The 144,179-nt window shown below is 40.9% G+C and overlaps 1 long non-coding RNA gene across 1 annotated transcript; it reads right to left on the bottom strand.

The window, feature by feature from the left end:
- Positions 1 to 59,928: 59,928 nt before the first annotated feature.
- On the bottom strand, positions 59,929 to 114,041 carry LOC146424719 (uncharacterized). Its single transcript, XR_014846949.1, has 4 exons — positions 113,184 to 114,041; positions 111,677 to 111,770; positions 99,058 to 99,137; positions 59,929 to 60,215 (listed from the first exon to the last, which is right to left on the bottom strand). It is a non-coding gene; the product is annotated as an uncharacterized LOC146424719 (long non-coding RNA).
- Between the last annotated feature and the right edge of the window lie 30,138 nt (positions 114,042 to 144,179).

The following is a 144,179-nucleotide window of genomic DNA, read 5'->3' as shown; positions in this document are numbered from 1 at the left end:
CCCTCCAACTCTCTCTTAGTGATCTTCACCATGTCTGGATTGCAAAATCCTCTTTTCAGAGCTTCATGTCTGTGCTGACACACTTCCCCTCTCACCCTCAGCTTCCTTTCTGCTCTACATCCGTTTGGCCAGTCCTGTCCCACCCTGTCTTTGCACAGCTGCCTCCTTGTAACTCAGAAAATAACGGAGCTGCATTAATCCATAATGAAACATGCCTCCGGATGTCCTGATCTTCATTGCAGGGATCAAGCTTACTGAGAATATGCCAAAGAGCATGGTGTGAGAGTTTTCCCTGCACATTGCTTGCCTGCCAACCTTACTGTGCCTTCAGACCTTGGGTTCCTTCTTCATGCTCCTGCTACAAGTGTCACCCTCTGTCAGCTCCGACTGTTCTAAGGGCTAAGAAGTTCATGTCGGTATCAGGTTACCTCTCCTGTGACATCTTCATTACAAATCCATTTGCCTTAACAGGGTTGGTAACTTGTTTTTCAGATTACTTTTGGTTTTGCATACTGTGGGATGATTCAGCACTAACATCAGGTGACCTTCTGTCCTGTTTTTGTCTGACTGCAAGGTTTCCCCTGAGAAGCTGAGGTGATTTGGGTAACAAATTCTCAGATTTGGCCATGTTTAATCTTTTAATCCAGGGGGGAGCTTTGTTTCCTGAATGCCAAGGGTGTCTTAGCAGTTTTTAACTGCAGTTTATATGAAAAGCAAAGGATAAAACTGCCCTTATATATGGCTGTGCTCTGATGAAATCAGAGCTAAACCACTGTGAAACAGTTCAGGGGATAGCATTATGAGGAGAGTGTTTCAATGTGTGCATTGAAGTAGGTATCCTCAATTCTTCCATTTCTCAGAAAACTTACTTTGAAACTGTTTGGACTGCAAAGAGAAGAAGCAACAGCTTCATAGTTTGGTTAGTTGGATTGGTAGTGAAACTTCCTGCACTCAGTAATTTTCAGTTCCACAGCCTGTGCTAAAGGAGTAGTATTAGGGACACCTGTGCAAGAAGAGAATTCAATGTCATAGGTTGCCACAGTATCTGATTTTTTCTGGAAAACTCATTTTACCAAGCTTGTTTAGCTTTGACTTTTGAGTTTGAAAAGCTTATTTTTGGTTCTCTCACGACTTCACTGACAAAAGGGAGTTTTTCCCATTGTTTATAGATTTTCTTTGATTTCCTTCACTTTTCTTACATAGTGTTGCTTTGTGCTTGATGACTTTCTGTTAAAGCTCAGATTTTTATTCTCTTGAGTTAACTGGCCAACTGCTTCTAGGAAAGAATGGATGATTGTTGTGAAAATCTGGGGACATTAGGCATGCTCTAACTTTTGGTGTACAGCCAAGTGGTTTTTTGGCTTCTTGCCTTTGGACTGATTTTGTTTTAGTCTTCTGCCAACTTACATTTTATATTTACCAGGCAGTGGAAGAGTCACAGGCCATTTTGAATAGGTGCAAAAGTTGGACCGAAGAACCTTCCATTGCAATTACCAGAACAGCTACAGTATACCACTTGCCACCATAAATTCCTACACCTGAGAGGGAAAAAACCTCACCCCATTTTGTAGGTGGAAACCTGGAACCCAGGATAAACAAATAAAATTCCTGATATCATGTCGGTCTTTACATAAGTAAAGAGATGTAATTACCATGTCTGTGGTGGCAAAGCAGTATAATTTCTATTTGAGATGGAGCATGTCTGAATCCTTGTATCTCCTTCACAATCTAAGACAAATATATAAATTTTAGCGCATTTTAGGTTTCCAAGGCACACATTATTAGCTGTTACAGATGCAATGGAAATTCCTGTTTCCCAGCCTGTCAGAGACTGCAGTGTCTTGTCTGGAGCACCCAAAACTCCATCAATACTCCAAAACCATGTCCAAGTCTCCTCAACAAGCACATTTCCCCCTGTATATAGTTTATTTTCACATCTTAAAAATAGAATCTTCCTCCTCGTGTGGTATATGTCCAGTAGACTTTTTACAAAAAGCTGCTGCTTTTTTTTTTTAAATCTTACTATTCTATTTTTAATTTTTTTTCTTTTTAAATATGTTCAGCTCTGCATATTTTTAGTATATTTAGGTATATATTTAATAGATATTGCCTTCAAACTACCTGGCTGCCTCAAGTGTTTCTGCAAATTTTCAAATGTTTTCCCCAAACATCTATATTTTGTTTACATTCTTTTCTTCCTTTCTATTTTTTTTTTGCATTAATATTAAGCTCAGATGTCATTGGAAGTCTTATCTTTGGATTAGTGGTATAATACAGTAAGCACTATATTTGAAGGAAAATATTTTCTCTATAGCCTATCTATTATCACTGACCTGTAAATATTCTTGAGATTGTTTACAGTATTCTTTCATACCACTCCTTTATCATTTGAGTTTTTGAAAATCAGGCTGTAAAACATTAACTCTCAGTTATCCTTGGCTGAAGCTGAATAATTTTTTCCCATATGTATTTTCCCATAATGCTGACTCAGATTTGCCCTTAGATGGGATGACAAAAAGAAGACAGGAGCATGTGTCCACATTAGGTCTAAAGCAGTAGGGAAAATAGTTAGATCTTTAAGGAAAAGAATATGCAGTAATCCAGAAAATAGGTCACTGAGCATAGGCTTGGAGTACCTATCTCTTGAAGGTCACCTTCACTACTGGTTGTCCCACTTAAAAAAAAAAAAAATTATTCCTTTGCAAAGGCAAAAATGGTTGATGGATGCACAAGAAAAATTCCATAAGAAAAGAGAAAAAATTGATTCACATAAAGGGGAGACATTATGGAGATTTTTAAAAATTCACAAGGAACAAAGAGAAAAAAATAAAATGCTGATCCTTAAACTTCCATTGTGGAAAAAGTATATTACACGTTCAGACAGGAGCTTTGAAATTAACTGAAGGATGTCAGTTGTTTCTCAGACAACTCATATTTATTAAACTCATTTCCACAGGGTGACATAGAAGACAATGGTTTTCAGTGAGTTCAGAGAGTGATACAACAAGTACATATAGGATGCTGTCAGATGTAATGGAAATGTCTAGCTTTGGAACTGTGGTATCCTTTTACTCATTTTTCCATCAAAATTTTCTTCTTATAACTGGCAAACTAGCTTTAAGGGACTCAGCTCACTGTTTTATTGATCAATTCCCTGGTGACATTATTCCACATTATAAAAACCAACAAAAATTCCCCCAATATTCCTCAAAATGGGAGAAACATTCCACTCAAATATTGCTACCATGTTTTTACTATTGTTTTTTCCTTCCTTTTGAAAGAGGGTTGGGAGACCTTTTATGATTCAGTTATACAGTTTGTGTGTTTCTAGTTTTGCAGGTATGCCATCGGAAAGAGTAAATTAGGCTTTCAATTTCACCAACATAAATCCAGACAAATTCTTTGAGCTTTAGTGCCAGTGTTCTGTGTAATACTACTCAGTTGATTCAGCTACAAATATGTGAAGTTTTCTGGAGCTAGATCCTGTTTAAGTAATGGAAAACTGAGAAAGAGGCTGGTGATTTTTCTGCAGCAGTAAAAACCACATTGCTTTCCCTAAGTATTGTAAACCAGAAGAAAAATTAAAAGCATTTTTCTGTAGCTTGATTTAGTTTTACAATTAGGTGGGACAAAAATGTAACAGAAAGCTAATATTTGGTTGGGGTTTGCTTCCTGGTTTTGCCAAAAGAACAAATTCTTCTAGCTATTTGTGAGGTTTTTGATCTGTTTGCACATGCTTCTCACTGAGGAAAGCAGATACGAAAGCTAATTTTTACTCATCATTTGTGCTAAGGGTGTATCCAAAATACAGCTAAGACTAGCTATCAAGCACAAGCACCAAGAGCTAGGTACTGTACAGAGAACAGTAAAAAGCATTTCTTTGCTCAAAAGGAATCAGAATGTATTTCCTTAAGTACTTTAGAAGCCCTGAGTGTTCCATTTCATTCTTCTGGCTTTTGGTTACATTTATAGTACCATTTATGAACCCTTCTGGCCTGGTCTATGTCACTTGATCTAGAGATGTGTTGAGGCAACTCTCACAATAGGTATGAAAGGACAGGAAGATGGCTTTGTAACTGTAGTGGCAAAGAGGGAATGTTCTTTCTGTTTCCATGTATTAAATGAGTACGAATATGAGAAGAAATACAACAACTTAATTTAAAAATAGTAAACATCCATCATACTTTATGCTGATAGTATTATATATGACATGCTCAGCATTGCAATGATGTAATTTCTTTCCCAAGAAGTTATTATTGAAAAACAACGACCAGCATAGCGCAGAAACTCTGGTGATTTTATTTTCTCTCTTTTTCTCACTTCAATATGAAAGGCCACTTGATAATTAACTCCACAGGTTTCTACTGGTTTGACCCAGTGTTCTTGACATAGGGCAAGTTGGTATGCCTCTTTCTGACAAATAAGGTCATCTCTCCGTGCCTTAGAGAGTTGGAGTTTTTTTGTCAAACACAGTTAAATTATGGTACCACCTTCAGACCCTTCAGACACTCATTGAAACTGAACCTAGTGAGTTTGGCAATGGTTAGAGCATTCCCAGGGTACAGTGGCATCAGCACCACTGATGCTTTCCAAGCTTTGTGCCTTTCACTCAGGAAGTTAATAGCACAATGATCAGGCATTTTTTAAAAACGTTCAGCAGCATTTACTGTGATAATTTTTTCGAAGACTCCTATACATGAGGTACTTGTTCAGGGGAGGAAACCTGCTCATGTCCTCCAGTAAGCTGCTGTAGCCTTCTTATTCCCACAAAGGCTGCCAAGTGTCTCCCAAATTTACACAAATCATTAACACTGATAACATTTACCTTCTCAGGTTACCAGTTCTGCTTATAATGTTTCCATCAGCCATCCACTGGCTTGCTGCTGCTCACTGCTGCTGTGTCTTTGCATATTTGTCTTTTGGTGGATTCTTAGCCTCAATAGTGGCCGTTTAGCAGTTTTATTACAACAGCTGTTATATTTGATGTGCTTTTACGGAAAACCTCAGCTGCCACAATCTAGTGAGTCCATGTAATCTTTGCTTTCACTTATTGGAGGAAGAGCATTTGTATCCCTCATGTGTGGAGAGAAAAACATGGAAGCAAAAAGCAAGTGAACCTGAAAAGCTCAGAAACCACAAGGTGATGAAAAAGGGACTCAATCAATCAATCAATCAATCAAATTAACTTTTAAAACAACAACATGAGAAGTTTTTTTCCAGTCCTCCCGCATGGTTTTGATATGCAGTGTACTTAGAGTTTTGAGCAGATGCAGAGCACAACTCTTTGTAATTATGTTAATCAAAAAAAATCAGAACAGAATAAAAATCCCTGCCTCCCTTAGAGCACAGTGCATTTTCTTCATCTGATGCAATTTGTGTCAGTGCAGAAAATACTGCACAAACAGAAACCATGCAGTCACTGGCTGACCTTCCTTTTAGAAGAGTGGAAGAAAATGGCTGCATTATTTGCTTTTATTTACAAATTGTTGAATAGCTACTCAAATTAAAAATAAGTTTTGAAGAACCAGACAGAGATGTCTAAGGATTTTGAAAGCAAGAAACTACATGCCAAAGATCAAAAGGTCTGGTAACTCTTACACCCAATATTAAACATATTTTGATTAATTTTTCATCTGTTACTTTCACTTGTTCAAATGGCAATGCTGCTGACATTAAAAAGCCCTGATATAACAGTGCAATTTTTCAAGAGAGGCTAACTTCAAAAGATTTGCTGAGAGATGATGAAAGCATGCAGCAAATTTACAGGGAGTCAGTTTCCAAATTCATCATTCAAATAAAATAATAACTGGCTCTGCAGATCTCTTTTCAGCATGAATCACTGCACCCAAGTGCCGCACATTTATCCCAGATAGAGAAGCAGTGCTGCAAGGGGCCCCTTCATGGCTCTGCAGGTCTTGCACAAGGTAATGAAAGAGCTCCCAGCAGCATCTGGTATCAGTTTCTCCTTTGCTGTGGCAAACTGCTGGTGTTATAATCAACTCTCCATGCCATTTGGTTTTTTTTCTTCCTTTGTAGTCCTTGCAAGAGGTTTCTCTCTCAGATTTTTGATTTACTGTTCGGTTATTTCTTTGTAGTTTTGTGATAGCTGCTGACAAATGGCCAAGCACTTTGAAGGTCGTTCCTCAGAAATGGTCTCTTGGTTCGGGTGGAAGAGAGAGACCACAGTTCTGGTGATTCTGGGTCAACCTAAAAGAAGAATGACATGGCATTAGATAAAGGGAGATGCAAGATTTCACCAGAATGTGAGGCCGTATGTATATGCTGTCTATCCCATGTGTTGTGTTTCTACAAAATGTAAATTCCAAGTACCTTCATTTTGTCAGCCACGACAAGAGTTTTGGCTCCTGTTTTCTAGGTCACTCAAAAAAATAAAGTGGATCAAGATTTTGAGAGCTGATTTTTCTTATAACATTGCACCCTGTGGCTTTTTCTGAGGTTTCATGACCTCATGGGCTCCCTTCACTTATGTATGTGAACCTGTGAGTTCATCTGCAAACAAAGTTTGTGCCAATGTTTTGATAGAAGTTTCTCCTAGCTGGGCAGGCGCCATGATAAATACATGGCTTTTTCCCTTTTTAATTCCTGTGATTTGGTGTTTTGGAGCAAAGGTGCTGACAGGCACCCCCACTGTTCAGCATTCATATAAATGCTGTCAGTAAAAGTTTGTTCTCAGATCTGGAAGACCATGTGTGAACAGTGTACTCTGCCCATTACATTACCCTGCTTTTGACCAGGAAAATGCCATTTTGCACAACTACTTGTAAACCATCTCAGATAGCATCAGTAATAGCCTCAAGGATCTCTGAAGGCCTTTTACAGAAGTCCCTGTTTAGAAGCTGCCCTTGTCCTCCAGCAGGGACCTGGCAAGATCGAAAAATCCCATCTTCTGCCCGAGGAAATACTATCAGGCCCTTTGCCTTATACTTTTCTTCCTTCTTCCTTCAATAAAGAAGGAGGAAAAAAAGAGTCTGCCTGTAGAGTCTTTTTCATAATGATTCAACTACTGAGCATCTAAAGGAATTTCCAAACAGCAGGCTTCAATAAAATAAGAGGTTTTTTGGACAATGCAGACTCAACCAGCTGAGTTAAAATGATAAACACAGAAGATAGAGAAACTGGTGATGGACATGGCTACTGAACCATCTCCAGTCCATAAAGCTCGCTGAGTCTCGGAAGTTTTGAGACTATGGCAGAGGAAGGATCACCTTCTTTCCCTAAGTTTTCCTTTGTAGAAACCTTTGTGATAAGCAAGTGGGCCAGATGAAGCCTCCCTGTCACTCAACATCATCGTTCTGCTCTTTAATACATCTCGTTTTGCCAGGACTGTAAAGCAACTCTGAATGTTTACATAGTGCTTTGTATTTTTTCTTCATGATGCTCCTGCCTTCTGTACTTTCACACTTTTTGTTTTGGATACAAAGTTGGGTTATGGTTTCTTAAGTTGCCTGGGATGTTTCAGAGAAAGAAACTCATTGAGTTTCTTAAAGTGCCTTCAAAGCCTCCATCTAAATATTTAGAAGTTAAAAGTAGTTACGAAACTTTTCTTGTAATCTGAAGACTTGTTCTGCTTATCAAAAGGCTCCCAAGTCCAGGTTCGTGCATGCCTAGGCCTAATATTCAGACACAGGCACTAAAATACTTTCCACTGACCACAGAGTTAAACCATTCATATTGCAGAAAGGCGAGAGATGTTGCTTTTTCTCCAGCAGATGGTAGCTCCACCACCATCAAACTCTGAAGCAGCTGTTCCTAGAAGTGGTTCAGCCCAGCTAGTCCCAAAGCACTCAGACCTCTCCTCAGAGGTTCTCTCCCCAGTGCTGGGTGCCCGCTTGTGAGCAAGGAAGAAACCGCTCATCTCCGTTTTGGCTGCTGGAGGACAAGGTAATGCCAGCTCCTTCCCACAGGAAGAGCACTTGTCTCCCTGGTCTGGGATGTGTGGGATGGGAATGCAACAGCAGGGGTACATAAAACTCCTCCCTTTTGGGCCTATTCCAAGAAGAGTCCCTGCGCATGATAGCTCACAGCAGGAATTATTACAGTGAAAGGACTGCTATCTTTGAGGGGCATTTTTAATGGAATAATTTCATTTCCAATGTCCACAGCTGCCTGGCAAGCAGTTATCCTTTGAGTTTGCCTGTAGGAATGTGGGATTTCTATGAGGATTTATGGAGTACACTCAAAAATAGTACAGGAATGGCATTGCTTTGCACTTATTCTCTCTGGTTTGGGTTTTTTTTTTATTTTACTGTAGGTGATAATATGGAAGACTGTATATTCTACATTCAGAGAGACAGTCACCTTTCTTGTGTTTATTTTTACATTATATCTTCTTCAGTTTCAGTAGATGACCAAAACTGTTATTTTTCCCTTTGTTGTATGATCAATTGACCAATGCAAAATCATGAAATGCCTTTCCAGAGAACAAAAGGTAGCCTGTTTCCTACTGATAAAAAAGTTGTTTTAGCACCTGCAAATCTGTTTTGCATTTAATGGAAAACTTTATTCCATGCTGATAACAGGATCAGAAAATGGGCTCTGACAGCATGTTGTGATTTTACAGTATCCAGGGGTAAAACTTGAGCTAATTATGAGCACATGGCTTTCAAAAGTAATACTTTTATATTTAACTCTATAAATCTTGCTAAGTGAAATCCAAACCTATGTTACAGCATTTGCTAATCATTAGGTTATTAATTATTTTTGCTTCTTGATTCATACAAGCTGGGAGTGTTTGGAGTTTTGTTTTTAAAGTAATGGCTGCAAAAAAATAGGAAGTACTTTCTTTCCCCCCTGTAACTTCACAGGAGGTGTTTCTGCTGAACTGCTGAAGCTAAAAAACCTGATGGCCTCCTAAACAAAGGCCTCTGTAGAAGAGTTTTTCAGCACTGCAATTTAAATGGTGTCTAGTTTCAGCCCAGAATACCAAGGTCATAATTTTAGGCCATAGATGGCTCTCCCAGATGTCTTTGGTCAACTTAATCACAATTTGCCTGAAGGTTGTGCTTTCAGGTAATCCATCAAGGCATAATTGTAAATCAAAACCTCCTTCCAACTCAATAAGTAGCATATTTTTAGTTTGTGTTAAGACTGACATTGGACAGGAACTTACACTGGTTTATAATATTAAGAAATATTACTGGTTAGTCTAATTTGCCACAAATAGTATTAGAAATGTTTTGGTAATTGTTACTAAAAAAGTTTGTAGTGAATTTTTTTAAACCCTAATTCAGATATGAATTACTAGATGGCGTTTTTAATTTTTAGTGAGCATTAATACTTGTAGTTTAAGCTACTCACTCTTTTACTCCACTCTAGAGAGAGACATCATATCTTGGCCTGATGTTTTCATAGGACTGGGCCTCAGATGAAGTGTTTTGTTTAAATGAGCACGCAAGATTTTTGGTTGTGTATAGGAGGCCAGATCCTGAAGTGGACTGTAAATATATTTCTGAATGGGATGGAGGACTTGTCAGCATCCACAAGCAGTCCACCACTCTTTCTTTTTTTTGCATTCAAGGAGCGTTGCAAGGCAAAGGGGGAAGGGAAAACTGGTGACACATGGTAAAACACAGAAATCAGGAGATGCCCTTCCAGTAGATTGTTCTTTGAGACTCTGCACTCTCACCCTCACTTGTTCCTACCTTGGGGACCTGTTGTAACCTTGGTCCTCTGATAAAAGGGGGTGTGATTTTTGGCCTGAAAAGTAAAAATCTTTTTGTGTGCGCCTGAAGTTAGCCAGCATGAGAATTAAAAGCACCAAACATTCAATATTCAAAGCAAAGTAGTGTCCCTTCATTGTTTAAGTCAAGAGCAAGAAACACTGTCTGCTTGAAACACCATTTTAAGTGGATGGACAACAATTGCAGAAACTGGAATTTGGCCAAGATGCTAATAGCAGCAGTCTTGTGACATATTCTGTGAGTGCCATAATGCCCAGCCATGTTGTGGCCCTGTTTTTGTGCCATGCTCAAAAAGGGACAAGCAGTCTGTGGTGTGCCACACTGCCACTTTCAGTAGAATATCAAGTGAGTGTGTTTAATTGATGGTGTTAATCTTTTTGTACATACATACCTACACTAAGCACCTTTAACAAATTAATGGAACAAGCATGAGGAGAGCTGCAGCTCCAAGACTTCAAATTCACTTTGAACTGTATTTACAGTACGCACTGTCAACAGCTTCCCTGCCAAAGCCATAGACCATCTCTGCGGGGTAGACTAAATACACCTCTTTGCAGAGGACATGAGTCTCCCCTTTGGATTTCTCAGCTATAACACTGAGGGACAGAGGCTTAGCTGGTGTAACTCAGCACAGCTCCAGGGCAGCCAAGGAAGCACCCGATTCCTATTAGCTGGCCCCCAGGAGAAAGACTAGAGCTAAGGGTAAAAGATGAAAGGTAAACCCTGTGAAAACATTTTCTGAAACCCCTTATGAATTAGATTTAATAACGTTGTAGCATCCAAGATCCCATCGAATGCAAAAAAACCTTTTTGCTGGAGATTAAGGTGACAGTTTAAAAACCCAACAAGATACAGAAATAAAAACTCCTGATAAATTAAATTGCTCATTTATAGGCTAATTAATTGCAATATTTGCTTAATCTTCAAATTCCCTTATGTGCTGCAGGAGTGCTGAGCTTTTATAGGTTGGGGCAGTGCAAAACACAGTCCATATCCAAAAAAATCTTGCCAAAATCCCTCACAATGCGTCTTTTTTTTCTTCCCCCCTTCTAAGCCTTGTTTTGCTCTTGGTGATCATGGTAACAGTAACAGCTGTCGAATGTGGCTTCAGGCTGTCTGACTCCCTTGGGAGAATTTATGTGTTTTTCTACTTCCTTTCCTTATTAGGAGGCAGGAATCTGCGACACCTATTCGAACAAGTATGCATAAAGGGTAATGATTGTGCAATTTATTAGTGGTCTGTTCTCCTTCAAGCAAGCCATCAGCACAAGCACACAGTTTGTGCCAGGGATCACGGCTGAGCACAATCTTGCCGTGCAGCAGGTGGGCAGCAGCAGAGCTTCACCACACGGAGGAGTGTGGCTGGGGAGGTCAAATGCTGGTCTGCTTAAATAAACCTCTTAATTGGATATCAGTGAAGACAGGACGGATGGTGTTGTTAAATGTTTATCTTGAAGACCCAGGTGAGAAAAGCAAATATCAGAGAGTCAGATTCTGTAATTTTGTGCCAAAGTAGTTAAATTGAGCACTTCTCAGAGAGTGGTGTGCCTGCAGCAGGCTGTCCATATAAATGAAATAATGGGAGTTCAGTGTGTTCCAATGCACGCTATAGTCATCCTTAGGTACTTTAATCATGTGCATTCTTATTTAACAAAACACTTTCAAAAATCTGAAATCAGACTTCAGGTCTAGAAGCCAAACACAAATGACAATGAGCAGTGTTTTAGGAGTGGAGAAGTCAGTAGATTACACTTCATTTTTTGAAAATTAGGAACCTTGATTTATATTTCTTATGCTGGAGTGCTTGAATGAAAGGGGTTCCCTGTGCCCAAGTTTGGAATCATTTGCATCTTTATCCTGGTCCCATCTCGAATGCCACTTCTGGCCACTGAAGAAGGTGATAATCCTGAATTTATTTAAACAAGACCTGGCCTAGGTATTTGTAAGCATACTGCAGTCCCTTGCACAAAGAGATAATTTTATTAGATAATACTTTGGCTGAGTCATCTAATAGAAACTTGTAAAGGGGAAATAAAAATCCACATCCACATCCCCAAGAACTGGACCAATTATCTGACAGCAATGTTAGCAAAAGCAATCATCTTCTATAGCAAGACTCATTCTAACCAATATAAGTCTCTATTCCAATAAATATAAGACCCTTTACATATTACTGTAGAGTAGGAGGGAAAATAGTTGCCCTGAACTGCTGACATATGAACAAGAACAGGCCCAAATTCATTGACTGCACCAAGTGCCATAAATCAGTGAGAACAGCAGGGCACTGCTCATATTTTATCAGGTTAGAATACTCTAGTAGCAATTAATTAATTGCTATTAATTATTAACTAATTAATGTAAAAATATTTTAATATCCCTTATGTATTTAAATATCTGTCTTGTTAGTAGGCAGCTGAGAAAACTGGTAGCAAGTGACAAAAATCTCAAGCTAAGCAGATCTTTTTGTTCAGGACAACATCTAGCTGATTTGCTTTCGTGCAGTCCATGTACAGGCAGAATTAGAACGGTAATGACAATAACACCTGAAAATTCAGATTTATTAAAATTTTTCTTTTTTTTTTGGTCTGTTTTTGTTTGGTTGGTTGGTTTTGTTTTTGGGGTTTTTTTAGGAGCAGCCTTTTGGAAAAGACTGGGGTGAAATTATATTAATGTGAAACATAAAAATAAATCAAGGTTTAAAAACCCTGTTGAACTGAGACAGAGACAAGCAATTGGGAAGGAGAGAGGGTCATGGGAAAGCAAGTGCTGATGAAAACCAAGCCTGTATAGAACAGGATTTTGCCAATTTTTGGAGATTGCTCATACAACTGTAACAATGAGCAGCAGCAACATGATAGCTCTTTGTTCAGGCATTCTCACTGATTAAATCTTGATCTTGGAGCTAACAGCTAAACCTTCAGGCAGCAGGTCTAATGTAATTGTTTGATCTGTCTAATTAAGAGTTTGGATGTCTCAATATAGGTAAAGCAGTCAGATGCCATAGAGATGAATAAATAGGCAGGCAATGCACTAAGAAGAACAACATTTCTTTCTGGTAATTGAATGGAAGGAAATGACGCAGCCCCACCATGGTTTCATCCATAGGATGGCTGTATTGCCCCCCAGCAAGGCATGGCTGCCTGCATTTTTAGGAGCAGTGAGGCTTACAGAGCACTGCCACCAGCCCTTGCATGTTCATGCATGGTGTCACTTTGGGACAGGCTCTGTACTGTGGGATATGTGGCTCCAGACACCATGTCACTAACATCAGGGAAAACCTGTGTGTGTCCTCTCCCTACCCTCATTCCTGCTACATCAAGTGATGTTTTCCCATAGAGCAAATCCTAGCACTAGCCATACTTGGGTTGCTTATTTGATGTTGCCAGAATATCCCGTTCTCTTACATACCACCCCAGAGGTCACACTGTGTGTGTTTTCTTTGCACTATAGCTATTAGTAAAGTGTGATAAATATCAAAATGCCTCTTCATTCTTGAAGGGGCTTATAACAGAGGAAGAAAACGAAGATCAGTAAGTGTTCTTGGGGTTTTCACTAGTGCAAATAAGGGCAAGGTACAACCTTTTTTTTCCTCTCCTAGAGGGTGTTTTTCTTTCTCTGACTTTCCTGTATGGAGGTATATATTGCCTCAGTCAACCTGACAACATGGCAGTCACCTTCAATCTCTTTGTAAGTATCCTACATCAATCCTGCCAGCACAGTAAAACAAGTTTCTTGAACAAGTACTCCTCACCCAAATAATCCAGGCACATCAGCAGCAGGTCTGTCAGGTCCAAAGATGGATAGATGATAATGAATGACAATAAAACTCATACATCTATTAAAAATATCCAAACCAAAACAAATAATAACAATATTCAACCAAAACTTCAAAATCTAAATAACACCTGTCTTAACAATCACTAGAGGCCCATGGAGCACAACACATTTCCTGCCAGGGACACCTGGAGGAAGCTAATGCTGGTTCTGTTCATCTCTGTCTGCTGAGTGCCAAAGGCACTGAGCTCTGGCAGACACACAGTTGTAGGGACCAAGGCAAGCAATCTCAATCTTTCTCATCACCAAACTGTCAGGACTGCCATAATTTTTGATCACTTTTGCCTTTGACTGGATCTGAAGTAGTGATACCGAGTTGTAAAGCTTTATATCCCATTACCAGATCGCCAAGCCATTTCAGTGTGTCAAGTGAGCTCTCATCTTACCAAGTAAGACCATCTTTAAAAATGCATTTGGTATCTGTCTCCTAACCAATTCTGTATACACACAATATATACAACAGTAAAATATGTGTTTATATAAAATATTACATCTTGCATTGATATTTATATTCAAGCAACCACAATTTTAAATATAAAGACTACATGTGTAATGTATGTGTATAGTACATTGACAAGATTTACGTAAACACTATACTACTACGATAAATGTACAGATGTTCTCAGTGTACATAGGACATTCTAAGATTAGCAGTCAACATATCATTGCTATTGGACTTGCCTGGTAAAAGGTATGAGCATGGATTTTAATAACCCTCCACAGTCCTAGCCTGTGACAATGGGAAATCAAAAATGAAGGATTTTGATTTTGATCAAAAAGCAACTTCGCACTCAAACTGAGAAAAATCCAAGCATTGGTGTAGCACCACACACTGAGTTCAAATATCTCTAGGATTCAGTTTTGCCCTCAGATGAACATGAGTTTCATACATTTAACTTTTCTCTGGCAATTCTGCCCTTTTCAAAGAACATCCAAAATCATCTCAGTTGCCCTCCCTTCCCAACTTCGTCTGCATGTATGCATAAGCAGGATGCTTTTGCAGGATGTGAGTAGAAAATAGGGTGATCTGGCTTGCAAGCTCCCTGTGAGCATAGAGTAAAATGAAGATCAGAATTTACTGCCATGTTGCAAATTTTGTCTTCCTGTCTTGTAAGTTTTAAAATCCCAACCAACCTGGTCAGCATACCTTCTCAGACATACTGGATTGGTCTCTACACTTCAGCTCAGTTCCTATCCAATTTTGTTCAAACATTTGCTTTAATGGATTTTATTATATATATGTCAAAACAAAATATTTCTGGTTCAAGCACTCCCCACAGACTGTGTATTCCTAAGGGACACTGCAGTCCTTAGGTACCCCAGTCACCAAAGGATGGAGCTCTGTGTTTCTAAGTCCCTTTGCCTCTTTTTATAGTCTGTCTTCTGGATTTCTGCACACTAGGAGAGTTTTCTCTGAGTTCTTTTCCCTTGGGTATTTTTTTCAGTGCAGAAAGCCACAATTCCACTGAAAAGCAGGGAATGCAGAGAGATCAGTCCAAGATTTCTGTCTAAATGCAAATGTGTAAAGGTGAACATTCCAGTGGCCAAAAAAGGCCCAAACCACAGAGAAGTTATGACCCCTACCATGAACTCAAGAGAAACTGTGTGCTTATGACAGATGATCCCTGTTTTCCCTGTATGACTAAACACAATTACAATATTTACATCCTCTTAACTTTTTCCTTTTTTTTTTCCTCCCGAACAATTATTTCTTCCTATAATTAAAATCCCTGTGGTCATTTGGCAGCTCTTACATTAACCAAAGAGATGTTTATGCACTACCTCAAGTATTAACAAGACAGAGCTGCAAGCCAAAGCACACTATGATTTAAGAGGCTACCTAATTTTCATGTTTCATGTTTCCTTTTTTGCGTAGTGAAACAGCAGGCATTAGAAGGAGACTGATATCCTTGTTATTAGCCTTTTGACATCATGCTTAACACTAACTTTGATAAAATTGGCAGGCGATGATTGAGAAAGTTAGCTTCCTCCATGAGCACCCTTGGCTCTTCCTTCTGCCTTTCAGTGACAGCGTATATGGGATGGAAACCAGAAAAAGACAGAGAAGCAAACTATATAAACAATTCAGGTGGTAACTGGCTTCATTAGGTGGCAGAATATTTTAAGAGAATTGATAATATTTAATTAAGCAGATACAGCCTTATTTCATCAGGCAGACATGACTAATGCTGAGGTCTTTTTATAACATACATTTAATTTAGAGACCCTCCTCCAGTGATTGAAGTCATGTAGGGTCTGGTTCTCATTTATGCCTAGTCTCTATCTGAATACTAACTTTCTAGCCATAAACAGCCAGTGAGCTTATTGCAGGCATCAGAGGGCATGTGATCCTTTTTGAGGGATTTGAAATCTGTAAATAAAACAGCATTAGAGAGTCTGTACATTTACTCTGCAACAAAGGATGAAGAAACAGAAAAATGCTGTTTCTTTATTGTCTTTTAAGAAGGAAGAGAAAAATGTGCAACCCAATGCACCATACAAGACACCTCTTACAAAGCATATTTGAAATTCAGAGCTGAAGAATTGTTTTCTCCTCAAAGTGACAGTGACAGCTAAGAAATTTTTCAGAGCACTTCAGGCTATTCTTAGAAAATAGAAAGGGTGTTTCAGTTCTTCTGAACATAACAGCTTGCCTTTTTGACAAAAATCTAAACTCTTCTCATGCAGACTTCTATATAACATAATTTTCTGGCCAATAGACATTGCAGTGGATGCTGTTGCAGTGTCCATTCCTATACTGAAATGTTAAAAAAAAAACAGTTTAGCACACCTAAATACTTTTCTGGAATTGTTTTTTTTTTTAAACTAGCCTTTGCTTTAATAAAATAAAGCCTCTTTTATTAGTAGTAATTCTAACTTTTAGAAAATATTTGGCAGCTGCTCATGAAAAATCACTTTTTCCAAAGTTTTTTCTCCTAAATACTTTAATACGCATAGGACTCTGTCTAATTACTTTCAGCATTTACACATTAGAATGGAATGACTCTGAAGAAACTGTCTATTGCCTTGGGTAAAGAATATTATATTAAAACTCTTAAGCAGTCTCTACCACATTTAACCCTTTAATAAATTACCTTTAAGTGCTATTCTTAGCATTTCAAATTCTTGTGAAACAGATCCTGAAAAAATCAAAGCACTGATTGACATTATAGTTGTACAATTAGACAATTAGAAACTTCATTTGGGAAAAATAAGATCGCCTTTCAGTTCAGTCCTGTGCTATAGGGCCCTGAACTGGTTTCATCTCCCTGTATTTCTCCTCTCTGGTGCCCAGCCTCTGCACTGGATTATAGAAGAGGATTTGAGAAAACCCAAGGGAAGGACAAGCACTCTGAGAAAAGGAAATTAGGATGCTTTTGGTGCCATGCTGAAAAGCATCTGCAGTTAACCTTAAAAAAATTAACAAGCCTTTGGATCTGTTTTTACTGAAGATTAACAGTAAGACTTATGGGCTGCACAGACTCTAGTGGGGGCTGATAAGCCTCAGAATTATCTTTCTGCTTTTTCTCCTAAAGGCTGAGGAGACATTTCTCCAGCATTATTCCTGTGGAGCTGAGATAAGCTGGAATGCCAGAGCAAGTCTGGTGTATTTATCAGTCAGTGAAAACTTTGTCTCAAATGAAATGCTAGTTCAGAAGCACATCAATCACTTTTTTAATTTCCAAGAGATAAGCCAGGGAATGTTTATTAAGACTGGTTAGTGCACCACTGAAATATGGACATACTGTTCATAATCACCAGCTGTGCAATGTGTCATGTTATGAATAGACTACTTTTATATGGATGTTCTAGGGTTGTGCTCTACTTATATATTGTTTCTGAAGCTGACGACAGCTCAGAATGCAGCAAATGCAGTAAAGGCTTGCATTTATCACTGTTTATCATCTTAATGATCAGCCCTGTTACTATCCCAAAGTCCTAAGTGCATCAGTCTTGCAGGGGCCCTTATTTTCCCTTGCCTCCCCTACCTGTGGGAAGATAGAAGAGTCTCATGATTTATTGTGATCCTATATGGCAAGTTCACTGCTGGTCAGTACCATGGTTCATACTTTTTTGAGCATGGCTGGGGGGGATGAGATTTATACCCTCTGAGGACCCACTGTCTCTAGGGCTGGGGACTCTTGAGTACCCCAGAATTTTGGTCTTGCTCCATCAACCCAGCTCCAAAATGGCAGGGCAAGGAATTAGCCTTTTTCTGATTTTTGAATTACCTAGCAAAATCCCCCAACAGGGTTTAAATTCTCGCTTTGATCACGAAAAATGTCCCAAGTGTTTCAGCTAGAAAGATTTAATTTCCTTTGACAACTAACAGGTCCGCTCTGGTTTGAAGGACTGTCTATAAGGCAATACCACAAGTTGTACCCTTACTGCCACATAATGTTTTCCAGAAAGTTTATTTCTGATAGAAAGCATTAACTGAAAGACACCCATACAGAAAAAGTATGATTTATTTTGCTCCATTTGCCTTTCTGTATGTCTTTTACCTGTTGATCCATTGTGTAAGTTTTGCATCTGAGTTATTTACTGACCCTCCAACAGCCAAAATATTCAGCAAAACAATAAATCCAGTTACCCAAAGGATTTCTTCCTGGTAGACTTCAAATATTTTTTGCAGTTTTTATTTCTTTGTCCACTGATGGATGGGGCATAAGTTATACAGAGATAATCTTTCCATATATTAAACCTGCAAGGAGGGGCTTGCACAGCTCTGAGATAATCTTTTCAAGTAGCAATAATTTAAAAGAAAGATAATATCCCTCTTGTCTGTCTAAGGACTAAAGAGACTTCCCTTCCCATAACACACAGGGAAGGGGACACACGAGGGCCCCATTCATTGTGCACAATGGGACTCTTCTTGCTGTTCTTCTCGGGCAGTTTAAAAAGTCAGCTATTACCCAGAGCAAATAAAGGGCTAAAGATGGGAAATGGAGAACCTGAAAGGCCATGAATAAAATCTGTCCCTGTTAGGAAACCAGCCTCATCAGGCTCTAATCAGTGAGGAACCAGCTGTTCTGCCAAGGCCTAAAATATTTAAATCCTGGTGACAGACAAGATATAAGCTGTGTGAGTCTGTATTTCGGGCTGCTGTCAAGTGTAACTGTTTGGTTTTGTGAGAGGAATGAGCTGAGAGAGTGGAAGAAGATGAGAGGCAGCAATCACATTATTAATTTTTGCACTTTGTGTAGCCTTTATCTCCTTTCTTAGAAAGACCTGGTTTACACACAAACAAGAGGATTCTGCTCCCAACCTTGATCCAGCTGTACACCTCAAAGATGCCTTCAGACTTCCCACTGCCCTGCAAACCCTGATGAGGAGGAAAAGCCAACTCTTTACCAAGCAAGGAACTGTAATATAATTGCTAGAGCATGCTCACTTTAAAAAGAAAAAAAAAGAAACAAAAAAAAAGGCTAGCAAAATTCAAACATCATTTAGTTTGTGTTAAATGTAGATGCGCTCAGCTCTGCTCTCCAGCAGAAACTGAAACAATTCTTATTCCTTTTTCTTGCTCAGAGCCAGTTCCCATCTCTCAAATCTCACCTTATTGGCATTGTCCTCAGATCTCACCAAGAAGATTTGGTTTTTTTTTTCTAAACATAGCTGTTTTAGCAAAGGAACACCTGTTGTCTGTAAGAGATAATGCTTAAAAAGAAAACTGTGGGAAAGGTAGCTCAGGAAGCAGGTCACCTTTTTTACCCTAAGTGTCAAGTAATTATTTCCAGCATTTGAATCTAAACTAACACTCTTTTGAGTTAGAGAATCCAGCAGAAATTATTCACTTCTATGCTCATTTTTAAGAAGTGGTAGCTGAAACTGTACCTGGAGGTGTAGGTGGGAAACCAATCTGAGTTTGCATGGACAAACTTGAGATAATTGTGCAAACAAGGCAGATCAAGGCATTTTTCATGGCCTGCTAAGAATTATGTTTTAAAATTTGACCATTATTTGCTTGTTCTTACAATGTGATTTGGATATGACTGTATTGTTACCAGCTCATGCTTTTGCGCTGTGATAATAAGTAACCACACATTGCTGGCAAGTAGATGCAAGGGAAAAGAAATTTCTTACTTTCCTTTTTGTATTGTGCTATACTTTTCAAAACTGATCCATTTTTATTTCCATATTTGAAAGGAAAGGACCCCAAAAGAAAGTGAAATATAGATCAGGAAGACACTTTTGGCAATTGAAGAAAATAGCTCTTTTCAGTTAAAATCATGATGCTATCATCTCAAATGCAGCATGAAGCCACAAAGTGAACCCCTTTCTGTCACTTTTGGGAAAGGAAAACCATAATTGTGCTACAAATTATGATGATGAGGATGATGATGATTATTATTATTATTTTAGAGCATGTGATGTAGTCCCTGTCCAGGATTTACAGATATTGAGCAGTCCATGCTGAAGTTATTGCAGCTATAAACCTGACATGCCCCTGGAGTGAATTAAATTTACTGCATGCTTACAGCAGCCAGAGGTGCTTGGAAAACACTGTGTCGTTGTGCTAGACACCTTGCAAAGACAGAATGGGAGGAAGCATCTGCTTCTTGGACATTAAAACCAAAACAAAAAGGAGCAATAAAGAATGAAGGAGGAATATACGTACAATAACCACTAAGGGAATGACTGAAAGGGAGTACAGAAAGCAACTAGGCTGACTAGGGACGAAAGTGCCCCTGGGATTACAAGTAAATCTACACAAGTTTTCCCAAATAGCAAACAGTAATAGAACACAAGTGATTTGGGATTAAGTAGTGCTTCTTAAAGGTGAAAAATAGCTTTGTTTCCTGGGACACGAGGAAGTTAGAGAGGGGTGGAACAAGCTGGGTCCTAATTTTTTATGTCTTGCCCAAATACTGTTGGGCAGTAGACCGAGAAAGACTGATGTATCCATCTAATGCAGGCAAACTTTAAGGATTTTTTGCAACTGGAGAGGATTGGTTGAGCTTTTAAAGATCTGATATAGTTGCCTGAAAATAACAGCCAGAGGAGTATCTGGCTTTTTTACCCTAACATTTTGTCTCCCTTTTTAGCTGTGTTATGAAATTACTGTAGAAATACTGCATATAAAATTCTTAGTGACCAAGCCACAGTATGCTTCTTGCTGATATATTGTCTTCAGGGCAAAGTTTTGTCAGTGACATAGACCTCAGCTCCCAAGTGTAGTAGCACAGACATCACTGCAGTGGCTTAAAACCAAACACACAATCTAAAGACACCATGGTCAAAAACGGCTTGTGTTGGTTCAAGTGCAACCAAGCAAGCACAGAATGGCCACACAGTCCTCCTCCCACTCAAGAACAACACTGTGGCAGACCTCTGGCATCTGGGAGAAAAGGCAATGCAAAAGAAGAGGATGGCAGCAGCAGTGGGGTGCTGAAGCTGGAGGGCAGGGCCCTGACAGCAACCAGAAGGCAAATGCAGTTGAGCAGCAGAAAATCACCACGTAGTTAAATTAATTATATCACAGGTAGTATAAGAAATAGCCCAAGAGAACCACTACCTAAGAATCAGTGTTCGTAGCTCTCACATGGACACTTAAAATATATGCCTAATACACAACTTCTTCCTTTGCATTTTGACAATCCCCTCCCTTGCCCAGCTGGCCATGCTGTGCCTGATGCCCCCAGGACAGGGCTGGCCCTCCTGGCTACCAGAGCACTGCTGACTCATGTTCAACTTGTCACTGACTACAACCCCCAGGTCCCTTTCCATGGCACTGCTTTTCAGCATCTCATTCCCCAGTCTGTCCATACACCCAGGGCTGTCCATCCCAGGTGCAGAATCCAGCACTGCCCCCTGTTGAACTTCATATGGTTGGTGTTTGCCCAGACCTCTGGTTTATCAAGGTCTCTCTGCAGGGCCTCCTTGCCCTCGAGGGAGTCAACAGCTCCTCCCTGTTTTGTATCATCTGTGAACTTGCTCAGTGTCCCTTCCAGTCCTGTGTCCAGGTCATTTATGAAGATGCTAAAGAGCACAGGGCCAAGGATGGAGCCCTGTGGAACCCTACCAGTGACAGGTCCCCAGGCTGATGTCACCCCATTCCCTGTAACCCTTTGTGCCTGACCCCTGAGCCAGCTGCTCACCCATCACATGATGTGTTTGTCCAGCTGTGGGCTGGGCATTTTGTCCAGAAGTATCCTGTGAAAGACAGCATTGAAAGCTTCACTGAAATCCGGACAGATCACATCAATTGGCTTCTCTTGATGTACTGGGAAGAGTATCTTGTCAGAAAAGGAAATCAGGATAAGCAGGACTTTCCACGCAAAACTGCACTGGCTGTGACCGATAACTGCATTGTCTTTCAGGTGTTTTTCAGTACCCCCAGAATAATCTTCTCCTTAAGTTTATCAGGCACTGAAGTGAGGCTGACAGGCCTGTAGTTTCCAGGGTCCTCCTTTTTGTCTGTCTCAAAAATCAGGACAACATTCACCAGCTTCCAGCCAGCTGGGATCTCTGGATTCCCAAGACCACTAAAAAGTCGTCGAGAGAGGGTTTGCAATGACATCAGCCAGCTCTTTGAGGACTCTTGAATGAACACCATCAGGTCCCACAGATTTGCAGGGATCCAGGTGGAGCAGGACATCCTGCACAATTTGGGGGTAAGCTGCGAGTTGATCATTCTCACAGTCATGGTCCTCCATCTCAGGGCACTGTGACCCCCTTGGTCTGTCATCCATGTGGAAGACAGAGGCAAAGAATGCATTAAACACCTCTGCCTTACTTTTCTCCCTACTTTTCATTGGAGGCTCAAGATCCATTTAGCCCACTCAACATCTATTAAATGTTACTAAAACTCTTGTCGTAGGAAAAAAATGACAACTTTCACCACAAAATGGAAACCTCCAAAACCACATTAGGCTAGGGAAAGCTAAACAGCCTTCTGGCTAAACGAAAAGACTTCTGGAGAGAGGGAAGATATTTCAATTCTTCGCAGGCAGCCATGAGGAATTAATTTTTATCATTTTTCTAAGGAGGGTTTAATGAAAACAGGTAGCAAACAAAAAATTATTCTGTTTTCACCTTACAAGAAAATAGCCAGCCCAGTTGCCCCAGTTGCTTTGATTTATGCTGAGAAAACACATGGACATTGCTCTGGAACTTTAATATGGAAAAATTCATCTTAAAACCTGAAGGCAGACCTCGCTAGCAGACATTCCTGTTTCCTGCCTCTAGCACTCCTGAAAACAAAGCAGATATTCATCCCCACTGGCAGCCACATTCCCTTGCTTCCCATTGGTGCATCCCTGGCTGCCCAGCACTGTAATTGGCCCCCACTTGCTCTAGCTGAGCCCCTGCCATGCCTGGGGAGGGATGCAGCAACCCCCTCAACAGCCTCAATGGAAACAACCCAAAATGCTCCAAAATGGTGCTAGTCCCTCAGGATCCCTTGTGAGGTTAGCAGGGGCTTGTGGGGAAAGGCTGGCTTCAGTGGAAGTGTGAAAAGGGTCAGGGAGGAAACCAGCAGCAGAAAGACACCTAAGTGTGGGCAGGGAGGGGAAAGGTTAGGAATTGGCTGGTACATGAAAGATATTGATCCTGTTTCTGTGTGTTCTGTGGGACTTAAGACACATGTATAACCTCCTCCATCCACTGTGGGATGAGCTTCCCTTCCTCCCAGATGCTGTATGCTCAGCTTTCCCACGGCACAAGTTGTATTTTTGTTGTGTGGTTCCGCCTGGGTACCTCCATAGCTCTTTCTTGCCACCTACCTCAGTTCTTCCTCGGTATGTTTTGACATTTCCTAAAGCCCTGTGTGCTGAACAATGGCCCGTCCCTTCTTGTCTGTGTTTTGCATCCCAGCCCAACAAGACTGGTATTATGTTGAGACCCCAAGGACCTGGAACGGTGCAGTACATTGCAGAATACGGGCTTGTAATTGTCTGTGTTACCTGGCACAGTGGATCTGACAGCTCTTATCAGGCCATGAATATCACTGTCAAAATAAGTAATAAGTAATAAGTAATAGGTAATAATAAGAGTAATTCAATTTGGCCAGAATTTGCAATACTGCTGACTGAAGATTTCATGGGAATCCTTGCCTTAAAAAGAAAGGGATAAAAACAAGGGCTTGGCACTCAAGCTGATTGGCTTGGGAAGGGTTAGAAAGAGTCAGGGATGAGCAGAATGCAATGGCATTGCCAGGGAGCCCGGAGCATCTCAGTTTCCCCTGTCATTCTGTGGCTTTCATTTGAGGGATTTCTATATGCTCTGCATGATTAATTTTGAGACCATCGGGACAAATTCCCGCACTCTGCATTGTTTGAGAAGGACTATATTTTCTTCCCAAGGTGCTATGTTGATGACTGTATCCATCACTACCAGTACAGTATCATCCTGGATCTTTTGGGTGGAGTATTCTAGATCTTTCATTTCCAATCAAAGTAAATACCACATTTTACTTTTGGTCTCAACAATAACAGTTTCTTGAGCTAAGTTGGCTCCATTTTAACTAAACACAGAGCTGAAAGGCGTTGTTCTGATTTGTTTTTTTTTCACAAGTGATTTTGGCCAAGTTCACATCTGAGAACAAGTTGAGACTGAAATTCAGGTTTGATGGAAGTGACTGTTGTCACAGATGCAATCTCAAAGTAGTTATTGTCTCAAAAGTTTAGGTTCTTCCAAATCCCTTCTGAAGTATTAATCATGTGACCAAGGCATCAGATGGGGATTATTGCTTTGGATTTATTCTAAAGGCATAATCTTGGAATTACATACTGAACATCTTAAGTGTCAAATAACCCTATTTTGGCATGATTATAAATCCCAGTCCCAGAGTGCAAAAACAACTTTGTGAAATGTCTGGAGTACATTTTTTAATGCAGGCAAGCAACTGATTTTCCCTGGCTCTCCCATCTTGCAATTTCATTTTCATAAATGTTTCCATTGTAACAGAATTTTTCCCAGAAAAAAAGAGTCTCATAGCAGACACTCAACATTTCAACTTGAATTGTTTGGCAAAGTGATAAGTAACTGAAAGCAAGATTTTTTAAGGACGAAAAGTGTTGCACGGCCATCTCTGTATCACTCATTATTTTAATGTTTGTCTAGATGTGGTATTGCCAAAGCATTTATTACTAGATTATTTAGAACACTGGCTAAATGTCAATTACTTCTCCAGACTTACTGCAAAGACTTAGCAAAATAAAACAAAAAGGTTCTCTTCCCTCATGCTTGATACATGCAGTCTTGGCATGCTGGGAAAGACACTTTCTTGTTAAAGTGGGGGTGGAGAAGGCTTTAGAGGAGCTCAGCAACTCCCAAGAATTCCACATGATCAACCTGAAATTATTTTACTTTTCTTCCAAGTGTAGAGGTATTTTCAGTTTTCTTCAACTTTTGCACTGACTTTTTAGAAGAGTTGCATAATGCTGTGTTTAATGGTGTTACACATGCTAAGACTAGAATAATTGAGCCTCCTCCTTGTGACTGTAATCTGGATTTCCTGGCTGTGCTCCTTCAACTCATGCACCGGTGATGGAATATGTTACTCACAAACTAATCAGTGCATCTGAATTTATACATCATTATTAATGTATTTGTTTCTTGCCAAAGTACATTTGCTGTTTTGAAAGCATGAACATGGACAGTGCCTGGCCTAAAGAAAGGTTGACATGCACAATAGATATGTTAGCTGGAACAAAGCTACTTTAATGATCGATGGGAAAAAACACTTGGAGGAGGAAAGCTTCACTGCCTGTCAGACACAATTAGACAAGAAACACAAGAAAAGCACATATGAGTTTAGATTTGAGTGGACTAGGACCACTCTAAGCTAGGTACCCCGTAGAGCTGGCTACACTTTCATCCACACCAAATTAAGGGACAGTTATTCAGATGGCACTTGAGGCAAGAATTAGCAATAGGATGGGGTGGTGAGAAAACTGAGAGCCTGTGGCGTCACAAGAGAAATCTGGAGTGGCAAAGCATAAGAAGGCTGAGTGGCAGACGGGGTCATACTCAAAACCTGCTGCATATGACATTCAAAGAGTAGTTTAAGGTATAGAATAATGCCAACAAAAGGATTCAAGGGGAGTTACTAAGTATGGATATATCTAAACCAGAAGTTAGATGGAGGTTTCTTACCCTTGTGGCTCAAGGCTCTAGGACAATCTTCTGATGGAAATAAAGGAAACATGGTCACAGGGTTGTGGGATGGAGCCTGTCCAGGTTACAAGGGAATAGAAATTATGTGGACTCCAGGGAGGAGGAGCCAGCATCGATGGAATGTTACCCTAGACCATATTTTTTTGTGGCCACCCATGCAAATGGATAAACTGCCAAACCATGTTCCTTCAAAGGACAAGGTTTGTAGTAAACAGTATGTAATATCTATTTCACACTCTATGTGGGACACGGGGGATGCATTAAACCCAAACTCCTCCTAATGACAGTTTCCTACCTCTGTGTAAAAGACACAATTTAGTAGTTCATTTCCTAATCCAAGTAGACTTCTAATATTATTTTTCCCTCCAAGACTATTTTTTATGAACTCTGATTGCCATTGTCTCAGTCTCCACGAACCAAAGGTCTGGTGCCAGTTTGCTGAATTTGAGGGAAGTGAGATAAGGTGATCCCTTGAGGAAGAACATGGATACTCTGTCTACACCACGCCTGTTCTGCCCACTGGTGCATAGTGAGACTCAGGAATGAAATCAATAGCGTCTTCTTTCCCTTTTACTTTTTCACCTTTGTTAGAAGAATCTAACCTTTCACAGGACATGAGATCTTTTATTTCAGATGTTTCTTTCTTGCAAGATACAAGAAAAATTGTACATCTCACCTTCCCCCATATTAATCAGGGATAGTTAGTAACACTGTCTCCTTCCATGAGTGGCGCGAAAAGAAAGAATATTCTGTTTTCCGATATTTCCCTTAAAATTTCATTTGCTGTAATTAAATTTTTCTTTTAGTCCTTGGAGATCAAAGAAATTGTCTGCACTTATAACATACACGTTTTGCCTTGTTATTGGCAAAATGATATCACATCAGCAGAATGTGTCATGCTGGCAGCTGTCTGGTCCTCTAAGAAATCTCCTCACAGTTATCATAACATGCAGTCAGCATTCAAGAGCAAAAAGTAAGGAAAGCTGAATCCAAAGCAACTCCAGTGTTGTGGTTAGAGAATATATATAAATATTTCTTGTATCATATATTGTCCTTGCTTTTACAAAGACACTTATCCTGTAAAACCACTGGCCAAACAAAATGTCCAAAAATGTTTTTTTAAAATTACTGCTTTTTCCAGTGAAGCTGGATCTAGGTCTCATTCTCAATCACTGAGTAAGTCCTGAGGATTGGATCTCTTTGTTTTAGCTAGCAAAGGCACAGCAAGGCATTACTGACTCTCTTGTTCTGCCTCTCACACACACTCACACTTTCACTCACCCTCTCTGTCTTCTCTCCCCATGTACATGTGAGTATGTATATGTATGCACACATGTATCTACATACATATGCGTATGGATGGCTTGTTTACAGCTTTTTAAATAATTTTAACACTACAGAGGAAATCACAGTCACAATTTTTGAACACATTTTTGAAAGGAGAAAGTAATATCAGGCCTATTGAGTGACCTGTGCTACCAAGATGACAGCCCAGGTTAATCAACCTTGTCCCATTGAAGTGAAACCAGAGCAACAGTAGGAGGTATTCTTGAAATAGATGCAGCTTTGTACTGTCAGACATTTTATATTTTTTAAAAAATTGTATTTTAAGATTTCTGCTTAAGTTACAGTCATATTGCTAATTTTCTCAGGTCTATCAATAAAATAATGACTGATTGATTCAGCAAGTGGTGGAGGAATAAACATCTTTGGGGTCTGGGTCTTGGAGTTCATCAAAGCTCTTTGCTTGGCCTTGTTCCTTTTAATGTGAGAAGGTCACAATATCACACTTAAAATAGGTACAATTGGAAAGAAATTCAAATACATAAACTGTGATACCCACTAGGATAAACAGAGAAAATCTTGCCTTAAGAAATAATTGTCATCTGTTCCTATAAAGCTCATCACTGACAAACATCCACAGATAGATATGCCAATTCTCTTTCTCACCTCCCTTCCTCAGTCGTGCTAACGTATGTCCATGGAAAGACTGCTCCAGTGCTCTGTGCCCCTGGGAATGAGAGGCAGCGTGGGAGAGGAGCCACTTGGTGAATGTGACCTTAGTCACAAGGCAGTGGAGCATCTCTCAGCTGAATCATTCTTGCTGTTTAAAAAGTATTGGGCAATGCTTTGGGACTCAGTGACCTGCAGGGACACTGAACTGTTCTTCTTCTGTGTGTGGGAGGGAGGAAGGCGCAAGTTTTACAAAGAACAACTCCATTAAAAAAAAAAAAAAAAACAAAGCAAAGCAAAACCAACAGCCTATCATTCCACTGAAAAATATGCTGGAGGATTTCAGGACCTAGGTTTTTGAAGGCCCTCAAAAACTTCTCCAGTCATAAATATGTGAACAAATTAAGCTCTTTGTGGTTTTGGCCGATCCCAGCCATGTTTAGTCTTAATCTATCTCAATCACGAGCTACCTTTTAAAAATAACATTTTGTGGTTCCAAAACATTTCTAGTCAATCCTTGCTTAGTTTGGAAAAGAATTATATTTGGAAGGATGCACATGTCCATGTGGCTTTGAGGGATACTCCCTTTATGGTTCTCATCCATCATAAACTTTCTTGAAAAATAATACATAATGCTCCAGCATCCTGCTAGTGAACATTGGATTCTAAACAATGTGGGAGTTTTTTCCCCAGGGGAACCTACAGCTTGTAGTAGACAAAAAAAAAATTCTTGAAAATATTCCAAATTGATATATGAATGTTCTTGTATCTTCTCCATATTGGAACTCAGAGGCATCAGTGTTGATTGCCACAGAAGAAGCTAAGGAAGAAGAAAAAAAATTTTGTAAGATTTCAATGATCATACCCACAAATGTGTCTGGAAAATGCTTGACATTTCACATGGAGATGTAACTGTCTCTGAAGAGCAAGAACTTGGCTTTAATTACTGAATGTAAGGAAAACTGGTTCTGAGATTAGTTTCCAATCCATGGGTAATTGAAAGAAAGCCTTTTAAATGGTTCATTTTAGGATATCTTTTATATTTTTTTCTCAAGTGAAATATTAATTTTCATTTCTTATTCTTCTCTCAAATTAATGCAATCTGAGAGATGGCAAGTCTTGAGAAATGTGATCTCAAATTATCTTTTTTTACTTCCTAATCAAATATTTCTTGGTTTCTAATTCACCTTTTAGACATTCTGCTGAAATTTTTTATCAATCACACTACTCCAGAGCAATGTATTTTAAAGCACATTTTCTAAAAAAGAACTTTTCTCTTCTGCAGAAAACATATGCATTTCATATGCCTCTCTCAATTTCTTAAAATAGGCTTGCATTATGTGAAAATTAGTGGTAGATTTTTTCTAAAGCTTAAAGCTGAATGCAACACTGTCATCCTTATCTTTTCTGGACAGCCTTCATTTATATTAGAGCTAACAATGTGTATGTCCCTCTCAAATAAGTACTTTTCAGTGAGGGTACTATGGTCAGTGTAATAAACATGAAAGTTCTTAAGCCACACTGTCACTTTTACAATGTTTGGATTTTGTGGTAAAAACTTTATCACAGGATTTTTGCAACCAGTTCTTTGATTTGTACCTTCAGATTGCATTTCTGCTGGAATTAATGTTTCACAAGCACGTCTGCTTGATCATGTGGATATGTGCTAATATAGCCAGCCTGCACACATCTGAGGCCACAAAAAACAGCACATAAATTTGAGGACAAGCAAAATGAAGAGTGCAATTGTAGAAGCCAGATCAAAACCACCTACAAAACAGTTTGGACAAATTCAGGCATAGCATTTAAAGAGCACAAAACCAAGGCTGTGCAGTGCTGTGTGTGCAGCTCAAAACAATTCAGTATTAAATTCCAGAACACATGCAGTTGCACAAAACATAAAAACCTCAGGGGGAAAAAAAGTAAAATAATTTTCAAATTAGTTCTGGTTTTTGAATCAATTTCCAATTCTCTTGTTTCCACTGAACAACTGGAACTGGAAAGCAATAAAACTGAGGAACTGCTATCGTAAGGGATTTTGGAGTGTCTCTGCTAGCTTTTGACAACTGGGGGGGTGGAAGAGGGGAGTGGGAGAGGGAAGAATGACATCAGCAATTCCCAAAGTCATTTGCCGTTTCTTACATTCTTCAAGCCAAGTTAATGGAATCATCCCCAAGAATGGTGTTACATGTGGTGCATGCCAGATGCTTTGGGTCAGTTCCTCAGAGAAATGTGATTTATGCAGCCAGCCACTACATATGATGCCACAAGGACTTGCTGTCTCTACCCACAGCACCCAGTACAAAGTCACATCAACAGCACTGCAAACAGCTGAAGCCAGGTGTACAACCCTAACAGCTGTGGGTAGCTAAAGGATGTACTATGGTCTATTGATTTAATTAAATATCCAAATATCCATATTCCTCTGGGTATGTAGATTCTTTTTTTCCTTTTTTAATTAACTGAAATGAGCCTTTGGGTCTTCCATGTGAGCAAGACTTGAAGCCAGATGCTGGTGCTGCTGTTGTGCCCATCTGAAATAAATGTTTCTTGATAAATTCTGTAGTAAAAGTCCAAAAACTGGGGTACTATCTGTTTTGGCATCTTCTTTATCTCAAAGAATGGGATTTCCCATGTGTCAGGCTGCTACCCACACAGAGGATGACAGCTGAGTTTTGTCCAAAGTCTGCATACATATTTGGTATTTTCAGTTTTTACAATGTATGGGGAGTTATTGTGCAGCCATTGGATAAGATAATTAAGAAAGTATTTTCATCCTCAAAACATACATTCCTTGCCTGTAAAGGACACTTCCACAATGAATCAGAAGGACACAGAGACCTTTTGTTTACCAAAGGCTGGCAAATCATTTAATCTCAACCAACAGCTTCCTCAGTGACAACATCCTGACTACTTCTAGCAACCAAATGGTTTTTCACAGCAGGGTTCAGGCCATAATTTTCTCTAAGGAGCCTCCTTGTATTTTGCCTTGTTAGGCACCATTCTTCTCTGAATTTAAACTGCCACATACAGGAAAGGACACTTAGAAAATATTTGCAGCTGGAATACAGCTGCAGTAAGATAAGATGTCATATTTTAATTATGTCCAATTTAATCAGCTGCTGAAAAGCCAGGTGGAAGCACATGGGCAGCATGAGTGGATTGCACCCTGGAGGAACAGGTGTGAGAGAAGACTAAAGTTTGAGACATCATGTCCTTAGCATTACACTCAAAAATCCTGGTTTTGCTACTTTTAGCACTTAGAGCAAACCCTGTTGAAGGGTAACTCAAAGCTTCAATACTATTGGGTCAAAAGGTTTGTATGTAGAGGAAGAGACAGGAGCTGAACATCAAGCTGTGTGGAGCCACAACTTGGAGATCAGTAAATACTGTCTGTCTCCATTTTACATGTTGGTGGACAGGTTCCTGTCCCAGGTGCAATCTCCTGCCCATAAATCTGGTTATGTTGGGTTTTATGGGTTTTTCAGCTCAACACATGCTGTAGCACATGCCCTGACGTGGAATCAGTTTCTCAAGGATGATGAATTTTGCTCTGATCAAGGTGGGACATTAGCAGGGCTGCCCACTGCCTTCCTGAAGATTGCTTTGCTTTGAGGTCTGTTTCAGATCACTGCCCTCCCTCCAGTGCACTGTTGTATGTCAACCATCATGCTGAGGTCTCGATGTTTGCTGTCTTTGCATTGGAAAAGTCCTGGAGTCAAGGAATAGGGTGATTTGAAAAACGCAAACAGTAAAATTCAAGAAAATTCTCGCAGAATTTTAAAAAAATGTTATCACAGCACAAAAGCATGGAGCAGTGCAAGTTAGGTATTAGAAATATTTCTTCAGATAGGCACACAATGCTGTAGCATGTGATTCTACTTTTCTGCCAGCTTAGGCTGAAATTTGAAAGTAGGCAGCCAACCTGATATTTTCAGTTGAACCTGTGAAATTTAATTGAGACAGTTGAACTGCCAAGGTCGCTCCATTACTCATCCTGCTGTTGTTTTCACAAAACACCAAGAGATGAGGGCTGTTTAAGGTGTCTGCATGGTCTGCCATAGGGCCATGGAAATTCGTTGTTGCTTCTTGAATGGATTCTTCCAAAGGTCTCCACACAACTTTCTCTTGGTTGAAGAACTCCAACTTGAGAGAGGTCAGTCATGGAGAGACTGTGTCATGATGACATCTGAGCTCAAGAACTGACAAGCTGGCACCAGCCCTGCTCTCCAGCCACCCAAACTTCTCCAAGGATATGAGCAAGGGCCAACAGAGAATCTGACAAGTGCTTATACAGCTGTAAAGAAAGAAGCACCCCTCTTGAGGGTGGGCAGAAGCTGGAGGAAGAGGCATAGTAACCTCAAGAAGGTAACCAAGAGCACAGGAGTTCTAATGTGGCAGCAACAAGGCCAGCAAGGCACAGTAGACAGGCAGAGCCTAGGGCACAGCAGGGACAATGGAGGTGCTACGCTGTGAAATGAGAGGAGCAGCTGAACTCTCTGTGTCCTAACCCACTCGTGTGTTGCTGTCCTCCATCTGGGTGGCAGTTTTTTTGTGACAATAGGATGGTCACAGGACTGGTGAAGTGGTGGCTGGTCTGGGTCAGAAAGAAAAAGCAGAAACTGCTCAATATGACATTGTTGTTCTCCACTCTTATTGTCTGGATTTATATCCATGATCTCTGGTATCTTTAAATAGTGAAACAGGCTTGTCCAGGGAGGGGCATTGCAGGTGATAGGAATTCGTGAGAATTGGAAGGAGGCAGAATTTAAAATACTTCTAATTTACATCAGGAATCACAAGGTAGAGCTACACCCATCATTTCCTACATGAAATTGGCTTTTTACTTTTAGGTTATTCAGAGCAAACTCAGTCTCCAGACACCCCCAAATATCTGTGCTTAGCTAGCCAACACTCAGCTATGTATGGAGCACACTAAAGTGCACAGATCCTACGCAATCCACTGTGCACATATGCACTATATTGTGTGCCCTATAGATGTACAAAGTCATGATAAAACCACATTTGTGCAGGGTGTACACAGTGTGTATGTAACTGAACACCGAACAGTACTGCTGTGTGCAAAGAGCCTTTGGGGATTACACCTGTTTGCATCAGGATATAAATGTTTTCTTTCCCAAGCTGGAGTCTATCCACAGATTCCCACTGAGAATTTGCTCATGATTTTATATTCTGTCTGTAAAATTTTCATTCTTTTAACATGCTTTTGGAAAAAAAAAAAGTCAAAATGATACTGTGGAAAAGAATCTAGGCTTTGAAAATACCTTAGTGATCAAAACAGGTCCAACTCTCCCACTGAGGCACGTCTTTCCTATTTATTCATGTAACCTTTCTCCTACTTAGAGCAGTTTTAAATGAAAACAAAACAGTTACATTTGGAAGCTATGCACCCTATGGTTGTGGATAATAATTTCTTTTTCTTTTGGATGTCTGGTTACAAAATAGCTCCATGAAGGAAGGTGTCTCTCCTGAAGCGAACATCATAGAGCATACTCAACAATCTCAAAGTAGTATGTGTTAAGATTATTAGGTGATTGTGACCATGCTGAGATGAGCTTTTAAGAAAAATATTTGAGTGCTGCCTCACAGAGGACCTATTATATCCCCACATTACCATACCACATTCCTGACGAGATCTTTTAGAGCAGCCCAGGACACCAGCCTTGGAGAGGAAGCAGTTGCTTTGTATCCGTGGGTACAATATCATGTAGCTCTTACATTATGCATCAAGGCATAAGAAATATACTTTTATTATTAGATAGGTTCGTTCAATGGGAATTTAATGTAACCTAGCAATCACTTATCCTCTTGCAAAGTTTCTGCACCCTGGGATGAAATGACAACCAAGTACTGGCTGTGCTCTGCATGTCTGTGTCTTTCTCTGAATTTATGGATCAGGCTGGAGGAATGGCAGCTCTGTGCTTGTGGTGGTGCCCCAGACACAGAAATGCTGGTGTCCAGCAGGACCTCAGCCACGTTAACACCTGTGTTACTTTCCCAGTCCCACAGATTGCAACAACAAGATCAACCCATCAACAGAGCCTTCATATGTAAAGCCCAGTGATTATGTTCGCCACTTCGAAAACTTAATGTCACCAGATTCTCAATATTTAGTGACAGAAAAAAGTGAAGATATATATGGCAGAGTTAAAGACAAGTGCTTCCCTCTTCCTAATGCCAGCTTCCCTGTCTGATCCTTCTCATTCTCTCCACCCAGCCTAGCCCAAATTCAAGATGGCTGTATATAGAGTCAACACACTTTTTCTTGTGCAGCATCTAGCAAGTAATTTCTGTGTAGTGTTCTTACAGAACAAATATTCATGCTAGTACTCAGTAATGCCTTCTGCTTCCCTAAGGAAATATTTAGTGAGTAAAAGATGGTGAATAGACATGGTGCCTTCTCTCCTCTCAGCATTCACAGAAGATCTGCAGGGCTAGAACCACAGAAATATTGGGGCTTGGGGTTCAGCCTTTTGCATCATTCCAGGCCTTTATATTAACATATGTCAAAAGCTGAAAAATAATTGGGTATCTGAAGATACCCAATACTGGGAACCTTTCAAAAACATCCTATTTTCCCTAAATTATTTTTGTACTACCCCATCCCAGGAACCCCGTGTGCTCCCTGTTTTGTGGTAATTGGCCTGTTTGCTTTCTCTGCAAAGATGATATAATTTGATTCATGTTGGGTTTTTTTTCCTGTGAGGCTGGTGTGATATATGAAATTAAGTCCAGACAAGCCACAATTGAATTAGAGCAAGCCCATGCATACAGGGAGGCTTTCCCATACATCTGGGCTCCCTCGTGAGGACTCCAGACATGTACATAACTCAGTGGCATACTGTTGGACTGACATTCCCACAACACATACCAAACTCTTCACCAAGTGTAATCATTGTACTTTTAACTTTATCAGTATCTCTTACAGAATGATCTTGATCAACAGAGAAAGAAGCTGAATTTAGGGCAACCCAGTATCTTGCAGGGAACAGCACCTTATTATAGGTCTGGGTTCTCTGAAAGCTGGTAAGAGAGGTAGGAAAAGCCAAATGGCATAACAATGAGAACTTTGCAACAAAACTAAATTAAGGGAAACTTGATGATGAGCAGTTTTGCTGAAAGCTTTAATGTTGCTGGCAAGCTGTCCTCTTGTATTACAGCACAGAGCTATACATTACAAATACCAGAAAATTCTACTTGGCAGAACACACAGTTTTGTTTATTCGTGGATTTTTCTTTTTTTTTTTTTACACATTATCCTTGATGGTACTTGATGTATCACATTAAAAGCTTACCTTACCATAACAAATTTCGTCCTTTTATGTAGTATGAATCTACCCTGTGTCAGTTTAAAACCATCACCCCTTGTCACATGGCTCCAGGCCCTGCTAAAAACCTGTCCCTGTTTTTCTCATAAAACCCCTTCCAGTACTGAAAGGCCACAACCAGGTCTCCCTGGAGCCTTCACTCTTCCGGGCTGAACAACTGCAACTCTTGCAGCCTTTCCTCATAGGAATGCCATTAGCATTTATAATAAAAGTTGTCTTTGCAGGAGTCGATACCTGGAAAGAGATAGCCCACAAAATGCAGCTTAAAATATATGAAAACCTATTAAAAATATGGGGGGGGGGGGGTGTACCTTCCATACCTTTAAAGCTACGTGTCATGAAATGCAAAGTAATATTAAATAGATAATCAACATGTTTAGGGAAACTTTTGAATGGCTTCCTGCCTCTGCTGTGTCCTTCAGCTAGCAATGCTGCAGAAGGAGCAGAGGGACAGACCTGCAGACATATATCTCATTTCTCATGCTTGTCTTTCAGTAAAGAACACTGCACTATCAGTACTGTGGATTTACTAATTTGTTGATTTATCTTCTGTGAAATGATTGTACAAATAAAAAAAGCATGTAAAAGAGGCCAAGTGACAGTAATGGGAGATTTTAACTACCAGCAATCAACTTTTACATTAGGTAAGGAAATAAACTGGAGACTGGTGATCCCTGGCTTTTGAATTAATACAGAATATGCACCAAGTGTAAAAGGCTTGAATAAAACCCAGATTGCAGACAAGGCAGAAGGAGGTTTAGGAATAATCAGGTGTTTGGGAAGATGAGGAAGACATTTTTCCACATCCAATTTCTTTGATGTCTGCTAAAAAACCCAAAAGGATGGCACAGTTACCTAATATAAAAAGAATTAAAAAATTACAAATGAAGGAATTTTAACCCATCCACAGCCTGAAAAGGGTGATCACTGCTGTTTGCTAAAAGAATAAACCCTTTCTTCCTCACACTTTGAATGCAATATATCTGTTGGGTTGTCCTTTCTAACAAACTGTCTCTCTCACTCTCTTATGCAATTTTTGATGATCCAGATTTCAACATTATGTGTTATGAAGCAAGAAGACACGGCATGGAAATGCCCCACTGGGTGATTTCTTCAACAGATACAGCACTATATAGCCATAATAAATAAAATTGAAAGGGATCAAAGTCCCTTTACAGTTATATTAACTATAGCACAGCTACTTAAATGAGAAAAAATATAGGGAGGGTTGTCCAATTATTGGAGCTGGCATTGAATTCTTTAGGAACTATGGACTCATTTTGCCACAGTCCTACTTCTGACTTCAAATGTATGTGTTAGCTCTCTCTGTTTACTTTCTCTGACAGGGTGACTGTAATTGCATTGTAAATTGTTCCATATTATTCAATTTTTTTGCTATTATTTGAATTAATGCATAGAAAGGTAATACCCAATGAAAACTGGCTGTACAATAAATTACTGCCTCACTGTAAACATACTGTGTCCCACAAGAAAAATGAGTGTCACAGCGCACACCTACATGCTCAAAAGCCTGAGCCACACTAAAACTCAAAAGGCTCACACAGGACTGAGTAAACCAAGAAGACTCTTTAAATCCTAATTTTCCTGCCCTATATTACCTATATTTTCTTTGAGTAATTATGTATTTGAAGGAAGTCCATTCCATGAGAGTGCAACTCACTGTACGTAATTACAAGAATTTTAGCCCCAAGAGTATTGCCCTTAATAAACAGCACAGAAACACAGAGGCACAGAATGGTTTGGGTTGGAAGACAGCAAGCATCACTTAGTCCAAGCTCCCTACCGTGAGCAAGGAGACTTTTTAGTAAACCAGGTTTCTCAGACCCCCAACCAGCGTGGCCTTGAACATTTCCAAGGATGGACCATCCACAACTTCTCTGGGCAACCTGTTCCAGTGATTCACTGTCCTCACAGTTGAGTTTCTCCCTAATATCTAATCTAAACCTACTCTCTTTAGCTTGAAGCCATTTCCCCTTGTCCTGTCACTACATGCTGTTGTATGTCTCTCCATCTTTCTTGCAGACTGCCTTCAGATGCTGGAAGATCAAAATTAGGCCACCCATCTCTTCCAGGCTTCACTTTCCAGTCTGGACAATCCTAACTCTCTTAGTCTTTCCTTGTAGGAGAAGTGCTCTATCCCTCTAATCATCTTAGTGTCCCTCTCCTGGACTCACTCCAACAGGTCCATGTCCTTGCTGTGCTGGGACCCCAGAGCTGGATGCAGTGTTCCAGGTGGGTCTCACCAGAGCAGAGCAGAGGGGCAGAATACCCTCCTGGCCCTGCTGCCCACACTGCTTTGGATGCAGCCCAGGACATGTTTGCCCTTCTGGGCTGTGAGTGCTCATTGCTGGGTTGTGTCCAGACTCTCACCCAGCAGGGTTGCCCTCGATATGTTCATCCCCAGCCTGTGTAGTTATTGAGGATTGCTCTGACCCAGGTGCAGCACCTTGCACTTGGTCTTGTTAAACCTCATGAGGTTCCCGTGGGCCCACTTCCCCAGCTTGTCCAGGTGCCTCTGGATGGCATCCTGTCCTTCAGGTGTGTCAACAACAGCACTCGGCTTGGGGTCATCTGCAAGTTTGCTGAGGGTGCACTTGATTCCTTTATGTCATTAATGAAGATATTAAATAACACTGGTCCCAGTATGGACCCTGGAGGATAGCACTTGTCACTGATGTCCATTGGGACTCTGAGCCATTGACCACAACCGTTTGGATGAGATCCTCCAACCAGTTTTTTATCCACTGCTCTGCAATTGCAAGAGAAGGATGCTGTGGGGGATTGTGTCAGGCAGGACTTGCCCTTGGTGAAGCTGTGATGGTTTTTTCAAATCACCTCCCTGTCTTCCATGGCAAAAGGTGCCATGGGGTTTATGCTGCAAAAGTGCGTGTATAGGCTGAGGCATCTAGCTGCTTCAACTATAAATTTTTTAGCCCAGCAAAAATTGTGATTGTGCTACATCAGTGCTGCAGAAACGAAGTCCAGTCTAGTTCTTAAAATACAGTGCAGTCTACGGGAAAGGAAGGAGATCAGCTTGTTTATGTGCAGAAGCTTGAAACGTGGTTATGTTGTAATAAGTGCATGTGCAGCTGTTAAGATCTTGTCAAGGCAATCAGCCTAGCTTTTTGTTTTCTCTGGACTGATTGATTAAATGAAAATAGGATTGGCATCAGAAAACTCTCTTTGTCAAGTGCCACTGCTCTCAACTTAGTAATGAACTTCCACATAGACTAGGCTTGTTTTCATGGAAAATTTACATGGTGCTGAGTTCAGACCATGGTGTAGAGTCTCCAATGCCATTTGAGAGGAAGGCTGTCTAAGTTACTGTTTTCCACACGAGGAACAACAGAGCATATGGGTAGTCTGTCCTTCATATGAGTATATGGATGAGTGGATCAAGTCTACCATTAGCAAATCTACAGATGACACCAAGCTGGGTGAGAATGTCAGTCTGCTGGGGGGTAGTAGGGCTCTGCAGAGGGATCTGGACAGACTGGATAGATGGACCAAGTTGAGCAATATGAGGTTCAACAGGACCAAGTGCTGAATCCTGCACTTTGGCTACAACAACTCCATGCAGCACTACAGGCTGGGGACAGAGTGGCTGGACAGTGGCCAGGCAGAAAGAGACATGGGGGTACTGGCTGATGTCAGACTGAACATGAGCCAGCAGCTAGTCCAGGTGGCCAAGAAGGCCAATGCCATCCTGGCCTGGATCAGCAATAGTGTGGCTAGCAGGACCAGGACAGTGATTGTCCCTGTACTCGACACTGGTGAGGCCACACCTTGAGTGTTGTATCCAGTTCTGGGCCCCTCAGTTTAGGAAGGACGTTGAGATGCTGGAGCACATCCAGGGAAGGACAATAAAGCTGGTAAAAGGTCTGGAGCACAAGTCCTGTGAGGAGCAGCTGAGGGAGCAGGCGTTGTTTAGACAACACCTTGGAGAAGAGGAGGCTCAGGGGTGACCTTACTGCCCCCTACAATTATCTGAAAGGAGGCTGTAGCCAGCTGGGGGTCAGCCTCTTCTCCAAGGCAGAGAGCAACAGGACAAGAGGACACAGTCTTAAGCTGCACCTGGGGTGGTTCAGGTAGGGCATTAGGAAGAAGGTCTTCACAGAAGGAGTGATTGTGTGTCAGAATGGGCTGCCCAGGGAGGTGGTGGAGTTACCAATCCTGGAGGTATTTGAGAAAGACTGGATGTGGGACTTAGTGCCATGGTCTACATGACAAGGTGGTGTTGGGTCAGAGATTGGACTTAATGATCTCAAAGGTCTTTTCCAGCCTGGCCAATTCTGTGATTCTGCAATACCTTCCTGTACTTGCCCTTGCCACCCCAGACTGCAAGACATAGTCTGTGATTTGGTTCAAGAGCTTGTTTGTCGATCACAGCTGAGCAATTTATAAGATGAAGATAAAAACAATCACTGACTTTATTCTTCCATTCGTTCTCTTTTCTGTACTTTGCACTAGTGGCTGGATTTCCCCACTATGACCTGAACTAAAGCATCTGAATCCTCAAGTCTGCTCTTTATCCTTCACTTCTGGTGCTCCTGTCTAGTAAGGGATTTTCCATTACGCTCTGTCTTGTTTGTGATTCTTTTAGTAAGTTCTTAAAAACCAGCCAAACCTGGGAGTACTTGATTTTAGCATTGGAAAACAATCTTAGGTCTGGCTTCAGCAGTATTACCCTTTTGAGCTGATTTGATCTGTGTTCATAACAGAACAACTGAATGCAATTTCTTACACTGGTTACATGTGCACTAACACTGTTAGCAGATATTAAACATCAGTGTTAATCACGTAGAGTGTAATCCACAAACTCAGTGTAGCCCCGGCGGATGACATGTTGTACAGAGCTGTATTTTATGGCTTCTCCCTGGAGAGCTCTCAGGTTAGGCAAAAAAAGCCTGCTGTTTCTTGATGTTTAATAGCTTGGACATTATTGTGGAGCCTGTAAAACCTCAGCCTTGCTGTTATGCGCGTTCTTCAGCAACTGTACAATCAGCATCTCATAGCTGCAAAATGTTTCCTCAGTCAAGGGAGCTGTAATCTAAAATAAATATTTAAAAGAAATATTATGAAGGACTTTTGTCTACAGATGTTCACTTGTGTCATTGCAGTAGTAAAATTACTTTGAGTTTTTTGGCTGACTAACTGTAGCTATACAAATCAAAAAGCAAAAATACTTGGTTTTGACAGATACATTCACTTTAATAATTTGAAAACTGCTCATTCTTGTTTAACTCGGAGCTGTAGCATGTCAGCAAATGAAAAGCATTTCAGTGTTAAGTTTGCCTCTTGTGGTGATACAGTTAATTACTGCGGGTGGAGTACTTCTGACCCTTTTGCCAGTATTGGTTGTCATGACTTTGACCACTGGATACGTCCAATAAATTATAAAAGAAAAAATCAGCGGTCCATTTAACTGTAATTTCTTCAAATTATTCTTTTTTGACTGAAAAGAGAAGTTTCTACTGAAAAGAGAAAAATATAACAATACTGCTGTATAAGTAGACCTTCATGTGTCCTTCATGAAAGTGTAGTACCAGCATCAAATTTAATGCAGAGAAAATGAAGGTTAGGAGCAAACTCTTGGCCCAAATACAGTCCGTGGGAGCTTTGCCATGGCCTTTATAGGACCAGCTTGTTACTACAGGTATTGAGCCCAAGTCAGTATAACCAATTCTTATTTGTGGACTTTATTTTGAGCACATTTTTTCTTTAGTTGTTAGAGTGTGTTGAAAATACTGACCTTCTGAGCTAAAGGAAAATGAAATAAGAGGGAAAAGAAAGAAAGAAGTAAAGTGATTTGTGTGCATGATAAAAGTGTTTTTCTGCAATAACACAGCATGTGGTCAAGAATTACACAGGTTGCATTTGCCACTTTATATCTCCTGCCAGACGAATACAATTCAGGGCCTGTTACCCCCGCCTGCAGTACTGTTTCATAGTTATGAAGTCATGACAGCTGTGATTGCCAGTGTGGAGAATAAAGTCTGTGGAAAAAGTTTGGATAGCTTCCCACTGTACATGGGCCAAAAATAAGTTAGCTGGAGTTAAAACAGAACAGGAGAAAACTTACAGGGGGAGAAAAGCGAGGGAACCAAACGAAGTTTTTTGTTGGGACACAAGCTGATGGAAATAGACTCTGGGATAGATCCTGACTCCACTCCCATCTCTGCAGGATCCTGGAACTGATAAAAAGTCAGAGGTGTAACCAAGAACCCATTTTGGCCAAATGTACTCTACCTCATGGAAATTGGTACTTCCCATTTCCTGCCTCCCTGGAGATTCACAAGTCATTCGAATTAATTTCATTCCCAGCTTAACAATAACTGTGCAAACACACCACCTCAGTCCTTGCACCTGAGGAAACATTATGATCTATAAACTCACAATGTCCCACTTGAACGTGGGCAGCAGGTGCTAATCAATAATGTGTTGCCGACATTTAAACAAGGGATCTCCACAGACACAGTCTCCCATGGCTGTGACAAACGCCACAGCTTCATCCCCCTGCAGGTTCAGAGCTGTATGTTTTGCAGAGCAGGATCTGATTTCCTCTTTCTTCATCTACCATCTGTGGAAAAATCTTCTCATATACTCAAAGCAACATTGCTTTGCCAATGAATATTAAAGGAAACTGTTTCTGTTCTATTTGTGAAAAATAGTGCCAGGGTATGCAGAACAGTTTAATGACCAGAATGTATTATTGGGTTCTGCACAACGCCGTGTAAGTACCAGAGAAAGCAATGCCAGTGTTTGGGGAGTTTCACATCTAGTAACTGATATTTGCTACAACAAGAGATTTATCATGAAGGTGAGATTTGTGTTCTTCAGAAAGCCTACGAGGAATCTTGCAGAGAGGCTTTTTCTAGGGATGACAAAGAAATGCCTAGAGAGAGTGATGTGTTGGATACAGAGAAATGGAAGTTGACTGTAGAACTTTCATGGGTCACAAAGAACCACTTGTGCCATATCTGCATGCCTGACTGATCCAGGTGGACATTATAATTTGAATTCAGTCTGATTATGTTGATTGGAATTGCATTGAACAGGATCTTCCCACTCAAACCAGGAAAACAACAAGTGCGGTGACACAAGATACATGGCAAAAGCTCCAGAGAAAAAGGATGTCAAAAAAAGAAAGCAAAATAAGACAAAAGGAGGACTAAAATCCAGACCAGCTATTAAATTTTGAGTTCATGGGCATCAATTCCAAGATACCTGTGACCATATTCAGAAGGAAGGGTGTACTTCTGCCTGACTTGGGGAGAAAAGCTTTAACTCATTCTCACAATCACAGTTCATGGGGACTGAGCATCATGCTGCTGACCTATTTCACTTGCACACTTCAGAAACTGTCCCCTGCCTCAAACCTCTGCTAGATGGTGATAAACATCCCTAGAACATACCAGTGACAACAGCAGCGATGTTTTTTTTTCCTTTTTATTGCTCTGGTTTATGTGGTCAAACTCATCTTTGCCTTATTTAGAAATAAACTTTTATATTATGAAAGTATCTATTATGTTAACACAGAGGCAGACTCAGACTGTTTGACTTTTCTAATCTTTATTTGTTTATGATTTTAAAATATTTAAAGCCAGAAAAAAAATAGATTGAAAAATTAAACATGGTAAAAGCCACATGCAAGGGGAAGATTAGAGAATTAAGCTTTCCCCTTCTGTCTGTCCTCCCTCAGCAATTACACCATCACTGTAGCACCTCCTCCATGCAATCCTCTCTGGTCTTGGGAAACAGTTTGCCATCAAAATACAAAAAACCACAGATGTTAATGGTTAATTTTAAACACTTGTTAAGTCAATGCCACTTAACAGCCAGGGGTTTGTGTAGGACTAAACAACAGGTATGAAAATGTGAACTGCTGCTTGCATTTTAAAACTGACTGCAGACAGGACAGGGAAGAGCCAGTAACAAAGCTGGAGAAATATCACCAAGGGCAAATCTTGACCCATTCTGTAGCTGCAGTTACACTACTGTACAACATGTAACACCACAAAGAAAGCCAAACTTTCCTGTGTCCAGAAGATGACAGGTATTTCCACATCCAAATCCACCACCTAACCACTGCATTAAATACAAATCCCCAAAGTTATTTTCCTTGCTATTTTCCTTTGCTATTTTTTAATTTGCATTTAGTTTCTTCCTGTGTCTTATCTTGAGCCTTTGGAAGGAAAACAAACTTTCTGAAGTTAAAGTACTTGCCCACCTTGTGCAGAGGAGAGCCCCAAGACTGCAACTGGTCAGTGCTCAGCACCTGAATTAGCACCCTTAAAACTAGAGTGAGGCTTTCAAGCACCAGAGTTGGTCACTGTCCCCAAGCTAGTCACTGATACAAATGGCATAGCAAAGGAGGAGAATAAAGAAACCTGGGAATTGAAGCACCTGATTTTAAGACAGCAAACATATGCAGGCTTATTTCAAAATGAGCACCAGCACACTTGAGTGATTGGATGTGGAAAGGTGGGAAAGTAACATAAAAAGGAATATTCAGATAGTAGAAGTGTATTGTCCTGGCCTTGCAGGTGCAGGCTAAGATGTTTTATTAATACGTAATTATGCTGATTTCCAGTCTGATAGATCAGACCAAGATAAAAACTATAGCATCACTTGCTCTGCAGCCTCTTTCTGTTAATCACAGAGTGTCCTTGGAGTACTTTCATTTAAAAAACATTGATTGTAACCTGAATACCTTTGTTTTATTTAAGACTACCACTCTGAATCCTTAGGCTAAGAGGAGAAGGAAGTTGGGTTGTAGAGACAAAGATAGTTTTCCTTGAGGCAGATGATAGGGTTAAACAAAGAGAGGGAATGGTTGCTCCTGGTGCTCATCAAGCCTGTAGGGCAAAACTTCGGGGTTTTTTGTCTTTAAGGTTTTGTTCAGTATCATGGCTGCTCCTCCACTTCTGGGACTGGCTTTTTCAGAGGCAATTTCCTTACAGGCACTGTCAACGGAAGTGGATGTGATTGCTTGCTGTATGGGACATGGTCCACTTGTATTTGCCTAAATTACAAATCGTAGGCATGCTTCCTCTCCCTTCCTGTTTTCCCATTGATCTTACTTTTGCTCATTGTATTTGCTCTGCATTGCACAGCTGCCTGAACTTGAGTCTAGCTTCAACCCTGCAGGTGATCAGTGTGTCCTTCCCACTGCTTGATCAAGGATTTGGTTGAACTGGTTAATGCACCTGAAGTAAACAGATAGGTCCAAAAGGTAGTATAAACTTATATATTTTCATGTGCTGTTTTCTCCCGTGGAGCAAAAGCATTGTGTGCAAGATCTCAATGTTTCTTACTATGCATTTTATTCTGTGGACCTACAGACTGTGGTAAATGAGAATGACTGTGCACAAAGGAATAACCCAAAGAAACACTGGGCAAGATTGATCCTGGACTTTTCTCATAAGCACAAGATCTCAAATTCTCATGCTTCACGTAATCCATAATGTATTGAAGTAATAATCCAGGGAAAGCAAATTGAATCAAAAGCAAAAATGCTATATGTCTTTGGTTTGGGGTTTTCTTTTGTCCTGAGGAGAGCAGAAATTAAACGAACAAAACAATTTTACTTTTTCTTATCAACCAGAAGGAACCTCCACACTGACTAGGTTTCTATTTTGAGCAAGAAATGCCCACATTTCCTTGTTAATTGTTTACAATGTTCCTGGAAAGGGTAGGCCAATTTTCTCTAGTTTTATTGCCCAACCCCATGAAGGATGAGGAGAGCACAGGAAAGGGCACAAGTTGTTGTGATTGACCATTTGTGTGTCATTTTATTTACACAACAAAAACAAGAAATGCAGAAACACCGAAAAACAGTACAGTGTCAACAAGCAGAGATGGACCTCCATTTCCTCTGCTTCTATACAGGATATAGGTGTTACCTGTGTTTGGCCAGCAGTTCAGGGCAGGTCAATTTACTGCTATTATCAGTGTCCATGTGACTCTCTTTTCAAGAGTCATGACATAAAACCCCTTTAAAAACCATACTTTCCCTCTGTGCAAAACACTAATGCACAGAAAGAAGACTCCAGTCTTTTCCCTTAAAGCTGCTAGCAGCAGAAAAAAGGATTCCTGCAGTGTGCTAGAGCTGTACACTAAACTCATTAGTGACTTTGTCCTGTGAGCTGCCTTCTCTGGCCCACATCCAGGAAAACATGAAGTGTACATTTAATTTTCAGCATGTGTGTAGAGCCATTAACATTCTTACATGCTTTCCTCATTGCTTCTTTTCATTCCGCTACAGAATATAAAAGGCTGCAGTGGCTTTTAGGGGTTGAGAATGTTTTGGAGGGGACTTAAATTAATGTACTGAAACCTCCTCACTGTATATAAGAACACCAAGACAATAATATTCTTCTGATTGACATGATATTCCCACATGGAATACTGCACTGTGAATAAGCTATGTCAGACAAACTTTATTTGCATGCATGTTGATTCACACTACTGAACTGGGCAGTATGTTGAGAAGGGAAAAACTAATAGGCAAATGATATTTAATGTTCTCACTTTGGCTAGATTATGCAGCTATCCTGCATCTGTAAAGGCACTACTTTTATCTCAAGTTTATAGCAGCAATACCGTAATACAGTCTAGTCTAATTTATATCCTGACAGGCACAGGGCTGCCTCCAGGCACACATCTCCCTTGTCCCCGCAGCAAGGATCTGTGAGGAAGGAAAAGCTTTCTTGAGATGGAATTGCTGGTTTTGAGAGCTTCCTCTGCAACCATCTTGCTGAGGAACTCTGCAGATGTCATTTCCGACCCTGTGTCTCTTCCTGCAAGTTACCCGGGGGTATGGGTATGTGGGGAGACACATAAAGTGAACTCCTGGCTCCAGTGAAGTCATAAAAACCAGGCAGAATAACACTTTATCACATTTTCGTGCTTTCTTCATTGTCACTACAAAATGACAGTCTCTCCTTCGTACACCTCCTTCTCAAGCTGATACAAGTACAGTATTATGCCTACTCCACCTGTGAAAGAGCAGACACAGGCTAGTACCATGGCCATACACCAGTGTGGTGGTAGAAGAAAAATTTAAAATTAAGCATGAGTGGAGTGGTGGGCTTGAGCCCAAACCATTAGACAGTGTAATTTCTTTTGGGATCTGACAGAGACTTAGTAAAGACAAGCTGCACAGGCTGCACGGGCTCATGTCCATTCACACAGCTGACTGTCCTCTCTGTTGCAAACCTTCTGTGGGCACTGCTGGTAAGGACTGTCCAACTCCCAGCAGCTTTTGTGCTTGGAAGCCCAGGGAGCTGCCACCTAGCCATGTTCATGCTGGCAGCTTCTGGGCATGGGAAAGGCTTCAGCGCCAGGGCAGGTGTGCCCAGGGACTGCTCTCACTGGAAAAGCTGCTCTGTGCTACTGTAGTCACTGTCAGTCATCTTTGAGCATTGCAAAGCATGGCAAGTGTAAATTAATCATCTATTAACATTTTCCCCAAAAATAAATCTAGATTTGCCCTGGGAATTTGGAAAAACTTTCAATGTAGGTTTAAAGGTATTGCAACTGGCTTTTACCCACTACCAGAAAATACCCTTGTATTGCAGAAAAAGAAATACATGAGCATAAAATTCAAGCTCAGGGTCTGAAGTTCCACAAACAATCAAACTTTTCTTTGGGTAACATTATTTGTCTCATATATGGCACATATATGTCTCAAAGTAGTCTCTATTATACACTTCAGTAAAATAAAATCCTGTTGCACTCAACTGGGGGAAAAATGGTGATATGCTCTATGTGCCTGATATCTTTTGAAAGTTCTCTGGAGAAAAAAATTACACATCGGCACTGAGATTTATTAAAATCTGAGTCCTTTTTGAAGAAGCCAACTTTTCAAATGAGACAGCCTGAAACCCAGGGACTGTCCATTCTGGCATATGTGCATCATATGAAAGCCAGTAATTTTTTATTATCTCAGTATTACCAGAAATTATATTAAGCTGAAAAATAGCTCCAGCTAACAAAAGCTTTGAGTATACACTGGGACCTTTTAATGCTAGAACAATAAGCCAGCTTTATTACACTGATTATTGATAATATGAGGGTTGTACTGGTATGTAGTCATAACTACATAAAATTATTGTTTTTCTGCCATAATCATTGCCTACACAATTACAAGGGACCAATAATACGTTTGCAAGTTATTACTGACAAAGATTTCTTTTGTTGTATATAAATGTAGTAAAAGCCTCCGGCTAATTTTACCAGCATGTTCATGTGACATCACTTCCTGAAAATACATGAAAGTTAAAAAAAAAAAAAGTATATACACAAAGCAAAGGCTGTGCAAGTCCTACAGAGAAAAAGTGACCTCGAGAAATATCCTGGGTTTCTACCTCAGAAATTTGTTTTAACATTGAGGTCATTGCAAAAAGAATTCAAGCAAAAACATTTTTCATATTGACGCAAGGCTGGAGAGCATTTCTTATGCAGTGAGAAGCCTGCTTAGAGAACTCAATAGCAATATTTTCTGAGTCACTCTATTGATTTGGTGAGGCTTTGGTTTCCCATTTTTCCACACTGTCACTTCACATAGGTTGAAGCTGACTGTACTCAACCTCTGCTCTAAACTACCAATAGGCAAATCTGAACCAATTCAGCTGATTTTGTAGGCTGTTCTATTGAGTTTACAGACTTTACTCTGAATTTCCCCCAGTGAAGCATAATTTGGTCAGTTTCATGTTTGTAAGAAAATGTAATTAAGCATAGCAGACATGTTTAACCTAGAAAATATTACTATACTGTAAAAAAGATAATAAAGATAGTTCTACCACTCCTTTAAATCCACAAAGCCTTTTTACCATATCCTAAAATCTGTTCTAACTTTCTTCTGGCTTGCCCAGACACACCACAAATTTTCTAAAAGATTTCTCAACACTAGATGAGTATAGAGTTGTGACTGAATTGAAAAACTTTTATTGCTACTTTTTTTCTGGCAGAAATCTCTCATGTCTTGTCTTTGGCCAATAAGCTTTTGCTTTCCCTAGGATTTTGGATGGAAATGCCACTAAATTGCTTTTTGCATGGGAAATTGATTTTGTTCTTGCATCTCTGTGTAGAACAGTGTCAAATTTCCTGTGAACCCTTGAGCTATTCAGTAAAATACAAGAACCAGCCCTGATCCAACCCCAAAATCAGTGATGCCATAGAAATAGGCTATAGTAAATTCATTTGGTATAACCTTTTGTTCTGTATTCTCTAGATTTGGCTAGCAACAAAGCTTCTGAAGCGCTGTGAAGAAGGTTAAGAGGTCTAACAAAATTCAGGTAAGATTTTACATCAGTTCCTCTTTAAGTATGTGGTATTTAAATGCCTACAACTATGGAAAGCTCATTTTTCTTCACATGGGTCATAAAAATATGATTTTGAAATTTTTCCCAATAATACAAAATACCTTAATGCTTAACGTAACACCACTAGTGCTGATAGGGTGAAATGTGGCATTTTTGGGTCATTCGGGTATTCTTCTAAGTATGGTTACAAAACGGAGATATTTTTGTGACCCTTCTTGTGAAGAAAATCAGAATGATCCTGTTGTTTGCTGTAAGGAGACCTCTTTCCACTAATCAGAATATTTAACTTTGAACTTAAATACTGCAAAAGTAATATTTCCCTTCTAAACTTGCACCAGAGGCCTGTAGATTACAAGGGATCTCTGGTCACAAAGCTGTGATACAATGTAGTGAATCCATGCTTCTCAGACTGGGTAGTTTTCACCCTCAGTGTCTGAGCTGTACTCCGTCTCTGTCCAGAATAGAAAAGATAGCATAATATATTGCAATATAATAAAATTAAGCTAGACAACATTATATGTAAAAAGGCCTGACTCTAATGTGTCACTCTGAGCACTCACTACTGTAACCGCCCAGGTCTACAGCAAATATTGGAAGCAGTTTCATGGAAAATTACTTTAGGAATTCATTACCTGCATGGATGCAAGTATACTAAATCATGTCCAACACAGAGACAATTACTGTGCTTGAAAAGAAGTGGCAAAAACCTATTTTGAGAGGAACAGTTCTGAAAGACACATCAATTTGCTGGCATAAAGCACATCTTGCCCTAAGGATTTTCAACAGAAAAGTGCTGCCAGTCAGAGCTTGCACCCTGACATCACACCTCCCTGTACCCCAACTGACATTGTTATTTTGGTACATCTCTATCTGGGATAGTGAGAATCACAGATGGAATTTTTTAATTTTTCACACTCAACTCAGGTTTTTGCTGAGCAGTGCAGAGTTTGCAAAACTCAAATGATCATAAGAGCTGTAGATCACAGAAACACAGAATCACATTACTGTTAGAGGTGAAAGGGACCTCTGGAGATCATCTAGTCCAATCCCCCTGCCCAGGCAGGGTCACCAGAGCAGGTTAGAGAGGAACTCATCCAGATGGATTTTGAATATCTCCAGAGAGGCGGACTCCACAAATTCCCAGGGCAGCCTGTTCCAGTGCTCTGCCACCCTCAGTGTAAAGAAGTTCTTCCTCATGTTATGGTGCAACTTCTTGTGTTTCAGTTTATGGCCATTGCTCCTCATCCTGTTTCTGGGCACCACTGAAAAGAGTCTGGCACCATCCTCCTGGCAACTGTCTTTGAGATGTTTGTATGTATTGCTGAGAACCTCTCAGTCTTCTTTCCTCCAGACTAACCAGGCCCAGCTCCTGCAGTGTCTCCGCATGAGAGAGATGCTCCCCACCCCAAATCATCTTTGTGACCCTCTGCTGGACCCTCTCCAGTAGCTCCTTGTCTCTCTTGTGCTGAAGAGCCCAGAACTGGACACAGCACTCCAGATGTGCCTCACTAGGGCTGAGTAGAGGGGCAGGATCACCTATCCTGACCTGCTGGTCACACTCTTCCCAATGCACCCCAGGACACCATTTGCCCTCCTGGCCACAAGGGCACTGACAGCTCTTGGACAACTTGTGATCCACCAAGAGTCCCAGGTGCTTCTCCACAGAGCTGCTCTGTAGGAAGTCAGCCCCAGCCTGTGCTGGCATTGGGTCTGTTCCTCCCCAGCTGCAGACCCAACACTTGCCCTTGCTGGGCTCATTAAGTTTCTCTCTGCCCAACTCTCCAGCCTATCAAGGTCCCACAGAATGGCAGCACAGCCTTCAGGTGGATCAGCCCAGTTTAGTGTCTCAGCAAACTTGCTGAGGGTGCATTCCATCCCTTCATCCAGGTCATTGATAAACAAACTGAACAAGAATGGTCCAGGTATTGATCCCTTGGGAACACCACTGGCTGCAGGCCTCCAGCTGGATTCTGCTCCTCTTGTCACAACCATCTGAGCTCTGCCTTCAGCCAGTTCTCCATCCACCTCACTGTCCATTCATCTAACCCACATTTCCTGAGCTTACCTGCCAGCATGTTATGGGAGAGAGGCAGTGCCAAAAGCCTTGCTGGAGTCAAGGCAGACAACATCCACTATTCTCCCTTCGTCAGTCTGTCCTGCCATGCCAACCAAATATACAACCATGTTCAGAACTGTCTGTTTTCTTCATTTCTTTAAGCCTCTGTAGATCTAATTTTTAAAATTGTGACAAATTAAATATTCATATAATTCATTCATCACTTTCCTGAGTAAACTGGAAGGTGCTGTGCAATGCTAAAATCAGGTCTCTTGTGGGCTCACAAATAAAAGGCTACCCTCACCATTAGGATTCTGGCACACAGACAACCAGAACATGCAGCACACCCAGCCTTGCCTGTTTGCTCTCATCCACTAGGAAAGTGCTGCAGAAAGACATGTAGAAGAATATAAGAAACGAGAACTCACTCAAGATCTTGTGTATAAATACCGGTTTGACAGCTGCAGGTGTCTTTAACTGAGCAGCACTTCAGGTTTCTCAAGAGCAAAGCCTTTACTTCAGCCGCAAAACCAGCTGGAAAGCATTTGACATCATAACTGGCCATGAAGCAGAGCCCCTGACACATCCAGCAAAGCGATGGATGGGGAGGGTGCCAGAGCTGGCAGAGTGGCCAGGGCACAGGGCTTGAGTGCCTGCACCAGCACCAAACCTGCGTGTACAACCACTGTCCTTCCTTACAGCTGCTGCAGCAATGCTGTGCTCTGACACAACATTCCAGCAGAGATTGGGGCCTATAATAAATTAAATTAAGAGCACATGCACAAACCTCAAAATTTAGATATCTTTGAGGTGATAAGGACAGTAGAACAGAGCAGCATTTTATTCACTTGATAAGGATGGTAAACAGAACGATAATTTACTCTTATCAAGGACAGAAGAACACAGCCTTGGAGAAATAGGTAAAAGATGTAACTTAGGCAAGCAGAAGTTGTGCAAAATACAAGCAGGATGCCAGCTCAGTTCTGCAAGGCTGACAAAGTAGAAGTTATGCAAAACAACAATATTGCACATACTCAAAAGCAGGGGTCAAGGAACAGCCCCCTGGAAAAGGACACTGGATGTTGAAGGCAGCTCCCCCACTGTGCTCAAGGCTGGTCAGGCCACCTGTCTGATTTCTTAGAGAGAAACAAGAGTTAAATATTATGAACTACATTTTAGTAACTTTCACAAATAAATAGGAGTATTAATTAGGACAGCTATTTGTACTACATCAAATAACACAGTGTCGTCTTCAAATTTTCAACCCTATTTACTAGTCAAACATCTCTTTGGAGAAACAAGAGTTGAGGGATATTTAGAGTTAGCCACCAGCTGCTGTTTTATTGAGTTTCTATTCTAAATTGCTTTGGCTTTCCACTTTTTAAAGTTTGAAAAAAAAAAAAAAAAAAAACCACCAAAAAAACCCTCTCAAAAAAACCCCCAAAACCCAAAAAAAAAAGGCAAAAAGGCATCTGAGTGGGAGGACTTGAAATTATAGTAGATATTTTTCTACCAGTTCTGAAAGAGTTTAAAGAACAGATTTATAGAATGAGGTTTTAAATTTTTTTTCAATTATTTGTTACTGTGGAGACAACAAAAAGAAAGAAAATTGAAGTGAATTTGTCCCCTTTAGCTGAACTATTGCAGTGAATACCAGTGTTCACTTAATTAATCCTGAATAACAAACATTATTAATGTTTTCTTCCTTTATTTAAGTATATTAAAGCATAAGCCTAGACAGCTTTGTACCCATGATGAGTAATAGTATCAGAGCTGCAGATTTTCTATGGAAAAAAACCCTTCAACTCTTTTTCATGCGCATATGAAAACACAAGATAAAATACAAGATATAATAAAATAGTTAGGAAGAGGGCACTATGGAAAAAAGACTGGCAAACACTGTGAGAAATTCTGCTGACAGCCCAGGTGAATTGAGTTTACAGATCACTTTATGGAAGCATATGATCAAAGCAATCTAGTCTTGGATACTTTCTACTGTATCACTAGTCTTGCAAATGAACTGGAAGTCTTGGGAATATAACTGGATGTCCTGAACATTTTTAGGAAAACCAACATGTTTGAACTGCGGTCACAGGACATTCAGTCGTCCAAGTAACATTTTTCTGAAGTCTGACTTGAGGAAAAAAAAAAAAGAAAGAAAAAAAGAAAAAACTCTACTGCAGCTCATTGCCAAATGAAACCTATCCATAACTATACCATACTACTAATAATAATTTTTACATTACATCCTGTCAATTACCAGGTATGCATAAACCACAGTACAGCTGCTGGCAGAAGTACAGGGCTTCCTGGAGCTATAAAGCAGCCTAGACACATGCAGGTAGAAAATTACTGAGCCTAACCTTTCAAAAGCTGAGTAAAATCCACCCGAGAGGGCGACCTATGGAAACACTTCTAGCACTAGACTCATATGGGGCCCAGGGGCAAGAGAGGTTTAGTTTGCCCAGATTCAGACCTTCTGCATCTGCACTTGCAGGTTGCAAAAAACACGTTACCTGACCATTTTAAATGCTTCAACAAATTTTGTACTTCATGCACCATTGGATCTAATGAGCAGTCTGGACCTGCTGCTTCCAATGTATTATTCTGCAAGGTATTTTTTGACCTAAGGATGAACGTTGCTTGCACAAAGCTCCCTCTTGGTTATCTCACATGCTGACTGAAGAAACTACATTCTAGAGGTTTTATAAATGTTGCAATCTTATCGTTCCTTTCAGTGTGGGAGATTAGATAAATACACAAGGAACATATCAATCTAAGGGGAGGATTGGACTATTTGCCAGGGATAGCAGAGGGTGCATATTTCTCAAATCACCTCTTTTTGGGGTGATCATCTGGAGCCAGATCTCCCTGTTACAGCTGGGTAGAACTTGGCAGGTAAGTAACCATGAAACCTCCTCTGCCTGCAGAATGAAAGAGGGATGTGTCTTATCAGCTGGAAAGGTCTTCAGAGGAGGTGCTGGAGACAAATGCAAACAGCATGCCTTCCCACAACCTCCCTCCTCTCATCACTCTTCCTAGTCTCTTGGGCCACTATCTGGTGCATATCTGTCTGCTGCTTAACAAACTCTAGCTGTGGTTTCAGGCTGATAAATAATTATGCTAATTAACAGGTTGAAGGAAAATGTGATGTTGTCTCTGTGGAATGTTCTGAGAGGCTGGAAACACTTAAATGCAAAAATGACATGTGGTGAAATAGCCAATAATTTGCTTAAGAAATCCACATCTGGTACTTCTGCTAGAAACAGGGGTTAATAGTCTGTCAGGGGCAGGCAGTGGCAGTGAGTAGCTCTAGGATAAACAAAAAAGCTTTAACGGCAGGAAATGGGCTTGTTCTCCTAGCATAAGCATTTACATTGGCTGCTAACCAGCAAGAGATGTAAAAGCAGTTGTTTAGTTTACACTTGGAAAAAAAATAAAGAGAGACGGAAACAAACAGACTTCTGCATTTTGTGTACTGTGAAAAAATAAAAGCCACCAAGCCTAGCTAAAAATGATAATAATATATATGCTCCACACTCTGAGCAGGAGCCATAGACTTGAGACAAGACTCCAGTCACAAAAGGGGGGAAGGATTACTAAACTTATTTTTGTATTATTGAAATAACTGTCAGATAATTACATGCATGATTTTAGGTTACTCATGCAGAAAACGGGGAATGGGAAGAGAAAAGAAGAGAAAACAAATGAGGAAACTTGGTTTGCAAGCTTGCTGTCAACTCGATGCAGGTTGACATCCTGATTTTTTTTTTTATATAAAAAGACTCAATTTGTTTTTATTTTGAGGAAGGAAAGTCGAAATACCACTTGATATGGCCAAAGGGTTTCCCATTTGACACTACTGTAGTCAGGAAGGGATATGTTCCACGATGTAGTAATGCATGCTTGTGTTGGTGTGGCATTGTTTCTGCACTTATAAGTTCAAAAGAGAAAGCCACATTTTAAGATGGGATGAAATGTAAATAATGTACACATTTGACGAGATTCAGATGAAGTCCTCTGTGTGTGGCAAGCTGAATCTGTATTTACAGCAGTTAAAGAAACACACAAGACTCTCAGGATACTCTGAAGACCGTGAATAATACATTGTTGGTTCCTAATTTTGTTTTAAATAAACAGACGATGTTCTACTTTAGGTGGTGTTTTTCTTCTGAAATAGTGTAACCCTTGCAAAGATTGCTGCTACATCTGAGTTGTAATTTTCGTACAAGAAAACACGACACCTCAGCAGATGTTAGCAGCTTTCTGTTGCATGTTGGATTGCTTGACATCTCAAGCTAAATATTCTTTCATAGTCACTCTCAGAAATGCATATTATCCCTTGTCAAAATAAAGCGTTGTGGTCTCTTTCCAGACCAGAGAAATGCAGTAAGTGCATATTACAACCATAGCATCTAAGTTGCTCTCTTTGACTACGTTAGTGCATATTACAGCCTTGCAAATGACAGGCTTTCACAGCCTCATATTTTAGTGTCATGCCTTGTTCTATAACAACACCGTGTTTTTTCTAGTGATCCTAGCACAGCTTTGCAACCTTTCTCAAAGCAGTGAGAGAGGAGCTCTTCAAGCCACATGCTGACACCTGAGGTGGGAAACAACAGCAATAAAATTACTCAAAAGCCTTGTTTGTCAGCAAAAGCAACTAGTATGGCTCAGTTCAGGTGCATGTAGGCGGCGCTGCATTTTCTGCCAGTTAATGTGTTCTGGTTTGAGACTGAGGCCTTCTCTACAGAAGTTGAATCAATTCTCATGCTTTTTGAAGCTTTGTGTAAGCATCCAAGGCACTCAGCTGCAGAAGGGGTCTGCCCTCTAGCTCTGTGCTCCTATGAAACAGCAGATCAGAGAAACTTGCTTCTTGTAACCAAGAAATGTCAGGGAGAGGCCATCTCAGACAGTGGCACCTGCACTGCTTCCTCATGCTGTGCTTACACTGTGCTGTGATCATACAGCCCTCAGTGTGCAATATGTACCCATGGGCTCATATCTACTTAGGCTGTCTTTACATTGACACATAAATAGCATGAGGGGATAATAACTGAAGGCTTCCAGGGTGAAACTAAAGGTGGAGACTGTAAAATCTATGCTTAAGTTTTTGTTCCTCTGTGTTCCGGTTCAGACATGTAAATACTAGTGAAACAATCCATTTTTGAAACCAAGACTACATCTCATTTGTGAATGTATAGATTTAAGAATTCCAACAAAGACAGAGCTGCTAATGCCAGGAATTTCTGTTCACTGGAGACTGATACCCTGGATCTAAAATGGTTAGCAACAACATGAAAGAGCAGGCGGCAAAAAAAAAGTTAGCTTTAGGAATGGCAATTAGACGTTAACTGAATTCCTTGGACTTCAGTAAGCTTTTTCTCATATCAAATTCTGCTGAGTTGTGGTTACCTTTTTGCCTTTAGCATATTCCCAGTCAGAGCACATCCATCATATTTTTGCACGTAAGAAAAGGTTTTGTGTGATGAAGAGGACAGGGAAAAAATACAAAATGAACAGGAAAAATATGGAAAATGAACATTAGCATGGCAGGAAAGATCAATCATTAAAAACTGTAAATCTTGCCACACATTTTTCACTGAAAGCCTTGGTCAAGGAATATAGTCATTCACCACCAAAAAAAATCACTCACCAAATAGCTGTACCTGTCTTTATTTTAGAGAGTATTTCCATTTACCATCACATTGCCATCAAATTTGTTTGTCTAATACAATTTGTTAGGAAATTTGCATAATTTCATGTGGTTTATGTATAACTTCGATGAATTATGAGTTAACTAAACTGCAAAACAAGCAGCCCCAATGCTCAAGATGGGAAGCCAGAACAGTCCTCACACTTCTGCACAGTTGTCTCAAGAACAAGAACAGTCACAGTGAGGCAAGGGCAGCCTTTCTTTTCTCCTGTAAACCACACGTGGGGGCTTTTATTTAGGTTGGCATGGAGTGAAGGCAGAGAGGGAGGATTCACCAGGAGTCTGCAGCCCCTCAAAGCTCGCAGAGGATATTGCCAGACCCTGGACATCTGCCTGCTCACAGCACCTACTCCTCTCCACCAGCCCTAGAGGGAAGCTAAGTTTCAACGTATGATCAGTTATCTAGGCTTGGGATCTAAAATGAAGTCTTAGAAATATTTTCCCTTCCCTCCAGAAATTTCCCAGGCTGCAACCAATATTTGGATCTAAATATGGGGTGTTCATATTTATTACAGTTTATTCAAAACTCTGCAGATTTTTTTAAATACCTGCACAAAACCAAAACAAACTAAACAAAAAAATAAACCTTTCTGCACAAGTCCAAACTTTACTATGAACTTTTCTTTCCTAACTGATTTATGTAGGGCTTGCATAAATAGAAGCTCAGTAAGCTTCTCATGTATTACTGAAACAAACTTTTTACTCTCTAATGCACTATTGGAGCAGTTGATAAAACTGACAAGAATATCCATTATTGATTCTCTTTCCTTCAGGAATGGAATTTCTGTAATTGAAAGAAAAGCAGCAGGAAAATCAATCTTATGGAGTGGCCAGGGGAAGCCGTCCATGGGAGAATAAATATGTTTTCCTAGCAGATGTTGTGGAAAGCAACCAAACACTTTGTATTTAGCCTGCATCTTCCAGACACAGGACCCACACAAGAGCTTTTGCTCTTACAAGAGAGATTGTTTTAAACTGGGAAACAAGAGGTCAAACACTCTTTGAATATTTTGACAATAACCAACAATGACCATTTTAGGTGGTTTTTATTTTCATTAATATCCAATCTTTTTAAATGGTCTTGGCATGCTCTTGGCCTCAGGAACTTCCTGTGATAATCAGCACCAGAACTGAATCATGCATTGCTGTCAAAAGACACTTCTTGAACCAATGTTATTTTTACAGTTTGTTTTAAGGTCATTAAATGTTCTTTTATTCCTAATGCCCCTGCACTTTATTCATAATTATGACGATCTCATAATTATAAAAGTAAAAATTAATGTATGTTTGTGAAAGAATAAAGTTTCAGTTATGGTTTACATGAAAACCTAATTACAGAAATAATTACACAGTCCAGGACAAAATGCCAGCACGTACTCGAGTACACGTAGATATGCATAAAAATATTTGCGTGGGAATATCACTGAGAGGTTTCTTGACCATATGTTCCATGTCAAGTTATTTTGCTTCATATCAGTATCTACATGGGTGTGAAGCTGGCAACTGCATTTGTTTTACATGCAAAGCTATGAGCACAATTTAAATCAGAAAGTTTACTTTCAAAAGAAGCAACGCTGCTTGTGCCTATGCCTTTACACAATGAGAACTCCCAACAGTAATCACAATAAGTGATGTGTTTCTGAATAACCCATGTGTGTATACAAATATTCCCAGTGATCACTTTTAAAAGAGCATTTAACCAGCTTAACAAATGGAATGATGATTTAATGCTTGCAGTACAGCAAGTTTGTGAGTTCCAGTGAGAACTGGAGCCTGAATGCTCTGTAGCTTTACCTAGAAGCCCTAAGGCTCACACACTGGCTGCTCCGTTACATCAACCATTGGGCCTTCTCTGTATTATGGTGGGAAAGTAATTTGAGCTGCTTCCTTCCTTTTGTGCATTTTAAAGCTTAAAATTAAAAGAGATACTCCCCATGCACAATTGCTGTTAACATTAACATGAATGACACACACATCTAACAAGTGAAACCAGACAACTTCCCTTACTCCTTGCATTTGCAGTTCAGGGCTTGTGCAAATTGCTTTTCCTTATCAAGCTGGATTTTTAAATACCTAATACTTTCAATAACCTTTCCAAAAAGATTATTTTCACTAATAGTGGGCCATGTCATACAACACCTTCTAATCTGGAACTTTTAAAATTAATGTCTTTATATATGTGTAAAGTATAGTGGCAGTTGCTGAAATATTCTACCTGTTTCCCCTCCAGAAGACTGGTTTTAAATTTTAATCATTTTTAAATTATACCATTCAGTTTTATGTAATGCATAATGAAGCTTATTGGTGAAACAGGACCCGGGCAAGTAACTACTTAATTTACATTTTAATTAAAATTCTGAGAGCAGTATCAATCATATTCTGGTAAAGTTATAAATTTTCTTTCATGTTTCTAAATCAGTCAGGCACATTCTGATGTGGACATGTTTAGAAACACTATCAGGACTATTAAGAAGCTCAAGTCAAAATCAGAAATCATCCCTCAACCTGTTTAGGTTGGAAAGGCAGTCTTTACACGTACCACATCCCTAACATCCCACCTGAGTTTTGGCACATCTGGGCAGATCAGAGCTCTCTAACACCAGGATATGACCCCATTCAGAAAGAATCTCCTTTAGGTCTGGGGAGAGTTCAGTCCATTAATCATCCCACCTTACTCTCTGTGTACTGAGATTGCTAAAGTCTTTGCCATGTATCCAACCCTGTGGTCAGTTGTCTTCCTGAAACCGGGGTGAAACTCTCTGAAAAAGATTAAAACACCATGTTGCTATTCAATCTAACCTGGTAAGTCATTGAGGCCTTTCCTCCGTGGCTGGGCAAAGATAAGCCACACTGATGGGGGATCCCCAAGCTGGTGATGTATGCTCTCACACCTGCAGAGCCTGCTTTCTTTCCTGGCCATCTGCTTCCACCTATACTGCCGTGACATTATTGAAACAGCAGTAAAGTTTTGAACACAGTAAAGAATGTGTTTTGTTTTGTTTTATTTTCCCCCTGGAACTCCAAGAGTCATGAAAAATGCAGATTTTGTGGGGGAGGGAGAGAGAGGGACTAAATCCCTTCCCAGACCTAATCTTTTCTCTAGCCCCTTGAAGCTCAGAGCAACAGCAGCTGTTGAAAAGTGAAACTGTCTTTTCTATATGTGATTAAATATAGTCAACTATCAAGTACTATCATCAAGGGGTCAGTTAAATCTAATTTCTTTCCGCTCTGCATATATGCACAGAGGGAACTTAAGTCCTCTCTCATCTGGTTTTTTCATCCTTAAAAGAAACAAAAGCACACTGTGCAGTATTTTCTAATTTGATAGTATCTTTATAGGATTTTAATATCCTCCTCCTTGCCAGTGACAAGCCAGACCAGCAGCAAATACAGCTACAGTTATGAGCTGCAGCTGTTTGGGGCCTATAAAGGTCTATCCACAGCCTGGAAATTTCCAATCAGTGCAACACAGGACAGGATCCAGCATCATTAGCAAAAGTTTGAACTTTTGCAAGGAAACATTGGCTGCCACAAGCAAAATGCTGGCAAAATTGAACCTGCTTAAGCAAGCAGACTAGCATTGAAAGGGGTAGGGACAGCCAGCTGACAGGGTGGAGCATGGATCCTAGTAGTATTCAACACAGAAACTGTGTTGTAAGCCAGGGAAAAATCCCATCTGGAAAAACTGCTCTGAATGGCAATTGTGATGGTTGTCATGGAGTGCTATGTGCTTGACGAATATGAAGGATTTGGGTCAATCATCCACAGAGCAGACCTATTTCCTCCTTCTCCACAAGGTCAGGAAAGTTTTGCAATAGCAATGACAACAGACTTGGGAGAGTCAAAGTCTTAAAAGATACAGCCTTTATTTTTTTAACAGATTCTAATATACAAATTATTTGCATAGAATTTGTGTTACTCTAGGTAATACAATTCCCAGTGAGAAGTTTCAGTTGCTTTTAGAAGTGACCCAGAAAACAATGCCCAGGTTAACTGAACTGTGCGATACAGCACAGCTGTGTTTTGTGATCCCTCTGTAGCTCAGATGCTTCTCACTATCCTTGACATGGTGACTATGATATCTTCATACAGTCACAAACTTGAAGAGGGAGAAAATCACTCTTCTTCCAGATTCTCAAAAAAATAAAGAAGGACAAAGTTAAAAACAGTTAATCACCTTCAAGCTCACTTCTATTCAAAGGTTTTGGTTTTTCCCTCTTGCCTGTGTTGTTCATTTCATGGACCTTTATCACCCTCCACAAACCACACTCAACTTACCCAGCATGCTGGAAATGCTGGTGAAGGATTAGCTGCTGAAGCTGGAACAATAAAACCTAGCGAAATACAGAAGTTAGGCCACTTTCTTGGATGGCTCAAATGTTTGCCCATCCTTAGGAGTTAGCTTAGCCTACAACTGCTATCCAACATGTATCCCATTGGCAGCACACTGCAGTGCAATAATACCACTTGTGTCACTGTAGAGATAGGTCCATCTTCCCTCACCTTGGCTTTAACATCTGTACACACACTGTTTCACTGAAGAATCTGAAACCTGTTTTCTCATTATAGCTTTCACTTCAGTGTGAAATCATTTGGAAAGAGAGTTCAGATAACACAAGATATGAAGAAAAACTTTCAGCATGAGGATGAAGAATTCACACTTCCTTAAGCCAGATGCATTTTCTGTAAAATATATTCTATACCCACTCAAAGGGACAGAAGAAAAATTTGTTGGCTTTTTATTAGGTCTTGAAAATAAAAACTAATTTTAATTCCATAACACCATTCTGTGGTTGCTGTTAAACTTGAAAGAAGGATTATGGAAACAAAAATATGTCATTCTATAAACCAAATACCTCAGTCAATAGTATTTTAAAATTAAATATCTGCTTATTTAATGTATTAGAGGTAATATCTTTGTCAAACAAGCTCTTTTTGCCTGGAGGTTCAGCATTAACACTCCCTTAAGTCTCCTTCAAACACAGGTAGCTCATCACCCTTGTCCACAATAGCTTTAATAGTTGCTTGGCTTCATGCAACAAACTACCCCTTTGTTTCTGCCCTTAACTGTTCTTTCATCAGCTGCCATTGTGCACATTAGGCAGAACATATGAGAGCAAACAGACTGCAAAATTGGTTTATGAAAATATTTTGAGACAGCTTCTCAACTTTAAGGGTTTATCTTGACCAGGCAAAAAGGTGCAGCAGGGAACCAGACAGTTTCAAATGCAGTGTGATCCTTGCAGCAGTTTTATGGGTACACAAGCAAGCCTCACAGCTGTTTTCAGAGATCAGCTGTACCAAAAAGCCATGAGGATGCACTCTCTGTTTCTACTCCTTCTGTGTCCTTGTCCTTGCTCAGTCATGTTGGCTGAACCATGACTGCAGCCCAAGCTAAGCTCACCCCTCTCTTAGTTAGTTTCTTGCTCATGACTGCCATACTTAGGGTCACAGGCACTTCATATCTCTCCCTCCCCAGTTTCAAGTTCCTTTTTGCCTTTTTGTGTGTAGTGGTTTCATGCAATGAATCCATCTCTTCAGGCACTCAGCATCCTTTCCTGCACCTTCCTTGGTGGGAAGGTTCCTTGGAGATAGACTGTGGCCCAGAGCCTAAAGGAAATAATGAACAATTAGGAATGTTTTCCAATGGTAGCTCTGACCTTTCAGATGGTGGCACCCAATGAGTCACAGCTGCAGGAGACACCACTTTCTCAGAGCATAGCAAGTGAATGAGATCTTACAACGTCCACCTGGAAGGTAAACGTGCTGGTTTCAGATGCTGAAACCAGCACAATCAGGAAGGACTTGACATAGGGATCCTCCCCTGAATGCCTGCAGCAACAAGGCCACTGGACTGAAGCTTCAGGAGAGGCATTGTTTCATCCTTTTTGTCCCTATCACATTGCAGCAAATTCTTCAGTTATATTATAATCCCACACTATTTTTCAGATGAATCCTCCCCCATACCAGTCAAATGAGCATGTCATATTCTTTTACTCCTAGTTCAAATACTCTGGTGGTTTGTAAAACACTGAGAATCCAAGAAAATCCATGGAAAAACCCCCATGTATATTGATATTTCCATAACGCTAACAAACAAAACTTTTCATTTGACTTTCTGATGTCACTTTCTCACTGCCTCATCTTTTTTTGCGCTGATTTTCAAGAAAAGTCCTATGAAGTACAGAATTACAGAGTCATTTGGACAGGAAAAGACCTTTAAAATCATTGATCATTTAAGAACATCAAACTTAAATGGCAAAACATTTAAGAACATCAAACTTGGCAAACTTAACCCTGCCAAGTCCACCACTAAACCATGTTCCTAAGTACCAGTACTATACATCTTTTGAATATTTCTAGAGATGGTAACTTGAGCACTTCCCTGGCCAGCCTGTTTATATGCCTGAAATTCATTTTATTTCTCAGTTACACTCCCATAATCATCCTTTCCTTCTGAATAGGTTGACATTTAAAATTTTCCTTTTAAAAAGTAGAAACATTACATGAGCATCTTCAAAGTACCAAGCCACAATTTCTGTGCTGGATTCCAGATGTGGCACTTGAATTAAGTGCATTGTTCTAGCACATTTTTACTGACTTTATTTCCTATGGGATTTAAATAAATGTGCTTTAGGCTATAAATATATTCCTATTCTCTCAAATCTCAACATGCTGAAATGAATCTTCTAGCCTATGGCCATCTTGAATGAAAGCTTGGAGAACCACTTCAACTACTGATTTAACAACTTAGACCTAAGAATCCTATAACATTCAACACCATTAAATCATATGTTATAAAAGCCTTTTTGAAATTACTAAAATTATTTAAATAAATTTAACCTGTTGTTTTAGATACAAATATTTGTGAGCCAATACTTCTTGATGATCATCATCTAAAAACAGGAGTACAAGCGCATCTGTAGATCAGACATGAAGGTTTGTATCAATCTGATATTTCTTTAAGAGAGAGTATCAAATATTTTCTTTGACAGAAAAGAGACAAAAGATCTCCTTTAAACCATAACTAGAAAGGATTATTTAGGCTCTTAACATGAGTAAATGAAAGATTATGGGAATTTAGCTCAAAAACTGTCGTAAAAGACTTATCCTAATAAGCAAAGTGCCCAAAGTAGATATCTAAAAGAACAGCAGATGTCAAGACACCATAATGAGACATATTATTTTGACTTATACCTTTGATTTTTGCATTACTAGATACAGTAGAACATTAAAAAACATTTTCCTATTTCTACTGCCAATGAAATTGTTTAACAAACTTTATGAAACAATTAAAATATTTTTTTGTTATCTGTTATCTGCTATTGCTCATGCACACTCTGGGATGTTTATGAGATTTTCATGCCAGAGTGGTTTAGGAGGGAGAGAGTTGTTTTTCTGTTATTTATGTATCATCTAACTTCACTTGGAATAGAAAATAATGAATCTGGAATAATTATCTGTTTTATTGCTGACAGAACAGATTCTGGAGCAGTTTCAGCCTAAAACCATCTTTCCATTTTTTTTCTGATTGAAAACGTAAAAGTATGAAAGCTAATGCTGAAAGGTAGGTATTTAGATAGCAAAAATAAAATATTTTATTTCATTCTGTAATGGCTACTAGCAGGTAAATCTGTGTTTCAACTTCTTTCTTTCAAATCGTCAACAAATTTAATTCAACCTATTATAACCCAATCACATCTCTAGGTAATACTAGTAGATAGTTAACTAGTTAACCAAAAAGTAATCAGCAAATTGTTGTGTGGAAAAGAAAACCTGTCATCATTTGAAAAGCTAGCAGAATATGCATACATTAATTTTCAGAGAAATTAGGATACAGGCTTCTTTAATAATTGAACTTTTTAAAAATGTATGAAAATAATCCAGGCCACTTTCTAAGCTCAGCTACTCGCAATGACTCCATGTAGTTCCCCTCATTCCTTTCTGTGCCTTTGGGGCCACATTTCTCTAGTGCTCTCAGTTGCAGCTGGGCTACTTGATCTTGCAGTGGACCAGTACTGTTGTGCGAGCTCCAGTGCAGAGCTAGAACTCCTGCCTCCAGGTGTGCTCCTGGGTCCTGGTACAAGGCACCTAATCTGTTTGTGCCAAGTGTCTGGATTAAGACAGCAGGAGGTACCTGGATTCTTTTCCCATGTCTTCTCCTGGGCTTTGCTGGGTAACCCTGACCCCAGAGTTATCCTCTAAGATGGTGCAACGGGCGAGTGAGATGATGGCCCCTGGCTCTGGGCTGCATTTACACACCAGCCTAGCTGCATGTTCATTGTATGGAGCAGAAGGAGTAGCGGCAGTGGTTCCTGAAGGATATTTGAGAGGACAAAGGTGCTGAAGTAATTTGCTCAGTGGCAGCGGTCACAACCGTCATGGAGCCAAATCATAAGCTAAAATGACTTCTCAGTGTGCCTCCAAACTGCAGCCTTCAAAAACTGCTCAGTAATAATTTTTTAGGTGCTGCTCTCAAGACAGTCACTGTTCAGTAACTCCATGCAAAAGGCATACCTAAACTCCTTCCTCTCCTTGAGGAATGGCAAGAGAAGTGTTTAGCTAGTTGTTTTTGAGGACTACACTGGCTCCTCTACTAAATATGCAAGGGGATTCTAGGTACATGGTGAGTGTACTTTCCCCATTCACTGCTCTGGTCAAGGGGAACAGAACAGACTGGGAAATGCTCATATATATGGGAACCTTGGCAAGGTTTTCTGTGGCTTTTAAATTTTTCCAATGACTTCAAACTGTTTAGTGATTTAACCCACAGGATACTGCTCTTATTTAAAAAGTATTTGGAAAAGAAGAACCTTTAAAAAATTACTCCATTTGGCTAGGTGGTGCTAGTTGACACCCCTCTTCTTGTAAATATGCTCCAGGTCAAAGTTGTTTTCCAGGAAGAAAGCCCTTGTGGTAACAGGCAACACATTGGTACAACAGGCACGAGAAAAGGAAGTCATCACAGTGCCTCAGCTGGTGGTTACTACACCAACCTGTCACTCTGCTCAGTGTCTGCCCTGTCCCCACGATGTCCCTGCTCACTGTCTGCAGAGCGTGTGAGAAATCAGCAGCAGAAAAAGCACATACCTGTGGTCACATAAACACATAAACACTTTCTCTCACAGTAGTGCTCTCATTATCTGGCCATCGGAGGCAGCTAATGCCGAGACAGGAGAGACGTCACAGGATCCTGTCTGCCTAGTGTGTTCACGGTCCACTCCAGCCGGGAATGACTTCCAGATGTTGGTGCATTGCAAATGCGCCTCCAGCCCACAGCCCAACCCTTATCGATCACACCGGACAACACTGGCACCGAGCGGGAGGAAGTGGTGGCTCAGTCAACAGCCCCGAGGGTGTTAGTAGACTTGATCAGGGAAACAACAACTTCTCCAGGGAAGTTGGCTGGGGGAAACATCTATTTTTGTTGCAGGAGAGAGGTTTCTTTAATTAAAAATTGAACCATAAAAATTAGAACCAACCCAAAACCAAACCAAGATCAAACTAAAACCAAAACCCTAAACCAAAACAAAAGCAAGCAAACAAACAAAGCCCCAAAAACCACAAAAAAAACTGCAAAACCCCAACACCCCCCCCAAAAAATCCCACCAAAAATCTAAACAAAAAAACCTTCAGCAAAAAACCCACAAGGCTAGAAAAGTGTATGTGCCATTATAGTAATTCTGTCTTAAATAAGAACCTTTCTGAAAGAAACTTCTATTAAAGGGTTAACACTTAAAGAAAGCAAATGTTTGGCTCTTTTTGTGTTGGTTTGTTTCTTTATGATGGCTTAGTCAGCAGAGATATAAAATTCTGCATAGATATTCATTTTGATTTTAAATGGCATGGTTCAGGTTACCTTAACTGCATGTCAAAGATCAGCTGAAGCAATGCTAAAATAATCAGGATCTGCACCACCAAACAACTGTTTCTGTGTGCAGTCTACGCCTGGTAAGAATTATGTAGGATTTTCTGTAGAAATTGTGTTCTTGAGGTATTTCTGTTTGAGAAAAAATTTTAACACTAACCTCTACAATAAAGACTGCAATTAATTTGCTTTAAGACAGATTCCTTTCTTTCCAAGACAAGATCAGGCTCCACCTACTGAAGGAAATTGTTTTCTAGTGACGATCTTCTTGGACTCTTTCAGTTTTTTAGCATGTCGATATTATGGAATAATTTCTCTCCTATTTTTTCTTCTGCAAACCCAGAAATCTCTCTTTTCTTTTTCTCTTTTTCCCTTTCCAATATAAACAGCATACAAAGTATTTTCCTGGTTTTTTCCCCTAATGTATAGCCCTGCCATAGTAATTTCAATGGTTGTCTGTGCAAGATTGCAAAGCATAAAAGGGTACAGGTTCCCCCTTCAAATCACATCCCCAGTGCTGTTGTGAAGGGATTGATTTATATTTTTCTGACAAGCCATTATTAATCATTCAGTATGGTCTTTCTATAACTGCAGGGATATGAACCTATCTGCTGCAGAATGTGTGTCACATTGCAGACCACACCTGCAAGGACTGAAAAAAGTGTGCAGCTACATACTCACCCAGGTCAAGCCCTTTTTTGCAAATGTGTACTTATTTTGAAACTAAAACCAAAGCTTAAAAGTATTTAGCAACCTAAATTTGTAAATTGGACATCCTTTTCAAAAAGGATTTTTCAAAAGAACACAGGCATAAATCTCCTACTAGATGCTTATCCGCATCATTAAGCCCCTAAATTACATTATAAACTTGTTGTTTATGCTTTTTTCTTTCCTCAGCAAATTACTTAGAAACCAGATGTGCCTTTCCCCAAATGTATTATTTGCAAGTATGTACCAAATACCTTGGCAGAATTATGTTCATGCTTCGAGCTATTTGGAAAATGTTAATTTAATTTGCTCTCTTTTTGTTGTTCATGTGAGCAGCTAGTCACCTAAATCACGTTACCATTTCTGCCTGCATACTGGCTGACTAAATGTTTTTACTAGGAGAATTATAAGTATCAAAGGCATTAAGAAGCAAAGCCCAGGTGATTTGCAGCTGATAGGAATTTGAGGATAATAGTTATTCCTGTTTAAATTCACTAAACTTGTAGGTGATCTGGGCATATTTGTGGCCTCCATCTCTTTACATCTAATATAAACAGTGTCACCACAAATCACAGTTACCGCATGCTTATCCACAGGAGTGTTTGCCAGACACATTTCTTTTACTGTTGGTTGCTTCACCTGACCAATGGTCCAATAAAGCCTGCATTGACAAATCTGGACTCTTAAAATTAGTACCTTATCCTGTGCTTTGGAATTGAAAGAAACATTTAGATGTGATACACACACTTAGGGGCTTAACGACAGACTTATGAGTATACTAAGTAACTCAGTGTTGAAGACTAGTGTGAGATGCCTGGACATATATGTCCATTAATTCATTTTTATTACCAAATTTAATTTTAAATTGTGGTCATTTCTTACTTTTTGAAATTGATTGAGATAATAAAAATGAACTACATTCCAGGTTACAGTTAGGCCTAAAGTAGTGTTGACACTTTGTGGTAAGAAAGGTAAATATTTACTTCATGAAAGACTTGCCAAGCCCACAAATTCTGTGAAAACATGAGATTTTAGTTAAGTAAGCAACCAGCTTTCTTTCACAAAAATAGCTTTCTGGTAGCACTTGGTTTTCATGGGCACTTTTCACCAGAATTGTAGCAGTCTATTTTACAGAGAAAAAGAATACTTTGGAAGAAGTTCTTGGAACAAGTAGTGTCTTTTGACCAGACTGGAAGATAAGCACTTTTATTTTTGTCTGTTCTGTGGTTTTTCCAAAGATTACATCTACTTTTTAATGTTCCAGGCTTGGTGCATCATTAAGATAACAAGTACTCAGCTTCCCCAGTATCACTCCCTGCCTCTGACACATTTCCCTGCAGACGCAGGGAAATCTGCATTTGCAGGGAAACAAGGCTTCAAATCTGAAGCCTTGTTTCTCTGGATAAGGAGGCTTTGACAAAGAGAGAGATGCTGCTCTCTTTCCATGTGTCATCTGTAAACAACTGTGCATCATTCAACTTTGCTTGTTCGTTACAGAAATAGGGGCTGTGAATTGTCTGGGGACTTCTATGTTTTATGACTTTTACCTGCCAGATACAGAATTACTGAATTCCCTTATACCAGAGAATTTCCATATTTTAGCAGATGGTCTTAAGAAAGTGAAAAAACTCCCAGAATTCTGTTTTCTTATTCATTTGTGGTGGTCTGGCGTAATATGGCATCTTTTTTTTGACAGAATAGCACCACTAGTAGAGAAAGCCAAGAGTGGTCTTACAGAGGTAAAACAGAGCCATTAAGGCAACTCAAAGGAGCAGAGGGGAATTGCAGTTGTGCATATTCCTAATTTCCTGTTTCAATTTTTTTTTCATCCTTTAAAATTACCAGGCAGACCTGCTCTGCAGATTGGTCATTCCAAAGCCTCTCTCTAAATCAGCACTGTCATGACTACAGCACAAAAAATTCACTTCAGCCTATTAAAATACAGGAAGGTTTGGTAAGTGCAGGTGCAGCCCCTTTGCCAAGGGTCTGTGGTCCTCATCAAATCAATCACTTCCACTACTGGAAATGTGAAGACGCTCCCACTTAAAAGAGGGCTGTGTCTGAGGAGTGCAAAATCTGGGCTGTGTATTTAACCCCAACCATGACTGGTCAGGCATGAAGTGGAGTAGAAGAGCAGTGTGGCTTTCCATTGGTCCTTCTGCTGTGGTTTGGGGATTTAAAGAGGACTTTGATTTCTCACCCTTCCTGCCCCACATCACAGACTCTGAAGTTACCACTAGGTGAGGATAGGAAACATTTTTATGATGGTGGAGAGAGAGTGGCAAGAGAAAAAGAAACACTGCAATCTTATGTCTCTGCAAAACAGAGTATCTCAGTACTGGTACAAACCATGGTTACCTTCACTAGCCCTGAAGAAGAAGCCCTGTTTCTGTACAGAGATGCTTTTGCCAGACACATGAAAAAGCTACATTTGGGTAAGCAGAAGTGCAAACTTTATATTGTGCAGCTGCTCCACGGCACTTTAGGAAAGGCTTGCCAATATGCCAGCCCCATGGTAAATGTAAGGAACATAAGCCCTTTTTGCCTGGGGAATAAAACACCTCACAGAGTGGTAAAACAGGTAGCAGGACATTCAGTAGGCAGCTGTGTCCAGGAGCCTAAAAACTTGGCTATATTTATCTGATAACATCAGACCTCTTCGATGTGGCTGCACACTGCACTGTGAGACAAAATGCAGTAGAAAAACAGAGCACTAGCAATGCATATAGAAAAGGTTTCATTTGGTTTGGTTTCCTTGTCTTTTCTTTACCTACTTCAATTCAAATTAGATGATCTCTACAGCTATTGGCTTCATTCCATACCATCCTACTGACCTGCTCCCTAGAGATATTTTATGCTAAACCTCAAGTTATTTCCTTTAAATTTAACCTAAATTAAAGAGCTAGAAGAGGGAAAAGTGAGTAGCGGTCCCTTAGCAAAAAATCTGTCTATGTTCCAAGTTTCCACAGAGGTCATTTTTCAATTAAAGGACTGCAGTTCTGGAGCTGAGAGCAGAGGTGCATGATGAAAACACTTCCCAAAGCTGGTACCTCATTTCATTTGCTGCTCTATGTATCTGTAATTCCAGAAAAGTCTCTCTTTCATGATAACTGTCCTGCTGTAACATCTGCACAGTGGGTTTAATATTTTTTTTCTCTAAAGCCGAACTTTTGCAAGTGACCAGGCCAGCTAAAAAAGGACAGAGCAACTCAGGAATACAGTTCCACAGAAATCTTGGCAAAAAGGTGAGCACATTCCTGTCAGATTCCTCAAAGCTGGATGCCTGCAACACATGCAGGGGGAGCCTGCAAAGCCAGCCAACTCCCTCCTTTGAGCCCCTGGGACTCTTCCCAGGCTTTCTGCCCACAGCCCTGACCCCATGGGAGGTTTTGAGAGTGGTCAGTGAAAGATGCCCATCTCCCCTGCTGAAGCACTGAGCAGCAGAAATGTGGAGGCAATTGGAGCTGGCCAGTTCCTTCCTGCCATCACCACATCAGGAAGGTCTCTGGCATCCCCTCCAGTGTAGGAGGAAGGAACGGTCTCCCTTCAGAGCTTTGCCCCCTGTGCTGGTAAAGCACTGCTAAGCAGACAAGTTCAATGCCACTTTTCAGTTGCCCACTGAAGCCTGTCATGCTTCTCACTGGCTTGTTTTGCCATCTGTAAATAAATACAGGCCTCAGGAGAGGGAGAGCTTGCCATGTACATGTATTTAAACTGCTATTGCCATCTACAGAGCCTGTTCCCTGGTTTCATGTCTCCATATTTTGACCGTTTAGTGACTACAGACTTTATTTACACTGCGTTTTAATTTCACCCAAAAGTACAAACATTAAAATGCATGTAAATGTATTCCAATTGCAATTTCCAATGCCTAGTGCATACTGTGTAAATTTCCCCCTCCTTGGTACGTTTTAAGGTCACTTCCATCAGTTCAAACATTGATTACTCATTATATCAAATATTCGAGCTGATAGCTGATGACAGCCAGGAAACCATAAGCTGCCTTGAGGCTTGTCTTCCTATCAGCCCCTGCAGCTGGGCGATAAGGGACTCTTTTTTCTGCCATTGAAACTATTAGGTTGCTACAGTTTGTTTGGTTTCAGCTTACCATAATTGCTGCCATTTCCACGGTTGATTTGGGCTATGTTTGAAGTTGATGTACAATACAAAGTGTGCTGCATGTGTAGCTGCTCTCCACGTGTCAAGACATTAGAAAGAGAGAGAGTGTGTATATATGTGCATGTGTGCATATACATAAACATCTGCTATGTAGCTGTCTTCTACTTACACATGTCTCTAAGGGGTTTACTCTGCCAAGGGCAACTGAGTGTCTAAACTATCCTCACACTGATAATTATTCAGGTTCCTGCTACCGGGGATATTAATTTTGGTTGGGTGGGAGCAGACACCACAAGAAGGGGAGAAGTGGGGTGACTAGCAGAGAATAATATGTAGAGAGTTCCAGACCAGAAATCTCATGAGCAGGGAGGTGTATGTGGATATGAAGCCATCAGGGTGGTGGTTTTTCATGGTCCTGGGACTGTTGTCTTTCACTGAGGAACTGTAATACAGTGCAGTGAAAGAGCTTCCCTTTCCACAGGCAGCAAGGCCAAGAGATATTTATGGTCCACAGACCTGAAGGGAAAGCCCAGGAAAAGCCCAAGAAAAGAGAGGTAACAACTGGCATGGAAAGTCACCTTCCTTGGAGCTGGTGACATGTGACCTGAAGACAATGAGGTAAAAATCTTTTCTTGGATGACTCTTGCTGTGTCTCAAGTTCTCATTTGTAACTGAAGAACAACCAAGGTGCTGCCCACCATCTTCTTATCCAGTTGTGGTACAAGCTCCTTCAGGACAGAGTCATATGTTGAAGAATTATCCAGTCTGATGGCAAAAAGGCACTGATCACAAGCGTGTTACACAGGCACCTGAAGAGTACGTGATAAAGAGGAGAAAAGTGAAACATGTTGCTGTATATTTTCATTAATAGAAATGAGACAAATAGTTGGAAAGTGGATTAGGATTTTTATTATGCATTATTTAAAACATATAGTCTTTCTGTGAATCTTACTTGCCCTGTGCTGACCTATGCTGACAATCATCAGTTTGTCCCTTTGAATCTCCAGGAAGTACTGTTATGAAGAAAAGAGGATGGAGGAAGCCACCAATGGAGGGGCTTTTCTGAAACCATATGAAAACCAGAGGAGAAAGAAAGAGTGCTCATGGGTGGGAGGATAACTCTTCACTGAATCTCATTCTTTTTTAACATGTGCAGCTTCCAGCACACCTGGGAGGCACAGCAGCATCTCACCAGGCAAGAATAAATACACCTAGGTAGGCAATAGAAGAGAGGTGTACACACATGATATGTTGAACTAGGTGTAGTGGGTGGACTAGAGGTGGTTGTTTGTGTGTGTCTGAAAGCCCTGCCCATGATAGTCAGCAGAATGAAGGCTGCCATGTTTTGCTTCACACTTTGGTTTTCCTTGATCATGTAGAGGAATACATTTAGTACATAGAGAGCTGGATGTGCAGCTGCAGCACAAAGGTGCAGATTGAGCCTCAGGCAAAAATGGTGAACTGGTGATGATTCTTCATATAACAGAGGGCATGAGGACCTGTGGCATCCGTCAGGTGACTAGACACTCTGAGACACAGCAGGAGCTGAAGACTCAGGAGGAAGAGATGAGACTTTCCCATGCTTGGATTGTGAGGGTATAAAAGCCCAGGCATTTCTTTTTGGTGAGCTGTCCTTGGAGGCACCAGCTCATGCTGTTTCTATGTTACTGCACTGTGAAAAAATGGCTTTGGGGAAAGAGACTTCTGAGACACTGCCATGGGAAACCTGGTCTGACTCTGTGAGAGTGGGGTGTGCAGGGAGTCATGTGGGGCTCCCATCGGGTCACTGGAGCTGCCCACAGCAAAGGGGCTCAATTTCAGCAGTGACAGTCTGTGGTGGTGGGCCTGTGACTGCCACAGTGGCTCCTGGATGGACAGACTGGTAAGTTTCCTTAACAGATGGGAAGAAACTTCATATATTTCATTGCACGTATCTTCCCAGAGATGGAAATTGCACTGAAAACAGGGATTCCACTGTCCCAGAATCGCTGGTGGACATGCTGAGTGAGATTCCTTGTGCCTGGCACCCTTCAGACTCATGCAATGCACCAGGGCAGGACTTTGGCAGACACACATGACAAGCAGCAGACCTCCTTAAGCTGATGGCAGGTGTCTCCTCTGTGACTGTAGTTGAATCACCCAGAGTAGGAAAAACTAAGGACAGAGTTCCTACCTCTGTACTGAACTAGCCCAACACTCTGTCTCCAGCTCTGTCCAAGAGCAAATGCCAGCAGAGGAGTGGAGGAACAGGAAACAAGTACAAGAATCAAATGGTTACAGCTCTGAGGGATGTTCCTGGGGCCTGTGATCATGGCCACAGAGCTGTACCTTGATGTGGTTCACGCAGCAGGTTGCTGGAGGCTGAACCTTAGCTCTGCTCCGGAGGTGAGCTGTTTTTCTTCCCTTCATCCTTTTCGAATAATTGGACATCCGTACCTTGTTCAAGGGATTGCTTTGAGATCCACAGGTTAAACGCCACATAGGGATTGCACATCAGTGTGAAATATGGTGTAGCATCTTACAGGGATGTGGATCTCAGGGCCTGGCTTCAGAATAGTTCAGGTGTCTCACATGAATCCACATGCTATGTGCTCTGCCATTCCTCATGTGAAAGCCTGCACCCCTTCTCCCACAGATGCTGACCTACACCTTCTGCCCCTTCTCTCACTGCCACCCCCCTAAGTCTTCTGTCCCTTCCCATCTCTTTCCTGCTTAGTGATGTCTGCTCCTCTTGAATGTCCTGTCTCTCTCCTACATTAGCCAGCTCTGTCCCTTGCAGACTATCTAGCTGTGCTGGCCTGAGACACCCAAGTAGGTGGATTACAGCCTGCTTTTTTGTGTGTGAAACCTGAACCATGGCTAAGCAGAAGCTAACCTAACTGTACAAGTTTATATTTCTTCCCACCTGTACTCTTACTCACTCCAAGGATCTGCTGAGTTGGAGAAGTTCCACACATGAAGAGATGTCTTTGGTAGAGCAAGGATTTAAATCCTAACCCCTCTGGGAAGGGACCAGTGCTTCCTTTTCTGCCTTCCCCACTCCCAGGTCTCTGTTGATACAGCAGAGACTGGCACCATCTATCTGCCTGTTCAAAAACACCATGGAAGCAAAATGCAGGGGACAGTTTGAGCTCTGAAAAAAATAATGGTGGCTATCTAACATGAACTTTCCTTGACAGCAGCACCATTACCAGACCCTCCTTTTCCCCCCACTCAGTGAATGGTTCATTTCAGCACCTTGTGATACACCATCTGTAGACCTCCCTACCATCACAACTTCAGGAAGCATTTTTTACCCATTAGCTCTCTGTCCAAGCTAACACATTTTTGGAAACACTACAGAAGGGCTGCAGATACTGTATTTCCTGACACTGACCATAATCAGAAGAATTTCACATGAACAACTGCTGGCAGCTGCAATGCTGACTGTGGAAAAGCAGTAAAGAAGTTGCAGTAACCAAAAAGAAATTAAAACAACCGTGAACACCCCACACACATTTGGGAATTCTTTTTGCCATTCACATGAGGCTCTGCTTCAAGCAGCCCTTTCTCTCCATCATGCCTTGCAGAGGCCCCTCTGATCTCCTTCTGTCCCTCCCTTGGGGGTGATACCTCAGCTCAGGACAGGGTTCCCCAGCCAGACCTGCACTCATATTAAAGAAGGCAAGGAATAGCCATCAGTCTACCATGCAGATGTCCTGTAACAGGCCACATAACATTCCCCCACACCACAAAGAAATGGTGTTCTCCAGACATGTCATGAGAGGTTTCTCTGGCTTTTTGCTGCTGCTGTTGGTACTGATGCCTTAATAATTTCTAGTTCTTTCTCCTCACATGTATGTAACTTGGTGTAGTTCTGTGCTTCTTATAAAACACTAAAAGCTTCTGTTCCCAGAGCATGTAGCCAAAACAGTTGCTTCTGAATAGAAAATCCAAGGACACGTTCATTGCCCTAGGGCCCGAAAACATGTTAACAACAGCGAGCTGGGGGGAGCAGACCTAGGGTGGTCAACATCATCGCCTGAGGGTGAGATTGGAGAATTAGGGACCAACATGCTAATAGGACAGAACTTATAAAAGTTGAAGGGCTCATGACCTGACATCCATTTTGGGTGTAGCCCCACGAGGGAGGCTTTGCTTGCCCTGAATGTACCTTAAGGCCTAAATAAATTTGTCTATTTTTTATTCTCCTAATTTTGTCCAGCCCTGTTTCAGGGAGCCTTTTTTAGGCTTCAGTACTGTGCTCATCCCTGCCCTGGAGTGGAGCACACAGGCCTTGTTCCTCTGGCAGCACAGCAGATGGTTCACAGTAGACACAGCAAGTCCAAGCTAAGTGGAGCAGTTAGGTCTACAAGAACACAGTAATTTTTATTTCCTGTTAAAAAAAAAAAAAAACAAACAAAACAAACAAAAACCCAACAAAACAACAAAGGAAATATTTTCCTTGTTGGGAAGCGAAGAGATATTTTCTTTGCCTTAACAGTAGTTGTTGCAAAATCAAATGAAGATTAAGGAGATTAAACCGAAGGGGATGTCAAGCCATGAAAAGGTGAAATACTGAAGCATTACCTTGCAATATTTTTTCCCAGAGAGAGTAGAGCATGAGGAACTCAGTTCCTGGTATACATTTATTTTACCATCTGTGACTTTAAAGTCTCTTCTTTCAGGGGACAAAAAGAATAAATAAAGAACAGAAAACACCTGCACTAAGTCCTACATCTGAATAAGCCAAAACCCTCATGCTAAATGAAGGATAAATCATTTCTAGAGTGATATAGTTGTTTGAGGAAAATCCTAAACCTCTTCCTACATGTCCATACTGATAAGAACAGTAGAACAGAACAACATTTTTATTCACGTGTTAAGAATAGCAGAACAGAAAAATATTTTACTCTTATCAAGGACAGAACAGTACAGCCTTGAAGAAATAGATAAAGGATGTAAGTTAGGCAAAGAGAAGTCATGCAAAATACAAGCAGGATACCAGCTCAGCTCTGTAAGGCTGACAAAGCAGAAGTTATGCAAAACAATAATACTGTGCTAATTCAAAAGTGGGGGTCAAGGAACAGCCCCCTAAAAAAGGACACTAGATGTTGAAGACAGACCCCAAAGAATCATATAAGGACTTCCAATAACAGCTGTCACTATGTCAAATAAAATGAAGTGGATAGCTAATCAATGTGTAATCAGCATGTATGAAAAAACTCTGTTTACCTGACACTTGGCACACTCGATTAAAGGAAGGATCCTCCAAGTGACCAGCACGCTGTAATAAAGAATGTCTACTTTCTAATACTCAAAACTCTGTTAGACAGTTCCTATCCAACCAATTTCAGTATCAATACATTCACAGTGTTCTCTCTGCATCAGAATTGATGTAAAATCCACCCAAGCATTAGGATTTCACAGCAAAAGGGCCATTCAAAGCAACAGTTCCACTGACTCACCTCAGAGGTCAACATTTTTTGTTGATGAAGTAATGGGTTTTTAATGAACATCATGTATTTTTAAGTCTACCTTCATTAAAAAATGGGCATAATAGACCCAAATGAGTGTAAATGTAAAGCAGGCTAGAATTTCATGTTAGGAGCTAGAAGAAAATCCAGGGCTCACCCCAACCTGATTTAACTGTAATTAAAACTATGACTGCAACATTGACACTGTGATGTCATGTGATACAGGCAGACCAGCCTTGAGCAGAGAGCTTCAAACAGGAATGTCAGGGGGTAGTGGTGATGACACAAAATCACCATCAGAGTTTATAAATAAGGATTAGTCAATAAAACAGAGTGTGCAGTATTCTGATGATGTTGGCTGCAAATCACCTGGTAATGAAGAGGCAGATGAGACCTTCTTTTGTCAAGTGGAAGAAGCCTCTTGTCCGCAGGCAACCATCCTCATGTGCCAGGGTTTGATCACTTACGCAGATTGTCTTGTCCAACCCCCTCTGCTGGCATACGGACAGCCTCAGCTTCTCCTTTCTCTGACTTTGTAATACAGCTAAGGAAAGCTTTTCCATAGTAAGACAAGATCTGACTTCCTGGAAATCAAAAATTGCCCTAAATGGATCTGACTTATATCACTTTAAATATCATTTGTCAAAAGAGCACACATGTGCAGTTTTGAAGGAGAGCAGGAATACAATCTTTACTCACTAACAACCTCTAATGAATTCCTATAAACCAGCATGGAAAATTGCTTCTTAACAATGACAGAACTTTAAATGTCTGAAACAATAAGGTTCTCCTCGAGGCAGAGTGCTTAAAAATTACTGATGGAGGGATCCCTTAATGGCTCCACTCCCAACCTCTTCCATTTGTATCAGGTTGCACATTCTCCCTTGAGTAAAGTCTACTGGAATAGACTGGGCTCTGGAAAAAATATATATTTTTAGCATGAATGACTCAACATTAATAGAGTTAAGAGTTTCTGAATTCAGCATGAAAACACATTATGTCAGGAACTAGTGACAAATCCTACTTCTCCAGTGTCAGGTAGATTGAGTAATGTCTGGAAAGACTGTGATTCTAAAACAAGCATCTGGACATGTCAAAACAGTTTATATAGCCCTTCAGGAGTGTGCAAAAATGAATTTAACTATTCACTTAATTTAAAATATTCTTCATACCCCCATGAAACTATTACTTACCATATTGTAAACATTTCCATTTTTTAAAAATGTGAATGCTCCCAGCAGCTAAAGCTTGCGGGAAGAGGTAAGAAGTAGCACTTTTTTGTCTGCTTTCTTAGTGGGACATACATAGGTTTTTAACATTGAAATCAGGACACTTTCTTTCTTGATTCCATTTGTTATATGCTCACAAGAGCATTACTGAATATTGCATGGGTCAGTAGAATCTGGATAACAAATACGGTTTGTCTCCCTCAAAGTATCCATACATGGATGAAAGCCAAGCTGTCTTTGATCAAGTAGAGCCTAAGCTGAAATGAAGGCCATAAGAATGTGTGGAATTTTACTTCACACAAGTACAAACAACATGGAGAAAACCAACTACAGGCTTCTAGCAGTACAATTCAGTTTCCAGTTTTTAAATGTCCTTGTTTTTTACTTCAGATCCTCAGTACCTTTAGAGATCTCCCTTTCCTGTTTCAAAAACCAGGGTTGGTATATGCCTAGATGGCATCACCATATGCCTAGATGGCGTCACCATCCAGTCCCGGATGCGACCAGTGCCCTTGGGAACATGTATCATTCAAAGTAACCTTAATATTCAGCAAAATGTTAACAACAAAATTTTAATAGTTTTACTTTCCGAGCATATTCAGATCCAGTTTAAACAGCTTGATTTTTACTGAGCTGTTTGGATAACTAGAAAAAAGTTTACAATAGTTGACATAATTTTAAGAAAAATGTCAGATAAGAAAAAGAAGTATCTAAGTTTTTATTTATTCAGTTCTGTCTTGTTGACTGCTTTTGTTTTGTTACTTGTCCTAACTTCTCTGTTCTTCTATTCACTGCAAAGGCATACTGCCAAAAGTAAAAATCTCCATCCTCCCCTCCTCCCCCTGAAACAACTAAAACACATTTTCAAACCACAAGAGTTGTAAGCATTATAATTTAACTGTATGTGGTAGTGGGAATTTCTCGTACAGCTGTATTTTAAACATCTGGATGCTCTAGAAATAATCTGCAAGTATGTCAAGAACACTTCTGCTATGTGAAAACTTACACATCTCATTCTCTCTTTACTATTCCCCTTTCTCTGATATGCACATTTGGGTAAGACAGGTTAAGAGACATCCAAGCACATAAAAAGTATATGCAGTGATTTTGCCTCCCCCACCTGAACTTTTTTATTCTGATAAAATATGGAAAACTCAATACTAACATTCCTCTTAACAAAATATCAAACATTCTGATCTGTCAACTCAGAAATCAAGCTGTCATGCATTTTTTACATATGAAGCAAAGCTGAAACAAAAAGTCATTGCTATGCAGTTTCAATCAACAAGATGTTTGCTGCATTTTTAGATTCGCAAATGGAAAAAAATTCCAAGACAAATGCTTATAATTTTATAAACTGCTACTGAGCAAAGACTCACACTTTTGTAATTCACTTTTACAGATTTAAGTTTTATTCTATAAAAATATTTAAATAATTATCTGCTTCAAATAGTTCAACCCACTAAAAATATGAGCAATTTTCCCCATCTGAGTCTTTTTTTTCTCTTTTAGTTTTAAGGTTCAGAGTTTTCATCTCATAGCCGTGACAAAAAGCAGGGCAGTAAGAAACGCACATGGAGCACTGGCTTATAGGAAGAAATTATGTAAGCAGCTTCTGTTCTTTATCTCCCCTCACAAGGAGGTTTACACGAAACAGAATGACCAGAATTTTACAGAAAAAAATGTTTCATGCAAGATGGAATTAAACCTTGGGATTTGTTCCCATAGGCAGACCCTAAGGTCACCAGAAAGGGCTGGATGCTTGTATAAACCTTGAAAGCATCAAGGACAAGCATTTTGGAGGAAATATTAAAACATATCCTTCAGAGCTTGAGCAAAACTATAACTATCAGTGATCAAGACAATATCATGTCTGCAAGTTTCTTACACTTTTGTCTGAAGCATCTGGCACTGACAGCTCTCAGATGTGGGATGCTAGACTAGACGGATGATGGATATAATCCAGTATAACAGTCTCTACATTCCAGTTTCACTGTATAGGGGTAACAAGGCTTTTTCTCCACCATTTAGAATGTAGGACTTTCCTTTACAACCTTTTGCACTGCCTTGTCCCAGAACAGATACAACACTAAGCAGATTTTTACAAGCATAATGTTATGAAAGACAAAGGTGCTAGGCTATCATTAAGCTAGTTATTTTGCCTTTTACACCCTTTTCTTCTTTAAAAGAGATTCTCATTATGAAGAGCAATTGTGAAAAACAAGCATTAATTAATCAAGTATTTTTGACCAATACTATGTTAAGAATAATAGAAAAATGAAATTATTTTCTAGAGATCTTACTCCTGGAATCACTGTTTGAAGCAAAAGTTCTTTTGCAAGCAATCTTTTTTTCTTTTTTTCTTTTTTTTTTTTTTAATATCAAACTTTTTAGATTAGGCATTTTAACCCAGTATCAATTTTTAAACTTTAGGCTCAGATTTTAACTGATGTGGCTCAGTATGTCTGTATTTACCTCACTAGAGCCATCACAAACCCAAAGGGCTAGTAGAAAACTCCAAAGATGCCTGGTCCCTGTCCCACTTGAATCACTGAAGGACATAATTCCCAACATGTGCTTGTCAGTGTTGTTTTTAAAGGTGAAACGCCAGCCTGTTATTTCTCCTTTGCACTCCAGCTATCATGGTGACTCTTCCAAAGACAACTCCCTCAGTTATAGGAAAGCAGTGTCTGGGGCAGAGCAAATATGGTTTTATCTGGGGCTGCAATGCTTTTTTAAAGCCTAATAAATATTTCCTTGCTTGTTTTAATGATGCCAATATTTTTAATCCCCTAATAGATCTCCATAAAAAAACCCCAAAACCCTTAAATATTCAATTTTCTGAAGCACACCTGGTACAGTCTTAAAACTGAAACACACACTTGGTGAACTTAATTGAAAACTTTGCCTTGTCCACTGACATGCACCTTCTGTCTGTAGCAAAAGAAAAGGTGGAAGTCTCTCACAATACAGTATTATACAGAGACATATAGCACTGACTTATCCTGTCCTCAGTAATATAAGACACATCAGGATGCAGATCGACTATAAAGCATTCCTTAGGACAATCACTGAGACCAGCAGCTGCTTTTCAGATAGAATATTAAGGTCGTTCCAGACTTTCCCTCAGACGTACAATAACTAGTTGCTCAGCACTGCGTGGCAGGGAGGCACAGAGTTATGTGAGATGCCTGGGAGAGCAAGAGAGCAGGGTACAATGCTGGGAATTTAAAAAATGCCTCGGAGATAAGGAAGAGGCTGCATACATATAGAAGCAGGCAGTTGTGAAATGAATGTCGCTATCTTTTACCAGGGGCAAAACAGTTATCCACATGGCCGTGGGGATAGGCTCTACATGTGAATGCCAGGATCTGATAGGGGACAGGGTGGTGCAGGGATTGCTGGGGGGCAGGGACCCCTCTGCCCTTGGGACCAAAAGCTCAACTCCCATTAATCTGAACGTTTTGGTGTCTTCTACATCAGTGCTTTAGGCCAGCAGAGCACTGCCACTTTCCATCCATTGATACACCATGGCAAGAGAAGTCCCAGAGGTCACGAGCTGGTTTCTTCTGGGGAAAAACTAGACTAGTAAATGCATTCCAGAAAGTCAACTAATGCAGTTCAGCCATTCCTCTACACCTTGTCCAAGGCGTCTCCCAAGCAAATAAACAGTGGGCATCTGCACCACCACTTTCACTATGCTGGTCTGCTCTTCCTATATTGCACTACTTGCAGCTGCTGGAAGCTTGCCACCTTGCAACAGTCCAGGCAGGTAACATGAATTTACAGAAGACTTTGGTGGACAAAAGGCTAATCCTTGCTCACCATTAGGAGCTCTCTTTCCTACACTATCAGTAGCATCAGCAACCAAGACATAAAAAAGATGAGCATTTATTAAATTAATTTTGCTAGTTATGAGTGGTCCATACCTGCCCATTGACTGACCTCCAAGGGAGGTTTGTGCTGCTTTAAAGCCTGCAGTGTTACGCTGTTTAAAACCACATTTAAGCCATCATCTTAAAATGCACCCTTTAGTTCTTCAACATGAACAGTGCAATTGAAGCAGATGAATGTGGCAAAGACTGCTTTGAGCAGAGGCTGCACTGTGTGATAACCTACAGTCTCTTTTCCGCTTCTGCAGGACAATGTAGAGAGTAAGTTTTACTTCTGTGTCTCCCCAGCATCATTTTAGTAGGTATTGTGCAACAGAATGATGTCATTGTTATAGTTTTTCAAAATTGCAGGGAGATGTTTAAATTTTAAAACCATCTGGTCACTTATGAAAACAACAATACCTTCTATGTTATGCCATATCTTTCACATTTTCTTTTACAATATGCTGATTCAAAAACAGCATAGTACCCGAGCACAAATCAACTGTCAGTAGCCATTTAAAGATATCCTACTTGAGAATATCAGGACTTCTGTGGTGCAATATATTTAGACAAAAAAGCATTTATATCCTTTAACAGTAATCACTTTTCGCTCCTCTTGATTTTTTGCCTTTTCCTCTTTGATCACAAAATATGGACTATGAGGTGCTTATCTTATTACTCAGTGCCACACAAAGGTAAATTCTGCATTTCCTCTCCAAGCACCTAGAATCTGGCCAGCCCAACCATGGCTTCAGTTGAAACCAACTGGAGAAAAGCTGAATGAACTAATTACAGCAGACAATAATAAAGAGGAAGCCTAACAGTGTTAATTGTAAGAGGGCTGTTTTTAGGAGAGGAAGCTGATGAACTGAATGAAAAGCACCATGGCAGTGCAGGCAGCTGCCAAGGGCCTGGCCAGCAGTCTGCAAAGCCCTCCAATGGGGAAGGACTGGGAGTCTGACTCCAGGTAAGCACAGTGCAGTGACTGATGATGACACTGCCATCCTTTCCTGACTGTTGGTACCATAAGATCACCACCATCACTAGATCCCAATAGCTGGCAGTATACTCCTGACTTTTATCAGTAAGGTGCCAACACACATACTCCCTTCCAAGGTCTCCCCACTGAAGCAGAAAGAGTGCAGAGAGACCAGAGATGTATCTTCCACACTTGAACTATCCTTTTATATCTATCTTATATCTATCCTTTTCAAAGCTGCAGAGATCCACAGGCATAGAGAGGGCCTTCCGTAATTTTTTACTCTGCATCCTCCAGGAAAGAGTGCCACAAGAGCCTGCACCAGTCCCATCTCGCTGAAGGATGGTCACCCAGCTTGCACAGGGCTACTGCTTGGCACCAGATGAGGCCAGCAGCAGGTCCATGGGACACCAAGGAAGTGGGCAGAGAGATGCTATGCCAATTCCAGCTGACCCAAGGCTGGCTGAAAGGGGTCAATAATGAAAATGGGTTGAGACCCAGCCCAAATCACTGTCAGGGACAAAGAGATAGCACAACTTGCTGGGGCAGGATAAGGATGCTGTGCCCTTTCTTCAGCAACATGAAACCATTAAACCCAAAATAAGAAGAATCTTTAGTTTAATATGGTTGTGTTTCCATGGTTGCATCTTTTTAACTATAAACATTTCATGCTTTAAAGATTCAAAGAATGATCGTGTTACACAGACAGTCTTCTTTTATGGAAACCCCATAAAATACCAGTATGTTTAGTTCTGCCTTGCTGTCCTGTTGCTACTTTGAAATAACCAGTAATCTCTACTAAACAGCCATCTTCTCTTTCACAGGGCCTAACACAAAAATGGGCTAATCAGAAAAACAAATTATATATTGTTTTTGCAGAAAAAAAGTGTTAGTTATGTATCCTTGCAAATGGCTCCATTAGGTTTTCATACTCCCTCTACCCCTTGCTTTCTCCCTGCCTCCCTCTCTCTTTTCAAGAGCAATTTTTAAAGGAGTAAATGGCAGGATTCCAGGAGCTATGTTACTGCCAAAAATTAATTTAAAAAACAAGTGGGAGGCTGTGAGCTGGGGAAAAAAAAAAAAAAAAGGGAGTGGGAAATGCATTCCCTTTGCATCTGGGACTTTAGATCTTGGCAGTATAACTGATGGCATTTTACCTTGCGAATAGCTCTTAATCCTCTGTCTCTCCTGTCCACCAGGCATGGCTGACTGCAGTGAGCTTTACCCGTTTTCTGCTACGAGAAGATATAAAACTTCACTTCTTTAACTGCAGCTTGCTGGTTTGTATGGAAGTGAGGAAGTCTATTGTAAAAGCTTGTTCGCACAATATTCCTAGGTTTTACATGTTCCTTGTTTATGGTAGTGAGATTGTGGCTGAGAAGTGATTTGAAAAAATAGCTTTTAAGAAAAAGATTTTGGAAAAAAAAGTAACTGGATGTGTTTACAGAAGAGTTGATTCTGCCACTACGTAGTGGAGTGGATACTTTCAACAAAATTACTTCTGTTTATTTTTACAGCCTTTTCCTCACATCCACTAAAAATGAGTGCCTTTCACAGCAGCTCTCTGGGACAAGTCTAAAACAAATAGAAGTTATCCTCAGCCATAGCCTCAGCTGAGCCTGGGAAAGGCCCAGCACACCAGGGCAGTCCCACTCCACTGACCTCATAGAGTGTCCCTGACATCTTTAGTGACAACTCATTAGGAAGATGCTCTGTACCCTTGCTGACCTCTTCTGTCTCTTTTCCAGTTCTAAAACAATTAATTTCCAACTAAATCAATTTATAGACTTATGGATTTAAATGATTGGCAAAATGATATTCTCTGGTTTTTCTCCCATTATACCATGCCATTTTTTATGTTTCTTTGACCTGTCTTGAGCTGGTATCTTCTTGAATCTGTTGTTGTACCCATGATCTTAATCCTGAGCTGTAATGGTTAGCTCAGAAATTGCCATTTAACAGGCTAATTTAAGACCATTTACCCCTCATTTTTATCACCTTCTTTTTATCTACCTTGAATGACATCCAATAGATCCTTCTACAACTGTTCACAGAAATCCCTCATCTTTTCTGGTTTATGTAATTCAGTTTCATCGGCAAGATTTTTCATGTTGCTGCTCACTGAACATAAAAGGTCCTACCACTGATCACCATTTATTCCACCTGCTGACATCATCCTGCTTCAAGAATTGATGATTTATTCAAACAACTAATTTCTGATTCTTTTTCAATTATATATCTGTTTAAGGATCTTCTGTCTCATGTTCTGTTCCTTAAAAGATTTTGATGAAAAAAGTCTGTCAAAAGTCTGGAAAAATTAACAGTAATTGGCCAAATAAATGCCTCTTATTTATGTGCCTTTAAGCCTCTTTGGAAGAAGATACCAGGTTTGTGTGGATGAGCATCCTTTTACAAAGGTGATGTTGACCCTCCCTAGACAGGAGATTACTCAAACATCCAACAGTTTTATTGAGGGTGACTCACTGGCAAATCTCTCTATGCTCTTGAAAGGCTAAGAAATCAACAGATCTTTGAACACACTTAGGTTCAATAAACTAGTCTTTCAAATCCAGGATTCAGTATGGGGACCAAGGCTGGTAACCTCACGGCGAAGTACTCTTGGTTTAACCTCTTTTGTACTTCCAGACAAGTCTTCAGATTCTTCCTACCTCTGCCATAGCACTCCAGCACAGAAAGGAGCAATGGCTGGCCAAGAGACACATCCCAGGCTGTCTAAAGGAAAACTCTACCCAGCAACTTGAAGTATGAACAGCAAGTATTTACATCGTGAGTTCCCTGAGAAATGTGTCCTGGAAACAAAAGCAAAACCAAGCTGCCAAATTCTTCATTGGCATTTTACAGATAGATCTCAGATGTAGCCTCATATTGCATTACTGAAATAGTATTGCAACAGTCTGGTCACCAGTGACACTTGCAAAGGTTGCAGCACAATGCACCCATTGTAACTTCTTAGAAATAATTAAATGCAGAACAGGGGACCTGGCTTTCCACTTGATCTTCTTGGAGCACAACCAGATGTTTAGATTGACCACAGATGGCCAGAAAACCTTCTCAGAAGTCAAATTTCTGTGTAATAGTTCTTCACATAGCAACAAGCAAATATTTTTCTGTCAATAGAAGAAATATGAATACAAGAGGGATACAAAATGAATGAAAGCTGAATCCTGAGTCCATCAACATGAGGATTTGTTACCTCGATCTACCTACTAAAAAAAAAGTACTACAGTACTTTGCTGCCTACAAGGGGATAAATGACTCCAAATAGCATATTTGACACTGGCTGACCTACAGAGTAAAAGACTGAGCTTTTCCAAAGGGTGTGCCTGATGTTAAACTTTTAATGTCTGAGGTCATTGTAGTGATCCAGGCCTTTTAGCACTTGTGAAAACCAGATGCTTTTGTAGATAAAAAAATACAGAGAAGTAACATAAACTGTAGATATCCATCTTTCAGAAACATTTAAATTCTCTCGATTTTCTTGAATTCTCTTTGCCACATCTCATTTCACTTGCCAGGTTCACATCTGTCAGGTTCCTTCCCCTTTCCTTGGTGAGCTGAGTCTGTGAGCAGGGGATCTGTGCGGCAGACCACAAGGTCTTAGCATTTCCAACTTTCCCACCCGAGATTGAGGACATCTCAAATGCTACAAAGGCCTCCCTCTACAAATCACTTTCACCCTCAGACTCAAAAGTGACATCTTCATAGTTTCTGGGGAAAGCAGCTGTTCCAGGATGTCATTCCCACGAGAGAGACACTGTCTTGGCTGACTCTGCCAAGTCCTTTGAGGATTCTGGAGATTACCACTGAGACATTCAATAAAACTTTGTATTTCACAGGGAGCCAACGTAATGAGTAACAAATCACGATGACATTTACTTGGCAACTGGTGTCACCCAAATGGATGGCTGCTCCACACAAAGGCTTTCTCCATGTGGCAATGTTTATTTCTAGGCATAATACAAACTGTTACCTACAGGCACAGACCTGATGTGCAGCACTGATCTCTGTGTAAAAGGGGGCACCAGCAAGCACAACCAGAGGACATCCTACAAAATATTCCTGCTCTTGCTGTCCTGAGTCCCTTAGTAGGAGATTTCTTTAGGTGACTGTGTTCCACAGACAGAAATTGAGGGGAAAAAGGGAAATAAGGTCATAACTTCGGGAATGTCTTCACAGCATTCTCCTTTTCCCATCTGTGTTAGCTTCCTTTCTCCCTCATTACTAACAGACAGGTGCTAGTTCCAATAGTGTGAGAGGAAATGGTAGGAAGTCATGTGTCCACTATTTTAAGAACATGGTTGGCTAGACATTACCATGCATCTTACTACAGGTAATTGTAATGGAGCACACTGGGGTTTAACCATTCCTCCATTTGCTTTTGAAGAGCATTTGTACAACATTCTTTGCTCCAGCTACTGATTACCAAGTATTTAAAGGGACAGTGATTGCATTAGACATTATTTTCAGTAAACATTCCCAGATTTACAGAGAAAGGACCCCTTAAAATTACTTTCCTTACCACCTATTCCTTTGAATTCTGCAGCATTCTTCTTTAAAACCAGTGACAAGTCTATTTATCCATGGTCACACTAATAAAGTGAGGAGGAAAATTAACTACAGCATAGCTGGTTTTCTTTGAAATTTATTTCAATGGAACTTACAGTACCTGTGCCTAAGAAAGCTGTAAAACAGGGGGTTCACAGGATCCCTAAAAAAAATTTTCTGGTATATAACAAATCAGTATTGTGGGACTCTTACACTATTTTCTTTTAAGCCACAAACCACCAAAAAAAAAAAAAAGTTACCCCCTGTAAATTAACAAGGATAGGATGGATTTGCCACAAAAAAAGTGACAAAGAATATGTGCAAATAGTGATGTCACCCACATCTATGACACAAAAAATGATGTTTGTAACCCTGAAGAACTAATGCCACATACTTTTGTTTTCAGAGATGGTCTATTCCTGTATAGGAGTGTGCAAAATCCTCAAAAACAAACAAACAAACAAACAAACAAACAAATTAAATTAATTTTTTTTTAAAAGAACCACATGACCCAGAAGAAAAAGAGAGAGAAGACAGACTGACAGTCCAAAAAGCAGCAGCAGGACTGGCTCTCTGCACCAAGCACCATAAGACAGAAAGGGAGAAGTGGTCCTAAAGAGAAGATGACCTGGGATGACACAAGTTTTGTTTTATTTTATATGTCTTATTCCCCAGGCAGTTCAACTCAGGCACTGCTACCAGTATGGCTTTAATCCCACCAGTGATAGTTTTGCCTGCTTACTATTTGCTTTCATAGAAAATGAAGCATATTACAAATGCTCCCCTCCACCTTTTCTCCAGTGAGTTTTATTTTTAATGCTGTGCTTCCTGCAGATCTGGAGCACAAGAAGATAGAAGTAGCAATAAGGTGTGGTGTAAGTGCCTGAAAAGTGCTTTCTGTTTATACAGCTTTTTATTTTCCTCTGATATTTGCATCCAAGCATCAAAGAGCAGAGAGAAAAACCTCTGCTCCTTGAATTCCCAGCGTGTTCCTCCCTGCCTCATTACAGACACTGTTGAGGGACATGATAAAGCTGAGCTGACCTGCTTCAATCTCATCCATCAGCATATGCACAACTGGAAACAAGCCCTCCTGGAGTAATGTCAGCACTTTCATTGACAGCAAACCTAAACTACAAAAGGGCAGAAGGCAAAACACCAGAAAGCCCTATTTGGTGTCCAAGAAACCAAACTGGTATCTGAGGAACTCCTTTGTCTCTCTTTTTCTGCCCTCTTTACCACATGTGATGCAGTTGTTAGCAGGGAACATCAGTACACTCTGAAAACTGGACTTGCCTACACAACCACTGTGGCTAGCACAGGTCTTTCCCACGAGAATTCTTCTTGTGTTTTATAAATAAAGATAAAGTTTGGATGTTATTGGAACAGTGTCCCAGAACTTGGACGGTGCAGGCCTGGCCAATCAGGCCTGGGGGAAGGCGTCTGACTGACCAATCTGGGTGACTTTTGAAAACTCTATATATGTGATGAAATCAAAACAATAAAGGTCATTCCTTCTTGCCACTGATAACTGGTGCCTTCATTACTCTGCTAGCTGCTCAACAGCGACAAACCATCACATTTCTAACAGTGTTTGAGAAAAGCTATTTTATGCATTGGTAGTGGAAACATGCAGAAGATTTGAAAGCTGGGCTAGATGCTCAGGTGGCATTAGTGTTTGAGGGCAACAGGAAGGCATGGCTGAGCATCAGTTGAACCCATGACACAGCAATACTTCCTCAAATAAGAGATGCAAAGACCATCAATGTCTTTCCTACACACATGCCAATATACAGAAGCACTCATGCCTTTATTTTCACCTGTTTAATACTCCTCCTTAAGAGCCATAGCATCCATCCTTTATAACCCATCCAGCAAGCCTAGTCCCCAGGGAAGAAAGTCTATAGCAGCAGTTTTGACACCCTGCATGGGCTTTTCTGAGGTACAAAGACTCAGAAGCTGGGATCCCAGAGGTGTGGATCAGTAGACAGCAGTGAGGAACAAGGCAGGAAGAAAGCAAAGCTGAAGGATGCATTTGAGGCCTTGGAGGGTCAGACTAGCCTTCAGGCCAGCTTTTGTCCCTGTAACCCATGAATCCCAGTGCAGGATTAAACTAACAGCCTCTCCACTGCCCTCCAGAAGAATTTGTGAGGAGACCAGGTGTGAAAGGGGTAGATATGGTCTTTTCACCTATGCAGGCTTACTCCCCATGTTAGCTGGGAGTCACACAGCACCAGAGCCAACTCTGTACCAAGATCTGGAAGAGGACACCATCATCCCATTAGACACTCCTATGGAATGAGGCAGGAAACAACCACCGTGAGGAAGATTTTCTTTGGTGTGAAATCTTCATAGTGTTTTTCTTAATAGACACAATTTCATTCTGAATGAGATTTCCCCTTTAGGCTCAATTGAGGTGATAACGTATGATCAACAGAAAGAGCTGCCTAGATCTCCTTAGAGATCACCATCAGCACATTTAATAATCAACTAGGGCAAAGCTAGGCTTTTTTCACTTGATGTGAACTGACAACTCTGCAAGTTTTTAGCATCAGCTTTGAGAGAGCCTTGTAGTGAGCCTTGGTCAGATTTCCAAACACTATTATTTGGAGGCACACAATGCATTTTTCAGCTGGGTGAGGCTGACACCAACACAAATGTAAGCAGAAATTATGACATGTCTGGTTGCAAGTGTGGCTGTGCTGAACATGTTGCATCTAGGAAAATACATATAAAACCAGCATGCAAACACACAGAAAGGAAGTGAAAACATGAAGGGTACATTTCAAAGAAACATTCTCTTGGTAGGCAATCAGCATAACCAATAACTGACTACTGTATTTGGCAAACAAAATGAACCACAAGTGATAAATGGGGAGAAATCTATTATGTTATTGAATCACACTCAAAAATACTCAGAGCTTGTTACTGTAACATCACCCCGTGAAATTCTGATAGATAAGTTTTGTTTATTATAGGCACTGACTGCACGGTTGTGACAAATTATTTCTGATTTTGGGAAATATAATGAGCTGCAACTGTTTCACTAAAGCCATAGCCACTTGTACGGCAACTGTAATTCCAGGGAGAATGGAGTACTTAAACTAGTGTGCGCATGCTCGTAAACAACAAATACAGTGCAAATTATACAGTGAAGTTTGCAGAGGGGCATAAGTTGTTTCTGTTACAAGTAAATAAACAACATTTTGTTCTCTCTGTGGCTACTAGAGTTATTACGTAAATCTGAAACCAATGGTAACGCTTTTTATCACAAAATTATAAAGCAAGAAAAAGGATTTAGAAACAGTAAGGGTCTTAATAATACAAGTTTACAAGGAAGCTTTTCTTCATCTATAGCTTTAGTTTAAATATCATAGCTCATACAAAACCCATATTCTCTTTTCCCTTGTGTCCTTCCATTCCTCTCCAAGTGACATACCGTCAGATAATACTGTGCTTTCCAGAAGGGCTGAAACACACGGCAAAGTTTTACAAAGCCCATCACTCCACACTGAATTTCAACACTTGGATCATTTATTCGGATGATAATGTGTCAAAGTACCATGGCAATACTCCAGCACTGTCCTCATACAATGATGAGATTTACAATAGCATAGTTTCCTCAAACTTCTCTCTTAAAAAGAGATAATTAAAGAGGTAATTTGGGTCAATAAAACAATGTGTTGTAAATTCCACCTCATACAAGCTAGTAATTTCTTTATTTTAAAGATGTTTCTGCCATTGTTTAGCTATGGGTAACCTGATAGGTCTTCTTCACCTTGTCAAGGCCACTCTGTCAGTTCAAAGGAAGATAAAATCTGTCTGGCTCATTTAAATTTAAAAAAAAAAAAAAAAAAAAATCAGAAGTTCCTTCTACTGGGCAGCTTGTGTAAATACTACCAATCCCTGTTCTCTGTTAACCTGCATTTCAGCTTACGAAACCTTCCATTCCTTTAAAAACTTACAAGGTTATTTGTTTCAAATGTAGCTTCAATGAACATCAGAAGCTTCAGTGGAACCAGAAGCTGACCACCAATTCCTGAGTGTGCATGCTTATCTTCCAAGTGTTTGTTGCATTGCATCTAGATATTGACAGGATGCTTCCCTTGTAACATTTTTTGACTACATGGATTTTCACAAATCAAGCACAAACACATTGGAGAGGGCAGTATGACTAGTGACAAACAAAAGCTTCTCTGCATGTGACCAGACTACAGGACATAGAAAGTTGATGTTAGTTGACATTAGATGTCAATGTTTAGTTTGATTCAGGTTGTCTTCCAATATTTAGGTGAAAACAGGTAATATTAAATTTACATAAGTCTGTGTTCCACAACAGCAGCTTAGCAGAGATAAACATCTGTCTATTGGCAGATGACAGATGACAAAAAAGAAAAAAAAATACTACAAGTCATGGGGAAAAAATAAGAGGACAAATCAGAAGTGAGAATGGGAATCCTCATAGTCAGATTAAATAATATCAGATCATGGCAGGAATTCTCTTATCCCATCAGGCATCACAAGTGTCTTTTTCCTGCAAGGTAGTGACTGGTAAATCTTATTAAAGATTTGACAATGAGTCCCATATGTTTCTGGAAGGCTTGTGTGTATATTCTCAGATAATATAGGATAGTCACTAAGAGTCATCACTGCAAGTCAAATCAAAGAGAAATGACTATACCTCACTTTAAGCACAATGGCTACTCAAGCAAAGCTCCTGGTTGGTATCCAGAATACTATGGTGTTTTGCATGGTTGCAAAATGCTCTTTCAGAGCTTCATGTCCTTGAAGGACTGTGAGATTTTCCTTGAAGGAAAGTAAATGTCTTGAAACAGGGTTGGAGGACTCAAAAGTAAGCTGCAGGTGCAAATTTCATAATCAAAGGAAAATAGTACTTTGAATTTGTATCAATCTATGGGAATAGCCTGTCCCATCCATCTGTAAGTCTGAAATGTACCATTAGCTCACTGCTGCTCCTGGCTACTCCCCATCTTGGTGAGAGGAAAGAACCAACTTCTTCTCCAATTACTCCTGGGCTTGGATCCAGACTCTGGGTGCAGCTTTGGAGGGGCAAAGGGGCTGTGAGGGACAGATCTCAATCCAGGTCCTCATCTCACTTTAACAGACATTTGTAACTACAAACACACACAGAGATACATATACACCTCCCAAAAAACCCCACAGATAAATATAGTGGAACAACTGCAAAGAGCATCTCCTAATTATCATTAGTCAGTACAGTTGCATGTACTTTTGCTATCAGTATGCCCAAAGCTATGACCTGACCACTGGAAAATTTTGGATCTCTATTCCTACAGGAGAGAAGACCACCTGAGCCAAGGAGGCCTGAATAGCTAACCTCAGGACAGCATTTTAAGCAAAACAATTCAGTTCTTCACAAGCATAAATTTTTTTCTCTACTTCCTGTAACCTCTGACCTCATGTCTGGAGGTGATGGATGAGATGAGACAGAGCCATGGGAGAGGACCTGAGGATAGTTGCCCGCATGCTACAGCTAGCAGCCATTAACAGGCAAGGTTTCCTCAGAGGGAAATTAGAATTATTTCAAATCAAGAAAAATAAACACCAGAAGAATCATTTGTGCAGAGTGGCTCACATAAAATATGAATGTGGCCAAGGTTTGCAAGTCCGAAGGGAATCCAATTTCGTGAGCTTACTGTAGAAGAATGCAGGCCCCAGCCCTAAGGTCTTATAAAAGTGCTGAAATGAAAGAGTAAAGCCTTTTCTGAACATACAGAGAACACCGCATTAAGGACTGCAGCCCGCAACCTTTGAGGTAGTCCTCCAGTACTGCAGCGCCCTCTTTATTTGTCCAGCACAGGCAGAAGAGAGAAGAAGGGAAGTGTTCCCTGGCAAGTGTTAAAGTGAGACTTTGGTATACGGAAAAGAAATCTCTCCTGGTGTTTGTTCTGGCAGGAACAGTTTTAGCAGACACAGCTCCATCCACTTGCAAAGCAAAGCTGCAGTTCACGTATTATTAAAACTGCAAGGCTGATCGCTTTCCACACAGCAATGTTATTGGAGCTAGCAGAACACAAGCAAAGTCATTTGGTCAGCAAGGATTTTTTTCCTTAAAAAATACAGTAACATTTTTTCTTAATAGAGCAAGTTGGTTGGTTTCATAAAATGGGGAGGACAAAGTCCTTCTAAATGACAGTGCTCAGCATTCAAAGTTGAAGCCCCAACTCTTTCCTTTCCAGGCACCAGAGCTGCCAGCAGCTGCATTGTCTCACTGCCTGACCTTGCGCAAATCAACAGGGAGCCTGGGAGAGGCAGGTGACCCTGGTCTACCATTAGAGCTGCACTTCACGATAAGGCTGCTTGAAAATGTTGCTGACCCATGGGCAATTAATTCTCTGCACATCAAAGGGAGCTACAGGGGTGAGAGTACTTTGTCTAGATTTTCTAGCCCAGTTTTGTGCCTGTGAAGTGGTAACAGAGGCACATATTCCTGCAGCTTTGTGGTGACTGGGATCTCTGGGTATCCATCCTTCTTCTGGTCCCAAGTAGCAAGTAATGGATGGTGATGTAGGCTGTGGATGCATCCCAAATGCCAACCTGCCTAGCTCGTGGCAAATCTCTCTGGGATGTCACCCTGGACCTCTAAGCTTCCCCATGCTCTGATGGAGATGGTGCAGAGAAATTTCCAGGAATGAAAGTGTCATTACAGTTCTGCAAAACCCACTTGCCCCAGATCTCCTCTCAGACACACCAGTAATTCTATGAGACAGCATTTTTGCCTCCACATTCTCCAGCACGCAGAGAACTCTGCTCATGGAGTAAGCTGATGACCTTGGAACCCAGGAACTGCCATTCCATGCAGCTCACCTACAAGCTTTGGTATTTACACTGCAATGCTGCCTTTCTTTCATGACAATTAAAATATGCTTTGTTGGCTGATTATCTTGGAGTATCATTTATGGTGTAGTGTTAGTGAAAAACAGTGGCATAAAAGAATAATATTCATCCCATGGGAATGAAAAAAACACAGTCTTTCTTGGTCAAACTTACCACCATGTTTATTTACTAATGTCAAATACTAAAGTGCTGCCTTTCTCCTGAAACATATTCTTCATTCTGTGTATAGAGTACTGTTTTATTTTACATGCCTTGAAGCCAGAGTGTATTGTATTGTTTTACTTTTTTGATAGCCTGTGGAGCTAAACTTAGAGCAAATAATTGGTTTCCACGTGTTAGGATATTCTCAGAGAGCTCAGTCCTTCACTTATGAATGGAAGGGTCAAATTCAGAACAAGCAGCCCAGAGTTTTTTTACACTCTAGGCCTGTAATTGGTAAAAACTCAAAACATCTGTCTCTTGCTTGGGCAAATAAAAGCCACTTTTGCAAAATGTATTTACCCAAGTCTGTTTCAAACAGCGATTGGCCAAACCAAACCTCAGCGAGTTTTCATGTTCACATCATGAGCTGGCGAAATCTGTTATCCTTCTACTGATCACATGCAGCCATTGAGGCCTGGAAACACTTGGTATTTGTGTATCTTGCCTTACCACTGTCCTTCTATTTGCCACACCACACAGGCAATGAAGACTGCACTGAGTAGTGTGTTACCCAGCAGCTTGCTATGGAGGGATCAGATTCAGCAGTTTTTCAGACTACATTACTGGAGAATTGTTTCCAACTGGTATTTCTCCCTTTCTAGTGCATCGATAGCTGTCTCACTTTAGGAAATATTTTGCAGGTGTCCTTGGGAGCCAAGATCCTCTTTGCACAGAAAGTCTGGGAGTAGGTGTATAAATCTGGCAAAAATGTCTCTTTGCACTCAGTGGATGCTGATTTACTGTCTCTTTCTTAACTATAAGAACTTTAAAAGACAAAGGTAAAAAAGGCCAACTGTTTGATATTAAACAGAACCAAATAATTTAAAATCATACCACTACAAAACCATGAACATTTTTGTCAAACTAATGGAAAAGTTTGCTGAAGAGCAATTGGCATGGATGGTTTACACTCAATACACCTCCCAGTCCCCTATTATTAAAAACCAAAAACCCAAGAAAACCAAACAGAATCCAAGCAGCAAGTCAAGTAATCTTGAGTTCCTCAAGTCAAGGAACAGGGATGCAAAAACTTTTAGGATTGTTAGAAATAATTATATGAGTGCTACTTCAGTCTATTTTTTTCAGCACAATTACAGAGTTTCCAAACAAATATAGCAGTGAAAATATTTCCATGTATTAGGATTCCCATAAGTAGTACAAATTTCCTGCTACCTACCCACAGGCATTAAAAATAAAACCAGACAATTTCTTTGCAGGTGGCAAATGAATGGGTTTATATTTTTACAGTCCTGCTGAAATACCTGTTGTAAATATTTGTTTAAAAATATCAACAATTTGTAATTTTTCATTAGACCCTCCTACTCAAATCAGTGTTTATGTAAAGGCATTTCCTCTGGGAAAAAACCTAAGAGTTTTTCTTCCCCATCAGAGTTCTTTCTATAATATTTTATAACAAAAGACATGGCACCTAAACAACCTCACTTCAAGCTATCTAGAAGCATTTGGAAAGGTTTCTGTCTTTAACTGTGCTGAGGTGCCTGGTTTGGCAGAGAAGGTCCCACATGAGAGAAAGAATTATTTTTAAAAATTTAAAATAGAATTGGTTTTGTACTTTAGAGAGCTAAAGAAATCAGAGCTGTTTATTCGCATATTTCTTCCTTTAAAAAACCCTTAAATGGATGACATATTTTACAGACAGGTTGCTCTGATCACAAAGTGGCCAAACCTGCAGGAATATTTTCATAATACAATTAAAATAGATATGTTAGAAGAATATAGAGCTTTCTCTGACCTCAAATTAAACTGGGCCACATCCAAGAACTTTTATTTTTCACTTCTGCATCCACCAAAACATATAATGATAGGACACTTCTAATCCCTCTTGTTGAGCTGTTCCTGACTCCTGGAAGTGCCCCTATTTCTGTCCTTCAAAAAAAGAAGCAATTAACCTGTGTTTAATAACAACCCCTTCCTTCCCATGGATAACTCCCAGGATAGACTACGCTGTCGTTTAGTCGCATGGGGAATGAAATTATCAGAGGCACTTTCTGGGTAAATCACAGGGTATCCTGACCCTAGCGTGGGCTGTCCTTACATAGAGACCCTCCAAGATCAGCATACCAGAAAGATGACCTGGTGCAGGCATTTTTGCATCTCCTAGAGGGCTTCCCAGTATTTCGATTTCTTCTTGATATTACTTCAGCCCTGCAAAGTGCCACTCCTCCACATTACCTACCTGTGTGAAGATGCTCTAAATGGAATCACAATCCCCAGGGAAGGTAAACACTGCTGTCACAGTGTGGGGGTTTGAGCTTTGTGCCATGATGGTGTCACAGCTGTTTTCTTCATCTTTCTCTTCACCTTTGAAAACGAACTAACCTAACTAAACAAGCGGGGATCTTGGGTTGAATAGAACTGATGCATCCCTCCTCCTGCACACCTAGGCCATGCCTCCCCATGGCCACGTTTGCCCAGCAGTTTTCTGGATACAATGTGGCTTGGGAGTGATGCCACTGCTCTCCAGAAGCCAACCCTTCCATCCCCAGAGCTCTGCCCAGGATCTTTGCAGCCTGCATTTGCCTCCAGCTCCAAGAGCCCTGTCATGCTCCATGCATGTATCTGTGGCATACAAATCAAAGCCTGACTGCTGAGACTGACTACCTCCCCCACTTTCATGTCTTAGAAAAAAAAAAGAGCACAAAACCAGGGATGATCCCACTTTGCAGCTTGTTTGTTATCTGATGCTCAAGTGTGCCAGGTATGGCAGAAAACTGGAAGAAAGAAAAAAAATCCATGTCGTGAAAGACAATAAGCGTACCTGCCCAAATACATGTTGCCAGAATTTTCCCTTGTGAGCAGAAGAAGCTGACAGAGAAGGGAACCTTCAGTTAGGAGGTTAAGAACAACAGAATTAAAAATTTTATCAAAAAAAATTTCTTCCTATTTAAGGTTCAAAATAAAGTATACAAATTCTACTATAATTAAGAAGGACATTGATATATAGGAAAATAAATTACAAGTCAGGTTTATAGAAATTTTATAGCATGACAAAAGGAAATAAATCAGTGGCATGGAGAATGCAAGACAGTTAGATTTCTAAGAGGGCTAGGAGTGAAAGGAATCCCAGTAACAGAGGCATTCCAGACCTAGACAAAAATTCAATTACTGTTAGTAAAATACAAGTCCCAGAAATATGTCATATACCTTCACCTTATGGTTGAGAAAAACCCAGAGACAAAATTCCCTCCTGTCACAAGGGGGAATACTTTCCATTTCACACAAAAATCCCCCAACAACAACAACAACCCACAAAAAACCAAACAAAAAAACCCCAAAAAACAAAAAACCAACCAACCAACCAAACAAAAAAAAAAAAACAAACCAAAAAACCACAAAGAAACCAACCAAACAAAAAATAACAAAACAAATCAAACAAAAAAAAAACCTCACCACAAACAACAAAAAAAACCCCAAACAAACAAAAAAACCCCAACAACAACAAAACTCCACAAAACCACAAAATACCAAGGTACCAAGGTCAGGTTAAACAGCTACTAAAACAAGTGATTTTTGAAAGGCAAAACCAAAAACAGGTATGGGAAACTTGCATCCAGAAACTGTACAAGAGGTTTGGATGAAGTGTTCACATTCATGTATTGAGATGGCTTAAAATATGATAAAAATTTGACACCAGAGAACTGGATGAAAATTAAATGCTGAAATCAGCACTGATAAATGGGTGTCCTGGGTAGTCAGAGAAATGGGTGTTGGGTCGGGAAAGCAAGAGTGCAGCAGTGTTGGGAGGTAACACCTACATGGCACCTGGCTGGAGATTCACAGTATCTTGTTATGAAGAAAAGGGAGGCACAGGTGCCTGCAGCCTCCAGGGACACTCCACATTGCTGGCACCAAAGCTGATTTATACTACACTTATCAAGGACCAGCCAAACTATGAAGCCTGTAATAAACTGCCATCCTGATTGCAACTGCGGTTTTTGCAATAGCTTTTTGCACAATTAACATTACCAGGTAAAATTATAATGAAGCCTAGGAACGCAGCACTGAAAATTTGGACTAACACAAAATAATTACAAGATCAGACTGCCTCTGAAATTACATCACTTGGGAAAGTACATGGAAAAGAACAATGCTTAGTTGATGACAGCACGCCGTACACTCATCCATCTAGGAACAAAATGAGGCAGAGGTTACAGCGAGAATCTACTCTGGAGGCAGCCACTGGAAAAGATTTGAGCTCCTGCTGGTTATTGAAGTGAGGAGCTTTCCATTCCAACACTGGTCAAAAGTGTGTTCTGTGCATAATATTAATGTGGGGATTCTGGCAAGGATCAGAACAGTCTTTTCTAGCCATGTACTATGTGTAACATCCAATACTAAAAGCAAATTGAGCCTCCTTTATAGGCACAAAAATCCAAACGAACTTAGGGAATTTGACATGAAATGAATATAGCCTCAGGCCCCTAATTTTCAGATACTGAAAACGCGTGGTCCTATCTGCAGAGCTTTTAAATTGACATTTATGTTTCAGTATATGACAGTACAAAGCTTTTCTTGGATAATGCAAAAATAGGTAAAGAAAAAGAGTGTGAAAGGAAAAGTTGAGCTTTTTATTAGGAAAAAAGAAACAAATATTTTTCAAACAACAGTGAAAGTTATTAAATTAGGTTATACATTGATCACGTTAAAGAGATGTTTAAAACTAGGTAAGTAGAAATACATGGCAACAGTCAGAAGTAATTGGAAAAAATAAAGGGGAGTATGACACCCTCCCTGCCCCACAATTTCTCTGTCATATGATCCTACAAATCATTAAGTCAGATGTAAATGTCAGTTACACATACTATACATTAGGAATAGACATATAGGCCAAGACCCACATTTCCCATAGGGACAACTGAAATTTTAGGAATAATTTTACAGGCAAGTAGAAACCTGTGCACATTACAATAGGACAGGGGAAAAAAAAAAAAGGAATTAAATTACCAAAGTTTATCATGGAAAGAAAATGTAGAAATTACAGCTGCCAAGAAAAGAAGGCAGGAGGAGGGAGGAAGAACAGAGGTCAGATAACTTCATGTACCAAGCACATTCAAGATAAGGAAGTGAAATAATACCTGAGGTGATAAGGAGAGTATGTAAACATCACATGAAAACCAAGTCGGCTGGCTCTAGACTTCCAGAAAGCATTGGCAACCTGCAAATAACATATGAGAGAAGTTACTGTCAGGCAGATACTTCAGGGAACAGAGAGAATTGGAATTTTCCATCTTCTGAGGTAGAGCTTCCTGTCATCCCTGCCACCCCAGAAGCTGCCTGTGTGCTCAGCAGTTTCTTTCTCAAAAGCTCTCCAGTGGCCTTGCTGAAAAACTCAAAGCTGCTGAGCCTCTGCACACATAGGGTTCTCATGTCAGGAGTGGAATCCCTTGGGGACACACCAGCAATAAAGTACTGAGCAGCCTGCAGAAAATTGACTGAAGGATGATCCCACAGTGCTAGGTGCTTTTAAGGCCTCATGTGCAGGAAGAGGAAGACTTTTTTACTCAATTGAATTTTCCTTGTACTCCAGAAGGCAGTATTTCATTGTCATGAGGACAATCATTGTGGGATGAAGAAAACAGGGAGACGCTTTAATGATGTACCACCTGTACTGGACAAAAAGCAAAAGAAGGAAGAACATTCTCTCTTAAGCTTGGGAAGTGACCACAGAGCAGATACTGATAGTGACAGCAGAGTGATAAGTCATTTTCTGTGCTGTAGATACTGAGTCCACAGCAAGATGCTGCCTTACAGTATAGAAGTGGACATGTCTGCATGACCGTGGCCTCTCTAAAGTCTCTGGAAAATTTGCTGTGAGGGTCAAGAAATTACTGTGTCATTTCTAAATGCCCAGATCGCCTTGTTGCTGTCCAGGAATGATGAAGGTAGAATGAGCACTCCCCTTACCGATGCTGTCCATTGTCTAAAAATGAAGTAAAACACTTGAAGCCAAGTGGAGTCATCAGCCACTGAACAGTACAAAACCTAGAGAAACATCATAAAACCTACTCACTGGGGCTGTGGTGTCTCAAATAGTTCTGGGTTAAGCCACAACAGACATCTCTGAACCATCATTTTCTTAATGGTTTCTGATGTAGCTTTTCTACGTCTTCTGCAAAATTACACATATTTCACATGTTTTTCCAAATCTTAATACCCTTAGTTCAGAGAACAGAATCTCACTTCTCTGCTGATAAAGCAAACTGAAAGCTGCAAACCTCCCTAAAAAAAGGCAGAGAACTTGGGCCAACATCTGCTGTCAAAGATTTGTAATGACCATTGCCTGGCCATGCAAGCATTCCCAAAATAATGTCAAAGGCAAGATGTTAAAAAGCATTTAGTTCTCTTTGAAGTCACAGGCCAATCTCCTAATCCTACAGATCTCAATGATTCACTTCTCTGTAATACATCTAATCTTATTTACAGAGTATGTGCAAAGAAAATATTCACAGAACACATTGTATGTATTTTTGCAACTAACATCTCCCCATCAGCATTAAATGGTCCAAAATGGTCAAATTTGGTCCAAAATCTCTTTCATTAGAAACCCAGTACTCCCAAGTCTGCATTTCAAACAGTGGAGCTACTTGTATCTTTCCAGAGAAATAACTAAATATTACCCATGATGGATGATCAGTCCAGAAGGAATACAAAAGCAGACTTTGTCCTATGAACCATGTGTGATTTGTCTGTCATTTAACTTACTCCCTATTGCAAAACACAGAAAAAGCAAGAACTTCAATTTTCAGTTAAAAAATATAAAGTAATTACACACAACTTTTGTGATATTAAATAATTCTAGCACATCATTGAGGATGAACCACTGAACTAACAAAAAAACCTATGTGTTTGTCAATGCAATTATAAAGTAAATTTAAGAATATAAATAGCCAGTGAAAGAGAAAATAAGCATGCTTGAAATTACTGTTTTGCAGGGCATCTATTTACTCCACAGAGCTTTCAGAGTCCCTACAGACTATCTGTGAAATGGACAAAAGATGGCTGACAGCTTTAATATTTTCTACTTTTCACAAGAAATAAAATCAATAAAAAATGCAGAGCAGCACACAGAGAGAATGAAGCAGAGAAATATTAAAGCATACAAAATGGGATGCTGGGATTTTGAAGAAAGGCAGAGAAACCTAATAAGAGAGAGAAAAACTGTGGTCCTAAGGCTATCTGAGCCAGATAATCACTGAAGAAGGAAATCCAAATACTGGTCTGGAATAAGAAATTTCAATAAAGACAAAATATTCATAGCACTATATGAAGAAATGCCTCAAAAATGTACCAGCCCCAGCATTTAAAAAAAAAAAAAAAAAAAAAAACCTAATTAATTTTGAATAAGCCCAAAACAAGCCATGGGACCAAGTATAACAAAATCTGCCCCCCCGCCATTGCAAATTTAAAATTTGTATAAAGACTCTTACATTTAAAAAATGTTGTAGCTCTATTCCTACAGATTTCATGAAAAAGAAAAAATGCCTTCCTTCCCTAAGAATAACTAAACACAGATTAAGTGTCTTGAACTAAAGTAAAAGTACCACTCATGCAATTCAAACAGCTGTTTAACATTGATTTTTAATAGAAAAGAAGGCAGAACAAAGACCAAAACCACAGTAAAATTATTCAATTCTTTTGTGCAAAAGTGAAGAATAATTCATAGCACAATTTCCATATCTCTTAGACTATTTTCAAGGCAGGAAGAAGAAAAACAAAATGTCAGTTGAAAAATTTCATTCACAAAATAACAAAAAAATACCCACAGGGACAGTTAAGGGCACCTCAAACTTATATGGAACTAACATTCCTGCAAAGTAGACTTTATTACCTTGATTTCTACACACAGGAAAAAAAATTCCTTTAGCTGATTGGCCTTTTTCACTAGACAAGAAATTAATTTCCATGACTACTAATTCATTTCAAAGGCTCTCATATATCTCAACTGTCATTCTAGGCTGCTCTTTGGGCAGAGCAATTTGTTAACAGCAGGTGTACCTGGACACAAAAGCTCATATAAGGCTGTAAAGGCAGTCTGTGGCTGGGGAACAGTAATAGAAGTTCATTCGGAATCAGTCACAGTGGCAACTCTTGCCCAACTTTATCAGTAGTAGGAGAAACCTGCTTCAGACACTTTAGTCGTGTCCCTGCAGTGAAAATTCAGGATCTTGTCTCTCTCTTTTAGCCTTGGCCTTAAAGGAGCTTCTTAATATTTTTGATAAAAATGTCTAGTGTTACAGCCAAAGACTCTTCAGAAGGAAATCTCTTCTGATGACAATCGGTGGCACAAGATCATGCTGAACATATTATTCCCATCAATCACAGTACAAAGACATCATTAAGATTAGAAATAACTGTGTGATCAGTGAAGTGTTCCCATTTGCTGTTGATAAAAAATGTGTTACATGGGAGCAAGAAAGCAGGTGTTACATGGGAGCAAGAAAGCAGAAAGTAGCAGTGATTAAAAATAAAAAGGATTCAAACTTGTGCAAATAAGCTTTGACTGGAAAATCCTGGTTTCACACTGAAAAGTGTCCCCTGGACTGAGCTGGCAAGCTAATGTCCAGGCTAAATATTGTCTGGACTGAAGTAAAGCATATTTTAGGATGCTCCATCTGCCCAAAACTACAAACAGTGCTCTCAGCTCTCTTCCTAATACTTGCAACTGTTATGCAGACTGCCCTGAGCACACATTGGCAATGGCATGCCTGAGAGACAGATCTCAGATGAGGATGTCTCATTTATTATTTGTTAGTCAACTTGTAGGGAAAGGTTTGGAATCCCACAGAGCTTCTCTATAGATATTCCTCAGGAAAATGAACAGTAGACATGGCATCACTTTTTCCTGCTCAGGTTCTTTTCTTCTATGACATGTGGTTTATTTTTTTCAAAGTCAGGTAAGAGATTTGTTTGAGATAGAGAATATATGGATTAAGCAGACCTGAAAAGATGATTTATGTAAACACTTTCAAATGTGAATCCAAGTTAAAAAGACAGAAATAACTCTCACAAAGACATGTATTCTGCCTGAATTTCATAAATAACACCTTAGCCCTGTTGTTTCATGAATATACACACACATATGCACAAACATGCTTAATACTGTCATCACAGCCATCTCATCACAGTTGTAAGAGGAGCCAGGTGGAGTCCATTCTATCTCAATATTTATCAGCATGTAAATTGTCATATAATTCCAAATTATTTAGTTTTTTGTTACTGATATTGATAAAGCAGGCGGAAAGAACCTAACAGGCTCTTCAGCAGTCTGCTTGAGTGGGTAGGGTTGCCAGTTCAGGAGAAACTATTCTTGAGCTGTTGAGAAAATCTGTGACCCAGCCATTGCTGAAGATTCCAGTTCTTTAGTCCCATGCCAAAGGCTTTTAAAGCTTTAAATATGTTTTAAGAGCTGTTGTCAAACATTTCCGCTGAAAGAGGCTTGCTTTAGACTACATGGCCTCCTCTATTAAGAAAAAAAAATTAAAAACTTTAGCTTCTTCACACAGAGGGATCCACTCTCACCACTTTGAATCTAAGCTTGGGTCTCAAAATGCACACCTCGCCCTTTACTGTACAATCAGATACACAAAACTGTCATTATATTGGAAGTCAAACCTCAGTAATCAGTATGGATTTAGAGTAAAGCATGAGGTCAATTCCAAAATAAATCAGTCTTTATTAACTGTCTGGATAGAAAAAGTCAACTCCTGAGTCAGCTGCTTGACATTTCCAAAATCTGAAGCATATCCTGTGTGCCCATTAAATTGGGCATTAAGATGGGGCAGGGATGATTGTAGAAGCATACTGTAAAACAGACAAAGATTATCTGAATTACGAGATAACCTCTTTTATCACACCCACTTCAATGAAGGGTCATCAAACTGAAAGGAACAAAAGAAGCCTATGGTTATAATCATTAATATTGAAACCAGACACCCTGAGTCTTTCTGTTTGTCTTTCTAACACCTTTCATCTGCTTAAGCAGTTATTTATTTACCTGCCTAAAACACCGGTTTGCACATGGCCACTAGAGTGTGGCATGCATGAGTCTGGCCCCACATATAATGAAAAAAATTTCTTTTCTAGCAAATAGATAAATATTTTGGACATCATGATTGGTAAAACCTACGGAAAAATCTTTTAACCGTAAGTACATTTGACATACTGCAGCCATATCTCACATCTACAAATGCCTAAAGATTGCTTCAAAGAGATGAGATTCAAAAATCATGAGGAGGACAAGGGTAATGATTACTTAGTTGCCCATTTGCCCATATGCTGCCCTTCCCTGCATGCTGGAGATGATGGAAGTGCAATACTGGAATGTAAAAAGGACCACCTATTTGTGATACGTACTCCTTATACTAAGAAACTTTCTCTCCTCTGCCAGCCTGGTGGAAGATCACTTCTCATTGATCCATATTAAATGAAGAACTGTTTGCCAACTATTCAGTGGCTTTTCTTCAGCAGCAGCCGCTTTTGCCTTGCTTTTTATCTTCACTCACAGAGCCTTTCTACTTACAAGAACCCAGTCTCTTGGTTTCACTGGATTATTGACAAATAATTCATCATAGAGGACAGAGTTCATGAATTAATAATATCATATTCACTCAGGTGTATTAGATCTTATAAGTGAAGAAACAGTACTCAAAATCTGTATCTTAAATTCTCCTGAAACTGGCTTGCATTCTTAATTGACTTTAGCACTTATACAAACACAAAAGACAGACACGCGTAAGGACCTCAACAGTAAATGCATACATTCACAACTCCACAAGGTCTTTGCTCTGCTTGATGTAATAATCAGCTTTGGATATTCGCCTGTGCAGAATCCAGAGATAAATGCTTTACCATCATGTCTGTCACCAAGGCACAGCTGTCAGGGATTCAGCCTCTAAATAACATCATCTGGAAAAATGCATCTATACGCCCACTGTTGGCATAAGCACCACATTTGACCTTTCCTGTGCAGAATGTAGCATTTTATATAGGAATGATTTTAGTGAACAGCTGGTCTATGGGTTAGCATAAGTATTCATTTACTCACCTTTTAGACTTTTGCCCATTCAGCTGGAAATTAGCAACTGTGTATGTCCTTAACATTTTTATCTCTGACAAAGCCACGTAATTACAGTGTTTTTCCTATTTCTGTCAATATAAAACATTTCCGCAGAACTGCAAATTGACATGGTACATTTACAGTCCTAGAAACAAACATGTTCCCTTCGCAGGGAGAGCTGAAAACTGGAGTCATGCACAGCACACACACAAAACATTTTGGCCAGTACTGGACAATTTCTCAGAGCACTCCAGAAACGCTGTCAGTCCTCCAGTTACTTCTTTAAATATCTTTTCAGGCAATAGCAAGACTTAATTCAAGATCCAAAAAATACGTTCTTCTCTGCAGCAGTGCCTTCCCATACCAGTGGCTTTTGGTCACCAGAACAAAGTCACACATCCTCTGGTCATGAAATAATAGTTTCAGGATCACATGAGTACACCCTATCCCACTTTACTGGAGTATCCATCTCAATCTTAGCGCTTCTTTAGATTTTAAGATTCTTCTCAGTTCTACCCTTTTAGTACAAGAAAACTAAAAACTATAACACGAGCGAGAAACTACAACATAAACAATTGGACTATTTGTTTCCTATTTATTTTGAGAATCTAAGTTTTTGGTTTTGACTTAGAAGACAGATTATTCAGACTATGAAATGGCTGCCAAATTTATCATGAATGGCATTTAGCTGGCAAAGGGTGTATTACTGCCAAATGCCTAACACACTGGGCATATTGTATTTGTACCATCTGGGAGAGTAAACAGTGACAGGAAATAACCACAAACAGGTGTTAATGTTAGCCCCTTAAGGGTCATTAATGAAGTATGGCATTGAAAGAGCCCACACACAAGTCCTGGCAACTGGAGAAGGTGGGATTCCAGAGCCTGTAAGAGTGTAATAATTTGTCACACACCAAAAATCTGTTCTTGATTGCATCTCCCCTACATGTCCTTTTTCTTCCTGCCATACCACATCCTTCAGCTGAGCTTCTTTTGAATACTCCTTCCTTTTCCCACTTAGGCAACAAGCTCTATCCATACTGCAGCCAGCCAAAACAAACACAGTCCTGAAATATTCCTTTTTTTCAGAAAGCCTATCAGCCTCTAAAGATAACTCCATGCTTTCATGAATTCTTCAAAATAGAAATACTGTCCCAATTCCCCTTTAGACATTTGCAGAGACATTTCCACCTTCACTAAAACAAAAGGCCTCTGGCTTCAAGACAGTGTGATCCAAATCACACTTCATCACAGTTTCCCAAGTACACCTCCAAGGCTGCTTACCCTGTCCTAGAAGAAACCTGAGAAAGGGTGTGTGAGTGACACCATCTGCTTTTACAATAGTGTCACACAGATCCAGAATAGAGAAAGTCCAGATTACCACATGGAAATGCAATGGGTACTTTTGAGACAGTCTCATAGGTGAATCTACCCTGATAAGCAGTCACATACTTTTGAAAACTTTAAAGAACATATGGAGTATTGCCCTTTATCTTCACAGAAGGTTACTAGATTTCCAAAGCAAATGTTAATATTTACACAAACTCATTAAAAAAAAATTAAAATAACATTTTGTGAGAAAATATGAAGAAAAACAGACTAATCTCTAGCTACTTCCTGACTCTCTATTGCATCCTGCACAAAAAGACAAATTTTCCAAAAAGGACCCTGTTTTCAGACAAATGTCACCTGGCTTATATGTAGTGTTAATGACACCTCAGAAGAACCTGAGAGACAGAAAAGACACACAAGGAAGAGGCCATGGAGCCGTTTTCTTTAGGAGGTAGATCCTAAATCATGAATTTCACACTGCAAAACTTCAGGCTCTCTCTAATTCAGGCTATTAGTGTTACAAAGAACACTGGTGGGCATGTGAACTTACCCATTCACTAATAACAAAGGCAAGCCGCTGAATAGATTAAATGTTTCCAAAGATACTCTCATTGATTCTGTCTAGTGTTTAAGAGAGGGAAAGGAGAATATTTTGAAGGCCAGAAAATGGTTCCCTTTCTTTACTTCTTTGTTAAAAGAGTACATGAAACACAGTCATAGCTACACTTACCCAATTCAAGAGTTGACCAGAAAATTAGGATATGTAAAAACTGCTAGCAGAGAATTGCTGTAACTGTTTAACTCTGCATGGTTATGTACAACACTCCCCACCTGCAGTCCTTGGGCTTTGCACCAGTATGTGTCAGAGCACCACAGGATCAGAGACGCAGCCATGCCAAATTCCATTTTGAGAGAAAAGAAAGTAAAAACAGTTGGAGAGTGTTTGTGCTTATTCAGGGGAGTCGATGGAGCTGTGCCTGAAAAGACCATAGCCCCAAACCTCCAGGAACTGGCCAGTGCCAAATGCCTTGTTGTCTGTCACTTGAACTGAAACAGATGCACACTTTTTTCACATTAGTCATTTACTAAACTAACATACTTACAAAAAATTAGGTTCTTGCCTTTCTGTAAAATTGCAGCTCACTGGCTCTTTATTAATTATAACCAGTGGAGGGAAAAGGAAACAAAATGAAACTCAAACAAAATTGAATAAACATTTAAAAGGAGAAATATACTTACATCTCACCATTTCCCCAGTTCTGATATCTGGGTTATTTCCACTTCAAACAACGTAAGATTACTCCTGCATCAGTATTTTGGTTTTCTTCAGTTAATCTTACAATCTCTTCTCCATCTATGAATTACATTAAACTTAGGAAAATCAAACACTCTGCAGTGTAAAATCTTCAGAGAGAAGCTGAGAATACTAAAGTTGTTGAAATTTGGCACCTTTGTGCATATGCTACTCTGCTGTTTTTAAGCATATGACTATAGACTGTTTTTCCAAACAGCCTCTGCAAAATTCTGGGTAGAGAACAGACAGCTTGGGAATGTAGGAAAGCTATTCAGTAAATAAGGCTGCTGTCTCCAGAATCCCTGAATTATTTGTTGTAGGTTCTGGAAGATTCATAAAAAAATAAGGCAAGAGGAGGAATGTCTGCACATCACAAATCTGGGAGACTGGAGTGCTTAACTTTGGAGTGTTAAATTTCTTGTAATGTTACTAACTTTACTCTTTTGCTGCAAAAATAGAAATTCCACCATATTGATTCTCATTTGGGCCTAAAAGAGTCCTTGCTTATGCATGTAAATTGCTGACTTTTAACTAGATAAACCAATGAAGGAAAATATGAAACATGTTTTGCTAGTGTATTTTAAAGTTGTTTTCTGGCCATGGAGAAAGGTATAGATTGGAAGAAATCCCACATTTAACTCTCACATTCTGGCAGAAAGTGTTTTCTACTTGGGGCACTGGTTCTTCAACAAGCTCCTCATACTGCTTTGCCCTCCCTGATAGTGGTGAGAGCTATCCTGACTATCTGTTCTAGCATCTAATCTGGAACAGGCCCTCCACATAGCCAATGAGAGCAAGTACTGAAAAATGCTCATCTTGGAAACAAGTATGCTCTGCTGTTCTGTGGGCCTGGTACTGGTATATGGGGAAGCTGGAAAGATGTGACAGAGGATGCAGAACCCTCAGTGCAAGCTGAGATCTCTAGGCAAAATTCAGCTCAGTGCTCCAAAAAAGATTTTATTGAGCAAACACGAATCAAGCTTTTCCAAAGGTACAACCTTACCAGATGGAGGCTAGAGAAAGCACCAGCTGGTAAAAGAGCAATCTCCCTGCCACATCAAGAACTTTTCTACAAATCATGCAGGTCTTCTCAATAACAACAAAGAATTTTTATTCTCCTGTACATATTCGCAGAAAAGGCAGAACCACTTGAGCGTAAACTTTAGATACATATCAGTCCCAACCAGATACATAACACAGAAAATTTCTCCTCTTAAAGATTTGAACTTTCTGGCAACTGAAAATAGCATCCCAGAGAACACTGGCAGTCATACCAGAAGTATGATGTAGCTGAAGAAACTACTCTTTCAAATAAAGCTTTCTCACAACTTGCCTCTGGCAAAGTTTGTGTAACGCGTATTTTAATGAAATTTGTGATTCACAATTTAAGAAATAGAAGTAAAACAGTGAAGAGCTGGATAGCAGAGTATATCTCAAAATAAATTGAAAGAAAAAATGACAGAGTCAGCTTTTACGAAATTAGACCTTGGATATGCTGATGCAGAGATAAGAAATCACCAGACTCGTGGTACACATTAATCAAGTGTTCCATTGCCAATGGAGTTCTATTTTCATCAATGTTTTGCAATATTCTCTGTGCAGCCTTAATACATAATAGTCTTTTACACAGACATAAAATAAGCATTTTTCCCATAAATTCATATAGAGTCTCTGCACAGAATTTGTTCCCAATTTCTCAAACAAGGATTAATTCTGTCCTCAGGAGATCTAGTCTTCTTGTTTCAACTTGCATAAATTTTTAAGTCATTAGAAATATTTTGTCCATTCTACAATAGCAACTAATTTTTAGGATAAAATATATCAAGCGTCACTCAGAATATATTCACACAAATATCTTGTAAATATTTTAAGCCAGCTGGGAGAGCACCGATTAAAAACCAGGTTTACAATGATTCTCATAGAACTGTTCACATCAACTGAGGTCTCAAAACCAAAATGTCTGAAATCCTACCCTAGAGTTACGACAAAAATTCTGGACATACTCTGTTATTGGGTACTTAGGGGAGATTCAAGACAGACTGCACAGTGACACCTAAGAAAAATGAAGACATACTGTATGGTGAAGCAGCAGTTACTTCCCTCCTTTTGAAACTGACAGTCAAGCAGTCAAAGTAGACAGAGAATGCTGGAAAGGGCAAAAAAGGCCTGTAAGGGCTGATTTATCTGACAAGGTAAAAAGAATTTGATACTTGTGAACTTGCAGCTGGTAAATCTGGAATTCAGGTAAAGGTGACCTAATTCTCCACAACAACCAACACAGCAGTAAATTTTAAAGGAGCAAGTGTAATTTATTAGTGTGGTACAGAGTGGTATAAACAGGATTCACTGGTAATTGCCTCAGAAAGGCCAGCAGTTTATGGGCATCAGAACTAAAATACTCTTTTCTTCTCAGTTAAACAGACATGACAGAATTTAAACAAGAGCATGTGGTGATATAATGTAGGGAAATTCGATGCAGTACTGTGTTTCTGCACACTCATGAAGTAGAGAACACCAGTAACTATCACACACACCACTTGGTAAGCAAGAGGAGTTACCCTTGCTCCTGCACTTGGCTCCCCTGTGTGCAGCACCTCACACTGAAGGAAGTCTTTACAGACAGCAGAGTCCACAGCTAAAACCCTCAGGTCACACTTCCTCATACACTGAAGACAAAAGATGTGACAAGGACAGACAGTTCTCTCCAGTTCTGCACTGGGTCAAAGAATGCTAACTTTCACTTATGAACAACCATAACATGACATGAACCTGGCTGAAAACACAAACTCATCTGGATACATGGAATTGCAATTAGAACAGAACCCTTATTGTTCAGAAAGGCTGAATGCCTGGAAAAGAAATGTATTTTGTTTAAATTCTCTCCTTAGTTACGATGCCACCTGGACAAAAGTTTAGCTAAATTAAACAGTCTAAAAAGAAGTCTATATTCTGCTGCAGCACATCCAGAATACACCAACAGCACCACCCTGTGGATTAGTAGTGAATGTTCTGTAAACGCACAAGTTGGCTTCCCAAGCCTCAGATCAATCATGCTAAAGAAAAATGTAAATACATTTTAATATATAGGACTGTATCAGTGGTATAAAACCAGCACCTCTAGAATTTAATGAACAACCTTACTTTTACAGCAGCAATTGAGACTATAAACTGGCTTGCTCATGTCATGCTCAGGGCATGCTATCTACTCATTTCACATAATTCCTCTGTGTATCAGTGAGAGAGGTTGCATGTGCTGAATTCATAACAGATGTTTTACAGAGGACCAAAATGAGAACTTGACTTTGAATCACATCCTAGATTTACACCTATAGCCTCTCATTAGTGGTAGCTGCAGCAGAATCCACGAAAGGCAGATCAAAGTACTGTAGGAAATCAGTAAATTTAAAAACTTAAGCCTATCTTCAACTGAATTCCCTAGGTCTAAAAAAACACAGGCTAAAAGGAGGTTTGCTCCCAGGTCTGGGAAGAAATCAGGGTTGAGACTGGGGGATGAAACTGTGGATGAAACTGTGTGAGCCCACAGAGCTCCATCTTACACCCTGTGCTCTTCAACATTTTGAACACAGGACTGGAAGGGATACTAAGTTCACAGATGACACATAACTAGGAGGTGCTGTTGACCCCCTTGAGGGCAGGGAGACCTCTACACATCAGAGGACGTGGGCAATCACCAGCCATATGAAATTCAAAAAGGAAAGTGCTGGATTCTGCACCTGGGATGGGCAACCCTGGATATATGGACAGTCTGGAGAATGAGATGCTGGAAAGCAGTGCCATGGAAAGGGACCTGGGGGTCGTAGTCAGTGACAAGTTGAACATGAGTCAGCAGTGCCCTGGTAGCCAGGAGGGCCAACCCTGTCCTGGAGGCATCAGGCACAGCATGGCCAGCTGGGCAAGGGAGGGGATTGTCCTGCTCTGCTCTGCACTGGGGCAGCCTCAGCTCGAGTGCTGGGGGCAGCTTTGGGCACTGCAATATAAGAAAAATACTCACCTATTAGAGAGCATCCAAAACAGAGCAACAAAGATGGCAAAGGGCCTTAAGGGGAAGCTGTAACAAGAGGCTGAGGTCACTTGGTCTGCTCACCCTGGAAAAGAGGAGACTGAGGGGAGACATCATTGCAGTCACAACTTCCTCATGGGGGGAGGATCTCTTTGTGGTGACTAGTGACAGGACTTGAGGCAATGGCCTGAAGTTGTGTCAGAGGAGGCTTAAGCTGGATACTTGAAAAAGGTTCTTCAGCCAGAGGGTGGCTGGGCACTGGAACAGGCTCCCCAGGGAAGGGGTCACAGTACTCAGTGTTCTCAGGCAAATGGTGTGACTCTTGGACCCGTGCAGAGCCAGTTGGATTAAATGATCCTTATGGGTCCCTTCCAGTTTATTCTGTGACTCTGTGAACATGAGCAACTACAAAATTTTCTGTGCAGACTGACTGTCTCCCACACTGGACACTTCAGCCTGACAGCCAGCTGTCTGGACTCATGATTGAGTTGAGCAGATGTCAGCCAGTAATCCCACCTGACAAGAGTTCAGTGGGATATAAGAAATTTTTCCTACTTCCCTATCTCTAGCTACAACAGTTTCAAGCAGTGAGTCCTTCAGAAATGAGTGCACGGCTGTGTGCTGTTCTGACACAATCTCTGTGAGTCTCATGGTGCATTTCACACAAGAAAGAGTGGGTGACTACAGTTGTTACAAGGCTGTGTGCTTATGCAAACAAATCCTACCACCTGCGCCATGCACAACCTGAATTCACAGAATCATAGAATATGCTGAGTTGGAAGGGACTCACAAAAATCACTAAATTCAAACCCTGGCCCTGCACAGCATCATTCCCAAGAGTCACACCCTGTGCCTGAGAGCATTGTCCAAATACTTCTTGAACTCTGTTAGGCTGGTGCTGTGACCACTGCCCTAGGGAGCCTGTTCCAGTGCCCAAACAGCCTCTGGGTGAAAAGTCCTTTCCTAAGATCCAGCCTAAACCTCCCTGACACAACTTCTGGCCATTCCCTCAGATCCTGTCACTGGTCCTCAGACAGGCTCAAGTACCTTGAGAAAGCAGTGCAAAAATGTGTTCTTGAGCACCTCAGAATTCTGGTTGCCTATGAAGTGCAAGGTATACTCATATATCATTTGAGGGGTAATTATTTCCTCAGGTCCCAAGAAAACAGGCAAAAATGACAGAAAGGAAAAGCCGTTGTACCATTATTTCATACATGGCATATTAGGCATATTAGTTTCTGTCTGTAAGTCAGAAGGAAACACGAAAAAACCCCAAACCAGTAATCAAAACCAACCAACCAACAAAAAAAAACCCACAAAGAAACAAAAAAACAAACAAAAAACAACAAAAAAACCCAAAAACCCCAAACCCCAAAACAAACCACCAAAAAAACCCACCCCAAAAAACTCAACCAAAACAAAACCAACAAAAATCCCAAACAAACATCAACAAAAAAACCTACAAAACAAAAACACCAAAACCCCCTGCAATCCGTACTTTGTTTCAATTGCTAATTACTAGTTTTTCGGCTGAGCCGTTCTCCGCCACAAACGCGACTCCCCAGACGGCTGTGGCACACGATCCGCCGGGCGGCACGGAGCGGGCCAGGGGGGAAGCGGGAGGGCTGCAAGTGCTGCAAGCCCCGCTCTTCCCCCTGTGCCCCCACCGCCCGGAGCGTCCTTCGCCTGGGGCAGGTGCTTGGCAGCTACCCAGCACTCGCTCAGCTCCCGCCCCACGGCAGCGCAGTCGGAGCGCCTGTCAGCATAACTGCGGGCGCCCATGCCAGCACTGCTCCCTCCCTCCTCGCGGCTCGCTCGCCGCCATTTTACGGCCCGTAAGGCGAGCCGAGGCGGCCCCTGCCGCCTTGGCCCTGTCCGCACAGGGGGAGCCGACGCGTCGCCAGCTGCGATGGCTGGCTTTTTGTGACCGAGTTCTGTCTTGGTTGTTAAAATTAAATAGTGTTATATCTTGTAGTGGCGCCTGTCCCGCGTTAGTGTCTGGCCTGAAGGCAGCACTGAGCTGCTCATGGCAGGTGGCCTGAGGAGGGCAGCACGTTCGTCGTGTGCTGATGTAATCGCTGGCGTTCCCTCCAGGTTTCCTAGTTTTTTGATAAAACGGGCAATACGGGAAAGAGCACGGGAACGTACCAGCTTTCTGAGTTTCTCCGTCTAATTCAGCCTTCAGGTTCTTCTGTAGATCTCCTCTGAACGCTTTCCTGTTCAGAGTCAGAACAATATCAATACTGTTCAGGATCAAGACACAGGAAAACTCTACAGATTTACTAAGAGGCTATTTCCCTCCTCCTTCTTCCATGATGGACAACTCAAAATTGAACACTTTTTTGTTTCTGCAGATTTGTTGTAGTACAACGATGTGTTCAGTTAGATTTGGAGAGAAATGTGAAGCACAGTGAGGGAGAAGACCTCCCTTACACTCCAGAAATAAATTGATTTTTAAATTGGGCTTCCTCATGTAGACAAGCAATTTTTCATTAACCAGACCAGCTGCAATTACTCTAAACGGAATGGCTAGTTGTTCTTATGTATCTAAGGAAGGAGGGATAATAAATCAGTGAAACCCATCTTGTTTCTGTGTAAGATTTTGTTTTCCTGGGGAATTTCAAGCTTTTTAGTTGGTACAGCATAAGAGTATGCAGAAGCCATGTGACCAACCAAACATGAAAATCCATGGTAAGGTCTTAGACGTCGTCTGAGTTACAAATTTGCTGAACTTAACATTGCTATTGAAGTTCAGCCACTCGTAGCCATTCACAAAGCACCTGTTGTGCCTAAGAAATACCTGCACACGGCAAGGCAGACTAGAAAACAATTTCCTGTTAGCACACAACTTGCAATGCCTGGAAATCTCAAGCAGGCTGTATAAAGATCAGTTTCAGTGAATGGCTCAACCAAGTCATCTTGAAAACCCATCTCTAATTTCCGGCTCATATCCCTCTTCTGTTATCTTGCTGTACTGTGCAAGTTCCTCCTTTGCTTTCAGTATTATAACCCCAAGTGTATCCTATGCAACTTTCCACACCACCATTTCTTTACAGCCTCTAATTAAAGATCCCTCTGAATAAAGCCTTCTGCTTGAACAGTTAAGAGGGCCCCCTGAAAGGCCTCTTTTGTGGGTAACCATCTTGTGGATCACAATAAAGACAAGGCACTGCAAAAAAGACAGTTTTACTTTGTAGCCACTTCACTTGTCTCTGTCTCAAATTAATTAGCACTTCTCTGTTTTCAAGTGTAATAACACTCTGGTGAGGTGAATGGAGTTTTCAGGGAGTAAAACTGCAGCACACCCTCCCACCACCCTTGAGAAACAAAGCAGACTACAACGAGACTGTAAGAGGTGGTAGGTGATTAGGGGTGAGGTGGAGCTCAGGTGAATGAGACTGCAATTCACACACACAACCCCCAGGCTCCTGAAGTACTAGCATTTATATTATTCATTATTAAGAAGGAGGTTCAGCGTGATCCTCACAATGGTGAGTTGTAAATTAAGTACCATTTACAGTTATTTTGCCTGAAAACCCCCCACATTCTAATCCATGTGGGTTTTTTACTTGTTAATGATTTCCTGATGACTGTTTCTTGTCTTGCCGATGCTTAAAATTTCCCCTGTATCCCTGGGCACCTTAGTATACAAGCATCTGCATCAGTGGAGAAGAGGCTACATTTACCTGAGCGCATATGCTGGTGCCCATATTAGAGCTGCTGAGTTTTCGCCATTAATTAACTACTCTTGAAAACGGTGCTACAGCAATGTGCAGGCAGAGACTATATTGAAAGAGTGCCGAAATCCAAGGCCTGCATCCATAGGGTTGCATAGGTCAATACTTTACGCTTGTGGCATGAGTGTCATAGAAACAAGTTGCCCTGGAGATACCCCAGCTTCTCTGACGAGCGTTCACCCATGGAGCAGCTCTTTTGGAACCCTCCTGAGAACAATTCTCTGCTTTCTGTTGCCATCATTCTTCATGTCTTGCTCACAGAAGCTAATGTGGGTATAGCACAGTGAGTACTGCAGCTTTCATTCATCCCAAAGGCAATCATCTCTGTATTCTCTTTGAGTAAATCTCCAGGGATGCATAAGTTCACCATAATTTGCATTTGTTCATGAACAGCATCCCTGTAGGGTTATTGAACTTGCATGCTATATTATTTGAGTCATCATAGCTCTAGCTGAAGGCCACGAAACTCAGAAGGTTGCCTGATACTGCCTCTTGGCTCTCCTGCCTTCTGTCAAGTTTTGCTATTAAGTATATAAATGTAAAACAACTTTTGGCTACAAATGAATTACACTTTTCCTACTCAGATATAAATAAGAACAGAAATTGACCTATGTATTTTATTGTCATGTCCTCCATGTGTAAGTAACCTTTTGGACAGAAATATTCATGTATAAACTCCAGGAGTATAAAGTCCTCTGAGGCTTTGTTTTTATTTTCGGTGTGAGCACCCATGCTGCACTGATTCGATTTGAGCATATGACTGCAGGATAATGTTTCATACCAAATCAGTGGGAATCCTAGAGTACATTTAATTGCAGCAGGACCAGGTTTTGAAGAATGTCACTCTCGGTGTGAGGGGACAGAAAACAGGCATGTTTTCTGTCAAAAGCAACCAATGCAACTGTGCAGTCTGCGTACTAAGGGCTCACTTTGTCCCCACTGATGGCAAACCACATCATGGGCAGAAATCAAGCTGGATCCTTTTTCCCCTCAGAAAATTAAGAGGAAAATAATGAGCCTGCTGACAGACAACCTGTGAAGAATAAGAATAGGGAAGCGCAGCATATTAATTAGTCAATATAAACTCTTCACCCTGCTCTTCCAGTAGGTCTTCTCCTACTCCTACTCTTTTTTGCTCTGCCTGCACCTGCCTAAAGTCCTGACTGGACAATGGTGCAACTGACCCCACTGAAACATTTTCCATCCACCTGTGCTTGTTGCATTCATGATTTAATACTCAGCATATTCATAGTTCAGATTATTTTTTTGGGCTTGTCTGGTGTTTGCAAAGGCAAGACGCTGAGAAATATGGAAAATGAAAGAGCTTATAGAGGGGGTTGGTGTGTGGCAGGGTCACCTGTGTCAAGATGCAGCTGGCAAAGATATGTGGAGCCTGAGCAAGCAGTCCTTTTAAACCCATACATGTGTCCCAAGAACTTTCAGGGGTATATCCTGTGTGATTATGTTTTTTCGTATAATTGAGGGTGTATTGTGTTATTTAACCTTTTTATAATCCAATAACAAAAAAAAATTAACAGCTTTGGCATTAGAAAAAATCCTGCAACCTAGCTGTTTGTCTCAAAAAGCTGTTTGCAGTGAGTGGTCAGTAAAGGCCATTATTCATCAGCACAGAGTTCAGCACAGTCAAGTGAGAGACTCACTGTTTGGAAATATTTCTGAAAAACCTTGCATGATCATCTGTCCCCGTGACCAGTTAATGTAATTGACCCCAGTCATCGCTCTGTTGCTGCTTGACCTTGCCTCTGTGTGACCTTGCCTCTGTGCCCTTGTCAGTCATGCATGATGTGAAAGAGTATGTGAGCTGACAGCAAACCTGGGTGTGTATCTCTTCAGTAGCATCTCTTGAATGAGCTACTCTGGCCATAAGACTTCTGTTTATCTTCCAGGTACAAATACTTCTGTACCTTCCAGATAGAAATACTTCTGTGGTCTCACTGCACCTTGTGCTGCAATTTCATGGTTTGTGGCTACAGATAATTTGCTTTCATTTCTCCCCGTGAAATGAAAGTCAGTCCTAAGTCCTAAGTTTGCATGTTACAAGATAAACTCTGCCTTGAATGTAATTATTACTTGCACCAGGAGAGATACCAGTGTACACTACGGTTCTGAAAGTGACAGATGGCTGTGTGCGAACAAAAACCTACCTCCAAATTGCTAGTTGCACCAGGTGTATTTAAGATTACTACAAGTTCGTTTGTTTGTTTTTGGGGTTTTTTGTTTTTATTTCAGAGTTTCTAAATCTCTGAATAAAACCAAAGTGGTCATATTGATTTCTCAAGTGTTACCACACTTTCAGACAAGGATTTCTCAAACTATTTCCCTGTTTCCAGGCAACCTTGCTGAGGAAAACGATAAACTGAACATTGTGCTGTGTCTTGGTTTGAAAGACAGGTGTCTGCCAAGAGAGGTTGAACCCTCCCTTAGGACAGAGAATGTGATTTTTTTCCCCTCCCTCCGAATTATTTAATTTTGAAAAATCAAGGGCTTTCAGGCAAAGGTATGGGAAAAAAAGGAATATCAGTTCTTTACTAGTATCTGTAAACAAGCAATAACAATAATAGCAACCACAACTAGAATCAGAAACCAATAGCAGATGACTTGTGAGCTGCCGAGCCTTTTCCCGTGTGGTGTAATCACGGTTGCAAGCAGCAGGGGCGCTGTTGAGCTCCTGGCCGGGCAGGGCAGGTGCGATGACTCCCGAGCGGCTGCAGGTGGCGCTGTGGCGCTGTGGCGCAGGGTCAGGTCAGCCTCAGGCAGCTGGTAATGGCGGGCAGGCTGAAAAAGTATGCAGGGTAGCAAAGCAGCTTGGAGCAGCAAGAAAGCGGGGCAGCAGGGGCAGGCGCTGGCTCTCTCCCCGGCTAGCTAGCGAGGTAGCAAGGATTTCTGCAGTCACAGCAGACGCCGCGGTCTCGTGCGGCAGAGGGCGGGGGCAGGCAGCAGAGGCAGCCGGACTCTCCCGGCAGCAGCTGCGAGAAAAACACAGCCCAGGGAAACGTGCACTTCCCAGTGGGAAAAAAGGTTGAAGCAAAGCTCACCCAGCCAGGAGAAGAAAAAAACAGGGCACAGTTGGATTTCCTCGGGTCGCAGCCGAAAAGCGAAGAGCAGCCTTTCCTCTCAGCATCCGAACCACGAGAGACTGCGTTCCAAGGGCCGGCTCTTCCCTTACCCTGCCCTGCCCAAGCACACCTTTTGTCTTTTACAAAAGACTTGATGGCTGTAAACATCCAACTATTTGTTGCTTAGTAACAGGAATGGGAAGATATTCTAAATGTAGTCAACCCCCGACATGCTAACAGATTGATATAAAACTCTGACAGCTATTTTTAACAAATGTGAATCTAAAATTCTGCACCAAACAGCTTCATTCAAAATGTGTGATCTCGGCTACTATAATACCTCTAATTTATTTCTTTTCACTTTTGCCTGACACACAATCCACAGAAAGCAATCCAGAGCTACAATTATTGGCAAGGTGATATGGGCAGACATAGTGCTTGTTGAAAAAATACCTTTGACAACCTCTTCTCCAAGTTGAGGATAATCTCACCTAAAAAGACGAATTGATTGTGGACTTGAAGACAGCTAAGAGAAGGCATGAGTGGATTCAGTCTGGAGAGAACAGAAATACCGAAATTTAGTTCTTTTTCTCTCTTATAGACACTTTGAAGCTCAGTGTCTACACAAGTGTGATCAGTCATAGGCAGAGATAGGGGAACAACTGTAAGTGCACTGTCAATATCAAACAGAAGTCCTGCTTCCCTCCAACACAGAACAACAATCAGTAGGTGGTTCACTACGCCTACATGATATTGTTCCCTGGGGGGCTTACTTATTTTTTCCATTTTCTTGGACCAAACTTTTTCCTTCTACCTGCTGTCTTCTTCCCTCAATTTTTTGCTGCATAGACAAAACTTGCCAAATAATCCTCTAATGCCTGTATAACGAGAAAGCCCTTCTGTCTGTTATTGCCTTACATGGTGGTCCTATTGTTTCAGCTCTGTCCTTCTCACTATGTATAGTCCAATAATTGTTCTTTGTGCTGAAGTGAAAATATGAATGCTTAACATATGTTGTTAACTACTTCTGTGATTGTGAGCTGACATAAGTCCTTGTTAACACTGGCCATAAGGATGCTTTCACTTGAGACCTGAAGAGCAATTGCTTGTGGGCAACTGACTGCAAGTGCAGTCGCCACTTCTTGACCTGTCCGAGGGGCAAGGCTGGGAATCAGGATCCCCAACGGAGGCTAAACTTCTCCCAGTTTTGTGACAACTAAGGCATTGCCTCATATGAAAGTATTAGCTGGTACAGAATATTATCCTATATTAAAAATAGAATAATGAAACATAACACAGTATTTTATTCTGCTGAGCATTTGATTCCAAAGGGTCAGTAAAGTACTGCGTATGGTACCTTAGTGCAGGTCTGTGGAGCAAGCAGTTCAGCACAGGTGATCACCCCCAAAACCAGTGAGTCTGATTCTCTTCCTTCTGTACTGAATGAAAAATTTCCATGAAGTAAACTTAATTAGCACCCAATGAAAATTTGTATCTTCTCTAGGATGATTTACATAACTTCTAAGTCTAGCTAGGGAACAGTATCAGTAAGATTGTGGATGTGCGGCTGCCTGAACAGGCCGACCCAGAGTCCCAGTGTCCAGCAGTGAACGCGGTCCAGTCCCCGGAAGGGGAGGACGCGCTCTCCTGAGACTCTGAGGAAGCCGCCTGAGCTGCCACACTCCTCCCCCAGAAAGTTTGCCATAAGTTCATTGGTTCAAAGTTTTGCTACCCCGCCTTTTCCCCTCCCCGGTTGCCGCCCCTTACTAGAAGGTCCTGTTACTGCCGCTTCCCCATTGGTTGTTCTGTAACCCGTCCCCGGTTGTACGTGATTTGCTCCCCCGCCTGCCAGTCTTTCCTGTACCGAAGCCTGTTGGCTCCGCCCCTGCTGTTCCGCCCCAGTAAACCCGTGTCTGTGTATAAAACCCCCTGTCCCCTTTGTGTGTGGCCTGTGGTGCCTTGTGAGTGCATAGTGCAAGACCTCCTTGTCCTGTCCTGGGCTCCTCCCGACTCCAGTCGCCTGCGGGTCCTCTGACACTCGTGCTGCTGCATTCCCTCAATAAACCAGAGCCTTGGAGACCTGCAAACTCTCTGGACTTTCTTTGCTCTCGGGGGCAAGAAGCCTGCTACTTTCTCCCTGCCGCTGAGCTCACTCGTCTACCGCGGAGCAAGGCGATTTGACCTAGGGTCGACTGAGCCGGCCGGAGAGGCGGAGTAGGAGCGAGAGCGGGCCGAAGCCAGGCCTTTGGTAGGGCTCGCAAGGCCTTCTAGGGGCCATAAAGCTCTCTACCACTATGTAAGATAACCACTGAATACTAATAAGGGTGCTGCTTGGGATCAGGAGTCAATGAAGATAAACGTCACAAATTTTGTCAACCTGTTTCTTCTAACATCTGATATATTTTCTCCCTGGTTTTGGTTTGTTGTAGTAAAATCCCTGGATTTTCAAGTATTTCAGTGTCTTACTTTTACCTCAGATGTGTTAGCAGAAAGCTGCCTTTGGCATATAAAAACAGTTGTGCTCTATTGTATGTGTCATGTGTTGGTAGGCATTAGCTACAAGGCCTACATACTGTGAGTAATACTTCAGAAACTAAGATGATCGTGTTTCTGAATTGCAGTGTGCTCTGATCAATGACACTGGATGATAGGATGGTGTACAGGTCTCCTCTTCCCTCTTTTGATGCAACAATTCACAGGTGCAGATCCTGACACTCGGATGGACCTCTGCGGCTAATATGCAAGGGTTCTCCATTCAACAAGATCCCTTAGCTGGTGGTATTTGAAGCTGCTCCTGGGGTCCCATCACTGTTAATACATTTTAATTGAGAATTACTTTTTCTTCCACCTCCTTTGTTCTATGTTCATCAGTAGTTTGATCATAGTATCAGAGTGTTATAATGTCTTGATCTTTTTCTTCTCTTTCCTCCTATTTCATGGTAACTGATTTAATGTAATTGCTTAAAGTAACAATGATTGAGAGAATATCTAATATGATCATCATTAAAAGGAACGTGTTCTTCATTATTATAAGAGGAAAACACAGAGCTATCTATTAGTCCTGGAGAATTTAAACCACTTAAAATAAGGGTCAATTTGGTGGCTATGGAAACTATTCTTCTAACTAACTATTCTTCCCTCTAACAAAACGTATGTACCAGGCTGTCAAGTTGGCTGGATAACTGCGTCCTAATACTTACTGGGCTTCATTAATGAAAGCAGAACAGAAGTGTAAGCCATATGGGGGGGAATGTACTTTGGCAGAGTCTCTTCAAAGGACACACTATCTTACAAGACAAGAGCAGCAGCACTTTTGGTGCTATTTAGGAGTACTGTTCATATAATTATCAAGACATGAATTCAGGAACGAGCACTCTTGCTTAAGTGGTAGGGCAGTATGAGCATGATAACTCTGATGTCCACAAGTTTCTGGATGTGTGCTTCAGAAAGCGGTCTCATTAATCATAGTAGAATATTGGATGTCCTTTACAAAAAGCTGTGCTTTCATGTGAACATGGAAATATGGGGTAACATGTTTGTGCCTTAGATTAAATAAAAATTAGCGAGTAGCATGTTCTTTCACAGGTCAAAATAGAAACTGACAATCTGTTAATTTTTTTAATACTGGAGGGAAGGTTTTACATTTTTATCTTAAACTGTAAAAGCTTTCCAAAACATTTTAAATGCATAATAGCTCTGTTTCAGTAACATAATTCTAATTTTCAAAATATAAAAATAACTTGTGAGGAGTTGGAAGTGCAAAAATAAGCTTTATTATTTAATCTTAGTGCTCCCATGGACACGACCACATGCAAAACACAGCCATAAGACATTAACAGAGAAATTGCAAAGGCAAGAGAGACCTTTCCAGTCTGTGGAAATTCCTTTTCCCACATTTGGTATTAACTCATATACACAGGTAAGTAGAACCCAAGGCCTCCCAACTCTAAGTTTGGATTTTAGAATATGCAGCCTCACTTAAGATAGCTGCGTGTTCAATCCACAATTAAATACTTAATGGTCTCAGCCTTCTGAGGCATGGGTCATTCATAGCTCCCTTTTAATGCCAGTGGAAGTTACTCATTGCTCTTAAATATGAATCTAAGTGCATGGTAAGTTCAATAGCACAGTGGTACCCAGGATTGGTGTGACCCAGGTGGGGTAGAGTGCTGGATGGCCTCTGTCTCACTCCTTAGCAGCACTTAATTTAGACAGACACCTTCATTTTGGAAAAGTACAAGTGCCATGTTGAAGTAATGCTTCATTTGCTGTAAAGATGCTTCAAGTGGGCCTGCTTCAAGTAATCAATTTGATATATGTAGGAAAATCGTTTTTTTCTTGCACTACACTATGTGTCAGGAATAAAGAGGCCAGTGGGTGGCAGAGCAGCCCATCAAAGGGCAGGAGTCAAGTAGCACTGGTGAAGAATGGGGGAGCTCAGGTTGAGGCAGAAAGCCTCACATGAAACATAATTCTTAAATGCATCTGTGTGTTCGAGATTCAGAGAAAGTGGTACTTTGCACTGAGCATTCAGGTTGCTTCTCCATTATTCTTAGTTGGCTGCCTAATTTTTATGTAATTTAGATTTTTTAATACCACTCTTGGTTTTTAAAGAATTTTCTTCTTTCCATGGTTTACCTACTTAATGTGACAAAGGGACAGGCATAACAGTAGGTTTCCTGACAATCTAAGGCAGAAAAATATTGTGAGATCCTCCTTAGGCTTCTGAGGAGTTGTATTCATCATAGCGTGGAGACCTCTCTCGAGGAGACTCTTCAGACAGTCTTGTTTTTTATTTTTTTATTTTTTTGCTGAGCAGAGTGGATCAAAGCCTTTCACAAATATTGTCTGTCACTGGACAATTCGATATTAAATTAAGTGCTGATTTCCATGAAATAAATTCAATTTTTATGTTAAACACTGAAAATACTAGTTTTTGGACACTCTGATCTGTATATCTGCAGGAGGAATATGTTTAGTGGAAATCCATGTTTTTCACTGGTAAAACAACCCCAATAAACCCTTGCTCTACTTCACATCTTACAATATAAGCGTTGCTTTCATATCTTTGCCACAGGCAATTGACTTCCTTCACCGCCCGAGTTCCATGGAAAGTAATATCTTGGCTCATAATTTGTCTTTTTCTTCCTTTCTCTTGCTTAAAGACTTTTTAGTTGTTCTTCCTACTGTTCTTTACTCTGAAATACTTGATACCTGGCAGCATGCTTTAGTAGCAGAAAGAAAGATGTTCAATGGAAAGACTGAATTGGATGTGTATAGCAACCTGAAACACTTTTTAAGGGAGTGAGAAAAAGCACCTTTTATTTCCACAAATAAGATCATTTAACAGAGAAGTCTCTTCTGTTTTGGAGGAAAATCAGTATTTAAGGAAGTAACAGAGCTACCTTTCTGTGGGGTGGAGCACTGACATTGTCCTGCACTCTTCCATGCAAAAAAGTGAAGAACAGTATCTTTACTTTATCCTGTACTTCTAGACGATAGCAGTACACAGGGCGCAGTGGTCAAAGCGAGACTGTGCTGGTGCAAGTGGAAAATGCTACAAAAGTTCCACTTGTCAACATAAATTATCAGCAAAAACATGTCTTAGTAAAACAATTTCAGTAATGCTAAGTGATTCTTACCTAAGATTTGTTTCTCAAGGTTGTTTCAGAACTGTGAGGATACTGTTTTTTTAATTTCCAGTGCTGGGGCATGTCCATTTCCAGTAATCAATGCATTGAGAAATCCACTTACAGAAAGCATTGTGACTAAAATACACAAGTGTTCCTGGAAAGCAGCTGTCATTCAAGTATCTGTGCTATATATTTAGGTAAAACTGTAATAGGAATTTCTAACTTGTCTGAAGTTCTTCTAAGGACTCATTATGAAATATGGAAACAGATTTTTCTGGTTTGAGGTAAACAAGAATTATATGTCAGATAAGAAGCAGCAAAATAATAAAAAATATTATTAAAACCCTACAGATAAACAGAAAAAATCTGTAGTTAGAACATTACATGGTTTATTGTATCATATTTATTATATTAATTATCTGAAGGAGCACTGGATTATATGTCCTTGTCAGTTGCCCACAGTTAGAGATGCAATGACTCAGCTCTGAGAGCAGAATTGCCATGGAAGATCCTGAACAGAACAATGCATATTGATAATGAAAAAGGGGACAGTTTAAAAACATGTACTGATATGGGGGCAGAAGTCTCATTGGCACTCCAACTGACAAACCAAGTGCACTAAGGTATGGCTGATGCATATCCAGGGGAAGGATGCAGTTTTAGAATAAACAAAGTTTGTTTTTTGAAACCGAGTATTCCAAGTTTGTGCAGCTATGGCTGAAGACAGCTAATCCAGTTACCTAGTTCCTACTTACCAGAATTCCCATGCTTTTCACTTTAAAGAAGTAGCAATTAATGAAGAAAAGCTTTGACCTTTGATGTTCTACTTCATTTAAGATTCCTCAAAGTCCTGTGAGAAGGGAGGCACAATTTATTGGTTGAAAACCTACATGGCTTGATCTGCTGTTCAGCTAAAAAATGTTATGCCACCTGCCTTCACACTCTTAAAACAATTAGCGTGCCTTACAATGAAGCACGTAAAGAAAGAGTGCAACCTGAAGCCAGAAAACAACAATACTATCTCAAAGTAAGTGTTTACTGAGGAGTGCAATTCCACCGAAAAGATTGACATAATAGAAATGTGTGCCTCCAGTATTCTGTGACTAAAAAACTGTTTGTATATTAGCAGTTGCTATTGCCAATGGCAAAGGTATGTTGTCAGGACATTTCAGTTGTCCTTTTTCGTCATCTTACTACCTTTTGGCCATTTAAAGAGCCTTCAATAAAAGAATAACAAAAGCCAGCTCTGGACCATAATAGCACACTACACTTTGTAAATGTTGAATTGTGTGGTTAATCCATGAAACGTATTTCAGAGGCAAGTAATTAATCATATCATTTGCTATTTCAGAATGTGTAGAATCTGAGCAGAACATTTTAATTACTAGCTGGGGCCTTTGGTCTCCAGTTTGCAGTATGTCTAGTTGTTGTGTATCCAATTTATCAGGACTAGAGATGCTCAGACAAGAATTCTATCCATTATATATTGGAAACTTAAGAAGTATGTAATGCATCAAATGAGTGTGAAAGGCTGCCTATGATTTCCTTTAATTCTAGGTTATGAAAGCCAAGATATGACCCCCATCATTCTTACAGCATTCTTGTGTGTATTTCATAATCTTTCTGAGCTGACAAACATTTTAGCCTGTTTTTTGCAAACTGAAAAAAAGAGCTCTATTTCCAAAATCAGAAAAATAGCAGCTATAAAAAGTCTAAAATGCTCTTCACATTCAATTGTAACCATTATAATCAGCACATACCGCTCTTCTTTTAACCCCTCCTGTATTCTGTCATGCGAAATGCAGAGGATAAACAAAAGTGCCTTTATATTATGTTTCAGGAAATTTGCAGTAGGTTTCCTCCTAGGCTGTTAACTAGCCAGTCTGAAATATTAAAAACAAACTGCTGTTTGACACAGAGAACAGATATTCAATAGCTTTTGTCAGCTAACAGTCTGCAACTAAAGTCTACTGCTGGAATCCTGTTGAAGGACTGACGGAAAGTTTTTTATTGCAGTTGAGCAGCAGGATTAAAGGAAGGACAACCCCACACAGAACAGTCTACCATTTTGGTAGCTGTTTTAAGAGCTGTGTTTACTTTGCCAAACCAAGCCTTGTTTACTTCTACAGCAGTACATATAATTGTCCAGGGACCATTCTCTGGCATTGAGGACAACAGGCATGGCTAGCCTTAAATCATTGTTGCTAAGCTCTTTTATCCTCTGGAGTAGCTTATCTTCATCTGTCTGGTCCGTTTAGAGAAGTTAATGTCCTGTGGCTATTCCAAGGGATGCCAAAATATTGCTTTGGAGAGGACTAGCTGGTGGCAGACAGCTCATGCCAATACCCAGGCACACTTGCCCCTGCCTTGTTCTGTGTGCTAAATTTGAGGTAGCTTTTTAATTCAGATCCCACTCTATATGTGATATAGTATATTGAGTGGTTGCAGCATAGGCTAGTGTGTATAATATAGTGTTCCTTTTTTCTTTGTTTTCTTTTTTTAAAAGTGTAAGCTAAAAGACTAAGTGTAAAAAAGGAGCAACACCTACTTATCTTTCAATTTCTAACCTTTATAGTCAGTCTGAATGTCACAAAAATGGAAACGAGAGGTTTTCAAGACGTATCCCCAGGGGAGGCGCTTTTTGTCTTTAAAGAGCAAGGGTGGATAACTTTTCCTATTAAAAAAAGCTCAAGGCAATCTTGCACAATTTTGATATATTAAATCAGAATCTTGTGAACATATAGAGGACTTCAGATGGAGATATGGGGTCCTGTGTACTAAATTTTAGCACTTTTAACAGTGGACATATTTCCCTTACCTTTTCAGATCCTTAGAAATAGTCCCTAAATCTGCAAGATTAAAATACTGAGAATAGAATAGAATAGAATAGAATAGAATAGAATAGAATAGAATATTTCAGTTGGAATGCACCTAAAATGATCATCTAGTCCCACTGCTTGACCAGTTCAGGGCTGACCAAAAGTTAAGCAAATTTGAAGGGCACTGTGCAAATGCCTCCTAAACACTGAGAGGTATGGGATATAGATCGCCTCCCAAGGAAGCCTGTTGCAGTGTTTGACCACCGTCTTCGTTAAGAAATGTTTCTTGCTGTCCATTCTGAACCTTCCCTTATGCAGCTTTGAACCATTCCCACTCCATGTTGCTGGATCCCAGGAAAAGATCGGCACTTTCCTGTACAGGTCCTCTCCTCAGGAAGCTGTACAGAACACTGAGGGCACCCTCAGCCTCAGTCTCTCCAAACTGGACAAACCCAGAGCCCTCAGCCACTCCTCACAGGATGTGCCTTCCAGCCCTTCCCCCAGCTCTGTTGTCCTCCTCTGGACCATTCAAGGACCTTCCCACCCTTCTCAGACTGTGGGCCAGCACAGCACACAGGTCTCAGGGTGGATCCAGCAGGATGATCCTGTCCATTGATGGCTGGTGCTGCTGTGTCTGATGCAGCCCGGGATGGGCTTTGCCCTCCTGGCTGCCCGGGCACACTCTGCTGACCACACTGAGCTGCTGCTCACCAGCACCCCCAGACCCCTTTCTGCAGGGCTGCTCTCCACACACTCCTCTCCCAGCTTATACTTGTGCCCAGCTGTACTGCATCCCAGGGGCAGAATCTGGTATTTGTTCGTGTTAAATTCCATGCCACTGATGATTGCCCAGTGTTCCAATGCATCCAGATCCCTCTGCAAGGCTCTTGTGCCTTGAGAGAGTCAGCAGCACTTCTCAGTTTGGTCTCGTCAGCACACTTGCTAATGGTGCATTCAACTCCAGATCATGGATAAACTTGTTGAACAGAACTGGTCCTACAATCAAGTCCTGAGGAGCACCACTGGTGACTGCTTACCAGGCAGATGCAGCCCCATCCACTACAACCCCTGAAGTTCTGACGTTCAGTTAGTTCTTCATTCAGCACACTGTACCTGCTCATCTCACAGCTGGACTTGTCCAGAAGGATGCTGTGAGGGACAGTATCTAAGGCTTTACTATGAACCAGAAAAATTGCCTCCACTAATTATGGTGAAACACTTATAATCAATCCTCTAGAGGCTTAGGAATATGTGACTACATTGTACTGACTTTTCAAAGTTTTCTGAATTAGCAAAACAAAGAAATGCTCATGGATTCATTACTCATCTTGTTTTGTCAGCATTTTTTTCTGATGTTGTGCTACAAAGAGTGTCTGGCAATATTTTCACACAGGTACTTGGCTTTCATGTGGGTTTTCCTCAAGGAGCTATTTACTGTCTGACTGTCTTCTCTTGATTTTGACCAAACAGATGCTCTCAGCCAATCTAAACACTCAGGGGAAGAGGGGCATTTTTTGTTGGTGTTGGTGCTGAGAGGGGAAATTATCCATACCTGTATCATTCAAGAATGGACAGGAGTTGATTTGATCTCAAACATTAACTAAGACACTGTGATAACTGCCAAGAAACAACACAAATCTGTAGATCTTATGTCATGTCTTCACCCATGACATAACAGAAATGGCTTTTTTAGCAGTGGGCTTTCTTCATTGTCACTGTTCTCCATGCTTCCCTTTAATTTCTGACCAAGCTGTCAGAAGCCTGCAGGTTTCTTTCATATTTTCCCTTCAGATAAGATGCGTGTTCTTTTACGTACTCCTCATCTGTAAAATAAATTCCATGACTAAAAGTAGGAGATTATTAAGGTACTGATGAAAGAATGGCTTCAAAGTATAAATAAAAGCTTTTCTCATGTTACTCTGTGCAACACACTAGAAACTTTTGACGATATAAATTTCAATAACACACTATAGCACCTGGTATATTCCACTATGTTTAAAAGAGCCATCATTCTTCACAGCAAAGCAGTCATTTGAAAACTGGTTTCAGAAGAGAAATTCAAGGCATTTTTCAATGCTTTTGGGATTTCCTCCAGAGTCCCATTGCAAGGATTATGCTAAACAGGCCAAATAAAACCCTGAGAAAGAGAATCCAATATTTAGATTAATGTTGATACAAAAGGTAGCAGCAGCGCTGCATCAGAGATTAAAGAAACTATGCATGCAGTGAGAACAAGGCATTCCCTAACTTAGTTCTGTTGCTGATGTTTTCCACCTTTGCTGGGGCTGGTCTAACAGAACGTGGTGAATGTTTGAAATATTCCTATTTTACTAGGTTCTGCCCGGCTTTCTCTTTTTAACATAGGTTCTTTTGATGTCTGGATCCTCTCTCATGAGATGTGCTGCATGCCTGGAGAGGGAAAGCTAAATAACAGCTCTGGCCCAGCACTTTCTAGTGGAGCCCATGTGACACAACTCCTGATAGACTTTCCCCAGCAGCAAGGCAGTGTGTTGCAGTTCTCTGTTTCCTGGGGTAGCCAAGCTGTCCTATTGATATCTACTGTATTTGGCATCGTCCACAGAACAGGAAAGAGGATGTGACCCTGCAAGTACCAGGATGATTCTGGTCAAGGCCACCAATATTTCTATACATCTGCAGCTTTCAAGAAAAAATGTATTCATGTGGGGTACAAGGAACCTTGTCAATCAAATAAGGCAAGGTCCTGAAGTGGGGTCAGAATGTGTGGTGGGTGATGGCTCCAGGTTCAGAAGTACAGGACGTTGAACAGGGAATGCAGAAAATGGAGAAAGAGGAGCATACACTATATTCGAGTACTTGTTTAGAGCAAGGCAGAGACTGTGGGTTAAGGGTGTGGAGTCTGAAAGTAAAGCCTTAGTTTGGGAAGATGCTGCACACATAGGTAGGGCTGATAGGTAGTGTTTGCTTTCTATCACAAGTGTTTGTGCAAGTTACTTGGCTTAGCAGGGAGGTTTGCTTCTCAGCAAGGAGGGAGCTTGTGAAGGGATTTTTCTGTGAGGTTTTGTCTAACCTTCTTCCCATTGTTGCAATGCAAATCAGAAGGAGAGATGATGAGCTCTGCAGCATGAAGTCTTGTAAAATCACAGCTATTTTATGAGAATGATGTTTATGAAATGCAAAAATAGAACAGGGACAGTACAAGTAGAAAATAAGGCTGTGTCCTTTAATCTCTCTATATATGCATTCATGCTCAAGCTACATTTTCAGAGAAAGAGCAATTTGTACCATGTAGAGCAGAAGCACTTGCAACAAAAGCAAATTATGTGTATGGCTTTCCTCTCTCTATAACATCAGACCTTTCTTGAACTTATATAACCTTACTCTTCTGAATTGCTTTCTGTCCAGCAGGGTTTTTCCATAGCAGATCTGCCATGATAACATTTTGTACTGATGTGTACAAAGAATTTGGTTTTTGTGATAATATCTCTTGAAGGCAAAGCACACACAATGCTGGAGATTTTTTCCATTTGCCTGTGTTTTTTTAGCAATTAATAAAATGCAGAGGGAAGTATGAGACTGGTAGGTCTTTAAGGAAAAAATCCCTCACCCACTGAACATTTTAGTCCTTGCATATGTCTAGTAAACAATGAATTACAACATGAGTGGTAGGTTGTGGTTGCAATTATATGCAGAAGAGAGCTCCTTGTAGAGTATTATAGAGAAATATCCAGGTAAAAGAGGAACTTTTAACTCCATAAATACTTTTTTTAAGCAATCAAGCCAAAATACCCTAGCCAAGAAATGAGCAAATGTATCCCTGTGCCAAATGGTCACTCTAGACTTGGAAAAGTTAAAACTTGGCCAGAATACAAAGTTAAGTGTTGATAAGGCACAGCCATAGTTACTGTTGCCATGGTTTCTACTCAAGTCTCATGGCAAAGGCTTACAAGGGTTTCTCACCTCAAGGCATGTGGTGTCAGGATGGGCAGATAACTGCTACAACTCATGGTACGCTGACAGCCGGAAGCCTCTGCCCACTTTGGTCTGTGACACACATCTTGTGAAATGACACATTTCCATAAGGCCTGCTGCTGGTGTTGATGTCATTAAGGCAAAAAACCCACTATTCTCAGTAGTTTCATATGATGGTTGACAATGTGATTCACCTTCTGTCATTGTTTTATGTGCATCTTCTGTGCTTTACGACAGTAAATGTTTCCAACAGCAGTTTGCAGTAACCCATGCAAGAGTACAACAACCTCTAAAGTAAGGACAAGAGAAAACAAGAGCAGACCTCATCTAGTCGTCCAGGATGAAAAGACACAGAGCAGGCTTTAATTGCTAAGGTAATTATTTAACCCCTGCTTTTTGAGCTGGGTGAATGGGGACAGAGCCTAGTGTGCCAGCAGAAATCCATGCAAGGACACCCACCTAGCCAAGAGCTTTTAACTGGCTTGAGAACCACATTGCAAAAGCTATTTTGTCTGCCAGTGTTTCCAGTGTGGCACATTGGAAGCTGGACATCCAGCCTAATTTGTAGACAGGCTGCTCAGATCTCTGCACTGCCCTTCCCGTGGCTTCCCATGGGGAGGTGGAGGCAGGTTGTGGCTTCTCTGTGGTACCGCCCCACTCCCTCATACACGCATAAACTTTTTTTTACTGGGCTGTGTTCTAGGTTTTTCTCTTTGTAATTTCAGCTTTCTGGCCTTCCAGAAAAAAGGCTGGAAGGTCTGAGGTGTTGTAAAGTTATTTAATCCTTTTGTATTTTCAAAAGAGTATTCTTACCTGCTAGTTGTTTTGTTGGGGCTTTCTTTCTGGAGTCAACAGTCTCTGTCAATATTAATAAAGTGAACATACTCCTCCTCCCACATGTTACCAAGGTCTGACTTCAAAATACAACGTTGCTACAGGTAGATGCAAAACCACATTAATCAGTCTGGCCAGATTTTAAAGCCGGTGTTCCCAGACTTTTATTCATGTGAGACTGCTTCCTGGCTACTCTGCAGACTGGGCATCACATAGCAGAATAAATTTGTGTCACAGCACCTTTTATTTAATAGTGTACTTCAATGAAAATGTTTATTAGCAAGCCATATGTAAATGCTTCTTTGGATGAAAGTGAGAGGCTGAGAATTTTATGAGGAGAATTCAGGTGTGAGGGATGATAGAGTATCCCTAATTAGATGATGGAATCATAGAATACCAGGTTTGGAGAGGCCCTCAAGATCCAGCTTCTGGCAAATGCATGGTCTAGACAAGACAGCCCAGCAACTTACCTAGCTGAAAACTGTCCAGTGTTGGGGAATCCAGCACTTCTCTGGGGAGATTTTATCAGCGGCTGACCATTCTCATTGTGAAAATCTTTTCCTCTTGTGTCATGTGTTGAAATCTCCCCACGAGTAACTTGTATTATGCTTTGGCTTTTCTGTATGACTGCTTGTAAAAGGAGAGTCTCCATTTCCTTTTTAGCCAATCCTTGAAATATTGGAACACTCACTAATGCTGATGCTTCTCTGGGAATAGACAGAACTGCAGTATATCTTTCATGACTAATTAAAAGGCACGTCAGGAAAAAAGGGATCTTCTCTTATGATACTAGCATGTGAGATTGAGTAGGCACATTGCAAAGCAACTTTTTTTTGTAATCATATAATGCTTACTAACAATTTTCCAGTCTTTCTTTTTCTTGTCTTTTTACTTAGCATCCTGGGTGTAAAATAAATTTACCCAGCATCTTGTGTGACAAAACACAAACTCCATTTTAAAATAAGATACAGAAAGGAAGTGTTTCTCTACATTCTTATTGCCACAAATACTGTTCCCAGTATGGTGGTTACTATGGCCACCATCTTCTGTCTTAAGGACAAGGAAATTTAGTAAAAGAGTGTATTACTCAATATCCTCTGGTAACTCTGCAGGCTGCAGAATAATGGCTGAGGAAGCAGGACATGGGACAGTGACAAATACAGCAAGAATTCTTAGAAGGATTGCAAAGGCAGGAGCGCTGGTCCTGTCCTATGCAATAATGTGCTACATTTGTCAGGCTTCATGCTGAACCAGTGGTGTCTGCACAGCTGCTGACACACTTCTTGTCTTGAGCTTGCATAGAGAGCAAACTTGCCTTTTGAACTTCTGTGAGAGGAAGAAAAATGAATCTGTCTGGAATAATTGTGTATATTAATATATGCTGATCATCCTTTTGATGATGATACAGGATATTTTTTCCAGGAGGAAGAAAACACAGTATCTTCCCTATTTTAGAACTGAAGGTCTGTGGTTATAAGAAAATACGAAGAACTCTAAATGAGCCCTAATGTACTATCACTTTTTTAAAAAAGCAGCAGTATAGGAAATTCACCATCATTCTAATTAAGAGTGACAGTTTTTCCTGAGAACAGCTGCACTATATGGACTTATAGATCAAAAAATGCCCATGTTCTATAGTTAAAAGATGCTACCAGCTTCACTTTTCAGGAAAAGTGAACTTACTTGAACAGGAAAAAAGTGTATTTTCTCTCAAATATTTCACTTTTTGCTATCAAAGTCTACTGAAGAATCTCAGTGAACAATACTTGAACCTATGTAAAATGTCCCTATTAACAATTTTTTTAAAACTGTAGCTTGTATTTTCCTGTTTTTATGTGCTACTCAACTTTTCCGAAAAACAGGAATAAATAAGTATGCTAAATACTAGCTTACACAGAGTACTGTTCTATTTCAAGTGTGACAGTTAGAGGGCCAGAATTAAAGAATTTACTTAATTTGCAAGGAGTGTTGATATCAACACCGAATGCACAACACAGGAAACAGAAACATTTGGCTGAGTAACTTATTCCTTCTGAAATATTCTTCTCAAAAAAAAGGATTAAACAATAAGTCAGAAGAGTATATAAATTGTTTAATTGTAAATTTGCTCATCCTCAGTGTCTTTTGGTTTTAAAAACAAGTTTGACACGATTGATTGAATATTCACGCTCCAAATCGAGGATTTTGAAGAGAGTGGGAGTAATACATGTCAATGAACACTAATGGAATTCAAAGCATTTTCTCTGATATGAACTGATAATCCTGCCATCTTTAACGGCAGAATTACATACAGAGACAGAGTTGCACAGCTGTCCTGAGTTGCACAGTTGCCCAGAGTTGCCCTTATAGTTTATAAGATCCAAACTGCATGATAGGGAATCAGGTAACTTCCAACAGCAGGAGGCCTGAAAGTGAAGAAGAGTACCAAGCTGCCTTGTATCTTTCTAGTAGCCATGCTTTCAAAAAGGAGCCTTAAGGCTGATGGTTGCACAGGTCTTTTTGGACCCCAAAACAGAATGAGTGGAGGGTTGATGCTCCACATTATATTCTTTCATTCAACAAACAGACAATGCCCACAAGACAGATAGGGACTAAAGTGCTCCTTCTGTTCAAGCAGCAAAAACTGTTAATTGTGAGCAGAGAGAAGGTGGAAGAGTGAGTAGGAAATACAGTAGGTCTGGATGGAAATAACTCTTCCTGGATTGACAGAGTACTTTAAAAATGGGATTAGGAGTGTTGCAGACCCCTAGTCTTTTGCATCCTTCTAATTTTTAATGCATAGAGGTCAGAGCACTGTTTTGATGAAAGCATACCCTCCATTTCCAGTGAGTTCTGATTCAGGTTAAATCTCAGAATCTTACTAATGAAAGAATTTTCTGAATTCAAAGAATATAAACCAGCACATACATAAGAGCTTTCCAGTTTTACATTAGTCTTATTAATGAAATGCTGTATTTACCAAGTGTATTAATTATAGGGCAATAATCCACTACTTATTAGGGATCTATCTGCCTTTGTCTTCATGTGTGTACCCATTTTCTTCAAATTAAATATTTATATAATGAAATACAAAGAAATACAGTAATTGAAAATTTAGCTACTTGAAAATAACACTCTTTAGGAAGAGCCCAAGTAAGCACATAATAACAACTGATAATACCTGTTTGGATTATTAATTTAATCTACTAAAGAGTCATTCTATCCTGACAGTAGGCAGAATATTGTATCAATGTATTTTCAGTATGTAAAAGTATGACTGGAATCACCTCAATTGAATCCTGTTTAATTTTGAACTAATTCTGTCGTTTTTGTAAACCCTTGCTTTAGATTTTGGAAATAAATATTCAGTATGAAATTATAGATGAAATAGTCACACAATAGTTGCCACTTCATAATAGTCCAGTGACTGTTTTCTGACCTTTGTATCAACAGTATTGTAGGAAGTGTGTAGGACTTACATTCACTTTTCAGGTGTTTTTTGTACTTTAAGAACAGCTGGACAGTGTGAATATTGCCTTCTCATACTCCTGCACAGCAGGTCAGAGAAGAAAATAATAGGTCTGAATCTGCAAGATAAATCCTGATTCAAGAATATCTGTGACTTGTGCTGCACAGTTTGTTGATGTGCTGTGCTATCCAGGTATACTTTTATCTGCATGTAACATCTACAGTGGGATCCATAGCTACCCTGCACTGCAGAGATCACTTACTAAGAGACCTGAAGCTTTCTGAGACCTGCTCAGGCTGTAAACTACAGCCGGATTTGGACTCATGAAAGAAGATTTTCTCTCTTGATACTGGCAGGACTATGAGGAAGAGGAGTATTAGCTACATTGCTGTGCTTTACTTCTTGGGCATGGCTGGGATAGCAAACGCCTTCTTAGCACACAACTGACTGGAAGGTAGGGCAGCAGCCTTGCTGTTTGAGGCAGACACTCCCATCCCTTCCCTCTGGGGACTCAGGAGTGTCTTTTTGTGAGGAAACACACAGGCCAGACTTTTCACTGGAGAATTCAATGGCATAGCAATGCTGTTCTTATGGTCAGCTTTAAGTATAGATGATCAAATGCAAAATAATTTGCAAAATGCGAGTCTTGTTCCACCCTACTTTGTGTCCTGAGCTACTAAACAAGAACTCATGCAGAGTTCTTTCAGAAACAGGGAACAGTTTTTCATTAAAAGCATGCCTCAATTTGTTGGAAGATTTTAGAGAGCAGTAAGTGAACAGTGTATTTTTGCCTGCCTGCATAAAAGAGCTACATTTGGTACTATGTTTTATGTTCTTTCAAATCCGTACAAGCACAGTGGGGTTTTTTTCTTATCAAAGGAAGCACAAATTCAACAACAGGCTTTAAGCTGTGGGCTTGAAGCCATGACAATTTTTGAAACATACTGTGAATTGTAAAAATGCCTGTTCCCCCTGCAAACCTGAGTTCAAATCTCTCCCTCGGCTACAGGCAAACACAAACATGTGGCTCTGATCCTGTTTTTCCTCTTTTGCATACATCACAGAACTGTTGCAAACCAGCATGACTTGCAACTTCTATTAAAGGCACCAAATGCCAGTGAAGAAGATCAGTTTGTAAAGGGCAAGATGCAGCTGTAGTGAAATGCCCTGGGGATGGGAAACTAAGTGGTCAAGGAGCATGGAGGTACAGAGGGAGTGGCATAGAAAATAAGCACATGTTTTGTGCCTTCCATTGTAAACCTTTAATCATCTCCACCAGTTAATGACCCAATTTCACATAGCTTGTATTTTTTAATTCTTCAGTCAACATCCAAACCTGAACAATCTGTGCTGGCAGCAAATACTGCAAGCTGTTTTGAATTACAAAAATATAGAGAATTTCCTTTCAATTTCTGCCTCACAGCATTTATCTCCTGCAGACATGAAGTCATGTGACCTTTCTGCATCTATACACTAAAACAAACTTGTGAACAATTTGCCTGAGAGCACCAGTGTTTTACCTTGATTTCTTATATCCTGGGCACACTGCAGGATTAGGACTTGCCTGTCCATCCAAAAGCTACATATGCATCAAAGGAGATGTGCACTGCTTCATAAGTGACTGTGGCATGCTAAAAGAAAAGAAAAGAAAACAAAACAAAAACAAAAACAATAAAGTGAAAAAGCTGCTAGATTCTGCTTTCTACAATTTATTTGATTTTTGTTTTCATGCTTTGGAAAGATATAAATTTAAGAATATACATATGACTATGTGGCCCAATACTCAGATCTTTTCAGACTTCCATTTCCCAGCTATTAGAGTTATGTACCTTAAATGCATTGGAATGTGAATCTGGAACCCACAAGAGCAGAATAGTAAATGGTATTTGGTAAGGATTAAATTAATTTGATGGAAAGTTTAGAGGGAATTAAGAATGAGCAATGCCATTTGCCTACCACCAAAACTTTCTCTCGCAGAATCTTACGCTTTTCAGTGGAGAACAGGCTAAGTTCATTGACTTGGCTCTTCTTATTTCTTACCCATTAAGGTGGATTAAAGGCTGCTAGAAATGTGTTTCATTCTTTTATAATACTAAGTTTCCTTGCAAGTAATCTCCACAAGGATGATATAAAATGGTGAAGGAGAGTAAAAGGGATCCTTAGATTAAGAAAGAAAAATGTGTAAGACAGCATAAGCAAGTTTCAAGGCTAGTTGTGCCTTTCCCATTGCTCACAATTGTCTTTTTTTTTCTTTACATGCAAAATAGGTAATGGTGAAGACAGAATATGATAAATATTTTCTTTAACAAGCTGTTATCCTGGACCATGTAAACAGCTCTGATAGTGTAATGTTAGGATTGCCTCAAAAGCAACAAATGGGAGTTTTTGGAGAAGCAAACACCCTCCTCGTATTGCAAAATCTTATCAAGACATATCTGGGTTATAGTTTCTTGGAAGTCAAACCAACTCATGGTGGTCTCATGGCAGAATGGGTGTCAAGTGCCCCAAGCAAGCACTGACAAACCTTTGATAGCCTGGATGCCAGTGCCATGTGCAAACACGTTAACTGGGGATCTCTCCTTTCCCTGCTATTACGTCTTCAGACTGCATTGCAACTTTAGAGCATTTAACCTGAAAAAACGTATAAATAGCTTATGCTTGAAATACAGAAGCATCTAGCAATACTCTAACCCCTAGAACTGTTCAAGGCCAGTTTGGATGCAGATTTGAGCAACCTGGTCTAGTGAGAGTTGTTGCTGCCTGTGGTAGGAGTTGGAAAAAATGATCCTTAAGGTCCCTTTCAACCCAAACCATTCATGATTCTACTATATGGAGAGACATGGAGCTTCTCGAGAGAATCCAGTGGAAGAACACCAAGATAATTATGGGACTGGAGCCTCTCTATTCTGAAAAAGGCAGAGGGAGCTGGGCATGTTCAGCCTGGAGAAGAGACTACTGAGAGGGGGCCTCATCAATGTCTGTGAGTATCTGAAGGGAGGGTGCCAAAAAGATGGATCCAGGCTCTGCTCGGTGGTGCCAAACAATAGGACAAGAAGCAATGGGCACAAGCAGATGCACAGGAAGTTCCAGCTGGAACTGCTGGAAAATGAGGAAGAATTTTTTTTACTATGCAGGTGACCAAGCACTGGAACAGATTGTCTTGGGAGGTTGTGGAATTTCCCTCACTGGAGATGTTCAAGAACTGTCTGGACACAATCGTGTGCTGTGTGCTCTGGGATGAACCTGCGTGTGCATGGAGTTTGGACCAAATGGCCCACTGTGGTCCCCTCCAACCTTGCCCATTCTGTGATTATGGGGCATGCAGAAGGTTGAACAAACTGCTAGATGTAGTTAGTAGATCCCACGGTCACTACAGATGATTGTTTTCTGGTTCTCAGTCTTTTCCATGATACACATTTGGGTAGGCCTTTGTCCTAGGTTGCAATATTGATGTAGTTAAGTATTCTATTACCACCAGCTGTGGGCCATTAGCTGCTATCACCCACTCCGGATGACAGGTAATGGGCCATCCGTTAGCTATTATCACTTGCTAATGACCCACCCGCATGACAGGCAATGGGCCATCAGGGACCCACCGTGTGACTCATGGACTTATCTCATCCCATTGTGAGATGCTCTGCCGAAGAGGGAGAGCCAGGTGTTCCCACGTGGATATAACCTGGCCTTGGAACTGCCTGAGCTAGCCCTGTCTACTGGGTTCCCAGAGGACGAGAGCTACACTGGATCTTCAGCTGGAGACTAGACCTTCACAGGATCACCGCTTCAGCTGGACTACTTCAGTTGGACTGCTACTACCACCCTAACAGGGTGTTAGGTTGTATCTGACTTTGTCAGTGCTTTTCCTTGTATTATTTCACTTATTTTTAATTTCAATCTTGACTTGGGATCTCCCACTGGTTTGTTTTCAAACCAATACATATTTTGGCGCCCAACGTGGGGCACGACCTGGGGAAACTCAGAAATCCTAGCACCATGATGCTCGGCTTATCTATATGGGTACTGTATCTCGCTCTCTATATTTTTCCTCAAATGGGATACTATCTGCCCGTCATATTGCTCCTGTTGCGACCAGGGAATGGCATGAGAATTGCCCTATTGGTTTATTATGCCTATGGCATGGTTACCTGTGAGGCGATGAACACCATTCGTTATATATACTCGACTTTGTCTGCCTGGCCTAACCTGAGCTGCTTCGTCTGGGACCTGCTCAGGAATCGCACCCACCCTCTGGGGCTAGGAGGACAGAACGGTTTCTTCCAACATTTCAGGTCAGGCACAGCCGTTTTTGAGGATATTGAGTTCTCTCTGGATGCTAGGGATGGCATAATCTTTTTGTTAGTTCTGTTTTCCTTTTTCTCTGCGACCAGCACCGTGTACCTCATGCTGAAGATCAGAACAATATTTTGTCTTCTTGAACAAAGCAAATCAGAACAGCTGAAGCCCGTAGCAGTTGCCCCCGTCCAGAAAAAGAAATCCAAGAGCAAATCAGTCCGCATAGCGACTGATGAGGATGCGGCAGGACCATCTCACCAAGCAGAAGAGACAGAGCCGGAGATCATCACTCGCTCTCTGTCCCTGGGGGAGCTGCGGGACCTACGGAGGGAATTCACCCGGCAGGCGAATGAGTCCATCTTGACCTGGCTGCTCCGCATCTGGGATGCCGCCGCTAATGACACCATTCTGGATGGAAGTGAGGCCAGGCAACTGGGATCCCTGTCTCAGGATGTGGTCATTGACCAGGGGATTGGGAAAACCCAGGAAACTCTCAGCCTCTGGCGGCGATTGCTGGCGAGTGTACGGGACAGATACCTCTGCAAAGAAGACCTCCAGATGCACCAAAGAAAATGGAACACAATAGAACAAGGTATCCGATGCCTGAGGGAATTGGCTGTGCTAGAGATCATTTTCTCAGACAACGAGAGATTCCCCAAGAGCCCAGATAATGTCCGGTGCACTTCACAAATGTGGCTAAGATTCGCGCGGCTCGGACCAGAGATATACTCTCGTTACCTGGCAACATTGCAGTGGAGGCAAGGCGAAGACCAGGTGGGTATGTTAACAAACAAACTGAGAATTTACGAGGACACTGTCACCGCTCCACTACGGACCCAGGTCTCATCGGTAGAAACAAACCTGGCTGCGCAAGTCCGGAGCTTAATTGAAGAGAGCCACCAGAAACTAAAGAAAGAGCTCAAAGAAGGATTTTTTCATGCCACACCGAAACCAACCAGAGTCTCTGCCATCAGGAGCAGACGTCCCCCAGCCAGGGAAAGAAAACAAACTCCACGACGTGACCTCTGGTTTTTCCTTCAGGAGCATGGGGAAGACATGAGAAAGTGGGATAGGAAACCCACCTCCTCCTTACCAGCCCGGGTACGTGAATTGAAAACAGAAACATCCACGTCAGGAGGCTCATCTAGGTACAACACTGCCCCAGTCTCTTGTGGACAGAACCCCCGACAGAATGGAAGTGATAATATGACTGATCCTCTTGAAGGGACCTCAGGAACACATTTACAGGAGAAGAACATCGTGCACCAAAAACAGGATTAGAGGAGCCCTGCCTCTAGCCAGGTAGAGGAAAGGGACAATCGGATCTATTGGACTGTGTGGATCCGATGGCCTGGCACGTCTGACCCACAAAGATACACAGCTTTGGTTGACACCGGCGCTCAGTGCACCCTGATGCCATCCAGGTATGTGGGGACCGAATCCATTTCCATTTCTGGGGTGACAGGAGGATCCCAGCAGCTGACTGTACTGGAAGCTGAAGTGAGTTTAACTGGGAATGAGTGGCAGAAACACCCCATTGTGACTGGTCCAGACGCCCCATGCATCCTCGGCATAGATTATCTCAGGAGTGGATATTTCAAAGACCCAAAGGGATATCGCTGGGCTTTTGGGATAGCAGCCATAGAGACAGAAGACATAAGACAACTGAATACCCTGCCTGGTCTCTCAGATAACCCGTCTGCTGTAGGACTACTGAGAATTGAAGAACAGCGAGTACCAATCGCTACAGCAACAGTGCACCGCCGGCAATACCGCACTGACAGAGACTCTGTGGCCCCCATCCATAAGATGATTCGGGAACTGGAGAGCCAAGGGGTGGTCAGCAAGGCTCACTCACCCTTTAACAGCCCTATATGGCCGGTGCGTAAGTCCAGTGAAGAATGGAGACTGACAGTGGATTACCGTGGCCTGAATGAAGTCACACCACCACTGAGTGCTGCTGTACCGGACATGTTGGAACTTCAGTATGAGCTGGAATCCAAGGCAGCAAAGTGGTATGCGACCAATGATATTGCCAATGCCTTTTTCTCCATTCCTCTGGCAGCAGAGTGCAGGCCTCAGTTTGCTTTCACCTGGAGAGGTGTGCAGTACACGTGGAACCGACTGCCCCAGGGGTGGAAGCACAGTCCTACCATCTGCCATGGACTGATCCAGGCTGCTCTGGAAAAGGGTGAGGCTCCAGAACATCTGCAGTATATTGATGACATCATTGTGTGGGGGGACACAGCAACGGAAGTATTTGGGAAAGGAGAGAAAATCATCAGAATTCTCCTGGAAGCTGGTTTCGCCATCAAGAAGAGCAAAGTCAAGGGACCTGCCCGAGAGATCCAGTTCCTGGGAGTAAAGTGGCAAGACGGACGGCGTCAAATTCCTTCTGAGGTCATCAATAAGATCATCGCGATGTCTCCACCAACCAACAAGAAGGAGACGCAAGCCTTCCTAGGCGCCATAGGCTTTTGGAGAATGCACATCCCTGAGTACAGCCAGATCGTGAGTCCTCTCTACCTCATAACCCGCAAGAAGAACGATTTCCACTGGGGCCCTGAACAGCAGCAAGCCTTCACCCAGATCCAACAGGAGATCGCTCATGCGGTAGCCCTGGGACCAGTCAGGACAGGACCAGAGGTAAAGAATGTGCTTTACTCTGCAGCCGGGAGCCATGGTCTGTCCTGGAGCCTTTGGCAGAAGGTGCCTGGCGAGACCCGAGGTCGACCACTGGGATTCTGGAGTCGAGGTTACAGAGGGTCTGAAGTCAACTACACTCCCACCGAGAAAGAAATCTTGGCAGCTTACGAAGGAGTCCAAGCCGCCTCAGAGGTGATCGGCACAGAAACACAACTTCTCCTTGCACCCTGACTGCCAGTGCTGGGGTGGATGTTCAAGGGAAGGGTTCCCTCTACCCACCATGCCACTGATGCCACGTGGAGCAAATGGATTGCCCTCATCACACAGCGCGCCCGTATTGGAAACCCAAATCGCCCTGGGATTCTGGAAATCATAACAAACTGGCCTGAAGGTGAGACTTTTAAATTATCTTTAGAAGAAGCAGAGGAGAAAGTAGCACGTGCCGAGGAAGCACCCCCGTATAACGAGCTGCCGGAGAGTGAAAGACGCTATGCCCTCTTCACCGATGGGTCCTGCCGAATTGTAGGCGCAGATCGGAAATGGAAAGCTGCAGTATGGAGCCCCACACGACAAGCTGTACAGGCTACCGAGGGACAAGGTGGATCGAGTCAGGTCGCAGAGCTTAAAGCCATCCAACTGGCTTTGGATATTGCCGAGCAAGAGAAATGGCCAAGGCTTTATCTCTACACCGACTCCTGGATGGTAGCCAATGCACTGTGGGGATGGTTAGATCGCTGGAGAAAGGCTAACTGGCAGCGCAGAGGAAAACCCATCTGGGCCGCTGAGATTTGGCAGGACATTGCCACCCGGGCAGAAAAGCTGACTGTGAAAGTTCGACACGTGGATGCACATGTACCCAAGAGTCGGGCTAATGAAGAGCATCGTAACAACGAGCAGGTGGACCGAGCTGCCAAGGTGAAAGTGTCACAGGTGGATCTGGACTGGCAGCACAAAGGAGAGTTATTTCTAGCTCGTTGGGCCCATGATGCCTCTGGTCATCAAGGGAGAGATGCGACATACAGGTGGGCTCGTGACCGAGGGGTGGACTTGACCATGGACAACATCTCACAGGTCATCCACAGCTGTGAGACTTGCACTGCAATCAAACAGGCCAAGCGGGTGAAGCCTCTGTGGTATGGTGGACGATGGTCAAAGTACAGGTATGGGGAAGTATGGCAAGTTGACTACATCACCCTTCCCCAAACCCGCCAAGGAAAGCGCTATGTGTTGACCATGGTGGAAGCAACCACGGGATGGTTAGAGACCTACCCTGTGCCTCATGCTACTGCCCGGAACACCATCTTGGGTCTGGAAAAGCAAGTCCTGTGGAGACATGGTACCCCTGAGAGAATCAAGTCTGACAATGGAACCCATTTCAAGAATGGCCTCATAAGCACCTGGGCTAGAGAACACGGAATTGAATGGATATACCATATCCCCTATCATGCACCAGCTGCCGGGAAAGTTGAACGGTGCAACGGACTACTTAAGACAACTTTGAAGGCACTTGGCGAGGGAACCTTCAAAAATTGGGAACTGAACTTAGCAAAGGCCACCTGGATGGTTAACACAAGGGGTTCTATCAATCGAGCCGGTCCTGCCGAATCCGAACCTTTGCACACAGTGGATGGAGATAAAGTCCCTGTGATACACGTAAGAGGTTTCTTAGGAAAGACTGTTTGGATTAGTCCCACCTCAGGCAAAGGCAAACCCATCCGTGGAGTGGTTTTTGCCCAAGGACCTGGTTATACTTGGTGGGTGATGCAGGCAGATGGGGAAACCTGTTGTGTACCACAAGGAGACCTTATCTTAAGTGAGAACTGTGTAGATGGTAATAGAATAAGGGGTGGATAATGTCCTAGGTTGCAATATTGATGTAGTTAAGTATTCTATTACCACCAGCTGTGGGCCATTAGCTGCTATCACCCACTCCGGATGACAGGTAATGGGCCATCCGTTAGCTATTATCACTTGCTAATGACCCACCCGCATGACAGGCAATGGGCCATCAGGGACCCACCGTGTGACTCATGGACTTATCTCATCCCATTGTGAG

The sequence above is a fragment of the Lichenostomus cassidix genome, chromosome Z, assembly GCF_008360975.1.
Source record: "Lichenostomus cassidix isolate B80296 chromosome Z, HeHo_3.0, whole genome shotgun sequence".
Classification (NCBI taxonomy): domain Eukaryota; kingdom Metazoa; phylum Chordata; class Aves; order Passeriformes; family Meliphagidae; genus Lichenostomus; species Lichenostomus cassidix.
This window is presented reverse-complemented; position numbering and strand designations above follow the sequence as displayed.